Here is a 144,179-nt window from a genome sequence, read left to right as displayed (position 1 = left end):
TGTTGTCATTGTCTACCATGGTCTTGATGTTCCTATCCACAATCTTTAGTGCCTTTTTAGTTATCTTTGGTTTTCGACAGCACTGAGGCTGATCCACCACCTGCAGTAAGCTGGCCAGATATGATTGGGACAGGCAAATTTTGAGGCATCTTTTCTAACCCCTTCCCTTACAAAGGGAGAGCAGTGTAATCCTAAAAAGGACTGCTCAGCTGCCTGGGGAGATGCTGAGCTTCCCTGCTGCCCATGGGTCAGGGATGGGTGACCCATGTCCCAGGCTGCCTACCTACAGGCTTGTGGCTATGACTGCCAGTAATCAACTTCACCTGTTGCTTTGCAACTCCCCCATCGCCACAGGACTTTTGAAGAGAGATGTGCATGAATGACGTGTGCGTGAGGCTTATTAAAATGGGAGTCGTTGCACTGGAACAATCCCATTCTCTCAACTGCTGAAGCTTGGTCCAGTGGCACAAAGGCTGTTACAACTGGAAGCTTCTTTAGCTGAAGTTGATAGCCAGGACTTCTATAGTGCCCCATCATGCCTTTCACCTTCCACAATGCGTCGCTGCGCTGATTTCAAGCCTTGGAATAGCACATGGTCTCTTTCGCCTTGGCTACCAGAACAGCCTTCATATCCTTGGAAGGGCAATCCCTAAATCACCATCAGTTTCCACACTTCCAGTTACCCTCACCTGGTTTAGCCCATCCGCTGAGGCAGTTTACCGGGGTGTGGCAACCACAAGTGAGCCTGGGTGTTCAGTGTAGACCAGAGAGGAAAAGAACCACTCAGAGTGCAGCAGTTCAAATTGCTCAAAGGTATTACTTCTCCCATACACCCCATACATCCTCAATTGAAACAAGTGCTACCAACCAGATACCTCAAAAGCCTATTCAGCACCACCATGACTCACTACTCTCACTTGAAGAAACAGAAAAGGCAATCCATATGTTGAGCTCAGGAAAGTCCACAAGCAGGGATGGAATACTGGTAGAAATATATAAATCTGCTGGTCCAAAGATGGCAACAACACTCCAGAAGATCCTTACTGACAGCTGGGAGAATGAAGAAATGCCACAAGATTTCAAAGATGCCATAATTATTCCTTTATTTAAAAATAAAGGTAGCAAAATGATCTGTGAAAACTACCGCGGCATATCTCTCCTGTCTGTCGCTGAAAAATATCTTTGCTCGTGTCCTCCTGAACAGACAGATCTCATCTGTCTCAGAAGCCAATCTATCTGAGGCTAAGTGCAGATTCAGACCTGGTTGTAGCACCATAGACATGATTTTTAGTATCAGGCAAATATAAGAAAAATGTATCGAACAAAACATGGATCTGTTCAGTATCTTCATTAATCTGACAAAAGCATTTGATACAGTCAACAGAGGAGGATTATGGATGATCCTTGGCAAATTTGGTTGCCCACCAAAACTGGTAAAGATCATACATTTATTCCATGAGGGGATGCAAAGTCAGGTACTTTTTAATGGAGATCTGACTGTCTCCTTTCCCATTTCAAATGGAGTCAAACAAGGCTGTGTCCTTGCCCTTGTATTGTTCAATCCCTTCTTCACCCAAGTTCTCAACCATGCTACAAACAGGCTCAACAGATGCATATACATCAGATACAGACATGACGGTTCAATCTTCTAATAAGAGAAGCACTCTTTGGGGATGATTATGTCCTCCAAGCACACACAAAGGGAGATCTCTAGTGCATCATAGATCACTTCACTGAAGCATCAAAATTGTTTGGCCTTACAATCAGCCTGGGGAAAACTGTGGTGTTGCATCAGTCATCTTCATCACTCCATGCCATGGATGCTGTGGGCATCTCCAATAGTGGAACCCAACTAAAACAAGTTGACAATCTTACCTATATCAGCAGCAACATCTCCAATGATGGATCTCTTGATAAACAGATCATGAACAGGATACATAAAGTTTCTCAGTCACTAGGAAAGCTATGCAACAAAGACCTGAAATCCCACAACAGAACCCTCTCAACAAAAATAAAACTTTACAACATTTTTGTGCTCACATCTCTCCTCTACGGCTCTGAGACCTGGACACCATACAAATGTCATATCAAACAGCTAGATGCCTTCCATATGTAGTCTCTGCTCACCATTATAGGGATCTGCTGGCAAGACAAAATTACCAACCAGAGGTTCTCCAAAAATCAAATGCCACAAGCATTGAGGCCATGCTGATAAAAGCCCAACTATACTGGGTTGGACACATCATTAGGATGCCTGAACATCGAATCCCCAGAAAAAATGTCTATGGATAATTGGCACAAAGACTTCAGAATCAAGGCCACCTCAGAAAGTGCTACAAGGATAGCATCAAGAATAGCACACACATTGGTTCAATAAAATCAGATGATTTTGAGGAGGTTGATCAAATAGATCAGTCTGGTGACACACAACACTCAGAGCTTTCCAAGCTTTTGAAGAAGACAGAAATAATTGACTGTCAGCTGCAAGGAAAAGCTTCATACCACTTCTATAGTCAGGGCTGCCCAGAGGATTCCGGGGGCCTGGGGTTTTCGGCAGCAGAGGGCCCTTCCATTCTGGGACCCTGCGCTGAAGTGCCCCAAAGACCCGCGACGGGAGCCTCCCACCTCCGAATTACCGCCAAAGAGGGATCCACCACCGAAGTGCAGCCGGGTTTCGGTGGTAGTTCGGCAGTGGGGGGCTCCCGCCGCAGGTCTTCGGGGCACTTTCGGCAGTGGGTACCGGAGTGGAAGGACCCCCGCCGGCGAAGAGTGGGAGCAGAAGAAGCTCCAGGGGCCCGGGCCCCATGAGATTTTTTCAGGGCCCCCGGAGCGAGTGAAGGATCCCTCTTCAGGGGCCCCGAAAAACTCTCATGGGGGCCCCTGTGGGGCCTGGGGCAAATTGCCCCTCTTGTCCCCCCCTCTGGGCAGCCCTGTCTATAGCTACCAAGACACTCACCAATGACTTTGTCTGCCCGATCTGCTCACAAGCATGCGTGTCACACTTTGGACTTCAGAATCCACAAAAAGAAATAGCATGAAAACATCATTATCAAACCAACAGACTACACAAGACAGTGCATGTGAAGACACACTGTGTGGAGAATGCCATTTTGCTCTTCAAAATGGCATCTTCCTTGCTGTCTCTGGTCTCAGGGCGATAAATCACTAAAATGAGGTCACATTGGCAAAGAGTTTGAGAGCTCCTGCATTAATGCAAAGTACAGTGGGGAGCTTGTGCCATCAGAGCTCAGACGCACCAAATTCATCTCACACACGAACCACCAAACACCCAGTTTTTAGCCCACCTGGCATGAGGAAAAGCCTGAAAAGGTGAACTAAGTGAAAACTAAAGACTGAGACCAGTTAGTAAAGAAACAGACACAATATTTAGTACTTTTAAAAAAAACATGATTTTTAAGTCATTCTTATGATTCCTAGGGGCTTGACACAGTGCTTTGGGTTGACAATACAGAATCAAATCAACTGGCTGCAAAAGCTTTCCCAGTCGAATACTCCTCTGGCAGAATGGTGAGTAAAGTTGCATGGTTTTTTCTCTCACCCAAGCTGAACTCATTTACTTTTTCTTCTCAATACCCCAGTGATACTCCTTCTTCACTGTCCTTCCCTTCCTCACCTGCCCTTTTGCTGGCCTCTCTTCCATACTCCCAGCACACCTTTCCCCATCTCCACTTCCTTTCCCCATCACAGCCCCCTCCCCTGCCTAGTGCCTTTCTTTTCACACACTCCATTACACTCTCCCCTGTTTTCCTCCTCTCCCTACACTGCTCACATGATTACACAATCTATCTTTTATTCTGCCCGTCATCATCTGTTCTCTCTGGGGGCTTGTCTCAATGAACACTTATAGTTTGTCTAAGGATGGGAGTGGGCTTCAGAGCCCAGACTCCAGCCCAAACTGCAACTTTAAAGAGCTGTCAAAGACATCTGTTTTTAGAGCTGTCCACCTAGGCTGAGAAGCTCACTTCCACAGGCCGGGTAGACATACCCTTAGTTCACAGCAAGCTGGGATGCAAATCTGCCTGCACTAAGGTGTGGACTCTGCTGCCATCCACTAACATTTCTCTAGAACATTTTGATCAGCTCTGATCCACTTTGAAACATGGTCCTCTTATCTCTCTTCTATCCACCCACCCCCTATCTCACTATCCACTTCTACTGCTCCTTTGGCTCTCATTTGTTCTTTGAACCTTACATTTCCATATAGAGGCCTCCCAGTTGCCAGGCTCTGGTTGAACATGGTATGAACGGATGAATGTTGGACTCACGGTGCTGATACAAACATCAAATTCTTCCACTTCAGCTCTAAGACAATCAAAAAATCCTTGTGCAGCGTGCTTAGAAGCAGCATCTAAGAGAAAAGCAACAGGAGAAACAGCCTTACAACATGCAGAAACAGTGACTTACGCATACCTTGACTTTTTTGCTTCATAACTGTGCCTGCACATGGTAACAATTTTCCAGAGAGAGGAGAGGAAACCAAAGTCAATGATTGGATAGATTCATTCTGCAACTGAGGGCAGGTGAAATGGACACCCAGTAGTACATCATACAGACCCAGTTATGAAAGCGCTGATCATCACTCCATAGCTAAGCTGAGCATAGCTGAGTTGAATGTAAGGTTTAAACCAGGGATTTAACCACTTTGCTTAAATAGATTGTATCTCCCCAAACTTACAGCGCTTATTCTTTGCATGCAGGATAATTTTTATGAGAATTTACAAGGAAATCTGTTAATTGGTGTCTGAGTTAAAAATAATTGCCAGCTCTGGCCATATCATCGAATAACCCAATTTTGAGCCCTGCTGGAGCCAGGCTAGCATTATTGAGAAACACCAGCCAACACACATTTCCAGTCCAGCCTGTACCTCCGATTGGCTTCTCTGCTCAGGAAGTAGGGGCAGGAGGCAGGCAGAACTCTCCCCCCTGCCACAGGAGCCAGAGAATACTTTTGTATAGGAGACCAGGGAGAAGGAGCAGAAAGATCCCAGCAGTTCAGGGCAGCTCCCTATGTAATGGGTCACTCTGCTCCTTGCTCTTCTGTCCCCGTATCCTGCAAGACCAGGCCTGGGAAAAGGAAGAGGGGGAGTGAAGAGGGGCCAACTGCAGCTGACCCTCCAAGGCCTGCAAACAGGTTGTGGAGATCCCCCAAGAGCTGCAGCAGAAGCAGAGGTGAAGGCTAGAGGGGACACAGGGCTGATATTGGGCCTGGGTGACTGTCAGATATGGGAACAGAATTGATTTGAAGTCTGAGGAGCAAAATTAATTGCTAAGTGGGGTGGGGCCGAGGGTGCAGATATTGGACAAGCATTGGCATGCAGTGGGGGAATATAATTAGTGGCAGGGCTGGAGATTAGGTAGGTGTCGGGGGGGGGAGACAGAATTAATTCATGGGATTTGGGGGTCTGAAGAAAAGATGAATATTCTGCACCATCAGAGAGCACCTGCTGCTGGGAACAGAATCACCTCCCTCAATAAATCTGGGAGAGCTGGCGTCACTGAATACACCCCTGTATTTACATCCTACACACTATTCTAATAATCTTTATACAAAGCATGCCTTTTGTTGAGATTCCCGCTGAGACCTTTTCCACTTGGCTTAACAAGAACCCCTTTTCCAGTTCTAGGAGAACATTTCATCCAGTTCTCTGGGATCCAAAACACTCAGTTCTATTCTGGATTTCATCATTCAAGTTCCTTTATTTGACATAGAGCAAAGCTACTCTATGTTTATCAGACTTGAAGGTAGGGGTTGGTATAGGGCATACCACACAACCAAAGTTACACAGAAAACCTCTTCCTTTATATCTATTAACACATTGTATTTGCTTTATATTAAATCACACATTTTTTATTGGATTGGCTACTTTGCAGGAACCAATCCCTGCACAGCATGCTCTGTCCATGTGCTGTTCACAGGGCACCTGATCTTTACATTCCAGTTTTATCTCGTCCATTGTCTCTAGCACCAGGGTATTACTGCTTATCTTAGTTAGCACTAGCCTGTCTCTAGCATACAGTTTGTCAAGCCCCCATTTATAACTTAACCTTCCATTCACCTTCCCAGTCATGCCCACTAAGAATTTAGGCAAGTCACTTATGTTAAGCCAGGCCTACACCTTGTATGGTATCATTTGAAAAATCATAATTTGCTGGTCAGTATTGTCCTGGTAAAATATGTATGGCAACATTGCATGTGAAATTATAGGATTGCTCTGTCTGGTGTTAGTAACACATGTTCCAAACCTCACAGACCTGCCCAGGCAGAAGTCAGGTCTGTCCTAAAAAAAGGAAGGAATGTGCGCTTGCCTCAATTTGCATTAAGCAGGAAACAGAGGCATCAAGCAGAAAGGAAAACAAAGGAAGTTCAAACAGGTGGAAAAAAAACAGTAGAGACTGTCTTTCCACATAGACTCTTTGACTCCTGATTCTCAGCTGGAAATGTTTTTTGAAGAGGGGGACTGAAACTATAAAAAGGAAATGCAAACACCCCAAGGCACTCCTGTCTCTCCCACACTGCCCGTCACACTCACTGCACCTGAATAGACAAAGGAAGAGGTGGTTGGACTCTGGGGATGGAAAGGAGTCCTGACCGAATGATTTTGGTCAGTAAGACTGCTGAAAGCATGTAGTGAGAAAACTTTGTTTTGAATCTAACATAGTTTATTAAGTTGGGCACCTGGTATGTGTTTTATCTTTATTTTCCTTGTAGCCACTTCCGACTTGAATGCCTCATTATTTATACTTACTTATAATCTAGCTCTTTGTACTTAATGAGCTTGTTTTACTATTTTATCTAATCCAGTGTGTTCAAGTTGAAGCATCTGGGTACCTTCATTTGGGGTAACAAATTGTGTGTGTATTATTCTGTTAAATGAATAAGGGACTTAACATATTTGTACTGTTCAGTAGAGGGCTGAGCAGTATAGAACATACATTTCTGGAGGAAAACCCAAGACTGGGAGTGTCTTGGGATCACCCTGCAGCATAACGTAGGCTGGGAAGAGTCAAGGTGTGACTGGATGGCTGCAGCACACACAGATGTAGCTGGGAGTGACTTACATGCTGGAGGCTGTTTGTGAGCAGTCCAGGTTGGAGGCTACAGCAGCAAAGCAGAGTAAAGGGCACCCCAGATTACAGGGTGGGATGACACAGCTACTCATTGATCTGGATTGTACCCTGGTATGTCACAGCTGGCAACTCTAATTATCACACACACATACTGGGGGTGGGATGGGGGTAGAAATCAACAAGGAAAAGACAGATCCCAAAATCTGATATCATCATTTTTTTAAAGTTTCATGATTTTTTGGGATCTGACCTATAATTTTTTAACCTTTGGATCTCATGATACTTCAGCAATGTGTATTAGTAGGACAGTTGAAGAAAGACAGAAACGGAGCCAAACAGAGCTGTCCAGAGAGGAGGTATCTTCACTGCAGAGTTAGTTGATCAGCACTTGGGCCTGAGCACCCCAATCAGCCTTGTCAGGGTGGGAGCAGCCACATTGCAACCCATACCCAAATTACAGTGTCCTCACTGATGCTGCACTTCTCTGTGTGTTTCTGGAGAGAGAATGGTCTTTAATGCTTAAGTCAGCTGGATCACTTTAAGTGAATTATGGGGAAACTTGTGTGATGTTCTGGGCACACGGGGACTTATGAGAAGACATTGGAAGATTATCAACACTGGAGTATTAGCCTGCATCCTCACTGCAAGGTGAAAGCATTACCCAGGCTCTAGCCTATATCCTGCTCTGAACCAGGCTGGTCCAGATTGAAAACACTACCATACTCATGAGAGAGTGTTTGTGTATGAATGGGGGAAACATTCACATAAATTAACTCTGCATAAACTTAATGTGTAAATATGTTAATTTGAAAATAGGTACCTCTCCAGTCTGACCAACTGATTGCACATCCTGCTTCTTTGTATATTACTATAAATGAATGTATTGGTTCAGCTGGTACTAAGGAATGGAGACTGTCTCTTCCAAGCCTGGAAAGAGACCACAACTCTTTGTTGAAGAGAGCAAGGTTCTAGGAAGAACACTGCTCCTATATCCAACCCTGCCTGTACTAGAACCCCATCCACTTGTAACGTAATCCCAACCGGCATGTAGGAATTTACTGAGTTCAGAGTGAAGAAGTCAGTGAGGGCTTTCTGCCTCTCTGGTCCACAGGATCTCCTTCCTATGAGGTATCTGGTGCCAAAGGGTGGCTTCTTCCTTTGCCATTGCACGGATCCCTGCTTGTGGGGAATGTCCCTTGGTGAAGCATATTGGGGTATGATGCCTCCATTTTCTAAAGGTCCATTACACAGCTTCCTCCAAATGGCAAGGATCTGATTCCAGTGGTTTGTTACTCCAGAAGCAAATGCCCTCATGTTTTGGTTCCCCACATGATGTCATTCCTTTAGCCATCACAACTCCCTTTACAGTGCCTAAACGCCTTCCTGTCCCCGGCTCTGGGTGAACATAAAAGACCATGACACCTGTGACTTATGAGGATGCTTGTTAGGATGCTCATCACCATAGATTAATGAAATTTAAGGCCAGATGAGTCCGTTGTGATAAGCTAGTCTGATCTCCTGCATAGCATAGGCCATGGAATCCTGTGACTCCTACACTGAGCCCAATAACTTCTGGTTGGACTACAGTGTATCTTTTAGAAACAAATCCAGGCTTGATGTAAAGACTGTTAGTGAATGGGAATCTGCCACATCTCTTGGGAAGCTGTTTCAATGTTCCAGTTACTGTCACTGTTTAACAGGTTTCAGAGTAGCAGCCGTGTTCGTCTGTATCCGCAAAAAGAACAGGAGTACTTGTGGCACCTTAGAGACTAACAAATTTATTTCAGCATGAGCTTTCGTGAGCTACAGCTCACTTCTTCGGATGCATAGAATGGAACACACAGACAGGAGATATTTATACATACAGAGAACATGAAAAGGTGGAAGTATGCATACCAACAGGAAGAGTCTAATCAATTGAGATGAGCTATCATCAGCAGGAGAAAAAAAACTTTTGAAGTGATAAGTCAGATGACCCATAGAAGGTGTGAGGAGAACTTAACATAGGGAAATAGATTCAAATAGTGTAATGACCCAACAATTCCCAGTCTCTGTTTAGGCCTGAGATAATTGTATCTAATTTGCATATTAATTTGAGTTCAGCAGTCTCTCTTTGGAGTCTGTTTTTGAAATTTTTTTGTTGCAAAATTGCCACCTTCAAGTCCGTCGCTGAGTGGTTGGAGAGGTTGAAATGTTCTCCCACTGGTTTTTGAATGTTATGATTCCTGATGTCAGATTTGTGTCTATTTATTCTTTTGCGTAGAGACAGTCCGGTTTGGCCAAGAATAAATGGACACAAATCTGACATCAGGAATCATAACATTCAAAAACCAGTGGGAGAGCACTTCAGCCTCTCTAACCACTCAGTGATAGACTTGAAGGTGGCAATTTTGCAACAAAAAAATTTCAAAACCAGACTCCAAAGAGAGACTGCTGAACTCGAATTAATATGCAAATTAGATACAATTAATTCAGGCCTAAACAGAGACTGGGAATGGTTGGGTCATTACACTAACTGAATCTATTTCCCTATGTTAAGTTCTCCTCACAACTTCTATGGGTCATCTTACTTATCACTTCAAAAAAATTTTTTCTCCTGCTGATGATAGCTCATCTCTATTGATTAGACTCTTCCTGTTGGTATGCATACTTCCACCTTTTCATGTTCTCTGTATGTATAAATATCTCCTATCTGTGTGTTCCATTCTATGCATCCGAAGAAGTGAGCTGTAGCTCAGGAAAGCTCATGCTGAAATAAATTTGTTAGTCTCTAAGGTGTCACAAGTATTCCTGTTCTTCTCACTGCTAACTATTTGTACCTTATTTCCAGTGTGAATTTGTCTAGCTTCAATTCCCAGCTGTTGGCTCTGGTTCTGGCTTTGTTGGGTAGTTTAAAGAATCATAGACTTTAAGGCCAGAAAGGACCTCTAGGTAATCTAATATGGTCTCCTGTATATAACAGTACACCAACCCTTTGCACACTCCACCCAACAACTGAAATTAAACCAAAGTATTATAGCCAACAGGAAACGAAACCATTGTGATCCACGGGGAAAGAATTGGCGGAACCAAGGTACACCAGTGCCCGACCCCCCTGAAATGATAGGGAAATGATTTAGTGAGATATCCAGATGATCCTGGCAAGAGACTAGTGCCCCACACAAGATCACTGTCATCCTGACTTGGAGGAAAAATCCTTCATGATCCAGTTAAACCCTTAGAATGTGAGCGAGAATCAGCCAGCCAAGCATCTGAGAGAGAAAATTCTCAGTGCCACTTCAGGGCTCTGGCCTTCTCCATCCAATGTCCCATCTCCAGACATGGCCATCCTGAAGCTTCAGAGCAAGGAGAAAAATAAACAAACAAAAAAGCCCTCCAAAACCAGAATACACTGATGGAAAAAAATCCCTTTCTGGTCCCTGCAAGTGACCAGCTTAAGCCCTGAAGCATGAGATTTTAGGACATAAGATGTGAACCAAAAGGGACCCCAGAGCTGCTGAAAAAGTGTCCCCTCTCCCCTCAACATACAGCTGCACTCATAAATTTATCCCATGTAGTGCATTAAACCCCCCTGCCAGACATATTTCTGAGATTCGAGGGGGAAAGGGGGGCGGGTAATGCACTACATGGGACACCTGGAAATTCATAGGCACTAAAAATACCTTCTCACTTATGATTCTAATACTCAAGGCATGTCTATGCTACAGGCACAGCTGCAACTACTCTACTGTTGCACTGTAGAGTGGACACTTGCTACAGTGAACGCAGGGTTTTTTTCCATTGCTGTAGTAAATCCACCCCTCTAGAGGTGGTAGCCGGGTCAATGAAGGAATTGTTCTGTCGACCAACCAGTGTCTACACTGGGGTTAGATAAGCTTAACTACATCTCTCAGGGGTGTAAGAAATTCAGAGCTCTGAGTGCTGCTGCTAAAGCAATCTACCTTTTAGGTGTAGACCAGGCCTCAGAGTGGCGATGACTGTGTCTACTTTTTGGCAGCTGAAAGGAAGTGCTTATAGAGTGAGGAGGCAGGCTCAGATAAAGGTCATAGAGATCAGACTCCTCAAACAGTATAGCACCTGATACTCCTCCTTAACTACTCAGTTACTATGTAGTAACTTCTCAGCTCCTCTCCTACACAATATCACCATGACCTGGTCTTCCCACATCAAAGACATCCCTTCAATACCATCAACACCCACCTCTCTATCTGCTGCCCCCTCACCAGTTTAGCCTTCACTTCCAGATTCTTTGAATGCGTCTCTTGGAGTCTCTCTCCTCTAACTCCAGCCAGGATAACACCAGTCTGGCTTCAGCCCTCTCCTCTCCCCTGAAACTGCTCTTGCCAAAGTTTCTGAGAACAGCTTCCTGGGGACCTTTCAGGGCATCTCTTCATTCCTCATCCTCCCTGACCTTTCAGCTGCATTCCACACTGCTGATCACACTCTCCTTCTTCACACCTTGTTTGCTCTTGGCTTTTGTGACCCTTTCCTCTTCTGGTTCCTGTCCTTCTCTTTCCCAGGCACAAGTACTTAGGGCCCAACCCTGTGTATTCAGATTACTAAAGAGTTAACATTATTTTAACCTGATACTTGTCCAGGCTTCCTACCTGCCGCACCACGCTAGGGCAGACAAAAAAGCAGTCACCAAAGGTTTGAGTATCTTAATCTGCTAGTCATACCTGAGCTATAAACATTGCACCCTGCAGGATACTCTTGGATCCACTAGATTCTGAAGAAACATATGGCTAATATAATGTAAGTGATTTTTGTAAAATCTATTTGAGTAGCAAATATGGAGTATAATTATGTATTGGAAGGAAAGAAGAGAATTATGAAAAGCTGATTTAGAAGAAATATAATTAATTTTTGGCAGCTGCCCCAACCCCTACCCCCCCAACAGTGGGCCAGCTTTTCAGTAGGTGTAAATCAGTGTAGCTTTATTGGCTTCTGTGGAACTACACCAATTTATACCAGCTGGGGATCTGGCCCATTACTTCTGTCCCCTCACTGCCTTGTGAGAATGAATCCTGAAATGTATAGAATAAATATGCAACTAAAATGCGGTTTTGGTAAATGTTGTATTATTATCTCAGATCTATACATTGCTGTTCTTTCCAGAAGCATATAGATTCTGGGGTACTTTTATGTAACCTATCAATAACACTAGTGGGGCCATCAGCCCCTGTCCTGCAATCTGATGCAGGCATGTGCACCCATGGGAAGCCTCATTCATTTCCGTGCACACCCACTGCAGGATCTGGGCCTGATTTGATATTTCCCAGTTGGCCAAGGTCATGGTTGTTGTGAATTAAAAAACTATATTAACAACTGCATAGAACATAATGACAAACTAAAAAAAATAAAATAAAGCCCAATACCACACTAGCCACTTTTTTGCAATTTATTCATCCCAGAAGTCAGAGATGATTTGCTGAACCCTACTCCAAATTAGCATATTTAATGATCTAATATCATAATTTTCATGTCATAGGTATAGTTCACACTTTACAATGCAAATTTTGTCTTGTAATGACTTACAAGCAGCACGAAATGGGACTCCTAATTTTCCTTGGATATTATTTACTAGGACAACTTGGCCAGTTCTTCTTGAGATCATGCTGGGAAGAAGGGCTGAAAAAACAAACACAACAAGGAAAAAGTGAAAAAAAAATGAATGTGAACTAAGCAGAGATACAGAAAGTCTGTTGTAGCCATATTGGTCCCAGGATATTAGAGAGACAGGTAATATATTTTATTTGACCAACTTCAGCTGCTGAAGGAGACAAGCTTTCAAGCTTTACACAGAACTCTTCAGGCCTGAGAAATGTACTCAGAATGTCGCAGCTAAATACAACCTGGAACAGATTGTTTATTACAAATAGTTAGCACATATTTCAAAGTACCATTCAAGGGAAAGTGGCAAGTTAACATCCCTCCAATCATAGGGGAGTGATTAAAAAGGCTGGATGGGGGTTAGTTGGTTATAGATTATTGTAATAAAAATAAGGCATACATTTAGTATCTCTATTCAGTCCATGATTTTTAGTGTCTATCAAAGTTATGAATTTAGTCTCCCAGGCTCATCTTTTGAAGGTGTTGTGTAGGGTTTTTTTGAGTAGGAGGACTGAGAGGTCAGATATGGAGTTATCGTTTTGTGAAAAGCATTTGCCCATGGGTGGTAGGGTGTTTTAATCTTTTATTATTTTTTTCTGTGAGAGTTCATTTGAGAACATGGTGATTATCTGATTTCACACACATAGTTGTTATTGGGGCATCTAGTGCACTGCATGAGGTACACCACATGTTGTGATAGGCATGTGTAAGACCCAAAGATCTTGAAAGGTGTGTTGTGGAGGGTGTTGATCATTGTAGCAATGGAGATATATCTACACATCTTGCATCTGTTGTTCTGGCAAGGTCTGGTGCTACTTTGAGTTGGTATTTCCTGGTCTGTGGGGACTGGCTTCTGATGATGAGCTTGGAGAGGTTGGGCAGTTTTTTGAAGGCCAGAAAAGTGGGTTAAGAAAGGATTAATTCATGATGTGGTCTCTATCAAGTATGGGTTGTAATTAGGGCTGTCAATTAATCACCGTTAATGCCTGCAATTAACTGAAAACAAAATTAACATGTTAATTTTTAATGTGTTAATCACATACCTCTAGGCAGGGAGGGAGGTGTTGGAGTCATGGGGAGGGGGTTGAAACTGCAGCCCACAGCTCCTCAGGCAGTGGGGGAGGCTGAAGCTCCAGCCTTGAGCTCTGTGGGTAGCGGGGTGATAGAAGCCCCAGCCCAGCAGTCCAGAGGTGGTGGCAGGGGGGGCTGAAGCCCCGAGCTCTGCATCCAGCAGCAGGGTTGAAGCCCCCATCCTGAGCCCCCTAACCCCCTCTGGCTGAAAACAGGGGGATCACAATTTTTTCGGAGGGGGTGGGTAATCACAATTTTTTTTGAAGTGCAAACGGGGTCACCAGCACAAAAAAATTGAGAAACACTGCCATAGAGAACAGGGACCTGGCAAGCTCAGCCTCCTGCACCAGCCTCTCTGCCTCGCCGCCTGAGGTAAAATCCACGCTCCTTTGCAAACAAGGGCTCACTCAGCTGAAGAGAGTTATGTAATAAATAAATAATAATCATAATAATTCTACATTTCTAAGTTCAACTTTAATGATAAAGAGATTGCACTACAGTACTTGTATGATGTGAATGGAAATACTATTTCTTTTATCTTTTTACAATGCAAATATTTGTAATAAAAATAATAATATAAAGTGAGATCTGTACACTTTATATTCTATGTTGTAATTGAAACAATATATTTGAAAATATAGAAAACAGCCAAAATATTAAAATAACTGGTATTCTATTATTGTTTAACAAGGCATTAAAACTGCAATTAATTGTGATTAATTTTTTTAATCTCACAATTAATTGTGAATACTTTTAAAACATTTGACAGCCCTAGTTGTAACTGTTTAATGATACTCTGTATGGGTTTCAGTGTGGGGTAGCAGGTGACTAATAGGAATGTGTGATTGAAGGGGGTTTGGTTCCTGTGGGGTATTTGGGTGACCCATTCCATGATGAAATCTACTTCTCTGGTGGGGTGTCCTTTTTGGTGAAGGTGATTTTGAACGTGTTAAGGTGACTTTCTCCTCAGTGCATATTTTGTTGTAGCTGAATGCCTGGCTATAGATAACAGATTGTGACATCTGCTAGTGTGATAGTGTTTGGCTGGGATCTGGAGCTGTCTGGCTTGCTTTTCTCTTTCCTGTGACCTGAATGTGGGTGTTTTAGGTGCTAATCTTGAATCTGGAGCATTTTGTGTTGGGATGATTTCTGCCCTAAGTCTGGGAGTTAGAGTTGTTGAGTCCAAGGAGTGATAATATGCAGAGGTGCAGTGTGTTCATCTATTTGGATTCAGTTTCTGGAGGGATCGGCGGTATTTCTGGAGTCAGCAGAGGAGGAGAAAGACAGATGCAGAGGGAGATGATGGACACACAGCTATGGGATATGGTGACTTTATTATTCTGGCTGCAAAACTGAAACTAATACAAAAGTGAGGCTTTGCACTGGGGAAAGGTGGAGAGCACAGGTTTCCCTGAACATTTAAAGGGACAGGACATCACATTCCTTCACCCTACTTTAAAAAACTTTCCAAACACACATACATTATCGTTTACAAGGCTAATAGACAACATTATATAACTTAAGAGTTACAGGTGGACTACCACAGACTCGTAAATTGCAAGGGTTTATTCTGCCCTGGAATAATAGCAACTCACTAACTAAATAATTTATACATTCAGGTGCACAACTGGTTTTTACACTCTGTTGAGATAACATGGTGATGATGGTGAGACAGTGTCCTTGAAATGGGGTGGCACCCACCTCTCATGAGTGCCCTCTGGTCACGTGTGTCCATCTGTAGTTTCTCAATTTATCGACTCCCAGTGCCCCACATCAGCCGCTCCACATGTCAGGTGGGTCTTTGGTGACTCAGCCCTCTGGTTGAGTCACACTCTGTCCATGTGTGAAAACTAAACAAAATAACCCCCTTCTGGAGTACACTGTCCAACTGGGCCTATATCAAAGCCCTCAGTGATGTACTGTAGCCTTCCCTGGGCCAAGTCCCTTCACAGTCCAACAGGGTCCATCATGGTACCCCTCTGTTGCCCTCCACAGGTGCCAGTCCTCAGTCTGACAACAGCACCTGTCTCAGTGCCATAGTTTGTCAGCTTACATGCAAAGGTTCCTGCTCTGAGATGGAGCAGCACCCCTCCCCACCCATCCAGGGTTTTGTCTCTCAGTTCTCTTCACCTGCCCTTTGGTCCTCTGACCCTGGATCTCCAGCTGCGTCAGTCTCAGCTCCCCGCTCCCTGCCAAAAGCATGACACATGACTAGACTTTGGGTGCTGATCTCTTCACTGGAAGCAAGAAGCCCCAGGCAGATTCCCCTCACTCCTGGCTGAGAGCTTGGAGACAAGAAGCTGCAGGGTCAGCTAGGTTTCTAGTGGGGGAGCTGTATAGAGCTGAGAGCTCTGGCTCTCAATCCCCTACATTGCCCCTCTTCAGTCAGTGGAAGTGCTCCTGGTGAGGACACGTATCACCAACAGAAATAGGGTAGTGTGGACATCAGCCACCACAGTATTTAATGCAGTGGCTGTATGTCAACCTAACATAGGTTGACTTATCTGTGTAGTAGCAGCAAAGAATCCTGTGGCACCTTATAAACTAACAGATGTTTTGGAGCATGAGCTTTCGTGGGTGAATACCCACTTCTTCAGATGCATGTGGTGGAAATATCCAGGGGCAGGTATATATATGCTAGCAAGCAAGCTAGAGATAACGAGGTCAGTTCAATCAGGGAGGATGAGGCCCTGTTCTAGCAGTTGAGGTGTGAAAACCAAGAGAGGAGAAACTGGTTCTGTAGTTGGCAAGCCATTCACAGTCTTTGTTCAATCCTGAGCTGATGGTGTCAAATTTGCAGATGAACTGAAGCTCAGCAGTTTCTCTTTGAAGTCTGGTCCTGAAGTTTTTTTGCTGCAGGATGGCCACCTTAAGGTCTGCTATAGTGTGGCCAGGGAGGTTGAAGTGCTCTCCTACAGGTTTTTGTATATTGCCATTCCTAATGTCTGATTTCTGTCCATTCATCCTTTTCCGTAGAGACTGTCCAGTTTGGCCGATGTACATAGCAGAGGGGCATTGCTGGCATATGATGGCGTATTTTACATTGGTGGATGTGCAGGTGAATGAACCAGTGATGGTATGGCTGATCTGGTTAGGTCCTGTGATGGTGTCGCTGGTGTAGATATGTGGGCAGAGTTGGCATCGAGGTTTGTTGCATGGATTGGTTCCTGAGCTAGAGTTATTATGGTGCGGTGTGCAGTTACTGGTGAGAATATGTTTCAGGTTGGCAGGTTGTCTGTGGGCAAGGACTGGCCTGCCACCCAATGCCTGTGAAAGTGTGGGATCATTGTCCAGGATGGGTTGTAGATCCTTGATGATGCGTTGGAGGGGTTTTAGCTGGGGGCTGTATGTGATGGCCAGTGGAGTCCCCCACCAACATGATACAGTTCTGTGGCGATCTGGAAGCCTACTTTCGCCGTCTCCGACTCAAAGAATACTTCCAGGACAACACTGAACAGTGCACTGATACACAGGTGCCCTCCCACCAACAGCACAAGAAGAAGAACTCCACATGGACTCCTCCTGAGGGTCGAAATGACAGTCTGGACCTATACATTGAATGCTTCTGCCGGTGTGCACAGGCAGAAATCGTGGAACAACATCACTTGCCTCACACCCTAAGTCGTGCAGAACGCAATGCCATCCACAGCCTCAGAAACCACCCTGACATTATATTCAAAGAGGCTGATAAAGGAGGTGCCGTTGTCATCATGAACAGGTCTGACTACCAAAAGGAGGCCGCCAGACAACTCTCCAATACCAAATTCTACAGGCCACTTCCCTCAGATCCCACTGAGGAATACACTAAGAAACTACAGCATCTACTCAGGACACTCCCTACACTAACACCAGAAGAAATCAACATACCCCTAGAGCCCCAACCAGGGTTATTCTATCTACTACCCAAGATCCACAAACCCGGAAATCCTGGACGCCCCATCATCTCGGGCATTGGCACTCTCACTGAAGGACTGTCTGGATAGATGGACTCTCTACTCAGACCCTATGCCACCAGCACTCCCAGCTATCTCCGTGACACCACTGGTTTCCTGAGGAAACTACAATGCATTGGTCACCTCCCAGAAAACACCATCCTAGCCACCATGGATGTAGAGGCTCTCTACACAAACATCCCACACACAGATGGAATACAAGCTGTCAGGAACACTATCCCTGATGATGCCACAGCACAACTGGCTGCTGAGCTCTGTGCCTTTATACTTACACACAACTATTTCAAATTTGATGACAATATGTATCTCCAGATCAGTGGCACTGCTATGGGCACCCACATGGCCCCACAATATGCCAATATCTTTATGGCCGACCTGGAACAATGCTTCCTCAGCTCTCGTCCACTCACGCCCCTTCTCTACCTACGCTACATTGATGACATCTTCATCATCTGGACCCATGGGAAGGAGACTCTGGAAAAATTCCACCACGATTTCAACAGCTTCCACCCCACCATCAACCTCAGCCTGGATCAATCTACTCGGGAGGTCCACTTTCTTGACACCACGGTGCAAATAAGTGATGGTCACATTAACACCACCCTATATCGAAAACCTACCGACCACTATGCCTACCTTCATGCCTCCAGCTTCCATCCCGGACACATCACACGATCCATTGTCTACAGCCAAGCACTGAGGTACAACCGCATCTGCTCTAACCCCTCAGACAGAGACCAACACCTACAAAATCTCCACCAAGCATTCTCAAAACTACAATACCCGCACGAGGAAATAAGGAAACAGATCAACAGAGCCAGACGTGTACCCAGAAGCCTCCTACTGCAAGACAAACCCAAGAAAGAAACCAACAGGACTCCACTGGCCATCACATACAGCTCCCAGCTAAAACCCCTCCAACGCATCATCAAGGATCTACAACCCATCCTGGACAATGATCCCACACTTTCACAGGCCTTGGGTGGCAGGCCAGTCCTTGCCCACAGACAACCTGCCAACCTGAAACATACTCTCACCAGTAACTGCACACCGCACCATAATAACTCTAGCTCAGGAACCAATCCATGCAACAAACCTCGATGCCAACTCTGCCCACATATCTACACCAGCGACACCATCACAGGACCTAACCAGATCAGCCATACCATCACTGGTTCATTCACCTGCACATCCACCAATGTAAATACGCCATCATATGCCAGCAATGCCCCTCTGCTATGTACATCGGCCAAACTGGACAGTCCCTACGGAAAAGGATGAATGGACAGAAATCAGACATTAGGAATGGCAATATACAAAAACCTGTAGGAGAGCACTTCAACCTCCCTGGCCACACTATAGCAGACCTTAAGGTGGCCATCCTGCAGCAAAAAAACTTCAGGACCAGACTTCAAAGAGAAACTGCTGAGCTTCAGTTCATCTGCAAATTTGACACCATCAGCTCAGGATTGAACAAAGACTGTGAATGGCTTGCCAACTACAGAACCAGTTTCTCCTCTCTTGGTTTTCACACCTCAACTGCTAGAACAGGGCCTCATCCTCCCTGATTGAACTGACCTCGTTATCTCTAGCTTGCTTGCTAGCATATATATACCTGCCCCTGGATATTTCCACCACATGCATCTGAAGAAGTGGGTATTCACCCACGAAAGCTCATGCTCCAAAACATCTGTTAGTCTATAAGGTGCCACAGGATTCTTTGCTGCTTTTACAGATCCAGACTAACACGGTTACCCCTCTGATACTATCTGTGTAGTGTAGACTTTGCCTAAGAGTAGCAAACTAATCTTCAATATGAGATAATGGCTACTTGTCTGCTCATAAAACTGGATTTGCTGCCACTTCAAAATCTCCACAAATCTGGATTGAGCCATTCTTCTTGATCACTAGCATGATGGGTATAGCCCACTCACTGTGTGAAACCAGTGACAAGATTCCAGTGTTCACTGAACGGTCCAAATCAGCTTCCTCCAGAGGCTTCAGAGCATAAGGCACAACTCTAGGCTTGCAATATTTCATCTGAGTGTCAGACTTAACAGTGAGCTTCCGTGACCTTCTGCTCATCTGCCCAGGTTCTTTTTTACAATTTTTGGAATATCTGTCCAGTATTGCTTGAAGATTTTGAGGTGCTTTTGTGATCACCTTCATCTTGGTCCAATTCACCTTGAGCATCACAAACCAAGGTCTGCCAGATTATGGGGGACACTTCCCTTTGATCATATACAAGAGTAAATGACTGATTGTCCATCTAGATGAATTTTTGCCTCGAGTGTTCCTTCTAGGACTAAATTTTCTCCAGTATAAATCCTCAAAACTGAGGAGGTTTCTTCCAGGGGAACTTGTGAAAAAAATCTGGTGATAGGTAGATGCTGAAATCAGTGAAACAGCAGCTCCAGTATCAAACTCCATTCTTGTAGGAACTCCTTCAATCAAGGGTGTATCCTAGACACCATCTCAGAATCCAGCTTCTGATAACACATGCAGTGCTAGGTCTTGGTCAATGTCACTATAGCTCTTGTCTTTTTCCACATTATGAATTTCTGATTTCAATCCTTTCTTAAGTTCAGTCTTCATGAGTGTCTTCTTGGATGTACTTCTTAGATGTACTCTGTGTCGCTGGTCACTGAATTGTGTGACAGGTTGCGGTGAGGTGTCATTTCTTCTAGCACTTTCTGCCAATAACCTGAGGTCCCCAGCAATCCTTCTCAGAGTGTGTAGTTTGTGCATAATGGCCCTCACAGAAATTCTTTGTGTTCCTTTGGTTTTCTGTCACATCAATGCAGGAGGAAAACTTGGTTCACACACCTTCTCTGAGGTCTTCACTGCAACTTCTACTTCAACAGCCTTCTTGAATGTAAACATTGATACAATCAGTACCTTCCTCCAGACCAAGTAATTGCATAATCCAGAGTCTAACTGGTCACACGGGGCATCGCTTAATGTTAGTCCAAACTGACAATGCTCTGATAACTTCCTTGAAGCAGCAACAAACTATGCTACTCATTCTCCACTTCCCTCATGTTGCTGATGGAACTGATATCATCCTGCTATCATCAACGGCATAGGACAAAACTGTTCCTGCCATGCTGGAGTAATTGCAGTGCCTGTGGCAGTTCCAGGTACAGCTGGAGATAATAGGTCATGCAGCAATTCATTTGCCTTTGGACTTGTCACTGTCAGCAAGGCTGAAACTCTGTCCTTCCGGAACGGGGTTGCAGGTTACAGATTGCTCAAGTTATGCCACCCATCATTTGAGGTTTTCATCAAACTCGCTAACATTGCTGACAAAAGATGCCAGTTCTCTGGTCTCTTGTTGGACGTCACCCCTTTTCCATAGGGATTTTTTTCCCTGGACTGTGTGACCTGGATCACCCTCTACTTGGATGTGTGCTTGCATGCTCCTTTGGCTATACTTGGGCTCCCTCTGCTGGCTACAGACCCTCAGTGCAAGCTAAGCTGTTTGCCTGCTTGCATAAGGTCAATCAAGATGGCTGCTTGCTTCCACTTAACTATCTTGTTTGAACAGCCCCAGCACTAACTGCAGTACTTTTATGTTATGTTCGATCTTGATTTTCCTACTTCCTCCCTCTGACTGGCTGGTTCATGCTGTCCAGGAGCAAAAAAAGCAGTCTGTCACCCTATGCCTCTAGGGGAGCTTAACCTCATTTTTCATAGCATCAGGTCAGGCAGAGGCAGCACTGAACACAATTGGGATATAAATTCCTTGTTGCTTTGGTTGCCAGGTGTCCAGTTTTCAATCAGAACTCCCAGTCGAAAAGGGATCCTGGTGGCTCCGGTTAGCACTGCTGACTGGGCCATTAAAAGTCAAGTGGGCGGTGCAGCGGGGCTAAGGCAGGCTCCCTGACTGCCATGGCTCTGCACAACTCCCAGAAGCAGCGACATGTCCCCCATCTGGCTCCTATGTGTGCAGGAAGCCGGGGGCTCCGCACACTGCCCCTACCCCAAGCACCTGCTCTGCAGCTCCCATTGGCTGGGAACCATGGCCAATGGGAGCTGCAGGGCAGCACCTGCTAATGGGGCAGGATGCATAGCTGTCTGGCCACGCCTCTGCGTAGGAGCCCGGAGGTAAGCACTGCCCAGAGCCTGCACCTCTTACCCCCTCCTGTGCCCCAAGCCAGACATGCCAAACCAGTGGAAAAAATGCAGAAATTGGGCTTGTTTTTGGCTTAATTGGCTTGTGAGTTGCCTGTTGGCTAGTTTTTGGCTTCCAATTTGTTGCTTGTTTGGCCTGTAGCTTGTTGCTTCTTTTTTTTTTGATCAGCTCCCAGCAAGTAGGGGCAAGGGACAAGCAGGGGCTCGAGGAGAGAGTCAGGGGAACACAGCAGGCCCACCACAGTCCCAGACTGTGCACCAGGGGGATCTAGTCACATAGAATCTTGGGGTTCTTAGAGATTGGCTTGGTTTGGCCTTGTTTTGAAATGGGATTAGCTTGATTTTTGGCTTATTATGAAAGTCTGGGTGCTTATTTGCTGCATGAAAGTTGGCAGCTTTGCCCCAACCCCCTGACCCAGGAGCCCCCTTCCATCTTTCGAACCCCTCAATCCTAGCCTGGAGCACCCTTCTTCACCCCAAACCTCACATTACCAGCTCAACCGCCCAGCTGGAGTCCTCACCCCCCCCTCCATGCCCAACTCCCCCTGCGCCGGGCCTGATTCCCCTCCCACCCACCAAACTCCTTGGTCCCAGCTTGGATCACCCTCCTGCACCCCAAACCCCTCATCCCCAACCCCACCCCAGAGTCTGCACCCCTAGCCAGAGCTCTCACACGCACCCCAGCCCCAACTCCCTGCCCCAGCCCACAGCCCCCTCCTGCATCCCAAATCCCTCAACCCTGGCCTCACACCAGAGCCTGCACTCCCAGCTGGAGCCCTCACCACTCCACACCCCAACCCCCTACCCCAGACCAGAGCCCCTTCCTGCACTATGAAGTCCTCATTTCTGGCCCCACCCAGAACCCACACCCCAACCCCCTGAGCCCGCGCACTGAAAATGAGCGAGTGAGTGAGAGCAAGCGACATAGGGAGGTGGGATGGAGAGAGCGGGCCAGGGCCTCAGAGGATGGGCAGGGCTTCAGAGGAGGGGCAGAGGAGGGGCAGGGCAAGGGTGTTCTGATTTGTGCAAGTAGAAAGTTGGCAACCCTACTACTTGCCAATGTTATATTTCTAGATCCAGCAGAGAAGGAAATAGACAGTCAGATGCAGGGGGAGCTGATGGACACACAGCTGTGGGCTTTATGGTTCTGGCTGCAAAATTGAAACTAATGCTAAAGTGAGTCTTTGCCCTGTGGAGGAGGGGAGCACAGAGCCCCTGAACATTTAAAGGGACAGGCTATCACAGGATCCCTTGCTGCTTAGGATGAGATAGCACCAGAATTTGTATGTTCTTTTCTCTATGTTGATTAGCATCGATCATTGGTGGAATTCCTGTACACTTGACATATTTGTTTACAGAATTTCAGATGTAGGATTTTTATCTGTCTTAGGTTCTTATCTGGCCTCCACTATCATAGTTACTGAGCACCTCACTGTGACATTCTATACCTTGGGGGACCATCCTGGAACTCCTATATTCCTCATTTTTATATAATTGTGATATTATATATACAGCATGCCTTGTAACGGATAGGGGAAAGGTTATGATCTGCTGAAAGTCATTTTTCTATCCATATATGTATATCATTAATGAATATGAAGTTATGAGAATTGTGTTGTATGGTTGTCACTAAAACATGCTGTAAATCCGGGAATCAGCCAGATATTAGCTCCCCAGAGGGAACAGCTAGGAAAGTAACCCACGTCTGGGTGGAGTGTGAAACAACACATCAACAGCCATTGTCCAGCAAGGGAGCTACAATTCAATGACTCACCTGCATGAGGCCATATCAGGGGAATTGATCAACCTTGCCTGGAGACTCAGGCCTTGTTTACATTGGCAAGTTTCTGCACAGTAAAGCAGCTTTCTGTGCTGTAACTCCCAAGGTGAACACACTGCCAAGCCACTTAGTGCGCAGAAACTGCACAGTTGCAGTGCTGTAAAAAGCCACCCCAACAAGAGGGGTTCAGCTTTATGCACCAGGGCTACAGCACTGCAGTGCCAGTATAGACACCCTGGTCGATTACAGCACTGCAATTGGCCTCCGGGAGGTTTCCCACAATTCCTGTTCTTGCCTCTCTGGTCATCGGTTTAATTCTACTGCCCTGCCCTCAGGTGACCAACTGTGAGCCCCACCCCTTAAATTCTTTGGGAGTTTTGGAAGTCCCCTTCCTGTTTGCTTGGTGACGCATTAAGTGGTCTCAGCACATCTTTCCAAGTGACATGCCTGCTCCACGCACCAGGCAATCCCCCATTTGGAGCAATGCCGAGCTACTGGACCTCATCAGCATTTGGGGAGAGGAGGCTGACCAGTCTCAGCTGCACTCCAGCCATAGGAATTATGATATCTATGGACAGGTTTCACATTGCATGACAGAAAGGGGCCATGACCAGGACACGCTGCAGTGCAGGGTCAAAGTGAAGGGCTGCAGAATGCCTACCACAAGGCATGGGAGGCAAACTGCTGCTCCAGTGCTTTGCCCATGAGCTGCTGGTTCCACAAAGAACTGGATACAATAGTTGGTGGTGACCCCACCTCCACTGTGAACGCTCGGTGGCTTGCGTGCCAATCGAGAGTGGACCAAGCCAGGAGGAGAAAATCTTGGATGAGGATGTGGAGAGGGAGGCGGACCCAGAGGCAGAGGATCACGCAGAGGTCAGAGATGCATGCAGCCAGGAGCTCATCTCTATCCCAGAGGAGGCTAGCCAGTCACAGTGCTCGGAGCTTGGTGAAGCGCAAACAAGAGAAGGCGGCCCTGGTAAGTGGCTTTGATTTTGGGAATCACTGAAGTGAGTTGTTGGGAGCAGGAGGGTTGCAGAAAGCAACCTTGTGTCTGTATGATGCATGTACCTCCACATGCCTTGTCTGAGCGGTGGAACAGGGTATTGATTGACTCCCTCACTTCATGGTAATCTACCTCATGGAAACTGTCATGGAGATACTGGGCAATCTGCTGCCGCATTAAGGGTAACTTTTTGGTGCCACTCTGCTGTCAGTGGAGAGGGACGATTGCACACAGGCGAGCTGCATAAGGGCCAGGGCAGAAGCTGCAGTCTTGGAGAAGACTCTCCCTTGATTCCCTGCTCACCCTCAGCAGCGAGATATCTTCCGCAATGAACACAGCCTGTGGAAAATGTGGGGACACTAATGATTATGAGGCCCCTCTACAGTGCTGGCTCTCCCCTAGAGCCACGTGCCCAGTGTACAGCAGGATCTCGGAAGAGCGATTTCCCCTGCCCCTGAGGTTACTCACCATTTTGGGGGCCGTGTGGCTCATATGTGCTTGCCTGGGGTTAGCCAGTTTATGACAGGTATGTGAATAGTAGCTGTGTTTTAAATCACTGAATCAGTGGTCTGTGTGTTGCAAACAATAATGCTTCTGTAAACTGTTTCATTTTGACTTCACAGATATGACCTTGGGCGTCCAGCTCCCCTCTTTGTTATCATCAGCTGAATGGCTGCTCAGAATTAAAAAGCAGCTTAGAAAGGAGGACTTTCTAAGTGATGTCATGATGCACTCTGCCGCCGAAAACCAAGAACTGAAGGAGTGACTGGACAGCTAGAAGACGGACCGAAAGGAGAACACAGTGCGCCAGAATGAAGCCACAAAGTGGCTCTTAAATGTTATGGAGCACCAAGCAGACATACTCCAGGTGCTACTAGCTCTGCAAACCAAGCGCCCACCCTCCCCTGCAGCCACTGTCGCAAAACTCTTTACCATGCACCCCCCAGACACCACCAACACACTCTTGTCAACCTCCTGGCTTCAGTCTGTAACCACTGCATTCCACTCCTGCCCCGTCACAGTCCAGCCCTGTGGACTCCCAGTACCCACTGCACTCAGCACGTCCCTCTGCAGTTTAGCCCTGCTGAAGAACAGTACCCACTGCACTGTACTCCAAAGGCAAGGTTGCATATGATACCTGGACATACACAAATCTTTAACTGTCCCAGGCCCCCACCCTTTCCTGGGACCCTCTCTCTCCCTATCCCCCACAGTGCTGATGTGTTTTTTGTTTGTCTCTTTCCTCTGGTTGTTGTTTTTTAATAAAAGAATTGTTTTGGTTTGAAAGCAATCTTTATTCCATTAACTGAAAGCAAACAGAGCCCTGAAAAGCAACAGGCAATTTTATTAAACCATCACAGGGCATCATCCGCCTCAGTCCCAATCACCCCTAGCATTACAAACACAGCGCTTCTGAGCATAGCAAGAAATATTAGTGGCTTTCAGCTTCAAATTGCTGCCTCAAGGCATCCCTGATCCTTATGGCCCCGTGCTGCACCCCTCTAATAGCCCTGGTCTCTGGCTGTTCAAATTCAGCCTCCAGGCACTGAGCCTCAGCGGTCCAGCCCTGAGTGAAGCTTTCACCCTTCCCTTCACAAATATTATAGAGTGTACAGCACGCAGCTATAAGCATAGGAATATTGTCATCATCCAGGTCCAGCCTCGCAGATAGGCAGTGCCAGCGGGCCTTTAAAAAGCTAAATGAACACTCAACAGTCATTCTGCACTTGCTCAGCCTTTTGAAGTGCTCCTTGCTGCTGTCAAAGTTACCCGTGTATGGTTTCACAAGCCCCAGCATTAAGGGGTAAGCAGGGTCTCCCAGGATCACAGTGGGATTTCGACTTCCCCTACGGTGATCTTCAGGTCCAGGAAGAAAGTCCCTGCTTGCAATTTTCTGAACAGGCCAGTGTTCCGAAAAATGCATGTGTCATGCACCTTTCTGGACCCATCTGCATTAATTTCTGTGAAACACTGATGTTGATCCATGAGTGCCTGGAGAGCCATAGAGAAATACCCCTTCTGATTAATGTACTTGGTGGTTAGGTGGTTTGGTGCCAGAATTGGAATATGTGTACAACCTATCGCCCCTCGGCAGTTAGGGAAGCCCGTTTGTGCAAAGCCATCCACAATGTCACGCACATTGTGCAGAGTCAGTCTTATGGAGCAGGATCTGATTAATGACCCTGCACACCTCCATCAACACGAGTCCAACAGTCAACTTTACCGCTCCAAGCTGATTAGCAACTGATCAGTAGCTGTCTGGAGTAGCCAGCTTCCACTGTGCAATTGCTACACACTTCTCCAGTGACAGGGCAGCTCTCATTCTCATGTCCGCAGGGCTGGGGTGAGCTCATCACATAGTCCCATGAATGTGGCTTTCCTCATCCGAAAGTTCTGCAGCCACTGCTCATCATCTGAGATGTGCATTAAGATGTGATCCCACCACTCAGTGCTTGTTGTGTCAATGCCACAAGCAATCTCATGTCATAGTGTGGCGAGATCAATGTCGAACTCCTCTTGCCTTTGTAGTTTAAGGAATAACTCCACTGCCACTCGTGACATGTTGGTCAGACTGAGCAGCATATTGGTCAACAGTGCGGGATCCATTCCTGCAGCCCGAAGACGCAGAGTGTGCAGTACAAAAACTGTTGAAAGATGGCGCCAAATGCGGACGGAAGCACAGGGATTGCTGCAATGTGAAACAATGCATCATGGGGCATTGGGACAGGACCCAAGATGCCCTGAAACTCCCTCTGCTTTCCCCCAACTCTTAGCGGCAGAAGAGGAAGAGATGCTTTCTGGGATAGCTGCCCAGAGTGCATTGTTCCGAATATCGATGCGAGTTCCGCAAGTGTGAACACGCTATTGCACAGGCAATTGACAGTGTGAACACACAACGGTGGTTTCCTTTCAGCACTCTCTGAGTGCGATGTAAGCACATAGGACTGAGGGTATAAAACAGAACAGAGCAGGCCCATGCTTCGCTTTTCTCCTGCCCCCACCTATGTTGCAAGCAACAAAGACACTCAGAAGAAGACAAGACTCCAACAGAGGTTTAATGGACCAACTTGTATATTAAGGACTGCAATATCCAGTGGGGTGAGAAAAAACTGCTTAATTTAGATGGTGCCCAGTCTAATAGGGTTGAGAATTTAAGTGTGTGTGATTATATTTTATTTTATTTTGGTAACTAACTCTGACTTTTTGCCTATCACTTAATATCACTTAAAATCTATCTTTTGTAGTCAATAAATTGGTTTTCTCTGTGTGATTCATGAGTGGCTCTGGGAGCATTCATGCAATATAGCTGGGTGTGGGGCTCTACATGCTGTTGTGCTGAGTGATAGCAGCTCCTGGAGGGGTTTGCTGCTGGTCACTAGCAAGGCATTGTGAGAGAGAGCCCAGGCTGGAGAGAGTTAAGGGGGCACAGTGGTCCCACAGTCTCAGGGAGCACCTGGGGATCCTGTCACACTTCTAATTTTTAATATATTTATTCTCACAATGCCCCGCAAGGTAGGAAAGTGAGGAACCAAAGTACACAGAAACTAAGGACTAGATTCACAAAGAGGATTTAGGTGTTGCAAAGCCTAAATCCTAGGCACTCTAGTGCCCAGTGGAATTCACAGCCCTGAGTTAGTTGCCCAAGCTCCCTATGCCTTGTATGGAGAGAGTTAGTTGCCTAAGAAAGGGATCCTTAGAACCCAGCAAGCTGAGCAGGGTGCTAGTTAAGCTAGCCCTGAGTGAAATGTAGAAGAAAGAGATAGGGTTTAGGGCCCAGATCCATATCTCTCCTGTTTAAGCTGTTCCACTTTGTATAAAATAATTCAATATTCATTGGGTCAGACAGAGAGCAAGGAAGTGAGAGGTTGACTCTATAGCTCCCTTGGGAGGGTCATGTTCAAGTCCCCACTCCAATGGCTCTCTGCCCTGGCTGGATTGCCCAAGGGTCTGCCTCTGGCACTGATTCCTGTGGTGTAGCTTGGCCATCTGTCTATTTAGTGTAATTTTGAGACCCAGTACTTTCCTCCCATCTCTTTTTCATGAAGAGATCTGGCAACTGAGAGATCCTTCTGCAGCCTCTGCCAGAGCCTGACTTCAGCTCTCAGCCTTCCCAGGAGTGTATACAACAGCTTAGTGTTTTGGGGAACACACTTTCAAGTATACATTGTCTGATGGCTGGAGCTGAGACTGTTTTTTCCTTAAGAGTGAAAAATGTTAAAAAGTTACAAATGAACATGAGCAAGTGACTAGCAGTTCTAGAGGTGTCCTCCCTGCAACAGAGCTGACAGCAGTCTTGAGATGCTTTGTCTGGGATGATGAGAAAGAGGAACAGAGTAGAACTAAGAGCATCTGAATGATACTTTGGTTGCTCTTGGGATAGCAGACAAAAAACGAGGGAGGGAAGGGGGAGAAAGGTGGGAGAAACAGAAAGCACCTCACTTTGAGGTACCGTTACAAAATCCCTCTGCTCTAAGGGCTAGATCCTGTATGGTGCTCTCACCTCAGTCCACTAAAACACTTAAACATGTGCTTAACTTTAACCATATGGGTAGCCCCAATAAAGTCAATGGGACAACTCACATGCTAAAAGTTAAGGATGTGCATAAGTGCTTTGCTGCATCAGGACCAGAGTACTCAGCACCTTGCATGATCGAGCCCTAAGTGCACCCCAAATTTGTACACAATTATGTGCTGGATGCATCTTGTCATGGCTAAGTTTTAGCCTGGCTGCATGCACTCCTTACTGATTTGTGACAGTCGATGTCTTCACAGCAGAGCAGAAGCACATGCCTACAGGGGTCACTGCAAACATACAACTGGGTGTTTTGAAAACGGGGCCATGATATCACCTATTGTTGATAAACACTCTTCTCTTCACACTCAGGGGGCCTGATTCTGTTCTCACTTGCTCCAATTTCACACCACTGATTTTCAGTAGAGATTCTTCTGATTTACACTGATGGAGTTGAAAGCAAAATTTAACCCAAGCCATGCCACAACATGACACAATGACTTGGCATCCAATCTTTAAATAGCACTTTCAAAAGAAGAAAAAATCAGAATACCTTTTGTTAGTGTTATAGGTCCAAAATAGTTGGCATCCATAATCTTTTTATCGAGTTCCAATGAAATACTCTGCACTGGTCCTTTCACCTTCAGACTAGCATTGTTGATCAGTATATCCACACATCCATAGCAATCCAATATTTCTTTAGCTACATCTTGAATGCAGTTTATGTCTGAGAGATCCAGAAGTACGAGCTTTGGCGTAAATGTCTTTTAAAAAAAAGGAAATAACATTTTGTTATTTCATACATACAAGGTTATATGAAAGGAGACCGTGTCTGCTCTCTGTTTTAAAGTGTATTTACTGTCACATGTGAAGAAAGTGCTCTCACCATCAGTTTGAGAATATTGTTTTTCCTTTTTACCCACACTCAGAGGAATCTGACTCCTTGTTGCCATCTCACGTGATTTTATCATGACTCTAACAATATTTGATGTAGTTCTTAAAAGTCCAGTTCCTTGAGCCCAGAAATTATGGGAGAATCTCAACTTACATTTTTAAAACTAGTCAATTCCTAGCCCTTGTGCTTATGAAAAAAAGCTGGGAAACTGAGCCAAGTGCACTGTAAAGGCTCAGAAGCCAGAATACTGTGACACACTAAGGACCTTTCCAAGACCTGAGGAAAAGTTCGGTATAGCTTGAAAGCATGTCTCTCTCACCAATAGAAGTTGGTCCAATCAAGGATATTACCTCACCCACCTTCTCTCTAAAAAGAACTGAAGTTATTATTCTTTAAAATCTCATGGTAGCTGATGGCCCAACTCATGACTTTTGAAAATTTGGCTTTTGCTGAAAGAAACCCCTCTGTTAGGCAATTTGGGAGCTCCACAACTGGGGTAAATCCCACCTACCTTCTTTTCACTAGTGGCTAGTGTTGTGCCCAAAATACAGCATGCCGGTAATACATTTTAACATTTTTAGAAGATCTCTTACTATAAGTCTATAATATATAACTAAACTATTGTTGTATGTAAAGTAAATAAGGTTTTTAAAATGTTTAAGAAGCTTCATTTAAAAATAAATTAAAATGCAGAGCCCCCTGGACTGGTGGCCAGGACCCAGGCAGCGTAAGTGCCACTGAAAATCAGCTCACGTGCCGCCTTCGGCACCCGTGCCATAGGTTGCCTACCCCTGCCCTAACCTATGTCTGAGTTACTGAAGTCCTTAAATCATGCTTTGAAGACCTCAGGCTGCAGAGAATCCTCCAGCAAGTGACCCGTGCCTCATGCTTCAGAGGAAGGCAAAAAACCTCCAGGGCCTCTGCCAATCTGCCCTGGAGGAAAATTCCTTCCCGACCCCAAATATGGCGATCAGCTAAACCCTGAGCATGTGGACAAGACTCACCAGCCAGCACCCAGGAAAGAATTCTCTGTAGTAATTCAGATCCCACCCCATCTAATATCCCATCACAGACCACTGGGCATACTTACCTGCTGATAATGGCACACATTAAATGGACTAAAAACTGGCCAAGTGGCAGTTCTCAAAATGTAACTGTAAATGGGGAACCCTCACTGAATGAGTGTTTCTAGCATGGCCCCACAAGGATCAGTTCTTGGCCCCACACTAGTTGAGATTTTATCAGTGACTTGGAAGAAAACATAAAATCATCATTTTTAAAGTTTTCAGATGACATGAAGATTGGGGGAATAGTAAATAATGGAGAGGACAGGCTACTGATTTGGTAAGCTGAGCACAAGCAAACAATACGCATTTTAACATTGCCAGTTGTACTGTTAAATATCTAGGAACAAAAAATGAAGGTCACACTTATGCAATGGGGAACTGTCTCCTGGGAAGCAGTGACTCTGAAAAAGATTTGGGAGTCATGGGAGTAATCAACTGAACATGAGCTCCAGGTGACACTATGGCCAAAAACCTAATGTGATCCTTGGATGCATAAACAGGGAAATCTTGAGTGGGTGTAGGAAGGTTATATTTCTCTGTATTTGGAACTGGTGCAACCACTTCTGGAATACTGTGTCCAGTTCTAGTGCCCATAATCCAACAGTGGCCAATGCCAGGTGCCCCAGAAGGAATGAACAGAACAGGTAATCATCAAGTATCCATCCCCCGTTGCCCATTCCCAGCTTCTTTTACTTTGTTGTTTAGGCACGGTGGAACTTTTTGGGGGTATACATTTAATTTGAGCCTCTATTATGGTGTTTTTAAAAAGTTTTCATGCAGATTGCAGGTATTTCACTTTTGTGACTATACCTTTTAATTTGCATTTCACTAGCTTCCTCCTCTTTGTGTGGTTCCCCTTTCTGAAGTTAAAGGCTACTTTGGTGGGCTTCTTTGGTATTCCTCCCCATGAAAGATGTTAAATTTAATTACACTATGCTTGCTAATACTGAAAAGTTCGGCTATATTCATCTCTTGGACCAGAGCCCAGGGGTGCTGGGACAATTTTTATAGGGGGGATGCTGAGAGCTATTGAACCAAACTGCAAACTCTTTATATAGTGGAAACTACTTAAAATCAGGAGTTGCAGCAGCACCCCTAGTTCTAGCACCTGTGGAAGAGCCTGTGCTTCACTTATGATTAAATCAATAATTGTCTCATCCCCTACCCCACTGACCCTAATTATTTATCCATAGGGCAACAGCTTTCCCAAAGAGACTAAGTAACTCCAGATCAGAGTATCTCTCAGCCCAATGGCTAGAGCACTCCTTAAGAGGTAGGAGATCCCTTTTCAAATCTATTCCTCCCCTCAGGCAGAAGGGGGAATTGAACTCAGAGTCTTCTGCATCCCAGGTGAGTACCTGACCATTAGACTAAAAGTCATGAGGCAGATTCTTCTTCCCCTGTCCAGCTATTAGGTGTGAACTCACCCAAGGGACCTATGTGGCTATATGTCTTTCTTGTAAATCAATCCACCTGGATTGATTTACAAGACAGGCATTTGGCCACATAAGTCCCTTTTCAGGCGAGAAGTATCTGGATGCCCACAGGGAAGCAGCAGGGTGCATGCGCAGAGACAGCAGCACACGCCCCGAGGGAGGTTTTATTGCAAAACTTAGATGCCAAGCAAGTTTAGGCACTTGCAGGGTTCAGCAGGAGTTCTGCACATTGCAGTGGTCTCAAAACTGGAACTTTAGGCACTTAACTCCTTTTTGTGCATTCAGATCTAAATTCATTGCCAACCTGTTACCTGAGACTTGTTCGTCCAGCTCCATCAGTCACATTTGGAAGAGTTGCTGCAATGCAGATAATTGTCTAAAAAGTATGTTTTTTCCTTGATGAAACCAGCATAAACCAACATCACCGTGCTGTTGTATTGTTATCTATATAGTGCCAAAGGTGCACAAAGCAATAATTAAAAAAAGGGTAGATGCAGCAATTCCTTATTCACATCAATGCAGGATTTGCCCCTCAAAAGACACAGTCCAGTACCCAGAGGAGCTTACAGTGTAGGAGTGCTGTCCTGCAACCCTTACTCCTGCAAGTAGCTACCTCTTACTCAAGGGATTACTTGTGAGACAACTCAGGTGAGTAAGGGCTGAAGGACTGACACTAAATTTGATAAACTGTGACATGAAATAGCCATCAGCACAAGGCAGGATGGGAATGAAAGCAGGAATTGTCCACTGGACGGCCATGATCTTATAGGTTTGAGATCACAGTCCCTACCATAGGTTTCATCAGGGTCATCCTTAGACATACGCTACATATGCAGCTGCACAGGGCACCCAAAAATTTGGGGTTTCATGGTTCCTGCCAGAAAATTAGATCCTGAATCTGTAAGGATGTCTGAGGGCCAACCTACCCTGGCAAAAATGTCTGTTAGGGCCTGGCACACAGTGTTAGCCCTGGTGTTGCCTACAGCTACTGCTTCCGGCCATCGGGTAGCAAAGTCCACGAAAGTCAGTACGTACTGCTTTCCTCTGGGTGTCTTTTTTGGGAAAGGACCCAGAATATCCACAGCTACTCGCTGAAATGGGACCTCAATTATGGAGAGTGGCTGGAGAGGGGCCTTGACCTGGTCTTGGGGTTTTCCCACTCTTTGGCACACCCCACAAGACCGGACATACTTGGCAACATCCTTGCCCATCCCCTCCCAGTGGAAGGACTTCCTCAACCGGTCTTTGGTTCTGTTCACCCCAGCATGGCCACTAGGATGATCATGGGCTGAGCTTAAGAGCTTTTCCCGGTACTTAGCTGGAACCACTAACTGTTTTTGTGGATGCCATTCTTCCTGGTGTCCACCAGAAAGAGTCTCCTTGTATAAAAGTCCTTGTTCTACAACAAACCGGGATCGATTAGAAGAGCTGAGAGGCGGTGGGGTGCTCCGTGCAGCCCCCCAAGCTTTCTGAAGGCTGTCATCTGCTTCCTGCTCTGTCTGGAACTGTTCCCTTGAAGCTGGAGACACCAGTTCTTCCTCAGACTGTGGACTTGGGCTTGGTCCCTCTGGAAGCGATGTAGGTGATGGGGTTGTTTCCGTTGCTGGTGAACCGCTCTCCGCTGGTGCACCAGGGGGTATTTCAGGCTCTGGCTGAGCCTCTTGGGTGTGGTTGTCTGCTGCTTCTGCCAGTTCAGGCTCGCTGGCGCCCTCTGGCGTTGGGGTTGAAGATGGATTTGCAAGCACTGTCGTCAGTGCTGGCAATGGTTCTGGTGCTGGCTGCTTTTCCAGTTCCTGGTCTGGGACTGGAAGCACTGTGGCTGTTTCTGTTGTTAGCATGGGATCCGGGTCCACTACCTCTGTCTGGGTCTCTTGTAACACAGACGGGGCCTCTGTGGACGGCTCAGGAACAGGAATGGGTCTGGAAGCTTGCCTGGTTTGGCTGCGGGTAACCATTCCCACTCTCTTGGCCTGCTTCACCTGGTTGGCCAAGTCTTCCCCCAGTAGCATGGGGATGGAATAATTGTCATAGACTGCAAAAGTCCACATTCCTGACCGGCCTTTGTACTGGACAGGCAGTTCAGCTGTAGGCAAGTCTACAGTTTGTGACATGAAGGGGTGAATTGTCACTTGGGCCTTTGGGTTGATGAATTTGGGGTCAACGAAGGATTGGTGGATAGCTGACACTTGTGCCCCCATGTCTCTCCACGCGGTAACCTTCTTTCCGCCCACTCTCAAAATTTCCCTTCGCTCCAAGGGTATTTGAGAGGCATCTGGGCCTGGGGATCTTTGGTGTGATGGTGGTGTAATGAACTACACTCGGTTGGGGTTCTTTGGGCAGTTGGCCTTCATGTGTCCCAGTTCATTACACTTAAAGCATCTTCCAGGTGACTGGTCACTGGGTTGAGGTGGGTTACTGGAGACTGGTGAGGTGGAAGAATAGGGCGTCTGTGGCTTTCCTTGGGTTGTAGGTGGGGTCTTTGGCTGCCCTCGCTTGTAGGGTTTATTGTCGGTGTGCCCTCTGGGGTATTCGTTCCCCTAGACAGTAGCTTTTTTCTTTTCTGCCACTTCCATCCATTTGGCTCCAATCTCCCTCGTCTCGATTACCATTTTGGGTTTCCCATCTAGGATGTAACTCTTTATTTCCTCAGGAATACCATCTAAGAACTGCTCCATTTGTATCAGGAGATGCAGCTCGTCCATATTGTTAACCTTTGTTCCTGATATCCAGGCTTCATAATTCTTTGCAATGTGGTAGGCGTGTCGGGGGAATGACACATCTGGTTTCCATTTTTGGTTTCTGAACCGCCGACGGGCATGTTCAGGTGTTATCCCCATTCTGTGTCTGGCCTTGGTTTGAAAAAATGTATAATCGTTCATTTTCTCCTTAGGCATTTCAGCCGCAACCTCTGCTAAAGGTCCACTGAGCCGTGGCCTCAATTCTACCATGTACTGGTCTTCAGAAATGCTGTACCCAAGGCAGGCGCTTTCAAAATTTTCTAAGAAGGCCTCAGTGTCATCACCTGCCTTGTAGGTGGGAAATTTCTTGTGCTGTGGAACAATTATTGGCAAAGGGTTGTTAGGATTGGCTGTGTTCTGTTGCCTAGCCTGTTCTAATTCCAGGGCCTGTCGGTGGGCCTCCCTCCGGAGTTCTATCTGTCTTCTGTGGGCTGCATCTTCTTCTTCTTGTTTCCTTCTGTGGGCCACCTCTTCTTCCTGTTGTTTTCTTTCGTGGGTTGCCTCTTCCTTGGCTAGTTCTGCATTAATTAGTTCCATCCGTCTCCTATGATCATTTTCTTTGTCTATGGCTTGTTGCCATGCTCGTTCCTGTCTCAGGCTTTCCTTGGAACTCATGGTTCCTGCTTTCTTGTGCTGAGGCGCCCTCTGGTGTTTACTGCCTGAAATGCTGGTTCTCTGTTGGCTTCCTGGGGTTGCTTAGCAACAGAGTCCTTTTTAACTTACTAGCCACTCCCGAAAGAGTTAAAAAGCAAAAGAAAACTCTCTTTCATTTACAAATGTATCCTGGCTGGAGTGCGTTGCTGACCACTTAAGGCTGCTTTGTTTAACAAACGACCATCGTTAAACCTTAATAGCCCTCCCTATGCACAGCTAGAATGGAGCAAGGGAAAATAAATTCCTCTGGCTGCAGTTTAAAAAAAATAAACCCCTTCCCTCTGCTTATAACCAGCTAGCAGAGAAGCAAATTAATAATCTAACTGGCTTTTGGATTCTTATCTATCCCACCACTGCCACCATGTGTCATAGCATTCCCTCTCAGATCTGAACCTTAGAGTTCAGAAAATGAGATACTAGCACCTGAATCCTCTAAGCTTAATTACCAGCTTAGATCTGATAGCACTGCCACCACCCAAAAATATAGTGTTTTGGGGCACTCTGACCTCCCCAACTTTCCCTGGAGACCCCAAGAACCCAGATCCCTTGGGTTCTTAAAACAAGGAGAAATAAACCATTTCCCCATCTTTCCCCCTCCCAGAATTTCCCTCCCTGGGCTATCCTGAGAGATACTGATCCAACCTCTTAAATCACCATACAGAGAAGCATCTCCCTTCCCTTCCACAAAGAGGCAAACAGATTCAAGGAAAACAGAGAGAGATTCTCTCTCTCCCCCCCTCCCATCTCCCCCACCCGTCCTGGTGAGTTATCCCAATCCCCTGGAATAAAACAAGGGAAACAAGAAAAAAAATCAATCACGTTCTCTAAAAAGAAATCTTTTAATAAAAGAAAGGAAAAAGTAAAGAATTATCTCTGTAACTTCAAGATGTAAATATTACAGGGTCCTATAGCTTACAGACACCAGAAAGAGACTTTCCCCCCAGTACCAATACAAATCAAAATATTCCCAGCAACAACACATATAAACATTAACCAGCCAGATCCATAATTGCAAATAGAGTAAAACAATCAAAAAGCCTAAACCGCCTGTTTTTACTTACTATTTGAAAAGAAACTTAGAGAGCCTGTAGTAATGTCTGGTCTCTCTCAGACCCTCCGAGAGAAAAACACACAACAGACAAAGAACACACACAAAAGCTTCCCTCCACCCAAATTTAAAGGTATCTTGTCTTCTGATTGGTCTTCTGGTCAAGTGTCCAGTTCCCTGCTTGTAACCCTTTACAGGTAGAAGAGACATTAACCCTTAACAATCTGTTTATGACAGGGGCACCCCTGGGTCTTAGTGTACCCCTTCTGCCTCTTCCTATCCCTGTTCTGACCCTTCCTGCAGGCACCCACCGCAGCTGGCTGCAGCAGCCTGGTGAGTCTTCCTCTGGAGAGGAGCTAGTACTTAAAAGCTTCCTGCCTGCCAGCCCTATTAGCACAACACTGAAACTGTTAAAGAGCCATTCAAGTGGTAATGAAGCCATTTAACAGGCATTTGCCAACCCCCTGGTATATACTGTCAGTTTCTCACCAAAACAGTTGTGCATGACCCTAATATTTACTCAGAACATGTCAGTCTACAGGACCTTAGTTTAAAATTTGCTTTACAAATATTTCATTAGTGAGTTGATGAAGGTTATAAAATCACATCTCTAAAAAATCCTTGCATAGATTTTTAGATGCACAATCTGAGTATTCATCTTTAGCTTTAAATGCTTGGATCTTCAGACATATCGTTTTTTAAATAAATCCCTCAAAAGCCTTCAAAAGTGATCTAACATACGCATGTGAACCTGGGCTGCCATCGGGCATAGGGGCACCAGTTTAATAATACCGCATGGGGCCCCATCAATCCTAAGGACAGCCCTGGGTTTCATTCCTCATGACAGAACAGCGAGTAATGGTCTCAAGTTGCAGTGGGGGAGGTTTAGGTTGGATATTAGGAAAAACTTTTTCACTTGGAGGGTGGTGAAGCACTGGAATGGGTTACTTAGGAGGTGGTGGAATCTCCTTCCTTAGAGGTTTTTTAGATCAGGCTTGACAAAGCCCTGGCTGGGATGATTTAGTTGGGAATTGGTCCTGCTTTGAGCAGGGGGTTAGACTAGATGACCTCCTGAGATCCCTTTCAACCTTGATATTCTATGATTCTCCTTGCTGGCACAAAGCTAATGTATAGTGCTTAGGCACCCACAGCACAAAGGGTGTGCTTGAGTGCCAGCGTGACTCATCTTTCCCCTTTCCAGCCACTCGATACTGGGGGCAGGTGACCCTGAGACTAAAGGGATGTGGCCAGGCTGTCCTTACAACTTGGCTTATCCCAAACTCTATGACGCTGTGAGCAGCGGAGAAGTTAGACCTGCTGTGGCTAAGCTATGCCTTGGCCAGTGCCACGGTCAGGAAATCTCTGAGTTAGCATAATGCTCAGCATGAGCAGAAAACCTGGGCTAGTCTGTGTAATTGATATACATTTTGATTTTTGTTAAATTGGGGCAGAATTGGGAGTTGACACACTGGGGCCAAGCATTTCAAAACCAGATGCCTAAAATTAGGGCCCATGTGCTATTTTTAGGGACCTAAATAAAAGTAGCCTGAGTGCCTACAGCTCCCTTTGGTCTCAGCAGATCTTGTGGACTTTTGGCACTTCTGGAAATCAGCCTGTATATATTTAAGTATCTAAATATGACTTTATCAGCCTACATGTGGGCACTAGGATTGAAAATGGACTTTGTACAAGCCATAAATGCTCTAACAACCACTATCCTAGATTAATTTATATGTAAAAACTGCACCAAGCACCAGATCATTAATATTTTCCCTTCAGATCTGTACACTTTGACAAGGCACAAAGGAAGGAGAGGACATACTTACCACACTGGGGTCTGCCACACTGATTAAAGCATTATACAAGGCTTCTAACTTCTCCCATGTCTTTCCACACAACACTAACCTCGCTCCTCCAGAGTGAAAGACTCGAGAGCATTCTGGAAAATAAATATATTAATAAGGAACAGTAACAAGTCAAGTATCAGAGGGGTAGCTGTGTTAGTCTGGATCTGTAAAAGCAGCAAAGAGTTCTGTGGCACCTTGTAGACTAACAGATGTATTGGAGCATGAGCTTTCGTGGGTGAATACCCACTTCATCAGATGCATATGATCCGATGCATCCGATGAAGTGGGTATTCACCCATGAAAGCTCATGTTCCAATACGTCTGTTAGTCTGTAAGGTGGCACAGGACTTTCTGCTGCAGTAACAAGTCAGTTTTCTGCTATGATGAAATTGAATGTGTTTTTCAAACTTCATTATTTTTGAAAAAAGCAAACAATAAAAAATAACGAAGAAACATAAAACCCCTGCATGGTACAGGAAATGTATACATGAACAGTAAGTACAAAACAGATTAACATCTTTTTCAATATTAAAAGCATACAGAATGGTGCACTCTAGCCCCATGATCTAACCAAAGTCTAAATAGCCAAGGAGCTTGCAGGTCACGGCTCTGAGGCTACATTTACACTGCAATGAGGATATAATTTGCAGTTCATGGAGCTGTACCAGCACTATCTTTAAACTAGCTAGCTCAATGTGACACAGAGGCCCACTGGTGGTTCTCTACCCTGTGTCAGCAACTCTTGTCAGGCCTGACTGACGACTGTACCTGACACACTGTTGTCAGAATATGTATGTAAAAGGTGTCATGTAAGGCATCATATGCAAACTGGTAACACGCTAGTCTCAAACTCATTGTGTGGTGCATGCACAGGGTGTGTACAAAGAGGTATGGCTATGTATTGGAATTATGTCCTTAAGAAGTGTTTAGCAAGCAACGTCTAAGACGAGTCTGCTTTAGACAAAGGAATGTGGATTTCCTTGTCTGACCTGCCTGCCCATCAGGCAGAGACAATGAAAATACATTTACAAACAAAATAAAGAAAGGTATCAAGCTAACATGCAGGGGAGAACACAGCATGACATCTATATTCCAGCAGAAGAGAGAAACTTTGTTGGGGCTTACTTTTCAAAGAATAGATTTCAAAGAGTTATTGAACTACTAAAGAGAGGCAGAAAGAACCCCTAGGTTATCATTCACGTAAAGAGTCAAAACCCAAGCATTTTGAGTTATACCTTATATTTGGTATCATGTAACCCTATGTCCTTTTGTGAATAAACTAAGTTAATAAGCTCCTGTGAACTGTCTTGTTGAAGGCACAACAAATTTGATAAGGTTTGTGGATGCTAAAGTAAGAAGAGCTGAACACTGAAGACAGAGGCATCAATGAGGAACTTGGGAGTTGAGGTTCACTGACTATTACATGCTAGGCAAGGTTATGACTGGCAGAGCCCTGAAGAGTTTGCTGGCAAGGCAGACAGGCTAGAGAGCCAGGAACCTGACAATACACAGAGCTTAGCAGCAGCAAAGGTCTCACTTGCTGAAGCAGGGGGAGTAACACAGTTATGGGAACTGACAAATCATCACACTGACTAAAAATTGCAGTGAGATTCCAGTGCCACAGGCTTCAGCCTGGGCTACACAAGCCCACCAGCACCATTGACACCAGTATAGGCCCAACCATTAGGATTGACCATCCCTACCATGGTTTCTGACATTTCCAGAAGTTCAGGTTGCTTGCTAGTGCACTGGAAAAAGACTACAGTCGTGCCTGTCCTTTGCTCTACCTGCATCTGGAGCGTTAACACCTGCTGGGAATTATAACTAAAACGAAATCTGATGACTGAGCAGACATCTGGTGATAAATAACACACAAACTTTCTTTTGGGTGACAATCCAAATCAATCAGCTGGCCACTTCCTGAAACTGGGTACCTAATTAGTAAGGAAGTGTACATGCTTTAAAGATTGTCACAGATTAAACTCTGTGGCCTTCTTTTGTAACAGGTTCCAATTTTATTGTAAAGTAGCTTTGAAATTGAACAAGTTAATGTTAACTAAAACTGAAACACTGTACACGTGGCTACCATAGTTACTGGTTTCATATTGCCTTCCAAGTTCTAGTATACAGATATAAAATTAGACCAAGTGTGCAAACTTGTTGAACAGCACTCACTCTATATAGGCTGTCATAAATGCAGGAATTCATCTTAGATAACTAGGAGTCAGATGCTGGGAAATAGATTAAAAGGTTTCACTGCTATAAATCCATGGGAAGGAGATGGTGGTGAATTAACAAGTAAGTAATTGGCCAAATTGTCTTGTGGTCCAGATTTGGATTGTTTTTCCTCTGTTGTGTTAGCAACACCAGAGTTGATAAGCGACTGACACAACTAAATCCCTATTTGACTCTTAGTCAAGAATCTAAACAAAGTCACCTTCCCAACACAGTAACTGAATATATCTGTTATTGTCTAGTGTGATTTGAGTCTGAAAAACCTAAATGGATATATTGACCAATTTTCTACTTTATGTTAGAAAAATCATAGTCCAATACTATTTTTGTCTTCTTATATCCTTTATAAGCTGCCGTTAAGGATATTTAATATAACTCTATAAAGCTGAATTAAATTCTCACGTCCTTAGGTATTAAAATTAAAAGAACCTCAGGAAAAGTGGTACGGGTAATTAGCTAAGCAGTTGCTTAACTAAAGTTTGTTTTATGCCCTGTTTTTCTTGCAACTGGATGGCAGGGTAGCTGAAAGTTAGGTGCTGCAATGCTGAGCACTGAAACACCTAAATCCCTTATAGAGCTGGCCCTATCTTCCTGTACACTTACACACATGTGGCAGCATGATGGCTGGGGACAATATCCATTCATGATGAGCTGCATCTCTGGTGCGGGATTCTTGCAATAGCAGTAAATATGACATAGATTGTCCCATGTTCCTTTTCAACTGAGATTCCATGGAACAGCTATTAATAAACTATTTTGTTTTTCAGGGCAGATGTTGCTGCAAGGTAGTCCCATGCCAAGTGAAGGATTAGAACCAGTGTACTGTACTGCAAGCTCAGCATAGTGTCTCATTCAGCTTTCTGCCTCAGACTTGGCTCTGTAAAATGGACTTGTTCCTCCCCTCATATACAGTGACAATTTCAAATACTGTATAGGATAGCGCACTGCTGGAATGACCTGGTGTCATTGGCCTGTAAAGATGCAAGCCACATCAGTAATGCAGAAAGACAGATTTGATATTTGAAACAGGATTCTCCAAGGAAGAGCTCACCACACCTAGTCATAAATAATTGTATTCTTTCTCTCTGGCTTTGCAGGAAAGCCATATTGAATTACAGTTGTGCCTACTAGTTTCTGTTTCATAGAGCTGTGTATTTGCAGAGGATGCAGACCTGCTCTCTGTATTACTGCCTTGCGTTAAGAAACTAACTGTATAAATAGCATTAATGGTGGGTCTTCCAGTTTATGTACCATGCAGTGTGAGCAGTGGCTTTGGGATATGGAAACTGCTGAGGGAGCAGGGGTAGCAGTGGAGATGTTGATCTTCCAGCAGACTGGGCATACAGAAGAAAGATGTTTGCAGCTATTTGTCTGAAGAAGTCAGTTGTTCTGTGTATGTGCTTGCTTGGCTGGTTTTGCATGGGATGCTAGCCTAAGTCTATGAAAGGGGTTCTCTGAATGCTTTTCAATGCACGTTCTTATGTTTTGTGTGGCAGGACTGTAGGGTAGTGCAGACACCTGGCTAAGATGCTAGATACCAGAGAGTTCAGGAGGGAGGTAATGTTGCTCCCAACTCCATTCTCTTTCTCATGGCAACTGTATTCCCCGTTTATTTACACATAAAATAGCCTAGTTTCCTTTTCTACCACACAGATAATTCCCTGAAGAAAACTTCTCTGAAAACAAAAATCCATCCCAAACATCTCCCATTTAGTGTAGGAAAAAACTGGAAAGAAAAAACAAAGTGTAAAGGCTGTGGTTCTTTTAAACCAAACCAAACCAAATCACAAAGGCACAATTTTAAATATGAAAACATTCCTTTAGAATGCATGTTCTACATGTAATATGAGAATGTCTGTGCAAAGAGCAGCAGCTGTCCTATCCCCGGAGAGGATGGAAATGACTCAGCCCTTCTATGCTGAAAGGAGTGGTGAGGCCCCAGAAAACACAAACCGGTGAAGTTGTTTTTTAAAAATGAAATGAAATAAAGATCTAATATAGTACTAATAACCAACAAACCATTAAAAAGGAATATAAATGAATATTTATAGATTTTTCAATTAATAGAGATTAAAATATAAATAAAATAATGCGGAAGGGCAATGTGATACGTCTAGAGCAAGTAACCAAGACAGATATGCATCTCAATGAACCGCTATGCTAGCTTTATGTGACTATATAGCATGAACTGAGATAGCCGCGCCACTTGGTCACTGTGATACTTACTGTCTGCTGCAGCACACACACATGTGCCTGCAGGACCGGCGCGAGGGTTTTTGGTGCCCTAGGCGCAGGGCCAGCTCGCCAGTCCTGTGGCTCCAGTGGATCTCTCGCAGGCGTTCCTGCGGACAGTCTGCTGGTCCCGTGGCTCCAGTGGACCTGCCGCAGGCGTCACTGCGGACGGTACACTGGTCCCACGGCTCCAGTGGACCTGCCGCAGGCGTGCCTGCAGATGCTCCACCGGAGCCCCGGGACCAGCGGACCGTCCGCAGGCACGCCTGTGGGAGGTCCACTGGAGCAGTCTGGCGCTCTCCCAAATCCTGGTGCCCTAGGTGACTGGCTAGGTCGCCTAAACGGAAGCACCGGCACTGTGGGCATGTGCCATTGCAAAGCCACTCAGGCCCAGATCCCGCAAATCTTACTATTGTATTGAAGCCCATGGGACTCCTCATGCTTAAAGTTAAGCATGCATATAAATATTTGCATGATCAAGGCCTAATGGAGTTGGAGTGGTAAAGTCCTTATGGGTTATATTGGTTATATGAATCATCTATTTATAATGATATGCTGCCACCTGATAGTGACTGTACATGTAATTAGATCTGACAGTGACAGAATGCTAAAAATAATTCAATCTTAATTTTACTCTCAAACTTCTTATTCAACTGAGATAGATATATAAATTAAAAATGTAGTCCATTTAAATCAGCTGCAGTTCCTCTAAAGGGGAACAAAGAGTGCACATTCCAAAATTGTAGTACGTGTTTCTATTTATATTTGCTTTCTCTCCATTTTGCAGGTGAACATATCCTATATAAGGTAACAGGCATATAAGGTCATCTGACAATGCCCATGCTAGATAAAATGATTCTTTCACTTTATGAAACAGTAAAAAATCCCCAAACCTGACAGCTTACCCTTGCCCAGTCCAGAGATGGCATCGGTAATCACTACCACTTTGTTTTGCACAGCTGACTTTGACATTAGCCGACCAACTGCTCGGTAAATATATATAATTCCACTGATTCCAAAAAGGAGCAAAGGAAAAATAAGCACAGCAAGGACACCCATTTTTACCTGAAAGAAAATAGACCAGGTTAGAGTCACAATAGAAATGAGCCATTCTTCATATTTTTCAAGATATCTTTTCAAATGAATCCTTGTCTCCATTCATGGAAAAGATAAGCAGAATGCATGGATTATATTAGACAGCAGCAGCCACAGCATGTCACCAGTTTTTCAGTTTCAAGAGAAAACTTAGCTTGAAAATCAATGGTATAAATTGGCCCTATTTTTATCAGATAGGCTTCATTTTCCTTCTCACTATTACACATTATAGTCACAGCCTTTTGTCATTTTATTCATGACAGTTCTCTTCTAGAAACAGAATTGCACAGTTGCAAGAGTTAATTCAGTTTAACCAAAGGGATGCAAAACTATGTTACATTAATCTCTGATACATTTTCCTATTCGTATTGGAACTACATAGATAAAAGCTTATCATTGTTATCACCAGATAAAGAATAAGAGAACATACACATTTCACATATTACAGAAGTACTGAGAAGAGAATAACTTACTATGAATATGAAGCAGTCAAGGAGCAGATAAGTAACTAATTTATTCTAAGATTTTAATCAAATTTGTTCAGCATTTCTGGAAAGCAGGCTATGTACTGAGGCCACTTGTCTTGAAAGAGAACAGCTATGTATAGTTCTCAGCTGCATAAGAGTTTTTTTAAAAAGTAAATATAGTATCTACAGCACGATCCACATGCCTGACCTATTTAGTTTCACAGGGCTCGAAAGTCTTTTTAGAGCTCTTTGCACTGTCCTAAAACAACTGCACAAAGAAGCTTCAATGTTTTTGTGACTTGCCTTTATGATAAAGTGAGAATATGTTCCTTGGATAACCTTGTTGTTTGGTTTAGGCTTCAACTGATATTATGCATTTGTACAAGCCCAATAACACTAGAAAGCTTCTGGTTTCTTTTTCTTTTTCAAAAGATGCAGTGGAAATAGTTTGTGTTTCTTCAGTCTGAATATTCACTTCTCCATCTACGATCTAATCACCCAGGTAGCTGTTAGGAGAGAGTTTGTTCAGAGCCAGGCCCTTGGCTTCAAACAAAAGTTCTAATGCAACATCCATCTCACCACCAATTGAAGATCTACAGTCAGGGCCGGTGCAACCACTAGGCAAACTAGGCGGCCTCCTAAGGCGCCAAGATTGGAAGGCGCCAAAAAGCGATGCCCAAAATGTCCTGGATGCTCACCCGGCGCCGGATAAACCTGTAACCCTCTTCCCGCTGCTGTGAGAGGGGGCGCAGTGACTTTGATCAGCTCCAGCTGGCTGGGAAGTGATGTCATTCCTCCTCCAGCCACCGGGGGTGCTGTACTGCTCCCTGCTGCACCCCAAACCACTCATCCATGACCTGCCCCCAGAGCCGCTGCTCTGGCTCTGCCCCAGGGACCCCCCTCTGCTCAGCCCCTCCCCGCCCCCACGCTCTGCAGCAGGGCCGGGCCTGCACTCACCAGCAGGAGGAAGGGCAAAGACCCAGCCCCAGCTGCGCCACTGGGGAGTTGTTCCCCCCTGCCCCCCAAGCCAGCCCCCCCCACAAGCCTGGTGCTCCCATGTAGTCCTGGGGTCCCCTACTCCCCCCCCGAGGAAGCCTGGGGCACCCCCCCACGGGGGGGGGCTGTGTAGGGCCCCAGAATATCTAGGGACCGCCCTGGTACCTGCCACCCTGCCCGCAGCCAGTCCCTGCTGCACTCCCTGCCCTGCCTCCAGACAGCTCCACACCTCCTGCCCAAAGCCAGCCCCACACCCTGTCTCCAGCCAACACCTGCTGTACCCCCTGCTCGAAGCCAGCCATCCCGCCCCACATCCCCCACGCTGCCCACAGCCTGCCCCGCACCTCCTGCCCTGCCTGCAGCCAACCCCACACCCCTTGTCTCCAGCCAACCCCTGCCGCATCCCCCGGCTTGAAGCCAGCAGTCCACCCCACACCCCCTGCCCGCAGCCAGCCCCCACACCTCCTGCCCTGCCCGCAGCCAGCCCCAAACCCCCTTGTCTCCAGACAATCCCTGCCGCACCCCCCTGCCGGAAGTCAGCTAGTCCCACACTCCCTTTCTCCAGCCAGCTAGCCCTGCACTCCCATCTCCAGTCAGCCCCTGCCACATCTCCCTGCCTGAAGCCAGCTACCCCCACCCCCCTGTCTCCAGCCAACTCCTGCGGCACCCCCTTGCCCAAAGCCAGCCAGCCCCACACCCTGCCAGGTTATTCATTTATTTTCATTAAATATGTAGACTAAATAATGAAATTAATAAAATTTCAAGCCAAATGTGTATTAATTCTAATGAACAATGCCACATTATGCAGTATTCATTTTTGAAAGTTTATAAAGTGGGGGTGGGGGTGCAAGGTGGAAGTTTCTCCTAAGGCACAAAATATCCTTGCACTGGCCCTGTCTACAGTGCAGTGGTTCTAACATCTCTCCTGTATGGATCTGAGATGTGGACTCTTTAAAGATGTCACAAAACAATCCTGAGAAGGGAAAAGCTCAGGGGGCACCGATAGGAGAGGGGATAAATTCAGCAGAGAGAACTGAGCACCTGAGTTGGAATGAGCTGTGACCTGGATTAGAGAAGAGTTAGAGAAACTCAGAGAACTAAACCAATGGAAAACAAGTGATGGGAGCCATGGGAAGCCACCAGGACCCCACACTCCAAACCCCCTCCAGCACCTCAGCTTCCTGCCCCAGCCCAGAATCTGCTCCCACACCCAAACTCCCTCCTTGAGTCCACCTCCCAACACCCTGCCCCAGCCCAAACCCCCCTCCTGCACCCCAAACCACTCATCCATGACCTGCCCCCAGAGCCCATAACCCTAGCCAGAGCCCTCACCCTCCTCCCATATCATACCCCCTAGCCCCAGCATGGTGAAAATGAGTGAGGGTTGGGGAAAGCAAGTGACAGAGGGAGGGGGGATGGAGCGAGTGGAGGCTGGGTGAGTGGGGTGGAGCAAGGGTGGGATCTCAGTGAAGGGGCATGGCAGGGGGGTCCCCAAAATTTTTTAAATCAAAATAGAGGTCCTCAGATTGCTAAAATTTGAGAACTGCTGGCTTAGACTAAAAACATCTGTGAGAAAAATCTTGGGGGGTGGGGGGTGTCACTGGAGGTGTGTGGGGGGACCACTGTGTGGGGAGGGGCACCTAGAGTCAGTGGTACCAGCTGCCAGGGGCCATGGATCATGGCTGATCTGGCAGGCCAGCCGGGGACAGCTGCCCAGGGCCTCAGACCATGGCTGCTCTGGCTGGCTGACTGGGAATTGCTGTTAGAAGGCCTTTGGCCCTTAAGTTTTAATGAAGCATCTTGGTTTGTTTTTAAGGAGTTATATGTCTTTTTAAAATAAATAAAATAGTTTGTGAGAATTAGCTTTTGTGTTTTTGTGTGTGTGGTTGGTTAAAGCTGCTCATTTCAACAAACAGGATAGCTCAGTGGTTTGAGTAATGGCTTGGTAAACCCAGGGTTGGGAGCTCAATCCTTGAGGGAACCACTTAGGGATCAGGGGCAAAAGACAATAGTTGGTCCTGCTGCTAAAGGCAGCTCTATGAGATAAGTATGTCTCCATAATAACTGTGTTATACTCTAACATGTCTGAACTATCCCGTTTTTTTTTTTATAAGCACATTTTTTAAATTTTTTTTTTAGGATTTTTTCCCCTCCCACAACATGCATTTCAGCTTTTTGCTATAAATAGATCTCTTTTTACACACACACACACACACACACACACACACACACACACACACACACACACACACACACACACACACACACACACACACACACACACACACACACTAATTCTCACAAACTATTTTATTTATTTTAAAAGGACATACAACTCCTTAAAAACAAACCAAGATGCTTCATTAAAACTTAAGGGTCAAAGGCATTCTAACAAAACACAAATAGTCACAAAAGCCCCTTTTTTTTAAATTTACAGCTACCAAGTTTTATATCACATGTTTGCACCCCCACCATTCTCTAACTTAATCTTTTTAGATTTCTGACAAATAGTCTTTTTCTTAAGCAGGGCTCTGTAACTTCTTGTGCGAACTAGACAGTCAATATAACGTTGTAAGCAGGCATCTTCCGGCTTAGTCATTTTCTTTAAAACACGGTCAGGGTCTCCCCTGAATTACACAGCATTTATCAAAGTCACCCCTTGTGCTAAATGTTCTTGAGTTAGGCACAGACATTGCATAGCATAACCTATGGCAATAACAGTGTTTAGTAAGCTTTCCAAACACAGCTCAGCACACAGGGCCCAGAGCTTGCAGTTTATATCCACTGAAGTCCAAGTCACACAGTCATGGTGCCGTTGGCCTGGCGCATCTATGACACGGCCCTCACAATCTTCAAAAAGCTTTTCCCTAAGGCAGTTTTTAAGGACAGCATAAACAGCAACGCGTACAATAGTCCACATAACTTTTTTATGCTCACGACGTGGCACTGGCTCAGATAGTTCTATGCCAAGCCTCCTTCTAAACTCCTCAAACCCACCATCCTTGGAGCCCTCTTCAACAATTTGTATTGGTGTTGAGCAAAAACATGGTGGGCCCAGTTCATCTTCGCTGCTTGATGCAACGCTGTCCAGGGGCTCTGGGTCCTCCAGAAAGGCATTGTCGAGCTGCTGAAAGATTTTCAGAAAAAGAAACAGTGTAAGTACCGAAGCTGCTGGGGTTTTTTTTTATTTACACAACCCCCCAGTTCCTTGCCTCATTACCCACCCACCCCCACCTCTGTTTCTTAATAGTTCATTTACTTGAGCACCATCTTTTCCTTTTGCCTTGTCCACCGGTGACTCTCCCAAGTGGCTATCTGAGGGGGTGGACAAAGAGAGGCCATCAGGCTCTTTGGGGTGTCTCACGAGAGTTTCGGGGTCGGATTCCAGCGTATCCAACAAAGGTTGGGCCAAAGGGCTCCTTGCGGTCACACCCTCCTCCTCCTCAGAACTGTCGCTGATGTAGCATCTTCTCTGTGGACGGTCAAAGACCCTCAGGGCTAAAACAAAGTCCGAAGTTCTAACGGGTGGTAAAGGAGCCCATGTTTCCTCTCAGCAGCCTTTCAATGCTTTCTAAAACACGTGTCCTTGGTAAGAAATGGCCTCCTCTGTTCGGCGCTGGGACTTATGGGGTATTGGTGCTGCACTCTGGTTGGCAGAGGGTCTTCGGAGGAGGTCTTAGAGGTGTCACATGACCCACTTCTAGACGGGGTCACCTCGCCCCGGAAGTCACCCTGATTGGTCAAATCTCCTCTCGGGATGGTCCTTTTGGGAGGAAACCCTTCCTGATTGGTAGAGGGTGGTGGGAGGAGTTCTTAGAGGGTCACAGGACCCACTTCTAGATGGGTCACCCGCCCCAGAAGTCACACTCTGATTGGTCAAATCTCCTCTCGGGGTGGTCCTTTTGGGATGAAACTTCTCCAGATTGGTAGAGGGCAGTGGGAGGAGTTCTTAGATGGGTCACATGACCCACTTTGCTTCCAGTCATGTGGCCATCTTGACCCCAGAAGTAATACCCCCATAGGGTGGGACTTCTGGTGACTGGTGGGAGGGACTATACGGGTCAAGGGGCAGGGTTAGGGTGGGATTAGGGTTTGATTGATGATAGGGCCCTTATACTACTCACTGTGCCCTAAACTGGGATCCAAGACACAATGGCATCAAATGTCACCTGTACAGGTAGCTGTTTAAAACTCCATGCACGTCACAAACATGTCTACTTATTGACCAGCGAGCATTATGGTCATAACTCTAGCTGGAAGTCAAGTGGATACCTTCTTCCCTCTTTTTACCAATGCAAAACTTTTGATATGGTCTCCCACAGTATCCTTGCTGGCAAGTGAAAGAAGTATGGGTTGGATGAATGGCCTATAAGGTGGATAGAAAGCTGGCTAGGTCATCGGGCTCAATGGGTAGTGACCAATGGCTCTATGTCTAATTGGCAGCCGGTATCAAGCTGAGTGCCCCAAGAGTCAGTTCTGGAGCTGGTTTTGTTCAATATCTTCATAAATGATCTGGAGGATGGCATGGATTGCACCCTCAGTAAGTTTGCAGATGACGCTAAACTGCGAGGAGTGGTAGATATGCTGGAGGGTAGGGATAGGATACAGAGGCATCTAGACAAATTAGAGGATTGGGCCAAAAGAAATCTGATGAGGTTCAACAAGGACAAGTGCAGAGTCCTGCACTTAGGATGGAAGAATCCCATGCACTGCTACAGACAAGGGACCGAGTGGCTAGGCAGCAGTTCTGCAGAAAAGGACCTAGGAGTTACAGTGGACAAAAAGCTGGATATGAGTCAACATAGAAAGCTAACAGCATTTTGCGCTGTATAAGTAGGAGCATTGCCAGCAGATCGAGGAACATGATCTTTCCCCTCTGTACGGCATTGGTGAGGCTTCATCCGGAGTACAGTGTCCAGTTTTGGGCCTCACATTACAGGAAGGATGTGGAAAAATTGGAAAGAGTCTAGCAGAGGACAACAAAAATGATTAGGGGGCTGGAGCACATTATTTATGAGGAGAGACAGAGGGGAATGGGATTGTTTAGTCTGCAGAAGAATAGGTGGTGAAGCACTGGAATGGGTTACCTAGGGAAGTGGTGGAATCTCCTTCCTTAGAGGTTTTTAAGGTCAGGCTTGACGAAGCCCTGGCTGGGATGATTTAGATGGGGATTGGTCTTGCTTTGAGCAGAGAGTTGCCTGGAATTGGGGCACAGGCCTGGGATAAACTGGAGTGGGCAGTGGTTCATCCACATGTGAGATAGGCCAGGGAAAACTTAATTTGAGTAGCGTGCTGTGGCTTAGATATGAAATAGGGATCTGTGTGCCTAGCCTGAGGCAGCTGTGATCATGCCCAGTGTCAGATTTTTAGGCACCTGGGGGATTTTAACAGCAGAAATTTAGATGACTAGGATCCTTAGACACCTTTAGAGCTAGGCAGCAACTGGGTGGGGGTTTGAGATTCGGTGGCATTTAAATGTCAGATTCAGGAACCTAAAGTGAAAGTAGAAGCTAGGAATCTAAATATTTTTGTTTGGTCTAGCCGCTGGTGCCCAACCTCCTTTGACAACCCCACTAGCCTCCTATCTGCATCCTCAGGTGCCTAATACTTTTTAAAATCGAACTCTAAGTCATTTTTGAAAAAATGCTTTTGAAAAACTTACCCAAAAGCTAATGGGCTTTAAAAATCAGTTTAATATAATTTGGACCCACAAGCATTAAAATAACTTAACCAGAACAGCATGGGGCTTTGAATGGTATCACTCCACAGCAGGGTCTGACGATGCTAAATGTCTGAACAAACCCATTGTTAATGACTATTGCTAAAGCCAATAACAGACTGACTTTTCTCAGAAAATGTTTTCTGCACTCTTGGGGTAAGTGCTGTAATTCTGGGGAAGAACAATCTGTATTTTTCACACATAACAGATGTTTAATATCTGCTTTAGGTGCAGAGCCTTGTTCTCTCAGCTATAGGGAGGTGCTGCTCCCTCCCTGCATCATTCCTCTTGTGGCATCCCTTGTAGCCCTTTACATTTCAGGGTTGCTTCTCACATTTATAAACTCATTATGTTGGCTGTTCTGCATATTGAGATTGTAAACTCTTTCCCTGAGGAGCTGTCTCTCACAATGGGTATATACAGCACCTAGTACAATATGGACTTAGTTTTCCTTGGACCTTCTGGCTACTGCCGTATTACAAATAACCATGGTATTCACCCAAACACAATTATTTTGTAAGCAGAGAAGAATGAATTTGGGGAAAGTTGTGGTATGAGGAACAGGCCGAGTATCGAGAGAGAGATTCCCAAACCTAGCAATCTGTACTCCCAGTCCTGCAAAACCTTAGTCACATGTCTAACTGTCAATAGCCTCATTGATTTAAATGGGTCTGAGCTAGAATTAGGAAGGTAGTAAGGTTGAGAGAGTGGGGGTCTTGAGCTGAAACACAGCTCAGAGATCAGAAATGCTTTAGCTCAGCTGTGCACCTGTGTGTCTGTATCTGACCATGTTTGCATTGCTTTTATTATTAACCTGCACTCTGAATTTGGTGGGTATTCAATGAACAACAAAGGACACTGGGAGTGTGAGAAAATAAATGTGACTTTATTATTCCAAAGAACAAAGACAGACTCCTTTCCCCACCCCAGCCCAGCTCATCATGGTACTTTTCATCCTCAGCCCATCACATTTCTGTGCCCAAATCCCTCATGCACCAGCAACAAAGCAAAATTTACGAATTGGTAGAAAATTGCAGAGACTCCAGGAGAGATGCTGGGACCCAGTCACAAAGCAAACACTCTGAAAGCAGGGAATCCAAGGAGTTGAGATCAAAGGGATGCAGTGTGCGGTGAGTGAGGAAGACAACGTCTTTGTTGTCACAACACAGGACACTCTAGTAGATGGGGAGGGAGTGACCAACTGGGCTATCAGGCTCTTCTATGATGGGGGTCAGCCTGGCTTCCAGGCTGGCTGAGGTGTTTACTTCCCCAGCTTCCTTCTTGTCTCTGCCCAACGTTGTCCTCTCAGTAATTGGGAGATACTGCCCCCTCCCCTCTTTGGGGCATCATTTGTAACTCTTTAGATTTCACGGATGGCTTCACCCAGCACTCACAGGGCAATTCCTGTCTCTCTGTGGCATTGGCACAGCAAGTTCACAGTTCTCAGCATCAGCTATCTGGCTCTCAAGAGAAAAGTCTGCAGTTTCCCAGCTCTGTTCCCCTCACCTCCCACCCTCTCCCTCTCCTGACTGTTTCTCACCTCCCTGTAGGGATCAGGCAGTAACTCCATACCTTCTTCAGTCTTGGCCTCTCGGAGTGTGATTCTAGCTCTCACCCTCAGTGTTCGTGCTGAGAGATATTGATAGTTTTCATTGTTCAAACACACAAAAATCTCATGACAAAGGGTAAAGAAAAGTTAAATAAAATTAAAAAGGACTTGCAGACTCCTGGGAGCAGAGTTGGGGCGAGGAGGGGCCTTTTGTGGAGAGTAACTTTCCTGTCCTGCCTCAGCACTTTCCCCCAGGTCTATCTCCTCACTTGGAGTCTCTGGCTTAGGAGGTGATATGGCAGAGCTCAGGGCAGCCCAGAGTGTAGTTCCAACCACATGAGAAAGTCCTCTCTTGGCTGGGCAAAAGCGGGGGTGGCTTCAATGAAGGTCTGTTCCAGCACAGACCCCACGGGGCAGCAGCAGCTACTCAGCCTGGGCTCTAAGAATACAGTGGAGGCAGCAGCATCTGCCTCAGGAAGCCCAGCTAACTCTAGGGCTCTGGTATCCTGAGCACAGAAACTGACACCAGCCTCCTCTTCCTTAGCAATTACCAGAGCCCTCTGGTGGGGGCAGTTAATGATCGAGCCTCCCTGTGCTGGGAACTCATTCTAAAATTATCGCACACTTTTTCACAAGTGGCCAACCTTCTGGCTGACATCTCATTTCTGTGTGTGAGTAGGGAAATCAGGGCAAAACTACTGTATGCTTGCGGCTTTCACCCCGGTCCGTATGCAGCTCAGCTATGTGCTGCGTTGGTCCCAGCTTCAGTGATTGCTAAATGGCATGGTACAGTTTCCTACAATGGGGGAACTAACAAGGCTGCAATTCCTTGGAATCTGCCGCAGAGGATTAACAAGTACCTCTTGGAAACTTTCCAGAGCCTCTCTCTGGATGATTCCCTGCAGGTTTCAATGTCCATCGACACCCCACTTGCCTATGCAGATTAGCTACACAGGGCAATGTACAGCTCACATAAAACAGTACCTGCATCCCACTTTTCGATTCCCTACACAAGTCAGAGCAACTTACCCAGTGTCTCATCTGCTTCCTGCTCCCCGTAGAGCACTTCTGTAGTAGAGGAAAGTTCCTGGCTGCCTGCCCTACTGGGCAACCCCGCAGAGAGCTCCACATCCTCTTCTAGCTCCAGTTCTTCATCCAGAATTTCAGCCTCCTGGTTACCCCCTCTTCCTGCTGCCTCCAAAGTATCCACGATGCAATCGGTGATGGAAGTGGGGTCACCACTGAGGATAACATTCAGCTCCTTATAGAAGCGGCAGGTCTTAGGTGCACCACCAGAGTGATGGTTTGCCTCCTGCGCCTTAGGGTATGCCTGCCTCAGCTCCTTTATCTTCACTCTGCACTGCTGCATGTCCTGATCATAGCCCTTTTCACACAAGCCTTGAGAAATTTGCCCATATGTGTCCCGATTCCTATGGGTCAATCGCAGCTGCGACTGAACAGACTTCTCTCCCCATATACTGATCAGATCCAAAAGCTCAGCAGTGGTCCAAGTGGGAGTGTGTTTGGTGTGATAGCCAGGCATGCTCACCTGGGAAGCCTGTAAGCAGGAAATTAGATTTAAAATTCCTGGAGCTTCTAAGGGCAGCGGAGTTCAAACCGCTGACCAGAGCAGCAGCATGGGAATTGGGGACACTTTCTGGAGGCCAACAAAATAATAATAAATAATAATAATAATAAAAGGCATGGTGTCTACACTGGCTGTTTGTCGACAGAGGAAAAGTTAAAATTCTCTTGCGGGGTGGAAGTTTTTTGTCGCCAAAACTGGGCATTTTCTTTTGACTAAAGTCCCATTGCAGTGTGTATGCTATTGCTGTTTTATTGCCAAAAGGCAGTTTTTGGTGACAAAACTTGCCAATGTAGACAAGCTCATAGACAAGGCCTAAAAAAGAACAAATCAGAATTGTCTTTCATGCTTTATTTATAGTAAATACCCATCAGAGTGAAAAGAAGCTGAGAAGCAGCTTCAATACCCACAATAATGAAAAAGAGACCCTCATATTTTGGAAACATTTTTTTTAATAGTACTAAAATGGCAACAAAATCAAGGAAGTAACATATGAAATTAATGAGTTACAGACTCACCTAGCCGGGGGGGGAGGAGGAGGGACTGAACCAGAAAGAATAGAAGAAACAAAAGGAAAAGATAAAGTAAAACAAAATGAACAGTGTGTCCTGGAGAAAGGGTGAAAGGGGAAACAGCCAGAGGCCATGAGAGGGGAAGGGACAAATTCAGGGGAAAGAATGGAGAACAATATGGGGAATGATCTGTGACAGAGACCAGAGGAGAGTGGAAGAGACACACAGAAATCAACAGGTTTGGGAAATGAGTGCTAGACAATGGTGAGTAAAAAATGAACAATATGAAAGGAAAGGGAACACAAAAGGGACAAAGATTTATAAAACATCACTGATCTGTACAAAACCCTCCCTGCTGCTGCGGAGCATCCAGCTTCTCCCCAACTCCCCAAACCCTGATTAATTAATTCTGGGTCCCTACCACCCCCACATCTGCCTGTCCCCAGCCCAGCTATTAATTCTGCTCCGTGTCCAGCCCTCACATCTGTCCCTTGGGGCTCCTCTGCTCCTGCAGCCCCACAGGTTCTTCAGCCCCTCCACCTCCCATCCTTGGTGCTACATAGAGGGAGGGAGGAGGAGCTTCCATGGGTCATAGAGATGAAGAGCCAGGGACTGGGTAGATGGAAGTCCTCCAGGGTCACAGAGACTTGGATGACAGTAGCTAGAGAAGCCCATTTTTTTTTCATTCTTATCCCTCCACCTCCCCATCCCCATTTTCAATGGCACTATCTGAGCCCAGATCTACAGAGTCATCCTGGGTCACAGGAGAACAGTGACAAACAGGCTGCAAAATCCTTGGGGCAATGAAGTTGGCTTCTCTGCCTCCATCACTCCTTGCGCTCTATGGTTTGACAGATCAGAGACCCCTGCCTCAAGACAGTAGAGGCTGCACTGCATGAAGCTAGAGAGGCTGGTTTCAGGGTCCCCAGTAGGATGTTTCCCTTTGCCATGTGTCTCAGGGCCAAAGTCTGAGCTGAGATCCCGGCCACCCCACCCAGAACCAGGGGCGGATTCTCCCCCCAGTGACAGAGGCCGGTGGGAAAGCGAAGATCGGGGCCCCGTCACCAGCATCGAAAAATGTCACCTGCCTCCGTCCACAGTCTAGGTATACTCCAAGCCTGCTGGGGACCTGGCTGAGAGGCAGGGGGGTCTCAGGGGAGGTGAGAGCCTGGCAGTGACCCCAGCAGCACTCCACAGCCCAGATCCCTTTCTCAGGGTTACAGCTGATCCGCCCTTTCCTGCTCACAGACTCATTGACCACCCCCACAGCCCAGTAGAGCCCATCCCCCACTGAAACCTCCCAGTAATGTTTCCCTGAGGTGAAACCCTCACAGCCCAGCACACAGAGGTTAGTGTCAAATCTCTCAGGATTGTTGGGCAGATCCTGTGCTGTGTCTTCCCATCTCACACTTTTTCGATCCTCAGACAGGACGAGTTGGGGGTGAGCCGTGTCTGGATCCAGAGTCACATTCACTGGGGGGAGAGAGAAAATCAGAGTGTGAGGGGCAGAGCTCAGCCCTAGGGGAGGCTGGGACCATTTCTCACACTCCCCAGCAGCCCTGTTCTGGCTGGATCCCAGGGAACTCTCTCGGTTCTGGGCACCTGAGGCTGAGCAGAGAAGTCACTGCGGTAGTTCCTTCATGTGTGTAATTGGACCCACTTCATTAGTTTCTCATTTATTTGCAGAGGCTTCAGCTCCCAGCTGCCCCTACTGGAGCTGCTCCGTTCCAAGCAGCAGAGACAAAGCCAGGAAGGTATCAGAAGTTTTTGTGAGGAGGGAGCAGAAGAGGCAGGTAACAGCTTTAAACCCGAGAGGGAAGCTCCCTTGCCTAATGCAGCCTCCACTCCCAGGCCAGGGAACAGAGAGGATGGTACAGCATTGGGAGACGCTAGAGAGTAGGAGGCAGCATTGTGTGGGTTTGCCCCATTCCCAGCCCAGAGAGAAGGGAGGAGCTGCCAGCATCAGGAGAGCATATCTCCAATCCAGGAAGCAGTGGACAGCTCCAGTGGGAGAGCCCTGCCCACAGGAAAGATAGAATATAGGAGAAGAGTGATGAGACCCCTTGCACCGGGGTAAAGCAGAGGGATTCAGGGCCAGCTCCAGGCACCCGCGAAGGAAGCAGGTGCTTGGAGCAGCCAATGGAAAGGGGCGGCATGTCCAGGTCTTCAGCAGCGGGTCCCTCAGTCCCTCTCTTCCTCTTTGAGCTGCTGCCGAAGTGCCGCCGAAGAGGAAGAGAGGGAGCAAAGGACCCGCGCCAAATTGCCGCAGAAGCATGAAGCGGCACAATTGTGCTGCTGCTGGAGTGCCGCCAATCAACTTCACCTTTTTTTTTTTCCTGCTTTGCTGCTTGGGCCGTCAAAAAAGCTGGAGCTGGCCCTGGAGGGATGTGTCAGCCCTGAGGGCAGAGAACTTTGTTCGGGTGCTGGGCAGTGTTTCTGTTCAGCAGTGTGGGCATGAACTCAAAACTAAGGTTGGTGTTAGGAGTGTTTGTGTGACTTCAGCTTGGAATATTCTCACTGTTTAATGTGTTATTTTTAAGGCTGTGAGTATCATGGCTGGTGTTCATTTGGTTGATAACTTTAGTTACAATCTCATGCAGATGTTTTCATTGGAATTTTCTCATAATTTAAAGAAAATCTCCTCTGCAATCTCACCCAGTCTGAGTGATCCCAGGGATTCTCCTCTTTTTGTCTCCAGTATAGATGGCAGAGTAGCTGGAGGGGGAAAGGATTAAAGAGACAAGAATTCAAGCTTTTGTATTTATAATAGCATTCACACTCTGACCTCATAGAACTCTGTTTTAATTATGGTAAAGAAACAGACAGAGACATGCTCATGTCTTTAATATAAACCAATCTGAAACCTACCTCCATTATCCAGTTCTCCAGAGCACACACAAGATCATTACAAGGGCCAATCAGAGGAGGGGCCAGGAGAGCCATTTGGCCTGGGCCTCAGGCTGAAAGGGAGCCTCAAATTTAGACACTTATTATTTTTTTGCCATTTGATAAGTTTCAGTTTGTTTTTATGCACATCCCTATTGGACCAAAATGTGACACAATCTCTCAGTTTAGAGCTGCAAATTTAAGCAAATAAGAGATGTGATTTGGTAGAAGACATAATTTTTTTTCTTAACTGATATAGAGTTTTTATTTTTATTATGGTTATGGGCCTCAAAAAGCTGGAAGTGGCCCAGGCCTCTCTGGACCTCTGAGAGGACCTGGTCATTACAGCATTAAAATATAGCCCCCATAACAACTAAAAATAGTATTGCTATTGTTGCAACTTAAAATGTTCATTTCTGCATTTTTAAAAATGGATTCAGTTTACTAGAAGTAACTGTTCATATATGCTGTAAATAAAGAAGGCAGGAAATTTAATGCTTTTCCTGGAGGGTTTAACTTGTTTAAAAGAAACTCCGCATCTTAAAATAACAGATAGAAAGCTCTTTGCCCATTCTACTGACTATCTGAATTTTTTACTATTCAATCTGGCCCCAGTCCAATTAGATCAAATAAACAGAGTTCTACTGTATTTCCTTTTCAATCAGGCATTTCCTAGCAATAGAATCAACAACCATGAGAATCCAGTTGCTTTGTTTCATTCACTTACTAACTTTTGTCATCACCTAGACCCAGATCATACAATGACTTTGGTATAAAAGTAAATTTACCCACTTTGGTCCTTTTGATACTAACGGGATGTTCAGAATTTGCAAAATTCTGGCTTTAACTGTGAGCTGTTGTGTCTGTTTACCCAGCATCTCTACAGAGAGCAGAATGATGGGGCCCTCAGCTTGCACAGGCAAAAATAGGAATAATAATAGAATCATTTTATTAATGTGGAAATGGGAGAAGATTGACTCAATGGGCCAGATTCACTCCAGTGCTGGCAAAAGGGGAGAGGGGAAGCAGTTTGACTGTGCTATTCAGTAGCTGCAGGGGCCAATGCAGATCTTGGCACAGGCTCAGGAAGTTTTGAAGTCCAGCGAGAGTCCCTATTACAGCGGCCCTCATGTTTCTTGGCTAGCAGAAAGAGTAGGCACAGCTTTACATTGCCCATATTCCTCTATCTTTTGTCCATTCCCTCCCTCTTCCACCCGCCCTCAACAACCCCACTCCATTCCCAACCCTCTCAGGAATTCTCCTTGTAGCTGCAGCTGCTGTGGAGGAAACACAAGAGGCTCCTGTGCTGGAGGGATTCCTCATGGTGTGGGAAGGGGTTTTTCCTTCCCTACAGCCCATGTGGCACAGACTAGTTGCCATATGGGACCAGGGCATAGTGATGGACTAGGTCCAGATTTAACAAGTGGCCTATAATTTAGGGTCCAGATTTTGGTCCCAATTTTTAGGCATCTGGGGTCTGGTTCTCAGAGAGGTTGGGCATCTGCAGCTCCCATTGATTCCACCTGCAGCTGTGGATGCTACACAGCTCTGTAGAACATGCCCTGCAGTTCTCTACTTAGAAGAGAAACTCAGGTGGCCAAAATTAGGTCATTTTACTAAATTTGGGCATTAATATTCTGACCTTTGGAAAGTCATGAATTAATGTGAGACATCCTGTTGCCTCAGCCCCTGCTACATCTGCTCAGTTTGTCTGCTTTCCACTATATATTATGTTAAGTATTGAGAATAGGTACAAGGGTCATTTCTTATGCATAAATTTGGACAGACCAAGATTATTGTGCATTTATACTGACTATTTGGGCTTTGTCCTGGTTGGCAGTTTGCTTGAAATAAGGGAAATGTTGCCTTAAGTAACCTTGTGATTAAATGATGTGTTCATAAGTTGTTATGTGGAACAAAGAGATGATTTGACCCCACAATGTGCTTAAAGACAACAGACACCCAAAATATACTGCACGGGAGCAGTTAACAAAGTCCAAAAACCCAGATGCAGAGAAAAGGGACAAAGTGACCTATGCATAATCAGTGGTAATAAACCAATCAGAAAAGAGAATAATAATATGAAAATAACTTGGATAGAAAAAGCCTTACCCATTATAAAGTTCATGCATGTGTATTGTATGAGTTATATAAAATAATTAATATAACACTCAAAAGTGATTTCAAAAGAATAAATATATATTTTAGACATGTATAATATATCATACTTCATAAGAGCGTCATAGGAAAAATCCATTGTGACCCGCCTATGCCCCAGGAGACAAAAACTGGCCAGTACTTCTTTCTGTATGTCTGTCATTTCTTACTCCAATACTAATTATAATTGCTTTTTCTATAAATAAAGGCTTGCTTTTTGTATAAATAAAGGTTTGAATTCATAACCCTGAGTGTCTTGGACCCCAAGTGCATGGCACCAGCAATTAAATAGAAGCATAATCTAATTATGAACTAATTAGCCAGAGCTTTTCTCCTGCCACAGTCTCAGAGGCTTATCTGATTTCCCTACCCTACATTTCTTCTCAGTACCTTTGAATTCCCTCAGAGTCTTCATTAGAGCAATAGTTTTCTGGAAGAAGTCACTGAGTCTCTTTTCCAGTTCAGGAGAAATCTCCAATGGCTGCTGGAACTTCCCCTTCTCACACCTGGACAGAAACAGTTTAATGTGGTTATATTTCATTTAGTGACTCGTTATTAGTTCTTGCTAGTGAGTTGCTGCTCTAATAATGGGCCTGGAGTTAGAATTCCTCTACTTCTCCCAATCTCAGAGCAGATGCAACACAGGCCATGGCAGTGCAACCTCCCCCTCAAAGGTCCCATTAATGTTCTTCAACTCTGGCCTGGAGAGACCAGTTTTGGGGATAAAAGGGGAATTGAGTCTCCGTGGCCAATTCACCCCTTGGCCTCCACCCTCTGATGGACAGGAGGTTCCCATGTCAAGTGCTGTAGAAATCTTCCCACTAAAGATTGATTCACCAACTCTCTTCTGCCCAGCTCATTCCATCCAGGTCTCCAAACAGTCCTCAGGTGGGAAAAACTTGATCACTGCTGCCATGGGTTGAATGGTAACCAGTGCCCCAGTAGTGAAAGTCCCATATTCCATCTCCCTAATTCTGATGCATCCAGTCCCCCAGAGATATGACTTCTCTAGAATATCATTTCTTTTCCATTTAATAGGCAATTCCAGAGTCTTCTGTAAAAAGGTGAGAACCTCAGGATTAAGTTGATCAGAGAGATTTATATCCAAAATGCAACCTTCCCCCCACATTTTGCTGTAGAACCCTGGGGAGATATGTTGGTAATATCATCTCCAAATTCCTTTCCAGCATTATGAAGTGTGAGGGGGAGTGAAAGAAAGCCACCTACCTGCTCAAAGTATTTCTGACATCCTTTGGGGAGGGGGGGGAGAGAGAGAGAGAGAGAGAGAATTTCAGTCCCATCTGAGCCACGCTTAACATTCCAAGGAAGGGATTTTGCAAGTATGGGGAAAAGAGGCCCTGTCCTGACTCCAGGACCATGGATTCCCTGAACTAATGGGGCGTTTCAATCTCTAATATCTATGGGTCTGTTACTGCAAAGAACAATATTCATTCATAATTCAGCCAAGCACATACTGAGTGAGATACACTGTGGTCTCTAACTGCTGGACTCATGTGCCTATGTTTTAGGAGCAGTCCTATCCCTGTGTTGGGATCTAGAGTATTTCTAACTCATTCTCACCTGCAGGAATTCAGTTGCTGGTTTCTGACACTTCCTCTCCATCTTACTGATCAGCTCACTGAGACGGGAAATCTCCTCAGAGAGTTTGGTGATATTTTCATTCTGTATCTTCACAATCTCCTTGTCTAGCTTTTCCAGCTGGGCCAGCAGGAGTTGCTCTTGTTCCTCCAGGAACTGCAGCAGTTGCTGAAATTCAGAAATGATCTTCTGCCTCTCCTTTTGTATCTGTTTCTGTAAATCAATAGGGAAAGGGCTGGTGAGGGACATGGAGGCAGCATGGAGTCATGGGTGGTGGGTGAAGCTTCCCCTTGGAAAGGCTAGGTCCTTGCCCTGCCTCTTCCAACCAAGGCTCCACCTCTTCCAGCTGAGGCCATGTCCCTGGTCTCTGCTCTCAGCCCCACGCCTCCCATGGCCCTGGCCAGGGGTAGCAGCAGAGAGCTTGGTTCCTCCTCCTCATGGCCCTGGCTAGAGTAGTGGGAGGGGGAAGAGGAAAGGGTAGCTGAGAGTCATGGGTGGGGGCTCAGGGCTTGGCCCTGGACAGAGTTCTGAGCCTGTCCCCTGTTTTGCCCCTTCCGCCCGCAGCCCCATACATGGCTCCACCCCATTCCGCCTGTTGTCCTAAGGCCATGCCCCACTCCACCTCTTTCTCCTGAGATCCTGCCCCCCACTCACTCCTTTCTGCCCACTCCTCCCCCTACAAATCGGGGAATAAGAGCTCTTCCAGGCTTGGCACCATGGCAGGGGGAAACTTTTCTGTGGTTGGCCACAGTCCCTGGGCATTGGCCCTGTGGGCACATACAGTAATCCACCACTGCCCTCCCACCCTCCCCCGGGCGAGTGACGTTTGTGAAGGCTTAGCTTCCCCCAACTTTCATTATGTGCTACCCGTGCCTTGGGTCCTTTATTTGACCCTTGCCCTGCTGATTGTTCAGTAAACAGAACTTCTTTGTAAAGCCCTAAGATTTCTGACACTTGATTCTATCCTGTGGTTACTTAGAATCACAGAATCATAGAAAATTAGGGTTGGAAGAGACTTCAGGAGGTCATCTAGTCCAACCCCCTGCTCAAAGCAGGACCAACACCAACCAAATCATCTCAGCCAGGATTTTGTCAAGCTGGGCCTTAAAAACCTCTAAGGAAGGAGATTCCACCACCTCCCTAAGTAACCCATTCCAGTGCTTCACCACCCTCCTATAGAACTGTGTTTCCTAATATCTAACCTAGACTTCCCCCACTGCAACTTGAGACCTTTGCTCCTTGTTCTGTCATCTGCCATCACTGAGAACAGCCAAGCTCCATCCTCTTTGGAACCTCGCTTCATGTAGTTGAAGGTTGCTATCAAATCCCCCCCCACACACACACACTCTTCTTTTCTGCAGACTAAACAAGCCCAGTTACCTCAGCCTCTCCTTGTAACTCATGTGCCCCAGCACCCTGATCGTTTTCCTTGCCCTCCGCTGGACTGTCTCCAATTTGTCCACATCCTTTCTGTAGCGGGGGGGCAAAACTGGACACAATACTCCAGATGTGGCCTCACCAGTGCTGAATAGAGGGGAATAATCTGCTGGCAATGCTCCTACTACTGCAGCCCAATATGCCGTTAGCCTTCCTGGCAACAAGGGCACACTGTTGGCTCACATCCAGCTTTTCATCCTCTGTATTCCCCAGGTCCTTTTCTGCAGAATTGCTGCTTAGTCAGTCGGTCCCCAGCCTGTAGCGGTGCATGGGATTTTTCCGTCCTAAGTGCAGGACTCTGCACTTGTCCTTGTTGAACCTCAGATTTCTTTTGGCCCAATCCTCCAATTTGTCTAGGTAACTCTGAACCCTATCCCTACCCTCCAGCTTATCTACCTCTCCTCTACTTGGGAGAGGATTCTCTCACACATTTTTATTTTAGCTCCAGTACCTCTGAAAAGGGATGTTTCCATGATTGACATGATTAGGACATTGTGTTATCAATGACCTGTGAGAATGGAGATCCAGGGCAGCAGGAGGCAGGACTCGGCATTACACTGACAGAGATGTCCGGGTGAAAAAGAATCACATAATCCAACAATGCAAGAAATGACACAGATACACTGAAAGCCACAAGGGCTAGAAATTAACTCAACTGAAATAAAAGCTTAGATTCTGCACATGAACCTAACACAAAAAAATCTAGGATCATGGAGAAATATACCCATGCCCATATTTACCAAGGTCACAGAGGAATCTACGGACAAACAAATCTCTCACCACATGTCTCCTCAGGTTAATAACAACAGGCACCTACCAGTTTCTCCTGGCTTTTCTCCTCTCCAGTCACTTTAAATCCAAGCAACTTTTCTCTTTCTTTCCTCAGAGTCTTCAAATGCACCTGACATTTTTCCTGTAGGATAAGAAATTATAAAATATCAGGGTTAGATTGGACCTCAGGAAGTCATCTAATCAAACCTCCTGCTCAAAGCAGGACCAATCTCCAGATTCCTAAATGGCTCCCTTCAAGGATTGAGCTCACAACCCTGGATTTAGCAGGCTAATGCTCAAACCACTGAGCTATCATTTTGAACACTGAGAAAGGTGTGTAGGGGTTTGTTCTTCCACCCAAAACACAAGATGACTTGATCCTAATCTGTTCATGACATCAGGGCCACAGAGTAGATGAAACTGGAGACTTGAAGTGTGTCATATTCAGACTTGTTTCCAAATCAGTTTCAGTCCTTTCAGTAATCAGAGAGAGACCTCAATTATCCAAGCTTGACTGGTACTTATTAATAAATTAGTAGTACAGCACGCACCAACTAACTGGAGCCACATGGTGGTGAGTCAATAAATTTACTTTTGAGAAGATTAAACGAACGAAGTGACAGAACAAGGAGCAATGGTCTCAAGTTGCAGTGGGGGAGGTATAGGTTGGATATTAGGAAAAACTTTTTCACTAGGAGGGTGGTGAAGCACTAGAATGGATTACCTAGGGAAGTGATAGAATCTCCTTCCTTAAAGGTTTTTATGGTCAGGCTTGACAAAGCCCTGGCTGGGATGATTTAGTCGGGGATTGGCCCTGCTTTGAGCAAGGAGTTGGACTAGATGACCTCCTGAGGTCCCTTCTGACCCTGGCACAGGTCAGCACTGCCCAGAAGTAGCTTTGCTGCAGACAAGTCTAATTCTAGGTGGTAATTAGCATGGACCTGCACTGTCTAGAGCTCTTTTGTGTGTGGACTCAAGGTGCTAGGGGTCCACATGGTGTTTAACACAGTGACCACCTCTAGTGGTATTTGAATGTGAGCCCTCATGGAGCAAACATGAGTACAGCATCCCAGTGAGAAATCTCCTCTCTGTGTTGGGCTTGAGACATTTATCACAGCGTCTTTACCTTTTAATGGCCACATTTCATCATTGCTCAGTGCTGCTGGGGATGCAGCAAGGCCTAGTGGTTAGGGCCCTGATCTAGTCCTTGAAAGACCTGGGTTCTATTCCCAACTCTACCACTGACCTGCTGGGTGACACTGGGAATGTAACTGCTCCTCTCGGTGCTTCTGTTCCCCTCCCACCCTTTGTCTGTCTTGTTTAGAATCTAACCCTCACTGGGTTTTGTGCAGGGCCCAGCACAATCACAGTCAGATCTCATTTGGTCTGTTGGGGATACAGAGGCGAAACTACTACTAATAAAAAGCATGTTACAAATCAGTAACAACAACAGCTTGTAATTTCCTAGTCTCCACCCTGAAGAACATAAGAATGGCCATATTGGGTCAGACCAAAGGTACACCAAGCCCAGTATCCTGGCCAATGACAGGTGCCCCAAAGAAATGAACAGACAGGTTATCAGCAAGTGGTCTATGCCCTGTCACCCAATCCCAGCTTCTGGCAAACAGAGGCTAGGGACACCATTCCTGTCCATCCTGGCTAATAGCCATTGATGGGCCTATCTTCCATGAATCTATCTAGCTCCCTTTTGAACCCCGTTATAGTATTGGCCTTCACAACACCCTCTGGCAAGGAGTTCCAGAGGTTGACAGTGCATTGTGTGAAAAAATATTCTCTTGTGCTTGTTTTAAACCTGCTACCTATTAATTTCATTTGGTGGACCCTTGTTCTTGTATTATATGAAAGAGTAAATAACATTTCCTTATTTATTTTCTCCACATCAGTGATGATTTTATAGACCTCAATCATATCCCCCCATAGTCATCTTTTTTCCAAGCTGAAAAGTCCTAGTTTTATTAATCTCTCCGCATACGGAAGCTGTTCTATACCCCTAATCATTTTTGTTGCCCTTTTCTGAACCTTTTCCAATTCCAATATAACTTTTTTGGGATGGGGCGACCACAACTGCACGCAGTATTCAAGGTGTACACATAACATGGATTTATACAGAGGCAATATGATATTTTCTGTCTTATTATTTATCCCTTTCTTGATGATTCCTAACATTCTGTTTGCTTTTTTGACTGCCACTGCACATTGAGTGGATGATTTCAGAGAACTATCCACAATGACACCAAGATCTCTTTCTTGAGTGATAACAGCTAATTTAGCCTCCATCATTGTATATGTATAGTTAGGATTATGTTTTCCAATGTGCATTCTTTGCACTTGTCAACATTAAATTTCATCTGCCATTTTGTTGCCCAGTCACCCAGTTTTGTGAGATCCTTTTGTAGCTCTTCACAGTCTGCCTGGGACTTAACTATCTTGAGTAGTTTTATATCATCAGCAAATTTTGCCACCTCACTGTTTACCCCTTTTTCCAGATCATTTATGAGTATGTTAAATAGGACTGGGCCCAGTACAGATCCCTGGGGGACACCACTATTTACCTCTTCCATTCTGGAGAACTGACCATTTATTCCTACCCTTTGTTTCCTATCTTTTAACCAGTTATCAGTCCATGAGAGAACCTTCCCTCTTATCCCACAACTGCTTATTTTGCTTAAGAACCTTTGCTGAGGGACCTTGTCAAAGGCTTTCTGAAAATCTAAATACTCTATATCTACTGGATCTCCTTTGTCCACATATTTGTTGACCCCCTCAAAGAATTTTAGTAGATTGGTGAGGCATGATTTCCCTTTAAAAAAAACATGTTGACTATTTCCCAACAAAGTATGTTCATCTATATGTCTGACAATTTTTTCTTTACAATAGTTTGAACCAATTTGTCTGATACTGAAGCGAGGCTTACTGGCCTGTAATTGTCAGGGTGACCTCTGGAGCCCTTTTTAAAAATTGGCATCACATTAGCTATTCTCCTGTCATTTGGTACAGAAGCTGATTTAAACGATAGGTTACAGATGACAGTTAGTAGTCCTGCAATTTCACATTTGAGTTCCTTCAGAACTCTTGGGTGAATATTATCAGGTCCTGGAGACTTATTACTGTTTAGTTTATCAATTTGTTCCAAAACCTCCTCTAATGACACATCAATTTGGGACAGTTCCTCAGATCTGTCACCCAAAAAGAATGGCTCATGTTTGGGAATCTCCCTCGCATCCTCAACAGTGAAGACCAATGCCAATAATTCATTTAGTTTCTCTGCAGTGGCCTTATCGTCTTTGAGTGCTCCTTTTACCATCTTGATCGTCCAGTGGCCTCCCTGGTTGTTTAGCAGGCTTTCTGCTTCTGATGTATTTAAAAAAATGTTTTGCTGTTACTTTTGGAGTCTTTGGCTAGCTGTTGGGAAGGGAACTTTGGCTAGCTGAAGGGAACACTCTCACACAGACTGGCCTGTAACTCGTGATTTAAACCTCAGTGGTCATTTAACAACTTCTGTTCTGTAGAAAGTTCCCTTATGTCACCATTGGGAGCTAGGTTTGAAAAGGAACCAGCTTCCCAGAAAGAAATTCTCTCACATCAGACATCTTTAATTCTTCAGGGCTTTTTGCCTTTCTTGCCACACTGCCATATAATTTACTTGTTATAGCGAAGGCTTTACAAAGCAGAATAATGCAGTTACACTGGGTTTCCTCCACATCTTTTAGATCAAATGACCCATAGTGGGAAATGGTTTGGAAAATAATTCAACTTCTCAGAGGAAGGTTTCTTTCATTCTACATCGGTAAAGTCCTGATGCTGCATAATTTATTTTTTATAGCATGTTTCATACAATGGAGGCTTTACAGAACTCAGAGATGCAGTTACACCACTAGCTGTGATAGGCAACTTGCTATAAAATTAATCTGTAAATAAAATCCAAAGTTATTACTCTGATTAATAGCTTAAAAAGATATCCAAAATCTAAAGTTACTCAACTTAACAGCAATTCCTTACATTGTACTCCTAGGCAGTCTCCTCTAAGGGAACCACCATGTGAGCTCATGACAGATAGCAAATCAGTCAGATAAAAGTTTGATCCTCTTCACAGAACAGTTTCAAAGGCTCCTGGTGTTCCCTGCACTCCCTCTCCCCTCCCGAGCCTTTTGCTGCCTCTAAACTTAGCTGTTTCTATGTCTTTCATGAGCTGCCTGTTTGACCTGAGGTTTCTCTGTTGCAGTTTCTCTTTACTGAGGGCCAGTGGCAGATTAACACACTGGCCCATGGGACCTCAACCAACTTGGGGCCCCCAGGAGCACCAGAACCTGTGTAGGAGGGAGGAGGGCCACCAGCACCAGAATTGTGGCCCTGCCCTCTGCCCCTCCTGTTCCCCCACAGGCCATCCCTGCTGGCCAGGCCAGAAGCTGGAGCCAGGCCAAGGTAAGAGCCACCCAGGGAGCCCAGGCTACTGTGGGGAGCCTGAACCCTCCACCTGCTGGGGGGGAGGCAGCCCTTTGCCTGTGTCCCCACCCTAGGCACACACTCAGGGCAGGTGGAGGGTCTGGAGCTCCCCACAGCAGCCCGGGCTCCCTGGGTAGCTCTTAGGGATCCTTGGGGAGAGAGGAAGAGCAGGAGGCAGGGCCCCATCATGTGTGTGGGGGGGGTCCTAAGGCCCACCTCAGTCCCTCCCATGACCAGGAAGAGGCTGGCACAGTCCCTGCACCGCGCTCCATGCCTGCCCGAGGATAAGGAGGCAATGCATGGTGGAGGCATGAGGGGTCACATGCCCCACAGATTTCTGGGGATTCTTCTGGTGGGGACGGCCAGCAGCGAGGAGGCAGTACTCTGCCTGGCAGCAGTGCTCTCACTGGGTCCCCGCAGCTTGGGGAGGGAAGGAGGAAGCAGCAGGAGATGGCTGCCAGCTGAGCTCCTCCCCTGCCACATGGGGCTGTTTCACCTTCCCTGGTGCTGAAGTCCCAGTGCTGCTACCTGCTTGAAAGACAATCCACTGAGGTGAGTCAGGGCTGGAGGCAGAGGCATAGAGTGGGATGCCAGGAGCAGGGAAGGCAAAGCAGCTCCATGTGGTGTCGGGAGCAGCTCAGTCAGCCAGCGGCTATCACAATGGGGTCCTGGTCCTTGACGGAGGTGCCCAGGTGCTATGATAATGCAGCCAGCCACCCTGCTGCTTCCTCCCTCCCTCCCCAGGTTGCAGGGACACACTGAGAGAGCCACTGCCAGGGGGTGTGCTGCCTCCTCAATGCTGGATATCCGTGCCAGAGTGGTCCCGAGAAATCAGAAATCACGTGACTCCCAAGATCTTTCATTTGTGCCCCCCACTAGCCACAGATATGTGTCACCTCTGAAAGTGGGGTGCTATGGCTACCCCCCTGGTTCTGGTTCCGGTTCCCTTCAGCCACCAGAGTGAGGTGGGCCCAAATGTTCTTTGTGCCCAGGTCCCCAATAAATCTTAATCTATCTCTGCTGAGGGCAGGAGATGGCTGTATCGGATCCCTCCCAGCACAGGCTGAGCAGGCTTGGCTATAATTGTGCCCACACTCCAGAGTGACAGGTTCTGCGAAATACTCCAGACATATGGGATATGTAACTTCATCCTGGAGACTTTCCACCCAGTTGTCCACAGCCATGGCTCCCTCTGGGCAGTGTAACAGGATAAGGTTCATGTTCCTGAGCTCAGAAATATACCCCACCGGCAACACCACTGGGTGTTTCCCTTTGCTGTTTGCTAAAGGTAAAAACACCAAAGAACTACACTGAGCACGTGGAAAGAGAGAAGTTCAGGGGGTTGAAAGCTAGCTAACAATGACTCACAGACCTGAGAGGTTCAAAGGACAAATCTGCAGCCATTGAACCCGAGTAATACACAGACACAGCATTCAAACATGACACTAGGTAGAAATATGATTTTTTAGAAGGGTCATAGTGCTACAATCTGCCTCTGTCAAAGGGCAATTCTTCCTTTTGGGTAAATGCAATCTGAGTACAGTAGAAAATTCAGAAAGTGCTCAGATTATGTTTGAAAAGAAAATAAATGACACATACAAAAGCTTGTTTGGAGGGAAGGGAAATTTGTATACTCATTTATATACACTGCAAGCTCTTTGGGGCAGGGACCTCAGTTCATGTAAGCACCCAGCACAGATTTGTGTATCCTGTTTATTTTCTTGGGATAGTAAACTGGGCCTTCTTTCCCGCCTGCTTCACACACAGAACCCCTAGCTGGGGAGAGCGGGATAAGGATCATAGCAGTAGTTGCTGGAGTGAACATCATATTGAGATGTGTAGGGCAGTTTCCCCTTCTCAGAGCTATTAACTCAGGCTCTCTACAGACTCAGTCACACGTCACTATATCAGTTATGCTTGTGACATATTTTCAAACTTTTCTTGTCAATCATATGGGCTAGAAAGTTACTTTTTGGTGGCTGATTTTTTTATTCTGAAACCTGAGGATCTGTTTTAATCATGTGACTCCAGAAATGGGTCCCTAGGGAAGAGCCCAGAGTACCTGTGCTTAAACCCACTCACGTATAGACGTTCTACCAGGGGCAACAGATTCTTCCTAAAGGTGGAGGGGCAAGGCCCCACCCTGTCCCGCCTCTTCCCCTGAGCCAAGCTGTTGGGCCAGGGCCCCTCCACCTGCCTGGCCCATGTGTCCACCTCTCGGACTCCCCACTCTGCACAAGTGGAGGGTCTGCAGCGCCCCACAGCTGCCTGCGTGGCTCTTACCGGCTGCAGCTCTTTGGCCCCCAAGGCTGCACCCACTGGCCAGGCTGGAAGCCAGAGCCAGGTCAGGGGAATAGCCACGCAGGCAGCTACGAGGAGCTGCAGTCCCTCCACATGCCCTGGGTGGGGGACCTGGGGGCCAGGGACATGGGCCGGAGGCTGCTCTCGGGGCCCCTCCACCCAGGCATGTGGAGGGTCCATGGCTCCCCACAGCTCCCCGGGCTGTGTCCATGATTAATAATAACACCCTGATGGCAGTGCCTGGGCTGTCAGGGATGTGGTGGGAGCAGCTCATTCCCTCTATTCCTGGCCTGGCAACAGCATGGACACATCTTGCTTCAATCCTGTGTTGAGGAAAGTGCCTCATACAGAGCTCTAGTTCCCTTGTCTCCCTAATGAACAGTGCAGGGCTGACAAGCTGAAGCAGCATCAGTGGCCAGGGCTCCCCGCAGAGGAGAGATTTAGGTCGATCCAGAGATCAGGGGAGAAAATCTAGGAAACTGGGAGATTCTGGGGCTCTGAAAGACTTAGTCTGAAAAGGAAAGGATTGGATTAACCCAGATCCACAATGTTTCCTACCTTATATTTCGGGGCAGCCTCCTCCATGAGAAGCACCTTGTGAGATCTGTGCTCGGGGGATCTCTCACAAACCACACACACGGCTTCCAACTCCTCTTCACAGAACAGATCCAGGGATTTGTTGTGACTCTCACACAAATTCTCTTTTCCTGGTTTTAAATCTAGTTGTTTGATTTTTTCCACTATATTTGCTAGCTGATAGTTATTCCGGAGACTCACTTTCCGGATTCGGGCTCTGCAGTTGGGGCAGCACACAGGGTCATAGTCCCCCTTTGTCCATGTACCACAGTACTGAGTAATGCAGACTCGGCAGAAATTGTGCCCCCAGTGTATGGACACTGGGTCTGTCAGATATTCCAGGCAGATGGGACATTTGGTTTCCTCTTGGATTTCCTGTACAGGAGTCCCTGAGGCCATGGCTGCTGGGATATCTGGTCTTCTGTTCTCTCTGCATCAGAAATGGTTTTGCTGATAATGGGAGGTGCTTGTTCCACCTCATATCAGGTGCAAAATGAAGTGAAGATAAAGGAGAGGCCAGAAGGAGGAGAAGGAGAAAGATAAGGAAAGAAGGAAGCAGGAACTCCATAGGCAAGGAATGGGAGCAGTGGGGTGTAAAGAAGCAGAAAGGGAGTGAAATGAAAAGAGGGAAAGGACACAACCAGACAAGAACACAAAAGCTTAAACTCAGGGTCTGTCTACACAATACATGTCCAGGGGATCGGGCTGGATTGTATTCCAGTGGCTAGCACAAGCCACCATCTTGCTGCTCCAGCCACATTGCTATTGGTAGTGTGCTCGCTCCAGCAGAATCAAAACATGTACATCTACACAAACTGTGTATCCCACCTCCCAGGTGCTTGTCCTCTATCAAACTAGGAATTCTTAATTCACAACGAGGGCATCCAGAGCCAACCACAGACTTGCATTGAAACAATAGCAAGTGGGAACTAAACACCACTGAGTTATTTCAGTGACTGTCAGGGTTCCCCCCCACACTCTGAACTCTGGGGCACAGATGTGGGAACCCGAATGAAAAATCTCCTAACCTTATATTTTACCAGCTTAGGTTAAACCTTCTCTAAAGCACTAATTCCTTAGTCTGATATTGCTGCCACCACCAAGTGATTTACACAAAATATTCAGGGAAGGGTCACTGGGAATCCTTATCCCCCTAAAATATTCCCCCAAGCCCCTTCACCCCATTTCCTGGGGAGCTTGAGAATAAACTATCAACCAGTTGCCTTAGCAATGTAAGCACAGACCAGACCCTTTGTCTTCAGGACACTGAAATCAATCTGGTTCTTAAAAGAAGAACTTTATTTATAAAGAAAAAAGTAAAAGAATTACATCTGCAAAACCAGGATGGAAGGTAACTTTACAAGGTAATAAAAAGATTTAAAACACAGAGGATTCCCCTCTGGGCTCAGCTTCACGGTTACAAAAAAAGGAATGAAACTACCCCTGTAGCATAGGAAAATTCACAAGCCAAAACAAAAGACAACCTAATGGATTTCCTTGCTCTACTCATAGTTTCTGTGGCTTTAGATGGATTATTCCAGGTATATTTTCAGGAGATGTTGTACCTTCTTGGCTTCTCTCTCTGTCCGGAGAGGGAACAACCCACAGGACAACAACAAAATCCTTCCCCACTAGATTTGAAAGTATCTTATTTTCTCATTGGGCCTTCTGGTCAGGTGCCAACTAGGTTATTTGAACTGCTTAACAGGTAAGGCAACCCAGTACAGTTGCCAAGGATAGATAAAGGTTGCTACCCTTCCCCCTGTAGTCATGATAGTGACAATGTGTGGGCAGAGGAGCCTTTGCTTGGCTGTGTCTTGCTGAACATCTAGTCACCTGCCTGGGACCAGCTGGGATACAGGGGCTCCATTGGTTAAGGTCAGTTTGTGTGCACTAGTGATAAGGCATGAAAACAGCAACAACTCATTCATCAGCAGCAACCCTTGAGCTGAAGGGTGATTTTATGGTAAATCTTTTAAGATTTATGACATCGCAGTCTAAAGGTTACAGCCCAGCCCATTCAAAACACCAGCTAAGAGCTAGAAAAAAGATTTTAGTTATAAACTTTGTAAAACTCCATAGACAGAAGGAAAAGTAACAATCCTACCCACCCCCACCCCATTCCAGCTGTTCCAGTCTCCTCCCATAATTTTTTTCTCCTTGGGTCAATACTGAGCTCATAATCACTACGTGTACTGGTTCTCCTGGGGGGGAACACAAGCCAGGGATCCATGTTTTGGTTTGTCTGACTCTGGGGAAAGAAGTGTCAGCTCTGAGAGAAGGAACAATAAGGACTGCTCAGGACACAAAGCTAGGTATGTTGAAGTCCACAATGAGCAGCAATCTACTCCCCTGCACAGGCTGTTTGCCGCTGGAGCTCCCCACAAATGTTTCCCAGCAACGCATTTGCTGCCATAGGTCTAGATTCTGACCCAGGTCGTACCATTGCTCCTTTGACCTGAGGAGTTAGCCAGTGTTTGGGGCCTCGCTCCTTTCTTCCCTTCGGAGGAGAAATTGATTATAAAAATCACATATTTCTTTTGTGCAGTCATTATTATTTACAGACAATGTCCCACACATTCCTGTGCCCTGAAGACAGTACAAACAAACAGCAGCAGGCAGTTTCCTTACTCAGAAGTCTACACCTGCTTTTCCAGGGAACCCTGTGCCTGAAGCAAGCTCTGTCTCCATTTCCTGCCAGGATCAGACTCATGACTGCTTCTCTTGGCTGTCAGCACACGGAAAGCTGCCAGTCAATCCCTCAGACACTGTATTTTCAGCTAGGTCCAGGGAACCGCCCCTTAGGCTTGGCAAACATTTAAAACATAGGCGCTGATTCCGTGGATATTCTGGGGCTGGAACATCTATGGGGAAAAATGATGGGTGCTGAGCACCCACTAGCAGCCCCTCATCAGCTTCCCTCACCTCCCCAGCAGGCCCCGCAGATCAGTGCCTCCCCTCTATCGCCGCACATCTCACCTGCCACGATCAGCTGTTTTGCAGTGTACAGGAGGCTGGGAGGGAGGGGGAGGAGCAAGGACACAGCATGATTGGGGAAGGAGGCAGAACAGAGAGGGAAGAGGTGGGGCTGGGGTGGAGCGGGGGTGGGAAGAGATAGGGTGAGGGTGGGGCCTTGGGAGAAGGGGTGGAGTAAGGGCAGGCCCTGGGGCTGAGTCGGGGGTGGAGCACCCCCTGGCACAATGAAAAGTCAGTGCCTGTGATTTAAAATGTAGATTAACCTAGTTAGCTTATTCAGGCCCGTGAAAAATAGTGTGCCCTGAGTGCCACAGCTAGATTGACCTAACCCTCAGTGTAGACAATGGAATTCTTCCATTGACCTGGCTACCGCCTCTCAGAAAGGGTGATGGAAAAACCACTTCCGTCAATGTAGGAAGCATCTATATTACAGCACTTCAGTAACACAGCTGTAGCGATGTAGCTCTGCCGCTGTAGTGTAGACATTCCCTTATTCTTCCTGAGGCCTGGCCTACACCTAAAACTTAACTGTATTACTCACTGCTGTGAAAATGTCCACATCCTGTGTGACAGTTATTTTGATCTAACCCCTCATGTAGCCGCAGCTAGGTAAATGGAAGAATTCTTCTGTTGACCTACCTACCGCCTCTCACAGAGGTGGATTAACTGCTGTATTGATGGAATAACCCCTTCTATTGATGTAGGAAGTGTCTACCTTACAGAGCTACAGTGGCACAGGGCTGCTCTAGTCTAGACACACCCTAAGACTGTGATCCACAAAATCCAGCACTTTGGCTGGGAAGCCACTTAAGCTAGCCAATGAGAGATGCCAATGAAGGGGGCATGTGCTAAAACTTCCCCACAAAGAGTTAAGTGCCTGCTTAGCTGCACATACCATGGATGGAGGAGAAGGGAGAGTGCTTTCACCTCACCTCCCTTATTATAGAGGACCACTGAGATGAGTAGAGTTGAGGTTGAGACCAGCTTTCTGTTTAAAACTTGACTATTTTTAATCAACACAGTTCCTCAGATTGCCTTGATATTTGGAGTGCCTTGTGGAAGAGCAGGTTTGGACTAGTGGTCCAAATTTGAGGCCATTTGATGAAAGGTTCTCAAGATTACTTTTTAGTGAATTCTGTGCCAATGCGCGCACACTGAATTCATTGTCCCCAGAGATTTTTTTTTTCTCCTCAGAATGTAGATTCTTCTGGAGAGGTGCTGCTGTTACACCTTTTGCCCACCAGAAATTTCTGCAGTGCCAGATGAGAGGGCAGCCAGCTGGGCGGAAAGGCTGCATTCCTCACAGCAGAACCAAGTAAGAAGAGACAGAGTGGGGCACATGGGGCTGCTGAGGGGGAGGGGTCACAGACTGGGATTCAGAAGGGCTAGTGGGGGGACAGACTGGGGTGTGGGATCAGGAACTAGTGGAGTGATAGCATTGAGCCAGGGGCTGAATGGGAGGGGGCTGCAGGGATACGTGGGGATAGGGGTGGGGGCTGCAGGGATAAACAGGGATGTGGGACAGGGACAAGGGCAGAGGTGCCTGCCTTAATGGGAGAGGCTAGGGGTCAGCCAGGGTCTGCATGGAGGAGACTCCTCAATTCCCTAATAACCTCTCCCCCACCTGCAAAAGAAACCTGTTCCATACTTCTCCCACTCACACCCAACAACCCTCCAGGTTCGCTCCCAGGCTTCTTCGCTCTCCCTCAGCTCTTCTGTTACCCCTGACTCCACAAGTCTTTGTACTGCTTCTGAGGGGTGCAGGAAATATGTATCTGTATTGTAGTTTAAATGAATTATTACTCAAAGTTATGTATTAATATGCCTAGTAAGGAATCTATTTCTCTCTCTCTCCCTAATCTTTTTTCTTGTTGTCTGTATGGTTACAGATGTACTTAGACAGGTATTTTGAAATAAATTAACAAAATAATTGAAAGTGGCATGATTATATTGTATTATTTTGACAAAAAAAATATGCAAACTTTTTTCAGAATTTTTATATATTGTTTGTACAATTTTTTGGTGCAGAATTCACCCAGGAGAACAAGCTATAGCTCCCTGAATAAAACAGCTTTTCCAAAAGTGGATGGCTTCTACCAACATTTTTGTGTCCACTAATAGGGAAAAGCCCAGGGCTGAGCATTTTGCATCTGTGTCTCACTCACTGGAGGCTTACCCCCACGGGACCCACTAGCCTTTTCTGATCACCATTGGCTTCTCCCGATAAGACGAGCACTCAGATTCCTATGGCTGCCACACAAAAGTGATTATATTGAGCATGTGCAGAGAGAGCCCTTGTTATAACCTTATTCCCAGATCTGGACCTTAGCGTCCAAAATATGGGGGTTAGCATGAAAACCTCCAAGCTTAGTCACCAGCTTGGACCTGGTACCTGCTGCCACCACCCAAAAAATTAGAGTGTTTTGGGGCACTCTGGTCCCACTGAAAAAACCTTCCCTGGGGACCCCAAGACCCAAATCCCTTGAGTCTCACAACAAAGGGAAATAATCCTTTTTCCCTTCCCCCCTCCAGGTGCTCCTGGAGAGATACACAGACACAAGCTCTGTGAAACTACACAGAGACTCCCCCCTCTCTGTTCCCAATTCTGGAAACAAAAGTACTTTCCTATTCCCCCCAGAGGGAATGCAAAATCAGGCTAGCAATCCAACACACAGCTCTCCCCTTGATTTCTTCCTCCCACCAATTCCCTGGTGAGTACAGACTTAATTTCCCTGAAGTAAAGAAAAACTCCAACAGGTCTTAAAAGAAAGCTTTATATAAAAAAGAAAGAAAAAATACAAATGTTCTCTCTGTATTAAGATGATACAACACAGGGTCAATTGCTTAAAAGAATATTGAATAAACAGCCTTATTCAAAAAGAATACAAATCAAAGCACTCCAGCACTTATATTCATGCAAATACCAAAGAAAAGAAACCATATAACTTACTATCTGATCTCTTTGTCCTTACACTTAGAAACAGAAGATTAGAAAACAGAACTACTTCTCCAAAGCTCAGAGACAGCAGGCAGACTGAAACAAAGACCCTCAGACACACAATTCCCTCCACCCAAAGTTGAAAAAATCCGGTTTCCTGATTGGTTCTCTGGTCAGGTGTTTCAGGTGAAAGAGACATTAACCCTTAGCTATCTGTTTATGACACGCCCCCCAAATTGCAGACAGTGGGGAAGCTCACTGGCGGCAATTTCCTTCTAGAACTTGAAAATAAACAGATTAATACAACACATGCACCTTTACATATACTACTAAGTATATAACTAACAGACTTTTACATTTTAAGAACACTTTTTAACTACTGGATTCTGGGAAACTCTCACGGGAGAGTGCATCAGCAACTTTGTTAGAAGCTCCTGTGATGTGTTGAATTTCAAAATCAAAATCTTGGAGAGCTAAACTCCAACGAAGAAGTTTCTTGTTGTTCCCCTTGGCAGTATGAAGCCACTTTAGTGCAGCATGGTCAGTTTGTAGTTGGAACCGCCGTCCCCAAACATATGGGCGTAGCTTTTCCAGGGCGTACACAATGGCATAGCATTCCTTTTCACTGACTGACCAGTGACTTTCCCTCTCAGACAGTTTCTTGCTGAGAAACACGACAGGATGGAAGTTGTGATCTGTTGCTTCCTGCATGAGCACTGCTCCTATACCACGCTCAGATGCATCCGTGGTTATTAGGAATGGTTTGTCAAAATCCGGGGCCCTGAGTACAGGGTCAGACATGAGCGTTGCCTTAAGCTGGGTAAAGGCTTTTTGACACTCATCAGTCCACTTAACGGCATTTGGCTGGGTCTTTTTGGTTAGGTCGGTCAATGGGGCAGCGATTTGGCTGTAGTGTGGTACAAATCGCCTGTAGTATCCGGCCAAGCCTAAGAAGGATTGGACCTGCTTCTTGGACCGTGGGACAGGCCACTTTTGGATAGCATCCACCTTGGCCTGTAGGGGGTTTATGGTTCCTCGACCCACCTGGTGCCCCAGGTAAGTCACTCTGTTTTGGCCTATTTGACACTTTTTGGCCTTAACAGTTAGTCCTGCCTGCCTGATGCGCTCAAAGACCTTTTCCAGGTGGAGTAGGTGTTCGGGCCAGGAGTCTGAAAAAATGGCCACATCATCGAGGTAGGCAACTGCAAATTCTCCCAGTCCAGCTAGTAGACCATCTACCAGCCTCTGGAAGGTGGCGGGTGCATTTCGAAGGCCGAAAGGAAGGACATTGAATTCATACACCCCCGCATGGGTGACGTATGCTGACCTCTCCTTGGCAGGTTCATCTAGCGGTACTTGCCAGTACCCCTTGGTTAAGTCTATTGTAGAGATGAACTGGGCACGTCCCAACTTTTCCAATAGCTCATCAGTACGTGGCATTGGATAGTTGTCCGGACGAGTTACAGCATTTAGCTTACGGTAGTCCACGCAAAAGCGTATTTCCCCATCTGGTTTGGGTACCAGAACCACTGGAGATGCCCATGCACTGGTAGATGGGCGGATTATACCCATCTGTAGCATGTTCTGGATCTCCCGTTCTATAGCAGCTTGGGCATGAGGAGACACTCGGTAGGGTGGGGTTCTGATTGGGTGAGCATTACCTGTATCAATGGAGTGGTATGCCCGTTCAGTCCATCCTGGGGTGGCTGAGAACAATGGGGCGAAGCTAGTGCACAGCCCCTTGATTTGTTGCCGCTGCAGACGTTCCAGGGTGGTTGAGAGGTTCACCTCTTCCACGCCACCGTCTTTTTTCCCGTCGTAGTAGACACCGTCAGGCCACTCAGCATCATCTCCCCGGACTGTAAACTGACAAACCTGTAAGTCTCTGGAATAGAAAGGCTTGAGAGAATTAACATGGTACACTTTAGGCTTTAGTGAGGAATTGGGAAATGCTATGAGGTAGTTCACAGCTCCCAGGCGCTCTTGGACCGTGAATGGCCCTTCCCATGATGCTTCCATCTTATGGGCCTGTTGCGCCTTCAAGACCATAACCTGGTCTCCTACCTTGAAGGAACGTTCTCTGGCATGTCTGTCATACCAGGCCTTTTGCTCTTCTTGAGCATCCTTTAGGTTCTCTCTAGCAAGGGCTAAAGAGTGTCGGAGGGTGCTTTGTAGGTTGCTTACAAAGTCCAGAATGTTAGTTCCTGGAGAAGGCGTAAACCCCTCCCATTGCTGCTTCACCAACTGTAATGGCCCCTTAACCTCGTGACCATACACAAGTTCAAATGGTGAAAACCCTAAACTGGGATGTGGTACAGCCCTGTAGGCAAACAGCAACTGCTGCAACACTAGGTCCCAATTATTGGAGAATTCGTTGATGAATTTTCGTATCATGGCCCCCAAAGTTCCATTGAACCTTTCCACCAGGCCATTGGTTTGATGGTGGTACGGGGTGGCAACCAAGTGATTCACCCCATGAGTTTTCCACAGTTTTTCCATGGTCCCTGCCAGGAAATTAGACCCTGAATCTGTAAGGATGTCAGAGGGCCAACCTACCCTGGCAAAGATGTCTGTTAGGGCCAGGCACACAGTGTTAGCCCTGGTGTTGCCTAGAGCTACTGCTTCTGGCCATCGGGTAGCAAAGTCCACTAAAGTCAGTACATACTGCTTTCCTCTGGGCGTCTTTTTTGGGAAAGGGCCCAGAATATCCACAGCTACTCGCTGAAATGGGACCTCAATTATGGGGAGTGGCTGGAGAGGGGCCTTGACCTGGTCTTGAGGCTTACCCACTCTTTGGCATACCTCACAAGACCGGACATACTTGGCAACATCCTTGCCCATCCCCTCCCAGTGGAAGGACTTCCCCAACCGGTCCTTGGTTCTGTTCACCCCAGCATGGCCACTGGGATGATCATGGGCTAAGCTTAAGAGCTTCTCCCGGTACTTAGTTGGAACCACCAACTGTTTTTGCGGCTGCCATTCTTCCCGGTGTCCACCAGAAAGAATTTCCTTGTATAAAAGTCCTTGGTTTATAACAAACCGGGATCGATTAGAAGAGCTGAGAGGCGGTGGGGTGCTCCGTGCCGCCGCCCACGCTTTCTGAAGGCTGTCATCTGCTTCCTGCTCAGCCTGGAACTGTTCCCTTGAGGCTGGGGTCACCAGTTCTTCCTCAGGCTGTGGACTTGGGCTTGGTCCCTCTGGAAGCGATGTAGGTGATGGGGTTGTTTCCGTTGCTGGTGAACCGCTCTCCGCTGGTGCACCTGAGGGTATTTCAGGCTCTGGCTGAGCCTTTTGGGTATGGCTGTCTGTTGCTTCTGCCAGTTCTGGCTCGCTGGCGCCCTCTGGCATTGAGTTTGAAGATGTGGTTGCACTTGCTGGTGCTGGTTGCTGTTCCCGTTCCGAGCCTGGGACTGGAGATGCTGTGGCTGTTTCAGTGGTAGGCATGGAATCCGGGTCCACTACCTCTGTCTGGGTCTCTGGTAACACAGACGGGGCCTCTGTGGACGGCTCAGGAACAGGAATGGGTCTGGAAGCTTGCCTGGTTTGGCTACGTGTAACCATTCCCACTCTCTTGGCCCGCCTCACCTGGTTGGCCAAGTCTTCCCCCAGTAGCATGGGGATAGGATAATTGTCATAGACTGCAAAAGTCCACATTCCTGACCAGCCTTTGTACTGGACAGGCAGTTGAGCTGTAGGCAAGTCTACAGCTTGTGACATGAAGGGGTAAATTGTAACTTTGGCCTTTGGGTTGATGAATTTGGGGTCAACGAAGGATTGGTGGATAGCTGACACTTGTGCCCCCGTGTCTCTCCACGCAGTAACCTTCTTTCCGCCCACTCTCAAATTTTCCCTTCGCTCCAAGGGTATTTGAGAGGCATCTGGGCCTGGGGATCTTTGGTGTGATGGTGGTGTAATGAATTGCACTCGCATGGTGTTCTTGGGACAGTTGGCCTTGATATGTCCCGGTTCATTACACTTAAAGCATCTTCCATCTGATGGGTCACTGGGCCGAGGTGAGTTACTGGAGACTGGTGAGGTTGAAGAGTAGGGTATCTGTGGCTTTACTTGGGTGGTATGTAGGGTCTTTGGCTGTCCTCGGTTGTAGGGTTTATGGTCTGTGTGCCCCCTGGTGTAATCGTTCCCCTTGACAGTAGCTTTCTTGCTTTCTGCCAGTTCCATCCATTTGGCTCCAATCTCCCCCGCCTCAGCGATATTTTTGGGATTTCTATCTTGTATGTACCGTGTGATGTCTTCAGGAACACCATCCAAGAACTGCTCCATTTGTATGAGGAGGTTCAGTTCTTCCAAGGTTTGAATGTTGTTTCCTGTTAACCAGGCCTCATAGTTTTTTGCAATGTAGTAGGTGTGTTTGGGAAATGACACCTCTGGTTTCCACTTTTGGGTTCTGAAGCGCCGACGGGCATGATCTGGGGTTATCCCCATCCTGTATCTGGCCTTGGTTTGAAAAAGTTTATAGTCATTCATTTGCAGCTTAGGCATTTCAGCTGCCACCTCTGCTAAAGGTCCACTGAGGTGTGGCCTTAATTCTACCATGTACTGGTCTTCGGGGATGCTGTACCCAAGACAGGCTCTTTCAAAATTTTCCAAGAAGGCCTCGGTGTCATCACCTGCCTTGTAGGTGGGAAATTTCCTGTGCTGTGGAGCAATAATGGGCGATGGGTTGTTAGGGTTGGCTGGCACATGCAGCCCAGCTTTTGCCAACTCCAGTTCATGTTTTCTCTGTTTTTCCTTCTCTTCATTCTCTTTTTGTTGTTTTTCCATTTCTTTTTGTTGTTTTTCCATGTCTCGGCGGTGGGCCGCCTCTTCTTCTTCTTGCTTCCTTCTGTGGGCCAACTCATCTTCTGCTTGTTTCCTTCGGTAGGCCACCTCTTCTTCTTCTAGTTTTCTTTTGTGTGCTGCCTCTTGGGCTGCCTGTTTGATGCTTTCTTCCTTTTCTTTCAGCTCCATCTCTTTTTGTTTTATTTCTAGTTGTCGCCTGTGTTCAGCTTCTTTGATTTGGTCTTCGGCCTCCATTTTTGCCTTAGAAGTCATGATTCCTGTTTTCTTGTGTTGGGGTGCCCTCCGGTGTTTCTCTTTTGAACTGCAGGCTCTGTTGCCTCCTGAAGTCTGCCTAGCAACAGTGCTTTTTTCCCTTTCTCTCTCTAGCTAATGTTCAATGAAGGGAAACCAGAAAAACCACTTTATTTGCATGCATATAAGTGCTGGTACTTGCCTCCTAATGGGAGGGCTATTGCATGACAAAAGACCCTCAACAGTCTTCTCGCTTAACATGCAAACCACAAACTGCTAGAGAGAGCAGAAAAAAAAAATTCTCTCTGGTTCCCTTTTAAAACCAAACTGTTTCTCTCTGCTAAAAAGCCCTTAGCAGAGAAAAGAAAAATATAATATTCCTACTGGCTTCTGGATTCTGTCTATATCCCGCCACTGCCACTCCTGTTATAACCTTATTCCCAGATCTGGACCTTAGCGTCCAAAATATGGGGGTTAGCATGAAAACCTCCAAGCTTAGTCACCAGCTTGGACCTGGTACCTGCTGCCACCACCCAAAAAATTAGAGTGTTTTGGGGCACTCTGGTCCCACTGAAAAAACCTTCCCTGGGGACCCCAAGACCCAAATCCCTTGAGTCTCACAACAAAGGGAAATAATCCTTTTTCCCTTCCCCCCTCCAGGTGCTCCTGGAGAGATACACAGACACAAGCTCTGTGAAACTACACAGAGACTCCCCCCTCTCTGTTCCCAATTCTGGAAACAAAAGTACTTTCCTATTCCCCCCAGAGGGAATGCAAAATCAGGCTAGCAATCCAACACACAGCTCTCCCCTTGATTTCTTCCTCCCACCAATTCCCTGGTGAGTACAGACTTAATTTCCCTGAAGTAAAGAAAAACTCCAACAGGTCTTAAAAGAAAGCTTTATATAAAAAAGAAAGAAAAAATACAAATGTTCTCTCTGTATTAAGATGATACAACACAGGGTCAATTGCTTAAAAGAATATTGAATAAACAGCCTTATTCAAAAAGAATACAAATCAAAGCACTCCAGCACTTATATTCATGCAAATACCAAAGAAAAGAAACCATATAACTTACTATCTGATCTCTTTGTCCTTACACTTAGAAACAGAAGATTAGAAAACAGAACTACTTCTCCAAAGCTCAGAGACAGCAGGCAGACTGAAACAAAGACCCTCAGACACACAATTCCCTCCACCCAAAGTTGAAAAAATCCGGTTTCCTGATTGGTTCTCTGGTCAGGTGTTTCAGGTGAAAGAGACATTAACCCTTAGCTATCTGTTTATGACAGCCCTGCAAGGTTGAAAACTAGCTGCATCTCATAGGCTCTGGGAGCCTCTGAGGGACTGCAATGGCTACTGAATCTGAGCATCACCTAGACATTAAGATCAGAAGGAGAGCAGAGCCATGCCAGATCCAGAGGGGCCAGAGCTGCAGCCACAAAGCCAGAGACACAGCCCAGGGAGAGCATATCTTGTGCTGGGAACAGAGCTGCAGCCAGGTGTGGTGAGCAACTGGGGCCAGCCAAGGGGGGGACCTTGAGCAAAGGGCCCAGTGCAGAAAGACACCCCCAGCCAAGGGTCCTTGCAGGCCAGACTGGGAGGGAGATCTTAACCTGGTGGAATGCTGATGCTGGGAAGAAGGGTCTCACTACCCAAAGCCTGGAGGTGTGTGGCCACCACCATTGCAAGTTTCAGAGTAGCAGCCGTGTTATTCTGCATCCACAAAAAGAACTGGAGTACTTGTGGCACCTTAGAGACTAACAAATTTATTTCAGCATAAGCTTTCGTGGGCTACAGCTCGCTTCTTCGAATGCATAGAATGGAACACACAGACTGGAGATATTTATACATACAGAGAACGTGAAAAGGTGGAAGTATGCATACCAACTGGAAGAGTCCCATCAACTGAGATAAGCTATCATCAGCAGGAGAAAAAAAACCTTTGAAGTGATAATTGAGATGCATTGCAAGTGTCCAATCCGCAGCATCCCTGCAGCACTGCCAGGGCCTGAGAAGAAGACCTGGGACCTACAAGGAACAGACTACAAAGTGCCTTAATGTCCAGAGACACTGTTTGTAATATTCCCTGCCACAGAGCAGGATGATGTGTTTTCCTTTAACCTTTCCCATTTTTTCTTACTCTTTTCTTTAGATTAATTGTTAAGTAAACAACTTGTATTTGCTTTAAATTGTATGGAATAATCAGTGGGTCAGGGAGGTGCCCAGTGCAGAGAGGGTACCCCAGAGTGGGTACACCCTGGCCCCTGTCCTAGGTGACCACAGCAGGGTTGGGGGTTGAGTCCCCCAGGAATCCTGGGTCCAGCCTTGTTGGGGTTACAAGGACTCTGCCAGACAGGAGAGTGGAAGGGGAGTCCTCAGTGACAGGGAGGCCTCTGGGTAAAGGAAGTGGGAGCAAGGACTCAGATCCTTTCACCAGCCCACTTCACCGGGGTAGTGCAGAAGCCAGGAAAGTTCCCCACAATAGTGGGACCATTCCCCCACTTACATATGAATCCCTGATGCTTCTCAAACTAATCCCTAGATCTCCTCACATCACATACACACCTCTACCAACATGGTGGTAGGTGGGGGAACAATTCCTGATATTCCCAAGGCCCAGAATTATCACTCAGTAGGTCACAGGCAGAAAGGCAGGGGTGCTGACAGAATTTACACATGCCATCTGGATGCCCAAGAGATTCAGAAGGAAACCGACATCCTAACTGATAAGTGCCTGCTGTTGGAGGAGCAGTAGCCAAGGTGGCATGAACATTTCTACCTAAATGCAGATTTTTTTCAAAGTGCGTTCAAATCCATGTGCAGAGGCAGATTGCCTAGCAAATGGCTAAGGTATATCAGGGTCAGAGTTACAGTTAGCTGTGAAATTTTGGAGTTATTTCATCGTAGGGGTTAGGAGTTAGTTACCCTAAAATTACCTTTATTCTGCAGCTTGGTGCAGATCCACAAAGGGACTTTGGGATATTCTGCTTGGGTCTGTCTCAGTCTCTCCTGTTAAAGCTCTTCCACAGTTTATAAAGAGTTAAATATGCATTGGGACAGAGGGAATGAGAATGATTCTGCAGTCCTGTCTTTAGGGCACTCACCTGAGAAGGGATTTAAACTGGGATCTACCACCTCTCCAGGTCAGGTAGAGAAAAGAATTAGACTGGAGTCTCCCACGTTACTGGGGAATTCCCTAACCACTGGGCAGAAGGTTCTAAAGTAGGTTATGCTGAGTTAGGAGTGCTCTGAGCACACCTGCCAGACCAGCTCTCCACCCCCCACAAGCATCTGGGCTCTAGGTGCCTGAGTCCCTCTGTGGAGCTGGGCATTCCTGCTTTGCCAAGGTCTGTGTGTAGGGAATGAAATGTTCCTGCTCTGAGGGGCACAGGGAGTGCAGGCAGGGGCTAAGGGCCTTCAACTTTAACTTCATGTTAAATTCACAAGCAAAACCTTGCTCTTTTCATGTTATCAGTAGAAAGCATTGCCCAGCTCTACACTGGTACTTGAGTGTCTAAACCCCATATTTAGGCCCCTAAATTCCAGTATTAAGTTGTACTGATGCCTCATCTGGAAGCCTTTCTCCCATGTAAACGCCAGCATGATCCACAAACCCGGGGAAGACAGGCACACCTCCCCTGCCTATAATCCCTGGAAGCAGGGCCGGTGCATGCATTTAGATGGCTTAGGCAATTGCCTAGGGCTCCAGCATTATTAGGGAGTGGCATTTTGCCGGAGGGGGCTGCAGATGGTTCCGTGGAGCTGCCGCCGTTGTGCCTCCGGAGAGTCCACTGGTCCGCGGCTTCAGTGGACCTCCCGCAGTCATGACTGTGGCTGCTCGCGTGGCTGCAGTGGACCTCCCGCAGGCACGCCTGCAGCAGCTCCACCAGGGCCACGGGAGCAGCCGACCGTCCGCAGGCAGGACTGCGGAGCCGGGGAACCAGCGTGCGGGGGCGGTGAAATGGCCGTGCGCCTAGGGCGCTCAAACCCCTAGCTCCGGTCCTACCTGGAAGGGTTGATTTGGTAGGCTGGCATGCTCCGAGTACCCTTGCTGCACCAGGTGCCATTAACATCAGGGAGAAGATGGTAGTGAAGGTGCTGTCGTTATAGTTTTCAGGCCAGTAGTTAGAGCCTTCACCCAGTATGTGGGAGATCTGCATTCAGTACCCTCCTCTGCCCTATGGGGGAAAAGGAATTGGACAGGGGCTTCCTGCCTCTTGAGAGCATGCCCTAACCACAGGGCTATGGGATATTCTGACGTGGGGGTCCCTCAGTCTCTCCTGTTGAAGCTGTTCCACTTTGGTTAAATGATTGAAGAGTCATTGGGAAGAGAAAGAACGAACGACAATTGCTCTGTCACCTGGTGCTTAGACACACACCTGGAAAATGGGAAACCCCTATAGGAAACCCCTATTCAAATCCTTTCTCCCCTTCAGCGGTGAGAGAAATTGAACCATTGGTCTTCTACATTCTAGCTGAGGGCTCTGACCACTGGGCTAAATCTTACATGGTGGGAACTGCCACCTCCTCTTCTGACCGTTTTGTGTGTATTGAGGCAGGCACGTGTGGTGTTGTGAGGATTCTTGGAGTTCCAAGCTATTGCTTTAAGAGCAGAGGTGGGGAGTGGGTCCCTGGTCATTTAAAAAGGGGTTCTGTAGCAACCCTGTGAGCAGACACTAAGGCCATGTCTATCCTACAAAATTAAGTTGACATAAGACAGACAGCCACTGCAGTAATTAAGTCGGTTGTGCATGTCCACGCTATGTTTCTTGTGTCTGCAGTGTGCGTCCTCATTAGCAGTGGTTGCATCAATGCAGAGAGCAGTGCACCATGGGTACTTATCCCACTGTGCAACTTGCCACTATCTAGCACAAGGTCTTTTGGGAAGAGTTTGCAATTCCTCATGGGGGCAAAACGTTCATGCAAGGATGACTGGGAACATGGCGTGAATGTCCAGTGCAGTTTTCTTCCTCCCCTAATTTTATCTACAACCCATAATATTTCACTCCTCTTTTCAAAAGCTAGCAAACCCACACATCTGCCATCTCTAGAGAAGCCTGGATCTCGCACAGCTCTGCAGAATTGTGGTGAGTGTTGTGAACACAATGCACCTGATCTTGCAGTATTTCCAGAGCCACCAGAGGAGCCGCCACATGGAATATGGCAATTTCTTTCAAGTACCCTTGTTGGAAGCCATGGAAAGAAACAAATCAAAGTTGCTGCTGGCATTTGTGGAGCAGCTGACTATGGTGGAGCACCAATTCTGGTCCTGCCCCAGAAATAAGCACTGACTGGTGGGATCGCATTGTTATGCAGGTATGTGATGAGGAGCAGTGGTTGCAGAACTTTTGGATGTGCAAGGCCACTTTCCTGGACCCATATGTGGGATCATAGAATATGAAGGTTGGAAGGGACATCAGGAGATCATCTAGTCCAACCCCCTGCTCAAAGCAGGACCAATCCTCAACTAAATCATCCCAGCCAGGGCTTTGTCAAACCTGACCTTAAAAACCTCTAAGGAAGGAGATTCCACCACCTCCCTAGGTAACCCATTCCAGTGCTTCACCACCCTCCTAGTGAAAAACCTAAACCTCCCCCACTGCAACTTGAGACCATTACTCCTTGAGAACCCCCCGCCCCCAGCCCTGCAGAGCAGTGACGCTAAAATGAGAGCTGCATTGGCAGTGGAGAAGCGAGTGGCAATAGCTCTGTGGAAGCTTGGAACCCTGGACTGCTATCAGTCAGTTGGGAATCCATTTGAATTTGGGAACCCGTGCACCGTGGATAAATCCACCCAAGTGTGTAGGGCCATTTATCGCTTTCTGCTAAGAAGGACTGTGACTCTGGGCAACGTGCAGGACATACTGGTTGTTTTTGCCGCAGTATGGTTCCTGAAATGCAGTGGGCGATAGATGGCATGCGTATTCCTAGCTTGGCACCAGATCACCTTGCCTTAGAGTACATCAACAGAAAGGGCTACTTTTCTATGGTGTTGCAAGCACTGGAGGATCACCAGGGACGTTTTATCAACATCAATGTGGAAAGGTGCATGACACATGCATTTTTGAAAACACAGGCCTTTTCAGAAAGCTGCAAGCAGGGACTTTCCTTCCAAACAACAAAATCATCCTTGGAGAAGTTAAAATGGCACTAGTGATCCTGGGAGACCCAGTCTACCCTTACCCACATGGTTCATGAAGCTGTATACCAGACACCTGGACAGCAGTAAGGAGCACTTCAACAAGAGGCTCAGCACATATAGAGGGACAGCTGAATGTGCCTTTGGCCATCACAAAGGTTGCTGGCAGAGCAGTTTACTCACTAGGTTAGACCTCAGTTTTCTTTTTGTTTTTTGTTTTTTTTTGCTCCTCAGTGTTACTTGCTTCAACAAAACTCTGTAGCATAGACAAGGCCTAGGTTAGATCTCAGTGAAAAAATATACCCATGGTTATAGCTGCCTGCTGTGTGCTTCATATCTGTGAAGCAAAGGGGGAGAAGTTTCCACCAGTGTGGAGGGCGGAGGTGGATCAGCATCTGCTGATTCTGAGCAGCCAGATATCAGGGCTATAAGAAGAGTTCAATGGGGAGCTATATGGCTCAGGGAGGCTTTGAAAGCCTGCTTTAATAACATGCCACAGTAATGTATGTTGCTTTTCTGTGTGGTGCCTGCCAACGTGTTTTTAGCACCCTGAGCCACATGGTGAGAGCTGTCTCTGTAGTAATGTAACCTTATAGAATCACACAATATTAGGGTTGGAAGGGACCTCAGGAGGTCATTTAGTCCAACCCACTGCTCAAAGCAGGACTAATCCCCAAGCAGATTTTTACCCCAGTTCCCTAAATGGCTCCCTTAAGGACTGAAACTCACAACCCTGGGTTTAGCAGGCTAATGCTCAAACCACTGAGCTATCATTTTGAGCATTAAGAAAGGTGCATAGGGGTTTGTTTTTCCACCCAGGGTGTGAGTTCAGTCCTTGAGGTAACTTTTCTTGTCTGCATAGTAAACACTGGCATTTTTATCTGTTTGAATAATCAAAGCGGTACTTTCCGTGCCTTCTTGGCTGCAAAGAGTATAAATAGGGGACAGTGATGTCATCATTTCACCTGCCTCTCCTCCCCCATCTTTATACAAGAAAGCAAGATCATAAGGAAGACAAAGAACTATGACAAACAGATTATGGGAGGAACTGGTGAGAACAGCTGTTGAGTTTTGGGTGAGAGAAATCCTTTGCATTTAGAATTATTAGCATGGCAAAGGTTAGGAATTAGCTTGTGATTTTATATTTTATTTCCTTTTCTAACCAGCTTTCATCTTCCATACCAATATTATTTAATCACTTAAAAAACTATCTTTCTATAGTTAATAAATCTGCTGCATATATAATTTAAACTATGTTTTTGACTGAAGTGTTTGGAGAATCTACTCAGGTTTCAAAGGCAGATGCATGATCCATTTCATTGTTAAATTGATGGATTTATGAGCTTGTACCACTCTGTGAGTAACTGAATGGTAGAAGACAGCACATTTCTAGAGTGCAAGGCTGGGATTAGAGAAATGCAGGTGTCTCCCTATACGGAATTCAAGAGTGGCTGAGCATAGCACTCAGGTATATGTCTGGAGGTGGCTTGCATTCTAGAGGCTGGGGTGAGTAGCAGAGTGGCAGCTCACATAGCAAAGCACGGCACAGTGACACAATACTGGAGAACTAAATGGAACAGAATGATCTAGCAGTCCAGATTGTACCAAAGCAAGTCACACCCTCTCCTAGCCCTGCCTCAATCTGTTTCAACTTCCTCTGTCTGGATTGTTCTGGTCTCTGCACAAATATTGCGCAACCCTCCCCTCTAGCTCCAGTTACAGCAGGAAGCAGATTCTTATGGTCCGTGAAGGCTTCAGCAGATGTCACGGAGCATGTTCACATGGCTCCAGCCTGCTCAGCACTGACCTTCCCAATTCCCAGGGAGTACTCAACTCCTGCTTTACCCAAGGTCCCTGCCTCCACTCCACAAGACCCCACCCTGCCCCTTCCTGCCCAGCACTTCCCCACCTGAGCTTTTCCTGCCCCTGCTCCCAACTCGCCCCACCCCTCCCCTTGCCTCTTCCTGCCCCCACTGCTTCCTTTTCCCCCTCTAGGGCCTCTTGCACGCTGCTGAACAGCTGATCACTGGGAAGCGCTGGGGAGGAACTGATCTGTAGGGACTGCTGGCAGGCAGGAAGGCTGGTGGCGAAGCAGAGGAGCTGATATGCACGGCTGCTGGTGGGTGCTGAGTAGCCACTATTTTTTTATGTGGCTTCTCCAGCCCCAGAGCCCCCATGGCGTTGGCACCTATGACTCAGTAATGAATTCCAAGGGGAACATTTTTTAGAATTGCCCCAGTCAGGCTGTTTGCCCACCAGAGGTTTCAATACCTACCTGGGCTCCAGTGCATAAGCCCTGCCTCCCCACCCCAATAAAAACCTGCTGTTCCCCTTATGGAGGAATTCTCTGCCCCCTATATAAAATACGGTGCAATAATTGGTCTCTGAGTGTTGGGGGGGGCAGTTTCCTGCTTTGACTAAGGGTTGCTGGGAAGAGGGTGCCACAGCAGGGGCTGCTGTGGGGAAGGGCTAGGGAAAGGGGGCACTAAGCAGTAGAGCATAAAGGCTGATGGTTCTGGGAGGAGGTGGGTATTAGAGAGTGTTTCTGGTTGGGAATTTGTGTCTGGGATATTTGCTCCCGCTCCTGCTCTTTTTTCCTATTCTGGAAGGAGCTGGGGTTGGGGAGGAGAGGATCATGGGCTTGAGCAGAACCTGGCGTGAAAGTAGAATGAATTATATTGTAAAAATAAGAATGGATTAAAGAAATGTTGTATGTACCTTTGTGAAAGTTGAATTAATTATATTGTAAAAATAAGAATGGATTAAAGAAATGTTGTGTGTATCTTTAAGCAGAAATAAGAAATGTTGAAATACAGGTGCTCGGAAAAGAAACATTAGGCATAAACAAAGGTGCTAATGGCGAATCGTTAACAGAAGATCGGTAATAGTTAGTAAGGAAATAAGATATTCATGCCTAGCCCAGGTAAATTTATCAGATTCTGCTTCCTTTGTTATCTTGTTAAGTGCTCACCCTTTTATCTGTATAAATAAGATAGTTTGTGTCTTGGGTGGTGCTCACATTATCTGGGTGTCATTAGCAGAGTACTGTGCTGATAAAACAGAGTGGTCTGACAAACTGTGAGTCCTGAGTCTAACTTTGACAATTTGGAGGTCCCACTGAGATGGCAACCGTCTTCACTGGGGCTGTGTGATTCCTAACCATTTTCTAGGATGACCGTGGCAGCCGGCACCTGGGCATTTGGCTCGAGCGGTCCTCCACCGGAACGGAAAGGCGCACAACCATAGTGAAGTCTACACCATCGAAGCTGTTGGTTCCCACTCTGTTCTGATAGGGATCCCGGGATTTGACATCAGGAATCTGGTCAGGTAATTATTTCTGTGTTTTGTCCGGACTGAGGACTGTCCTGTCTCTGTGTCTATCCATCCTCCCTTGGAGTGCTTGAGTCTGGGTGCGGTCTCCGTCCAGGGATCGGCCAACCAAGGGGTTTCTGTCCCCACAGTCTGAGTGAGTGGAATCTGCACAATCGCAGCCGCACCGCACTTTGGGTAAAACCCTTGGTGTGAAAGCAAGGGCGATTGAGGTAGTAGGCTGTGGGCTCCTTTTGTGTGTTGCACCGGGCATCGCTCTGATGAACCCGAATTTCCTTCTTGCGCGATTGGTGTCTGAAGTCCTCCTGTATGGGTAACCAGATGTCTAAGTCGGGACAGTTCCCTAAACAAATGCCAGCTCATTTTATGTATTTTAGGATGGGTCTGGACTCCTGTAAAAAGGGTCTGGACTCCTGTAAAATGGTCTAGGCTAACTCAGGGGGATCCCAAAACTCAGTGGCCACTGTTAAAATCTTGGAACAAAGACCGAGTGGAAGTCTTAAAGGACAAACTTGGCCAACCGAAAACTAAATTGGCTAAAGGAGAGGTTTAATTGTTTCATGCAATAGTGGGAAGAGGCAAATCATAGGTGGACAAAGTCAAAACTCGCCTCTCTCAAATATTCAAATAACAAGTTAAAAGCTTTATTAAAAGCCTCCTCTCTCACCACCAGACCGAGCTCTCCCCTTTACCCCGTTCTCCAAACCCCGGATCGATCCCAACCCCCTTCATACTCCCATCTCATTGTAAAAACGACAAAAAGCCTCTTGTTCTGTTCCCCTTTGTTGTCTGCCTCAAAAACTGATTCTTTAGTGTTCTACTACCAATTCAGCAAGGAGGGTGGGTTCCTCAACTAGCCCCCACCCTTCCTGGTAGCTTTCCTTGAACATTTCTTTCAAAATTGTGAAATTATCACAATATCACTCACAAACGGTTCATTGGAAAAAGCAGGATTGGGCCCAGACAAGAAGGCAAGCAACAGATAAAGAAACAGGTTAAAAGCCCTAAGGGAATAGTGTCAGGAGTAAGAAAAGCAGTAAGTGCAGGCATGAACCCCTGGAAGAATACTTAAAATGGTGAAATCTGAGTTGATAAAGGTGTCATTTTGGGAGATAAACAAGTGATTTAAGAAAAGAGGGTGAAAAGTTAACTCTACAGAGGCTGGAGAGAATTAAGCAGTTAAACTTTGTGAAAATGTTAAAAAGGACCATGTTAAAGAGAGAGAAGTCTTGGTTTCATTGCAGCCATTCTGAAGGAAAAATGGGCCCTTTTCCAAAAGAATGCCTGTAAATAATCCAAATTCATGTACAGCTATGTAAAAACAAAGCAGTGTAAAGGAATGTAAAGGAAAAGAAAATGTGTATGTATCTATTTGTCTGTGAAAATATGTAAAGTTCTAAGACTCTAAACCAGTACACCTGGTTTGTAAAACTCCTGTTTTGTAGGTCTAAGAGAAATTGGTTTTGTTTTTGTTTTTAATGCCACTAAAAATTCATTAGGGTTAGGGTTAGGGTTAATTCAAAGATGCAAAACTGACAGACCTTTTTGCAAGACACAGGTAATCAGTATTGTTTGGCTTTGGGATTTAGCATTTAACCCTTAAGGGGTAACTTGATTCTTTACAAAATTTAAAATGTTTTTAAATAAAGACCAAGTCATGGCTGCAATAGGGCAGTCAAAATCTGGAGAATAGGGAGAGATTCTGGAGTCTTTTTGTTTGTTTGTTTGATTTTTTTTGTAACAATGGCAGATAAGAGCTGTAGTGAAAGAATAAGAAATTAACAATGACCCTCTGAAGCAACAGCAGAGGTGAAGAAAACAAAAAGAAGCAATGTTAAAAACACTGAGCCTTAAAATGAATCAGTGTAATCAGACTGTCACTTTGATAAGGGTACATGAAAACTCTGTAAGAACAAAAGAAACAGTTACACCTTATGTAAAAATTGATATGGCTAATGTTTAAAAAAAAGTTGTAGTATAGAAGGAATGTGCATTTTCCCTAGGACATGTGCAGTGTATATTGTAAAAAGGGGTAAAAGAAATGCAAATAAAACATGCTACTGAATTAAAATCCTATTAGGGCTCCAAAAAGAGCTGCAATCGACTGTGTTTTCTTTTTCAGATCTCTGTGTGTTTTGTAAGCAGGAGTTGAAAGTGGAAAGAAATCAAAACTCTGGTGGAAGTTGTTTGTGTCCCTTTTAAGACAGAGTCTCTGAGCTCTGCTGATGGCTTTGAATCCAAAAGTCAAGCCTGTGTTGATAAAATTACCTGACTGATAAAGGAAGACAAGAACTGCCAGCACAAAAGAAATTGCCTAAATAAAAGACATGATATAACAAGATCCCTTTAAGAGATTTGATGCTAAATGTTATTGTTAATATTAAACATTGAAATAAATTTAATGTTAGTAAGTTCCCCTGTAACAATGTATAGTGTGTATGATTTTTGGAAAAATCCTTTAGGGTAATACGGTAATGATGCTTCTCAGCTATTACCTGTGAATAAACTTAAAGCTTAACACAGCAGGAAAAACATTACAAACTTGGTCTGCTATATAAGAGGAAAAACTGAGGTACACCACCTCATGGATTTAATGACTAAACAGTGGAATAATTTCCCCATAACCCTTAAAAAGTAGAAGCCACTAAAACCTGGCCTGCCTGTAAAAAAAATAAACAACAACAGGAAAATATGGGGGTAATTCCTCTGTTTTGCCTGCAGTCAGCAGGGTATTTGTAAAAGAAAAGAATCTTTTAAGCGATAATGCCACCCTGAAAGAGGTAGAAAAATGTAATTTTGTCTTTCAGAAAATCAGAAAAAGCTAATACCAGCTACAGAACAACCTATTACAAAAACAAATGAAAGTAAAAAAAACATACTGCAACAGCTGTGGAATGTACTGAAATGCAGATATTTAGAACATAAGATATTTTGGGTAATATCAGAAAATATTAAGGTTTTGATGCATCTGTTAAAGCAAAGGAAAAATCATTGTTTGATATCTATCAATATAAATAAATGGAGTATGTCTACAGTACAGTGAGACCAAATTTGTTAAGTGAAGAAATGGTTGTTAAAAACCACCAACAGGCTCTGGAAGCAAAGATATGGAAGGTTAGCTCACTCCCCAGATTGCACCTGAGATCTTTCTGACTGCCCGGGACCTCAAGCCAGGGGGCTGGGCAGAAAGGGAAACTATTGGACACCAGAGGTTGTACCAAGTGGGTATGCTTATCCATGCCTGTTGCTCCAAAGCCCTGTATTAAAGACATTTCACTACAATCCTGTATGTGGGATAAAATGTACTGTATAATGGGCTATGTGTATATGTTAATTCTTGGGGAAAAGTGTTTTCAAATGATAGAAGTATTAGCTACCTATCAGAAGACAAATGTAAATGTAATGTAAGTACTGTGTTTACCAATAATCACATTTACTATTTGCAACAAAAAACAACAACAAAAAAAGAAAGTCTCAGCTTACTGTAAGCACTGATTTAGCTAAGTTCTCTATCAATCTTGCCATTGAATGGCAAAAAGTTACCAATAATCTGTTAAAAAGGTAAAAAGGTAACATGATTCGTAGAAAAAAAAACAATGTGTGAAACGGGACCATTCATATTATACATGCAAATGGGAACATGTTAAGAATTGCCACTGCATAAAGACATAACAGCTTACCATTGGTGTAACATATTTTCTGGATGGTCTTCCACAACTACTAGCATACTAATATTACTACTCCTAATTGTTTTTGGTTTTAAATTGTATGTGTTTAATTGAAATGTTTAAAATGTGCTGTTGGATAAAATAAACCTATGCAAAGCTAGAGCCACAGGCCCAAATCACCTCCCAGTATTTTCTGTTACGCGGACTAAATAAGAAGTGACACTGGTGATTACTACAATCCTGCACTGTTATTCCTAACAGCCCAATAGCACCTTATTTCATGTGACAAGTTTGGATGTGACCATACACTTCCCAGCTTATGGCTGTCTAACTACATCTTGGCTGAAGGCCTTAGCCTGTCACAGTAAGAGAAGGCCATTACACAGACAGTGATCTTTGATTCCTTCTTTTATACCTCTATAACTAGCTAAGTGATAAGAATACACCTAAATTCTTAAAGTATAGGCCTTTGCAGACAGGCCTGAATATCTATATCCTAACATGGACTAAATAAGAAGTGACACTGGCGATTAATAATCTTAGTGTCAAAAGGGGGATATGTAGGAGCTGGATTTTATAATGTACTATGAGAATTAATGTATGATTTGATTTCATCCTGCTAGCCACCCTTTTTGAATAGCAGAAAGAAATGACCCTCTGGGACTATAAGATTCTGTTTTCCCATATGCATTACAAATTGGGCCCTCTCTTAACTCTTTGTTTTAAGATTTAGTTAGTAAGAGACAGGATTCTCTATTGTGTCTATGTTAAGTAAATTAGAGAAACACTGAAGGTCTGGGTCTCAATGTAAATTGTCTTGGTTATTGATTGTAAAACTTAGCAAGGTTTAATTTGCAATGCCTTTTTGCTCGATATAAAATACTATTGTTTGTATTCTCAATCTGTTTGTGTGAATGTGGAATGTATGCATCAGGAAAAAGATAAGGTGTGAAGGCCATTGTTATAGCCAGAGTCAAGGAAAGAAGCAAAGAGACTTAAAGAGCATCAGAGAATCATCAGGTACTGCTTACTAGCCAGATGGCTGTTAAATTGTCTAGCATCGCAGAGTGGATACATGCTTCGCAGTGTAAGAATGCACCATCCCTAGCAAATCAATCATCACCTCAGGACCATGCAGAGTCAATTTTGGCTCCAGAAGAAGACGTAGAGGAACAGCCTGCAATACCTTACAATCTATGCTCTCGTAAGGGTTGCCAGAAGCAGACGACGACCTAAAGCAAGGCCCAAGAAGAACCAGTAGTGAGCCTAGCGCCTGCTGCCTGGTGGACGTAAAACTGTGACTGCGGTTCCCTCAGTTGAGGTTGTCAGAATCAGAAGGGCCCTGCCTCCAACATGCACCTCTGGTGGTGCCTGTTCCTCGGCTGCTGGTGTCTTAAGGTCTGGGGAATCCACAAAGACAATTCTTTTATCCAGCAGCAAGTGTGGATAGCTCAGACCTTTAATATTTCTAAATGGTGGGTCTGCAGCTACATCCCAGCCCACTCTCAAACTGGTGTTCCTGTCCTGGCTATTCCACTCAATTCCTCAGACCTCACTGGAGGACCTCATCCGTTTAACACAATATGGAACAGCAATGGCACCTGGGAAGAGACTATTGGCAGTTCCTTTATCCCACTTGGGGAAGTAATACACCATGCAAAAAAAAAAAAAGGCTCCTGAGGTGTCATAAACAGATAGTTAAGGGTTAATGTCTCTTTTACCTGTAAAGGGTTAACAAACAGGGAACCTGAGACACCTGACCAGAGGACCAATCAGGAAACAAGATACTTCAAATCTCGGTGGAGGGAAGCCTTTGTTTGTGTTTTTTGGGGTTTGCTTTGTTCTCTCTGGGTCCTGAAACGGACTAGACGTGCAACCAGGTTTCTTGCCAATCTCCCTGCTACAGTCTCTTATATATTCAGAATAGTGAGTATTAAGAAGAAAAGGCGGTTATAGTCTTTTGATTTTTTTCTGTATTTGCAAATGTGTATTTTGCTGGAAGTATTTTAAATTGTATTTTTGCTGGGGAGAGGCTTCTCTCTAGTGTCTATAAGCTGAAAGCCCCTGTAACTTTTACCATCTAAATTACAGAGACAACTTTTACTTTTTTTCTTTCTTTTTATTAAAAGTTTTTCTCTTTAAGACCTGTTTGATTTTTTCCCCTTGTTGAGGCTCAAGGGAATTGAGTCTGTACTCACCAGAGAATTGGTGGGAGACAGGGAGAGAGAAGGGACAGGGGAAAAGGTGCAATCCCTTTGTTTTAGATTCACGGAGCTTGAATCTGTCTATCTCTCCAGGATAGCCCAGGGAGGGAAAGCCTGGGAGGGAGAGGAAAGGGGGGGAAAAAACCTGATTTATCTGTGTTGTGGTTCAAGGACTTTGAATCACAGTGATCTCCTAGTGTACTCAGGGCAGGAAAGATCTGTGAGAAAGAAAGGAGGGGGAAGGGAAATGGTTTATTCCCCTTTGTTGTGAGACTCAAGGAATTTGGGTCTTGGGGTCCCCAGGGAAGGTTTTGGGGGGGACCAGAGTGCCCCAAAACACTATATTTTTGGGTGGTGGCAGCTTATCAGATCTAAGCTGGTAATTAAGCTTAGAGGAATCCATGCTGGTACCCCATCGTTTGGAGTCTAAGGTTCAGATTGGGGAATTATACTATGACATGAGGTTACAAGCAGTAGTTAAAATAATAGCAAATAAAATTAGAGAAAGTTTAAAAGCCCTGGCCAAAGAAACAGGGGCGATCTGACAGATGGCCATCCAAAACCGTCAGGCATTGAACATAGTGCTGGCGGCCAAAGGAGGGTACTGTGCTCTCATTGGAAAACAACACCAATGAGGTAATAGATCGCACTAGCCACTTAGAACAAATCACATATCTTCCCCATAAAGAGCTGAGTTCTTTGTGGAAGTGGCTAAGTAACCTGTTCAATTTCTCTGGCATAGGAAACTGGTTGTTTCAGGGAGTCCTGACTATCGTGTTTGGAATCCTAATAACTTTTGTAGATTTTCAGTTAGGGCTTGGCTACACTGAGGAGTTGCAGTGCTGGTGAGGGGGTTACAGCGCTGCAACTCAGGATGTGGCCACACTTGCAAAGCACAGCCAGCGCTGCAACTCCCTGGTTGCAGCGCTGGCTGTACACCTGGTCTGCCTCGGGTGTAGCGATTCCAGCGCTGGTGATGCAGCGCTGGTCATCAGGTGTGGACACCAACAGCGCTTTTATTGGCCTCCGGGGTATAAGGAGGTATCCCAGCATACCTTTTCAGCCACTCTGGTAATTGTTTCACATTCCACTGCCCTGGGCTCAGCTGACCCCCCCCCTTTAAATGCCCCGGGAATTTTAAAAATCCCCTTCCTGTTTGCTCAGCCAGGTGTGGAGTGCAATCAATCAATCAATCAATCAGTGACCATGCCTCCATGCCCCAAATGAGCCCCAGCATGGAACAGTTCCGAGCTGCAGGACCTCATCAGTGTTTGGGTTAAGGAAGCTGTGCAATCACAGCTGCGCTCCAGCCAGAGAAATTATGATACCTACGGGCAGATATCAAAGTCCTTGCTGCTAAGGGGCCATGAACGGGACATGTTGCAGTGCAGGGTAAAAATAAAGGAGCTGCGCAGTGCCTATTGCAAAGCCCGTGAGGGAAATCGCCGCTCAGGAGCTGCCCCCATGACCTGCCGTTTTTACAAGGAGCTGGATGCCATACTTGGGTGTGACCCCACTGCCAATCCGAGGAGCACGATGGAGAGTTCAGAGCAGGGAGAAGTGGGGGAGGCTGTAGAGGAAGCCGAGAGTGAGGCTACTGGGGTGGAGGGAGACTCCCCGGAGTCCCAGGAGGCATGCAGCCAGGAGCTCTTCTCAAGCCAGGAGGAAGGTAGCCAGTCGCAGCAGCTGGAACTTGTTGGTGAAGAAGAAGCAGAGGAGCAGGTTCCCGGTAAGCAGATTTTATTTTTAGGATGGAAATGTTTTGGGAGAGGAGGGTGGGGTTATGGCTGCCTGCATGCATGCCTAAATGTGGAATAGCTCATTGATTTGGTCTCTCACGTCTCTGTAATCTGCCTCTGTAATCTCTTCAAAAGTTGCAGCCAGAGCGTGGGAAATGTGCCTGCGCAAGTTTATAGGGAGAGCCACCGTGGTCCTTGTTCCGGTCAGGCTAACTCTTCCGTGCCACTGTGCTGCGAGGGGTGGGGGGACCATTGCTGCACACAGGCAAGCTGCATAGGGACCAGGGCGGAATCCACATTGCTGTAGAAGACCCTCCCTCTCTTCCCAGGTAACACACAGCAGTGATATATCTGGAGGTAGAAAATCCTGTTGAGAATGTAGGGATATAGTGTTCAGTGCAGGTCCCTGCACTCTGCTTTCACCCTGGGCAGGTCCCAAAGACTCCCTGCACTCTGCTTTCCCCAGTGCAGGTCCCAAAGACCCCCTGCACTCTGCTTTCTCCCCAGGCAGGTCCCAAAGACCCCCTGCACTCTGCTTTCTCCCCGGGCAGGTCCCAAAGACCCCCTGCACTCTGCTTTCCCCAGTGCAGGTCCCAAAGACTCCCTGCTCTCTGTTTTCCCCACTGCACAGAAACCCCTGTAAGCCCTCAGGCAGTTCCCCTTCCCAGGTGAAGTCGTGGCAGAAACACTCACCTCATTGCTCGCCATGCCTTCGCTGCCGTGGCCTGTCTGTGCTATGTTTGGTATGTGTAAAAATGATGCTACAAATTGTCTACAAAGTCCTTTGGTGTGATAAAGAACAATGTAGCCTCTGTATTAAATGCTTATATTTCTGTTACTTTAAGTGACCTTGAATACTGCAGCCATCTCACCGCCTGCGCAAAGACTACAGAACTTGAGGAAAAAACCTAGAAAATCAAAAGAAGATTTGATCAAAGCAGTTATGGACCAGTATGCCAGAGACAGTAAAAAGCTGCAAGAATGGTGACAGAAAGTGCATGACTGGAGGCAAACAGAAAGCAAGAGAAAAGAATTGGCTACCAAGAAAAGCACAAAGCAGCTGATAAGCCTCCTGTCTCGCCAAACAGACTGTATGCAGTCTCTGGTAGCCATGCAGGCAGATCTGTACCGTGGTAACCCCCACCCCTCCCAAAGCTCTCTTTCTTGTTCCCCAGTATTTGCACAAAACACCCTTCTCCAGCAGCCTGTTTCTTACTACCCCCAGCTGCCCCTAACACCTGTACAATCACCTACCAGCCCTGATAACTACAATCCTTACCCTGTGCACTCCACCCCCATGACGCTGCAGCATATTAATCCTGAAGTGTAGCAGACATTGAACAGCAATCCAAACAGGACATATTCAAACCTCTGAATGTACAGTCCACCACCCTACCCCCCTGCCCTTTTATGTACTGTATTTTGAATAAAGGATTTCATGGCTTTTACAATAGTTTTTATTATTGCAGAAAGTGGTAAATACTGTACCTCAAGGGAAAAACAAGCACAGCAAAGGCACCAAACATTACTGTTGGCTCTCAGCATCAAATTGCTCCCTTAAGGCATTCCTAATCCTTGAAGCCCTTTGCTGGGCCTCTCTAGTAGCCCTGCTTTCTGGCTATGCAAATTCAGCCTCTAGGTGTCGAACCTCGGAGGTCCATTCCTCGCTGAATCTTTCACCCTTCCCTTCACAAATATTATGGAGGGTACAGCACGCGGATATAACAGCGGAGATGCTGCTTTCCCCCAAATCTAGCTTCCCATAAAGACAATGCCAGCAGGCTTTCAAACGACCAAAAGCACACTCCACAGTCATTCTGCACCGGCTCAGCCTGTAGTTGTATAGGGTTTCATGAGCCATGGCATTCAGGGGTAAGCGGGGTCTCCAAGGATCACAGTGGGCATTTCGACGTCCCCTACTGTGATCTTGCAGTCTGGGAAAAAAGTCGCGGCCATCAGCTTCCTGAACAGGGCACTGTTCCGAAAGATGCGTGCATCATGCACCTTTCCAGGCCATCCTGAGTAAATGTCAGTGAAACGCCCACGGTGATCCACAAGCGCTTGGAGAACCATGGAGAAATACCCCTTGCGATTAATGTACTTGGATGCCAGGTGGGGTGGTGCCAGAATAGGAATATGTGTCCCATCTATTGCCCCTCCACAGTTAGGGAAACCCATTTGTGCAAAGCCAACCACAATGTCCTGCATGTTCCCCAGAGTCACAGTTCTTCTTAGCAGGGTGCGATTAATGGCTGTGCAAACTTGCACCAGCACTATTCCAACGGTGGACTTTCCCACTCCAAACTGGTTCGCCATCGATCGGTAGCTGTCTGGAGTTGCCAGCTTCCAGAATGCAATAGCAACCCGCTTTTCCACTGGCAGGGCAGCTCTCAATCTCATGTCCCTGCACCACAGGGAAGGGGCGAGCTCAGCACACAGTCCCATGAAAGTGGCTTTTCTCATCCGAAAGTTCTGCAGCCACTGCTCGTCATCCCAGGATTGCAGGACGATGTGATCCCACCACTCAGTGCTCGTTTCCCGAGCCCAAAGGCGCCGTTACACGGTGCTGAGCACGTCTGTTACTGCCACAAGCAATTTACTGTCTTGAGCGTGAGGCGAATCAATATCACCGTCTGACTTCTCACTGTCACTTTGCAGCTGAAAGAATAGCTCCACTGCCATGCGTGATGTGCTGGCAACATTCATCAGCAAGGTCCTCAGCAGCTCGGGCTCCATTTGTAACAGAAATCGCGCTGCAGACTCACAATGCCGCCAAACTGCTTGGAATGTGTAGCAAAGCACCATGGGGCATTGGAACAGGAAGCGGAAAAACCCGCACCCTTCCGTCCCCTTCCCACAAGCCACAGCGCCAAAATGGGATCAGGTGCTCTGTGGTATAGCTGCCCACAATGCACCACTCCCAACAGCTCTGCAAGTGCTGCAAATGTGGCCACACTGCAGCGCTGGCCCTACACAGCTGTATGAACACAGCCGTAACTACCAGCGCTGCAGAACTGTAAGTGTAGCCCTGGCCTTAGTCTCCTGTTGTATCCAAAATTGTGTAAGGCATGCCACCCAGGTGACTGCCCCAAACAGAGTGCTAATATGATGATTTTGAATATCGCTGATGATCAAAGAGATGAAGAATGGTTAATATGTGGAACCCAGTAAAATGTTGGTCATGGCGAAACCTTGACCAAAAGGAGGGATTGTGAAAGTAGAATGAATTATATTGTAAAAATAAGAATGGATTAAAGAAATGTTGTATGTACCTTTAAGCAGAAATAAGAAATGTTGAAATACAGGTGCTTGGAAAAGAAACATTAGGCATAAACAAAGGTGCTAATGGCGAATCGTTAACAGAAGATCGGTAATAGTTAGTAAGGAAATAAGATATGCATGCCTAGCCCAGGTAAACTTATCAGATTCTGCTTCCTTTGTTATCTTGTTAAGTGTTCACCCTTTTATCTGTATAAATAAGATAGTTTGTGTCTTGCGTGGTGCTCACATTATCTGGGTGTCATTAGCAGAGCACTGTGCTAATAAAACAGAGTGGTCTGACAAACTGTGAGTCCTGAATCTAACTTTGACAATTTGGAGGTCCTACTGAGATGGCAACCGTCTTCACTGGGGCTATGTGATTCCTGACCGTTTTCTAGGATGACCGTGGCAGCCGGCACCTGGGCATTTGGCCTGAGCAGTCCTCCACCAGAACGGAAAGGCACACAACCACAGTGAAGTCTACACCATCGAAGCTGTTGGTTCCCACTCTGTTCTGGTAGAGATCCCGGGATCTGACATCAGGAATCTGGTCAGGTTTTTCTGTGTTTTGTCCGGACTGAGGACTGTCCTGTCTCTGTGTCTATCCGTCCTCCTGTGGAGTGTTTGAGTCTGGGTGCCGTCTCCGTCCAGGGATCGGCCAACCAAGGGGTTTCTGTCCCCGCAGTCTGAGTGAGTGGAATCTGCACAATCGCAGCCACAACGCACTTTGGGTAAAACCCTTGGTGTGAAAGCAAGGGCAATTGAGGCAGTAGCCTGTGGGCTCCTTTTGTGTGTTGCACCGGGCATCGCTCTGATGAACCCGAATTTCCTTCTTGTGCAATTGGTGTGTGAAGTCCTCCTGTATGGGTAACCAGATGTCTAAGTCAGGACAGTTCCCTAAACAAATGCCAGCTCATTTTATGTATTTTAGGATGGGTCCGGACTCCTGTAAAAAGGGTCTGGACTCCTGTAAAAATGGTCTAGGCTAACTCAAGGGGATCCCAAAACTCAATGGCCACTGTTAAAATCTTGGAACAAAGACCGAGTGGACATCTTAAAGGATAAACTCGGCGACCCTAAAACTAAATTGGCTAAAGGAGAGGTTTAATTGTTTCATGCAGTGGTGGGAAGAGGCAAATTGTAAGTGGACAAAATCAAAACTCGCCTCTCTCAAATATTCAAATAATAAGTTAAAAGCTTTATTAAAAGCCTCCTCTCCCACCACCAGACCGAGTGCTCCCCTTTATCCCTTTCTCCAAACCCCGGATCGATCCCAACCCCCTTCATACTCCCATCTCATTGTAAAAAGGACAAAAAGCCTCTTGTTCTGTTCTCCTTTGTTATCTGCCTCAGAAACTGATTCTTTAGTATTCCACTACCAATTTAGCAAGGAGAGTGGGCTCCTCAACTAGCCCCCCCCCTTCCTGGTCCCTTTTCTTAAACATTTCTTTCAAAATTGTGAAATGACCACAATATCACTCACAAACGGTTCATTGAAAAAAGCAGGATCGGGGCCCAGACAAGCAGGTAAGCAAGCCCTAAGGACATAGTGTCAGGAGTAAGAAAAGCAGTAAGTGCAGGAATGAATCCCTGGAACAATACTTAAAATAGTTAAATTTGAGTTCATGAAATTGTCATTTTGGGAGATAAGCAAGTGATTTAAAGGAAGAGAGTGAAAAGTTAACTCTACAGAGGCTGAGGAGAATTAAGCAGTTAAACTTTGTGAAAATGTTAAAAAGGACCATGTTAAAGAGGGAATTCTTGGTTTCTTTGCAGGCATTCTGAAGGAAAATGGGCCCTTTTCCAAAAGTGTCTGTAAATAATCCAAATAAACCGACTATCTGACTGAAATTATTTGACTATTGACAATTTAGTTAAATATGCTAAGAACATAGGGGGGTTCTATTCAAACCTAACTGACCCAAATGTATAAAGGGAAAGTAATCAACCCAAATGTATAAACAGAATGTAATCTATATATAGCTATGTTAAAAACACTGAACCTTAAAATGGATCTGTGTAATCAGACTGTCACTTTGATAAGGTACATGAAAACTCTGTAAGAACAAAAGAAACAAACACTTACACCTTTTGTAAAAATTGATATGGCTAATGTTTTAAAAGTTATAGTATAGAAGGAATGTGCATTTTCCCTATGACATGTGCAGTGTATATTGTAGAACGGGATAAAAAAATGCAAATGAAACATGCTACTGAATTAAAATCCTATTAGGGCTCCAAAAAGATCTGCAATAGACTGCATTTTCTTTTTCAGATCTCTGTGTGTTTTGTAAGCAGGAGTTGAAAGTGGAAAGAAATCAAAACTCTGGTGGAAGTTGTTTGTGTCCCTTTTAAGACAGAGTCTCTGAGTTCTGCTAATGGCTTTGAATTCAAAAGTCAAGCCCCTGTTGATGCAAATTACCTGACTGATAAAGGAAGACAAGAACTGCCAGCACAAAAGAAATTGCCTAAATAAAAAGGTATAACAAGATACCTTTAGTAGATTTGACGCTAATGTTATTGTTAATATTTAACATTGAAATAAATTTAATGTTAGTAAGTACCCCTGTAACAACGTATAGTGTGTATGATTTTTGGAAAAATCCTTTAGGTGAATATGGTAATGATTCTTCTCAGCTATTACCTGTGAATAAACTTAAAGCTTAACACAGCAGGAAAAACATTACAAACTTGGTCTGCTATATAAGAGGAAAAACTGAGGTACACCACCTCATGGATTTAATGACTAAACAGTGGAATAATTTCCCCATAACCCTTAAAAAGTAGAAGCCACTAAAACCTGGCCTGCCTGTAAAAAAAACAAACAACAGGAAAATATGGGGGTAATTCCTCTGTTTTGCCTGCAGTCAGCAGGGTATTTGTAAAAGAAAGGAATCTTTTAAGCGATAATGCCACCCCGAAAGGGGTAGAAAAATGTTATTTTTGTCTTTCAGAAAATCAGAAAAAGCTAATACCAGCTACAGAACAACCTATTACAAAACAAATGAAAGTAAAAAAACATTCTGCAATAGCTATGGAATACACTGAAATGCAGATATTTAGAACATAAGATGTTTTGAATAATATCAGAAAATATTAAGGTTTTGATGCATCTGTTAAAGCAAAGGAAAAGATCATTGTTTAGTACCTAACAATATAAACGGATGCAGTATGTCTACAGTACAGTGAGACCAACTTTGTTAAGTGAAGAAATTGTTGTTAAAATCGCACACCAACAGGCTCTGGAAGGAAAGATATGGAAAGTTAGCCCACTCCCCAGATTGCACCTGGGATCTTTCTGGCTGCCCTGGATCTGAAGCCAGGGGGCTCGGGAGAAGGGAAACTATTAGACACCAGAGGTTGTACCAAGTGGACTTCTCCAAAGTGGGTATGCTTATCCATGCCTGTTGCTCCAAAGCCCTGTAGTAAAGACATCTCACTAGGATGCTGTATGTGGGATAAAATTAATAATTAGACCAAAGTTTTGCATAATGGACAATGTTTATGCATTAATTCTTGGAAAGAAGTGTTTTAAAAGAATGAAAGTGTTAGCAACCCACCAGTAGACAAATGTACATGTAATGTAAGTACTGTGTTTACCAATAATCACATTTACTATTTGCCACAACCAAAAAGTCTCAGCTTACTGTGCGCACTGATTTAGCTAAGTTCTCTATCAATCTTGGCACTGAATGGCAAAAAGTTACCAATCATCTGGTAAAAGGTAACATAGTTCCTAGAAAAAAAAAAACGTGAAAAACCAAACCATTCATATTATACACGCAAATGGGAACATGTTAAGAATTGCCACTACAGAAAAACATAACAGCTTACCATTGATATAACATATTTTCTGGATGGTCTCCTAGAACTATTGGCATACTAATGTTACTACTCCTAATTTTTTTTGGTTTTAAATTGTATGTGTTTAATTGAAATGTTTAAAATGTGCTCTTGGATAAAATAAATGTATGCAAAGCTAGAGCCACAGGCCCAAATCACCTCCCAGTATTTTCTATTATGTGGACTGTTAGGGGGCTTATTCTTTCACCCTCTCACTTCCCTGGTCCTTCTCGCATGAACAGAGAGTGACAATACACAAAGTCCAAAGGTGCAAACAATTCGATGTTTATTGGGGTGAACTTCCAGCAAGCATGATTCCAGTTTCCTTCCTTAGTGTCCCCCTTTCCAGCTCTGACACTACAGAGCCTTGCCTGTGTCCCTGTCCCCATCCCCGTTCCCATTACCACCTTTAGCAAAACATGATCCCAATTCCCCCCAGTCCCTGTTCCCATTCCCCCACCCCACTTCCTGATTGACTGCAGTCTATATCGTAAAACCTGAGTTTTGCTTAGCTATACCTTAACCAATCATTTTACTGAAATTTAACTAACCAATCCTAACATATTGTAACATGGTTATTTAACCAATTATATTCCACCACCTTCATTGGTGGAAATACACCCAACAAAATTAATTATACGACAGACAGAAACAATTACAGAACCAGACACAGATCATACAAATAAACATACAAAACAATACAGAAGTGAGGATTTCACAACTACATCTATACAGACATAAGGATTTTCCCGCTGTGTCTATTGATAAGTGAGTTCTTGCCAGACAGGATGCTATCAAACTAATTTTCCTTTTACATCTTCTAGTCTCTTCCCTTTCTCTGGAGGTGGTAGGAATACAATCCTTCCTTGATATTCCTAACAGCCCAATAGCACCTTATTTCATGTGACAAGTTTGGATGTGACCATACACTTCCCAGCTTATGGCTGTCTAACTACTTCTTGGCTGAAGGCCTTAGCCTGTCACAGTAAGAGAAGGCCATTACACAGACAGTGATCTTTGATTCCTTCTTTTATACCTCTATAACTAGCTAAGTGATAAGAATACACCTAAATTCTTAAAGTCTGGGCCTTTGCAGACAGGTCTGAATATCTGTATCCTAACATGGACTAAATAAGAAGTGACACTGGCAATTAATAATCTTAGTGCCAAAAGGGGGATATGTAGGAGCTGGATTTTATAATGTACTATGAGAATTAATGTATGATTTGATTTCATCCTGCTAGCCACCCTTTTTGAATAGCAGAAAGAAATGACCCTCTGGGACTATAAGATTCTGTTTTCCCATATGCATTACAAATTGGCCCTCTCTTAACTCTTTGTTTTAAGATTTAGTTAGTAAGAGACAGGATTCTCTATTGTGTCTGTGTTAAGTAAATTAGAGAAACACTGAAGGCCTGGGTCTCAATGTAAATTGTCTTGGTTATTAATTGTAAAAAACTTAGCAAGGTTTAATTTGCAATGCCTTTTTGCTCGATATAAAATACTATTATTTGTATTCTCAATCTGTTTGTGTGAATGAGAAATGTATGCATCAGGAAAAGATAAAGCGTGAAGGCCATTGTTATAATCAGAGTCAAAGAAAGAAGCAAAGAGCATCAGAGAATCCTCAGGTACTGCTTACTACCCAGATGACTGTTAAACTGTCTGGCATCGCTGAGTGGATACATGCGTCGCAGTATAAGAATGCACCACCCCCACGAACCAGTCACCACCTCAGGACCACACAGAGTCAATTTTGACTCCAGAAGAAGATGTAGAGGAACTGCCTGCAATACCTTACAATCTACGCTCTCATAAGGGTTGCCAGAAGTAGACGACGAATTAAAGCAAGGTCCAAGAAGAAGCAGTAGCGAGCCTAGTGCCTGCTGCCTGATGGACGTAAAACTATGACTGCGGTTCCCTCAGTTGAGGTTGTCAGAACCAGAAGGCCCTGCCTCCAACATGTGCCTCTGCTGGCGCCTGTTCCTCGGCTGCTGGTGTCTTAAGGTCTGAGGAGTCCACAATGACAATTCTTTTATCCAGCAGCAAGTGTGGATAGGTCAAACCCTTAATATTTCTAAATGGTGGGTCTGCAGCCACATCCCAGACCACTGTAAAACTGGTGTTCCTGTCCTGGCTATCCCACTTAATTCCCCAGACCTCACTGCAGGACCTTGTCCGTTTAACACAATATGGAACAGTAATGACACCTGGGAAGAGGCTATTGGCAGTTCCTTTATCCCACTTGGGGGAGTTATATACCATGCAAAAAGCTCCTGAGGTTACAAGCAGTAGTTAAAATAATGGCAAATGAAACCGGAGAAAGTTTAAGATCCCTGGCCAAAGAAACAGGGGCGATCCGACAGATGGCCCTCCAAAACCGTCAGGCATTGGACAGAGTGCTGTCGGCCAAAGTAAGGTACTGTGCTCTCATTGGAAAACACCATTGAGGTAATAAATCGCACTAGCCAGTTAGAAGAAATCACATATCTTCCCCATAAAGAGCTGAGTTCTTAATGGAAGTGGCTAAGTAACCTGTTCAATTTCTCTGGCATAGGAAATTGGTTGTTTCAGGGAGCCCTGACTATCCTGTTTGGAATCCTAATAATTTTTGTATGTTTTCAGTTAGTCTCCTGTTGTATCCAAAATTGTGTAAGGCATGCCACCCAGGTGACTGCCCCAAAACAGAGTGCTAATATGAAGATTTTGAATATCTCTGATGATCAAAGAGATGAAGAATGGTTAATATGTGAAATCCAGTAAAATGTTGGTCATGGCGTAGCTTGACCAAAAGAAGGGATTGTGAAAGTAGAATGAATTATATTGTAAAAACAAGAATGGATTAAAGAAAAGTGGTATGTACCTTTAAGCAGAAATAAGAAATGTTGAAATACAGGTGCCAGGAAAAGAAACATTAGGCACAAACAATGGTGCTAATGGCAAAACATTAACAGAAGATCGGTAATAGTAAGGAAATAAGATATGCATGTCTAGCCCAGGTAAACTTATCAGATTCTGCTTCCTTTGTTATCTTGTTAAGTTCTCGCCCTTTTATCTGTATAAATAAGATAGTTTGTGTCTTGCATGGTGCTCACATTATCTGGGTGTTATTAGCAGAGCGCTGTGCTAATAAAACAGAGGCCATGTCTACATCTAAAATTTTGCAGCTCTGGTTGTTACAGCTGTATTAGTACAGCTGTATAGGGCCAGCGCTGCAGAGTGGCCATACTTACAGCAACCAGCGCTGCAAGTGGTGTTAGATGTGGCCACACTGCAGCGCTGTTGGGCGGCTTCAAGGGGGGTTCGGGGAACGCGAGAGCAAACCGGGAAAGGAGACCAGCTTTGCCGCGGTTTGCTCTCGCGTTCCCCGAACCACCCTGTAAACCGCAGGGAAGGAGACCTGCTTGCTCGGGGGTTCGGGGAACGAGAGAGCAAACCGGGAAAGGAGACCAGCTTCGCCGCGGTTTGCTCTCGCGTTCCCCGAACCACCCTGCAAACCGTAGGGAAGGAGACCTGCTTGTTCGGGGAATGCGAGAGCAAACCGGGGAAGGAGACCAGCTTCGCCGCGGTTTGCTCTCGCGTTCCCGGAACCACCCAGCAAACCTCAGGGAAGGAGACCTGCTTGCTCGGGGTTCGGGGAACGCGAGAGCAAGCTGGGGAAGGAGACCAGTTTGATTACCAGAGGCTTCCTCAGGTATGCTGGGATACCTGCTTATTCCACGGAGGTCAAGAAAAGCGCTGGTAAGTGTCTATACTTGATTACCAGCGCTGGATCACCAGCGCTGGATCCTCTACACCCGAGACAAAACGGGAGTACGGCCAGCGCTGCAAACAGGGAGTTGCAGCGCTGGTGGTGCCCTGCAGATGTGTACACCTCCTAAGTTGCAGCGCTGTAACTCCCTCACCAGCGCTGCAACTTTCTGATGTAGACAAGCCCAGAGTGTTCTGACAAACTGTGAGTCCTGAGTCCAACTTTGACATCCCCCAGTCTCGGCTGCCCTCCACCCCACTATTTCCCCACTGCCCAGTCTTGCAATTTCTCCCTTCTCTTCTCCCTAGTTTTAAGCACCAGCAATCCCATCCCTCTGCCGTCCCCTCCAACACAACCCAGCCCCCACCCATTAGCCCAGCAATACCCCTGCCAATCCAATATCTCTCTCCTCCCACCAGCTGCTGTATGTCGTGTCTCACTCACCACAATCCTCCCCACCACAGCCGCCTTACAGCAGTGTGGCTCCAGCGTGTCCTGTCCTCTGTCCTGTGCAGCAAGACACGCAGGGTAGATGGCTGGCAGGAACATGAGCTGCTGCCCCTCATCCTGTGCCCACCAGGAGTGGAGTAAAGCGAGAGAGAACCTGCTAGCTAGGGACCTTCCTGCCCCACCCACACCAGCTCCAGGGCTCAGACCTCAATGGGGGATTGTGGGGACCTACCTATTGTCCAAATCTCCCACCGCTCCTACACAAGCAGGATCAGGAACTGGGTCAGTGCCTGTGAGGGGAGGAGACCTCGGCTGTTGTGGGACAAACACCCTCCATCTTGGGGGTCCCACATCATGGATGTAAAAGGGCCCCATTGGGGTGGTGGATCATCAGGGACAAGTCCCTCGGTAGGGGGTGGGGATGCTGGGAAGGGACAGGACAATCTTGGCTCCAGCCCAGGTGGGGAACATTTGTACCTTTTCTCTGCACTGGAACTGCTCTCTGATGACCTTGAGAGCAGCTTCATCTGTGGACATGTCCAGCCATTCCTCCTCCTCTTTATCCCTGGGGGTCCCTGCACCAGAGAGAGAAGGGAACAGGGTGATGCCTGCTGCCACTTGGGGGAAGGACAGGGGCATGGTGGGGAGAGCAGGATTAAAGACCCTCTTTCCCACCTCAGGCACCCATGGCAGATCGGGGCCCACACCTCCCTCTCAGAGATGCTTTCAGCCTCCAACAGCTTCTGAAGCCCATAGCAGAGAGCCCCCCACTTCCACTGTCCAGGACTCCATGGGAGGTGCCTACTCCCCCAGCCCTGGAGCACCAAGGAACAAAGTGGCAGCAGCTCTTGATGCCCTGTAGTGCAGCTTTGCCGCGGTTTGTCTCTCAGTGGGACTGTGGGGTATCCCACCACCTTCCTCTAGTCTGCCGGCCGTCGGCTCTGCGGTCGTGGGGAATAATGCACACTCAGTTAGGGGCTCAGGCCCTTGGAGCAGGGGCTGAGTCAATAGTCAAATGGCAGCCCAGGCCCTAGGTCAGGGCAGGGCAGCCAGCAAACAGTCAGACACTCAGGCCCTTGGGCAAGGGCTGAGTCAGCAGTTCAATAGCAGCCCAGGCCCTGGGTCAGGGCGGGGCAGCAAACACACAGTCAGAGACTCAGGCCTTTACGTGGGGACTGAGTCAATAGTTCAAACATAGTCCAGGCCCTAGGTCAGGGTGGAGCAGCAAACAGTCAGAGATTCAGGCCCTTGGGCAGGGGCTGAGTCAGCAGTTCAATAGCAGCCCTGGCCCTGGGTCAGGGCAGGGCAGCAAGCAAACAGTCAGGGACTCAGGCCTTTAAGCAGGGACTGAGTCAATAGGTTAAACAGCAGGAGGTCCTAGCCTCTCCAGGCCAGGGAAAAGGGAGAGTCTGCCACCTAAGGAGTGGGTGACGGGGGGACACAGGCCCTCCCTCTCCACTGCGTCCCAGCCCAGGGCCCTAGCAGCAGCAGAAACTCATAGCTGTCAGTGGGGAGCCTGGCCGCAACACACTGACATAGGCTCTGGGGAGAGACAGGCTCGGCTCCTCCTCGGGGTAGCTGGGGAGGGGTAGACTCGGCCAGTCCTCAGAGTAGCTGGGGAGGAGTAGGCTCGGCCAGTCCTCCTCTGGGTAATGAGCAAGGGGTAGACTCGGCCAGCCTGGTGCGACCTCAGGCCAGCAGCAGCCTTCTGCTGTCTCCCCAGAGGGAGCTCGGTCACGAACGTCTGGTCTCTCTGGCAGCTGGTTCCCAACTGAGCTCTGCTGATGAGCTTTTATACTTCCAGGTGACTTCTGAGGGGCGGGCGCAGGATCTAGTGACTCCGCCCACATGGGTTTTAGGGGAGGTTCGTCTATCAGCGGGGCTGTGGGGTATCCCACTGCCTCACTACATGCCCCCACCCCCAGTTCCCCTTGCTGTGGGGGGAGTAGGGGAAACTGTGTGACTGCTGCTGGTGTCAGTGGGGTTCACGTGGCTAAAGGCCAGACACCTGGTCTGGGGACCCCCCACTCCCGCCATATCACTGGGAGAGTTTCCAGGCCCAGGGGGTTCAGATCCCCGTCCTCACCCCTCCCTGAGCCCAGCCTGGCTCCTCACCTGGAACAAAGCAGCAGCATCCATCGGTGTCATTGCTGCTAGAGTCCCAGGCACTGCTGCTGTCCCATGCTGAGCTGCTGGTGCTGGGACTGGGATCTTCCACCTCCTGGCCTGAGGGGGCTGGAAGATCCTCAGAGACCAATGCCTCCTGCTGGGAATGAGGGCTGGGCTCCTGGGTCTACTGCTGCCCACACAACAAGCCCCAGAGCCTCCTTGCCCGGTGCCCCTCCTGGGCTGGGTCCTGTCTGTGAAACCGCATCCTGAGCCAGCTCCATCTGGGCCTAGTCGGGGCCTCTCCCAGCTTAGTGCCCGCTCTGGGAGCTAGTTTTGTTCGCCAGAAGGCTGGGCACTTCTGTCTTCTGGCCTGGATGGGAGCGGCTTCCCCACCAGTGGGAACGGAGAGGTTGCTCTTCCCTTTGGGAAGATGGCAGCTGCTTCCCTCAGGCTCTGGAGCCAACTGCAGTCTTCTTCCTGAACATCCTCAGGATCCTGGCCATCCTGGAATCGAGCGGTAAGCAGGTGTGAGACTGGGGTCAAGGCAGCCTTTCACTCATGGGCCTTTTCGGTCCCTCCTCAGCCCTGCTCCAACCAGAGCAGCCCCTTCTCCTGCCACAGGAGTGCAGGGAGTGCAAGCTACACACACTGGCAGGAGTTCATTGCATGATCTGCTCCCAATGTTCCCTTTCCTAATCCCTGCTGCTGCTGCTGCAATATCCAGGAAGTCTCATCCTTTTAGAGCAATGGGGTCAGTCCCAAAGACCATCGGTTACTCTGGACAAGCAGCCCCCTCCTGTCACCCCAGGCTACACTCCCCCACCCAGGCTAGAGAAGGAACAGAACCCAGATGTCCGGACTTCTCCTAGGAAACCATTCCCCACGTCAAAGTCATAAAGACCCTCAGCACAGGAAGACCAGGGCTCTCCTCATTCCCCATTGATTTCCATGCTCAGCAGCTCACAGGGTCTGTCCCTGCTCAGAGACTCTCAGCCTGGGGAACAGTTTCCCACAAGGGAAGGGCTGGGAGCCCCATTGCTGGGACCTTTCCAAACACACTGGAAACAGCTCTGGAGAAGCCCCTGCCCAGTCTGAGAGTGAGGGGCTCTTGGGGGCTGTTTGCCAATTAAATCCCCCTTTGGAGATGTTCTCTTCCTCTCTTTCTGCCTCTATCCAAACAGACAGGGGAAGCCATGGAGGAACCCTAATGCTAATTACTTGCTCGAGGTGATGGTATGATGGATGGCGGATGTTTAGGGTCTCCTCCTCACTCTCCAAGTCCAAGGTAGGCTGGAGAGGGTGGTCACCTGAGGATTTACCCTGCCCAGCCAGCAGGCAGGGTGATGACTCTAGGGCGATCGACTGGCTGTGAAAACAAGAGTCTGTCTTATTGCCAAGGGATGGAGAAAGTCAGCCTGCAACAGCAGGGTGCAGAACAGTGCCCTAGTGTGGAGGTGACAGCGGCTCCAGGATCTTGAAATCCCAGCACTTTACACACCTTCCTGGAGCCTCCCAACCCCCCTGGGCCGTAGTGATGGGACCCCAACCCTACTGATGGCAAATGGGCCTCGGCTACCGGCTCAGGGTCACACCGAGTGTCAGAGCCATGGATGGACCCCTTCACTAACCACTGCTGCACACTCCCTCCCACAGCTGGCAATTACAACCAGGCCCTAATGTCTGGTCCCCCTGGCTTTGAGAGGGAGTGTCACTCCTGGTTCCATTGCTGCCTATTGAGCTTTGGGACTGGGCAAGTTGCTCCCCCTCTCTATAGCTCTCTGGCATTCACATCCCCGAATGGGCTTTAAAAAAGACAATGGTTACAGTTTGGCCTCAACTATTTCTTGTTTCTCTACACCAGCCATTTTAGCAAAGTTTAGAATTCTTGACGTTCAACACTTGGAAACATCCCTTTCTCCTTCGCAGACAGCTTGATCCTCCCTTCTAACCCAGGCTCTCTGCTGCCTGGAATTAGAGAATTGACCCTACTCCCATTGGACCTACCCAAGGAGTCAAACAGCAAAGTGGTGACAGAGCCAGAAAGAGAAGCCAACAGGCCTGACTCCTGTTCTAACTAACAGACAACAACCCCCATGGAGGCAGGGATAGAGCCCAGGAAATAAGAGGTGAACATTTTCCTGGAAACCATTTTCTGTCAGAAAATCCATTCAGACTAAACCACCTTGTTTCTTGAAATCATAACAAGTAGGATGAAAATTCTTTGCAAACAAATATTTGTTTGCAAAAGAAGAGCATCTCCTGATTGTCACAGTGCATTAAACTGTCTCATCATACACAAAGAGGAGACACTGTGAGCTAGAAAGTTAGATGAGATGCTTCAATCTGGGCTAAGTAGTTGCTGCTCCTAACAATTTCAAAAGAATAAAATACCAGTCAAATAGAATATTATGTCATAATCTGATATGTCTCAATGTGATAGGACACCTCCTATTTTGCACTGCTACAAGTGACACTCTTGAATGGATCCCCATCATCCACCATCGCGAGGTAGGTGGGAGAGGATTGTTATTCATACTTGACAGAAGGAGAAACTAAGGCTGAGAAAGGAGCAGTGACTTGTCTTAGCTGATGCAGCCAGTCAGTAGCAGAATTGCTCTCAAATGAGCTACAGACCAACAATTGTTCATAGGAATTAGTCAGCAAGTATTTTAGAAGAATTGGAATGTTAGAGAGGATCATGAACTGCTCCCAGACAATTAATGGAGAGCAGCATCAACACTGGTCAAACATATAACTGGTTGTGACTTATTTGCTTGGTCATAAAAGAGAACAATAAAAACCAGAGTTTCCTCCCTATCAATAGCCCCCTCCTCAGCCAATCAAGGTTGAGACTGTGAGGGGTGGGAGGCTAAGGGTTCTCATCAAATAGCCCAAAGAATGGTGCAGGTCACCACTGAGGGGATCACTCTTGGAGCACTATTCCAGTCTCGCCTCTCTGTGAGGGCCTCCCACAACCGCCCCACCACCTGGCCCCTGGTGCATACACAGAGCTCCTGGGGATGGGAGGAGAGCAGAGGAAAAGGACAAAGGAAGCAAGAAAAGAAATTAGGAGGGACAAAGGAAAAGAGAAATCAAAAAGGAGAAACCCCAGTGTCTCCAGTGATTTTAAGGGACAAGTCCTACATTGGGAATACAATGCTGCCACCTCAATCTAGTGTTTTCCATTCCTAGAATTCAGCCGGCACCTGATGCATCAGACTGAACAGGTTCCAAACCTCTCAGAGGCTCTTACCTTCTATATAGGGACGTCTGTTTTCTAGCAAAATCAATAAAAGGAGAAAACTCCAAAGAGGGTCCTCCTTGTGCTCACATACATGAAAGTGAATTCTCTCTCAATCCTCCAGGAGAGACCTCAAGAAAGAGACATGCTGAAGCAAAGCCACAGGGATCTCCATGGTTGCCCCTGTCCTGCACCCCTGTCCTGCCTGGCTGATGTCAAGATCTCCCTGTGAGATTGTCGCCTCCTCACCACCTTTGTCCAATAGGCTGAGGTCCTGCCAAAGGCCCTTGTGATATCACTGCCACATCCACCTCTCCCCTGCAGTGCTGATGTCCTGCCCCTGTCCAGCCACACTGGATGTTTCAGCTGTTTCCCCTGGATCACCCCACTCAATGACTCTTCACAGTAGAACACGAGAGGCTCTTCTCCAGGCAGCAATCAGGTTTTCAAAAGTTAGTAGACTTTATGACCAGAAGGAACCATTGCAGCATTTAATCTGATCCCCTGCGTATCTTAATGCCTCCTGTATGTCAGAAGAGCTGGGTATTTCTTTTACTCAAACATTTTCCAGAAAGGCATCTAGTCTATATTATAAGATCTCAAGAGATGGAGAAGCCATCATTTCTCTTGGTAGTTTGTGCCAATGATGAATCACCCTCTTACAAATCTGGGTCTTATTGTCATTAGACTTTTTCTGATTTCTGCTTCCATCCATGGGGTCTTGTAGTGCCTGTCTCTGCTAGATAAAAGAGCCCTTTTATACTCAACATTTTCTCTCCGTGAAGTCAAGCAACTCACCTCTCATTCTTCTTTTGTACATACTAAACAGATTGAGCTTTTTCAATGTCTCATTATAAGGCATCATCCCCATCATTCAATTATGAATCTTTTCTGTACCCTCTCCAATTTTTTTAACATAATATTTAAAATGTGGACACAAGAACTGGATTCAACATTCCAATATCAGTCTCACCAATGCTGTATCACTTTCCTTTCCATAGTCACTACTCTATCCATCCAAGAATGGCTTTAACCTTTTTTACTACACTCACATTGACAGATTATGTTGAGCAGCTCGTCCACTCTGGCCCCGAAATCCTGTTTAGGGTCATTGCTTTCCAGCGGACTGTCCCCCATTCTGTAGAGTGCTGCCTCACTCTTTGTTACTGGAAGCATGGGTTTGCATATGGCTTTATTAAAGGCTAATTATTCAGTAAGTATTTTAGAAGAACTAGCCCATTAGTAAGAGAATCATGAATTACCCAGACAATGAATGGAGAAAAGCAGCAAGAGCAAACAAACACGCTTGGTTATGATTTATTTCCTTGGTCTTAAAAGAGAATAACAAGGACCTGAGTCTCCTCCCTCACAATAGCCCCATGCTCGCTCAATCAGCACTGAGACTCTGAGAATCAGAAAGCTGAGAGTTCTCACCAGCTGTCCCAGGTCACCACCGGAGGGAGTTACTCTTAGAGCACTATTCCAGCCACATGTCTTTGGGAGGGCCTCCTGCAATGAAAGTTGGAGTGCAACCCGCCTCCCCACCCCCAACTCCACATGTACAGACAGGTCCTGGTGGTGAAAGGAGAGCAGGGGAAAGGACGAAGATGCAAGAGAAGAAGAGAAAGGAGGGAGAGACAGGAAAAGGGAAAACAAAAAGGAGAAACCCCAATATCCCCAATGATTCTAAGGGACAAAGTCCTAGGTCGAAAATAAAATGCTGCTCCCACAATCTAGTGTTTTCCTTTCCTAAAAATCAGCCGGCCCCTGATGGATCAGACTGAACAGATTCCAAACCTCTCAGAGGCTCTTACCTTCTATACAGGGATGTCTGTTTTCTAGCAAAATCAGTAAAGGAAAAGCAGAAAACTCCAAAGAGGGTCCTCCTTGCGCTCACATACATGAAAGTGAATTTTCTCTGTCCTCAAGGAGAGACCTCGAGAAGGAGACATGCTGAAGCAAAGCCACAGGGATCTCCAAGGTTGCCTCTGTCCTGCACCCCTGTCCTGCCTGGCTGATGTCAAGATGTCTCTGAGATCATCACCTCCCCACCACCTTTGTCCAATAGGCTGTGATCCTGCCGAAGGCCCTTGTGATGTCACTGCCACACCCACCCCTCCCCTGCAGTGCTGATGTCCTGCCCCTGTCCAGCCACATTGCATGTTTGAGCTGCTTCCCCTGGATCATCCCACTCAATGACTCTTCATTGTGGGGATGACACCGACTACACAGTAGAACACGAGACGCTCTTCCCCATGCTACGCTCAGTTGTTCATAAGTTAGCAGACTTTATGGACAGAAGAGACAATTAGAACATGTAATCTGACACCCTGCATATCACATGCTTTCTGTATAGCATAGTAGCTAGTTTTTCACTAAACACGTTCCAGAAAGGCACCTAGTCTTCATTAGAAGACATCAAGAAATTGGCAATTCCTACCACTTCCCTTTCTAGTTTGTTCCTTTGGTGATTCATCCTCACTGTTGAATATTTGTGGCCTATTTCTAATATGAATTGGTCTCTTTTGAGTTTCCAGCCACTGGGTCTTCTTATGTTTTTCTCTGCTAGATTAATGAGCCCTTTCATACCTGATATTTTCTCTCCATGAAGTCACTTCAACACTTCAATGACATCACTTCCTGATCTTTTTTATCATCTAAACAGGCTGAGCTCTTTCAATAGCTCACTAGCAGGCATTTTTCTCCAGCCCTCAGAACATTTCATTGCTTTTTGCTGCCCCATCTCCAATCTTTCAAAATCTTTTTCAAAGGTGGATGCCAAAACTGGATCCAGTATTCCAGGATCAGTCTTACTGATGTTGTGTCACTTCCCTATGCTACTCACTGCTCTTTTCCAACATCTAATGATGGCGTTAGCCCTGTTCACCAAGCATCACATTGGTTGCTCATGTTGAATGGCTTCCCAGCATGACCTCTAAGTCCTCTTCAGTTAGTGCTTTCTTGGATACACGTCCCCATTCTGTAGGTTTGGCCTGCATGCTTTGTTGGTAGGTATAGGACCTTTCATTTGGTTCTTTTCAAACTTGTTTTCTTTGAATGGGGCCAGCTTATCTAGGGATCCGATTACTCTGTTTCACTGTCCTGTCCTCTGCATTAATTACCACTCTGCTAGTATTTTATCACCCACCGATGTTAGCGGCAGTGATTTTATATTGCATTGCAGTTCATTGATATTTATTTTCAATAATTAGTCCTTGAGAGCCTCTTCATATCCCTAGTGACCAGAACCTGCTCTGCACAGCCCAGCGAGAAAAGGCCATCCAGCCCAGCTGTTCCATAGGGGCTAAGCACAGAACAAACTTAGGAGCTTGTGTTATCCATAGGTTCTGAACAACAGGTGGGGGTCATCAGCTTACAAAGACACTCTAGATCGATAGCGTAGACAGGCCCCAAATGTGTCTAAGTTTCCCGCCTTGCAACATAGGAGAGAAAAAAAACATAACCTTGGTTCGCTTTATTTTATAGTTGTGGAAACTGAGGCACACAGAAGCAAAGAGATTTGCTCATGGTCAAAAAGCCAGTAATAGAAAACGGCAGATTTGCTGATAGTCAGTCCAGGGCCCTAGCTGTGTTTATCCTGGTCTCTCTGCTTCAGCTCCAGTAACAACCCGAGAAGAGGTTTTCTTCTTCTCCATGTTCTTTAACTTCACATCACTGCAGAAGAAAGATTTTTTCTTACCAGCTGCCTCGAATGCATGCAGATGTCTTTCCAGAAGATGTGCTCTGACTCAGTCACATGTCATAAGTTTTCTGGAGGAAGCACTTGGTAACGTTCTAGGGCCTGTGTTATACCGAAGATGGACATAATGGTCCTTTCGGACCTTAAACTTTTTCTTTTGCTAGGAGGATAATGCTGGACATTTTCTCACATTCACTTTCCTTTGGAATAATTTAAATCCAGTCCAAAGGATTTCCTCTTCCATTGTGTCTTCAGCACCTTTCATAGAAACAGTTACTATTAGCCCACAGGTTTCCAGTTTAGGCTGTCCCAGGGTGAGATGGCCATTAAAGGGGTTGCAGCTCAACTGAACCTATCCCCAGGTGAAGGGAATAAATGCAGGGCTCACATGAGAGGGAGCGGCATGTAACTAGGATCCAGGCCTGTTGGGTGATAGAAGGACAGCCTGTGCTCAGCCAGGGGAGAGACCCCCGATGGGAGCAGGCCTGGGCGGGCTTGGATAGTCCTTTAAAGGCAGTTTAGGTTCACAGTAGGGGATGGAAGAGCCAAGCTGCTAAGGATGGAACCTGGGCCTCCTGGCAGTGTCCAGGAACTAAAGCACAGCATCTGGCAGGAAAGGATTCCCCACAGAGGGACAACATAATCTCCCAGGGAGGGAAAAGGCTCTCACTGCCATTTCTTAACCACATGGGGTGTTTCCCTGCTCTGCCAGCCCCACCTCTCTTTCAGCATCTCCAGGTGCCTGAGGGAGCAGGAACCAGAGGCCATTCTGCATCTGGGACCGAGATGGAGGTTGATGACCTACTTGCACGTGGTGAACATGGTGCAGGACAGCACTCAGGACATGCAAATACAGCTCCAGATCTGGGAGCAGCTTCCCTTTGCTGGCAGGAGACAGTGTATGAGACCTTGCAGGTTGGTGGGGGGTGGGGGGGTGAGACAGGCACTAACATGGGCATGGAAGTTTGGGGAACAGGACAGAGGCCAGGGTTGGGCAAGGAGGGCAGGGACTTGGGAAGAAAGACAGAAGATCAACCACTTTCTGAATGTGGGTCAGGATTATCCCCACTTTAGAGAGTGGGAAATTGAGGTACCACGTGGGAGCGGGATTGCGATTTGGCTGAGCATCTGAATAATTGCTACAGCCAAAATATAAAAGCATTAAGTGTCAGAAGAAGATTAATCATGGAACTGGAGAGTTCAGGGCTGACCAGAAAAGATGTAGTATATGTCATAATCCAGTATGCGCTCTGCCACCTCACTGTTCTCGGAGACAGAGGCACATCTCTTGGACAGGGGTTAGAAGATCTTTCTCTCAGACACACAACTGTGAATAGCTTGGAAAACAAACCCTACTTGTAATTTTGTTCATTGGCCCTGCTAGAAACTCCACCCTCCAACCATCGTGAACCAGGACCAGGGACACCATTTCACTGTCTTATCTGCATGTATCTGTGCACCTGCAGACATTGCAGCTGGCACATGCATTGGTGCAGGCACTGCAACTGAGCTGGATGAATGACCCTGCTGGCCCACATACCCAGCATTCTTTCCCTGAGCAATCAGTCCTGCTGTCTGCTCCACCTCTCTTCATCCAGAAACCTCTAGAGGAGTCTCTCTTTGTGGATTGTGTCCTTCTCCTCCTTGGCTTTTTTGACAGCAAGGTGCTTTGGCCTTCTCTTTGCCCCTATTGGCAAACCTCCTGCATGATCCTCATCCTTCTAGCCCACTGCTGGCCACTTGTACCACCCGCAGTCCCAGGCAGCAGTCTTGGCCCAGCAGGTGTGCAAGTGTCTTCCAATGGAAGGAAACAGAGGCTATATTCATTGTATTGCCTGGGGTGGGGGGAAAACTCCCCCACTTTGCTTTCTGTCTGTCCACAAGGCCATGATCTGCAACACTGTGGAATGCTTCTAGATCACTCTTTCATAAATTCTCATGTACTCTCCATCTCACTTCCGTCTTTGAAAGATTCACAGAGGCACAAGCAACCTGTCTTCTGACAATGACCAATGCCAGGTTCTCCAGAGGGAATGAACAGAACAGGTATTCATCAAGCGATCCATCTTCCGTTGACCATTTCCAGCTTCTGGTTGACAGAGGCTAAGGATACCATTCTTGCCCATACTGGCTAATAGCCATTGATGGACCTTTCCTTTATCAATTTCTCTAGTTATTTTTTGAACCCTGCTATAGTCTTGGTGTTCGCAACATCCCCGGCAAAGAGTTTCATGGGTTGACTGAGCTTCAACCTGTTGTTTTACTTTAAATCAATTAAAAAAATTAGGACCCTAGATTTGGCTGATGCAGGGTAAGCTGAAGTTGTGTTTTGGGGACTGTGACAAAGTTCCTCCTCTACCTTGGTGGGTCCTGCGCTTATTGGTGGATTTTGTTCACCTCAGAGATTCACAGTAGCCCTCAATTTGGCCACTTTCATGGCTCAAATCTGCCATTCACTCAGATAACCTCATCACTGGCCAGCATGGGGGAAAAAGAGTAAGAACGCTCCCCTCAGTTTCTGCTGATCCACTGTGTGGGTCGGGGAACAGCCCAGAGACATTCCCCTCTGGTGGAACCTCCTTTATCTGATCAGGAGTTGGGAGGTTTGGGGGAACCCGGGCCCACCCTCTACTCTGGGGTCCAGCCCAGGGCCCTGTGGGCTGCAGCTGTCTAGAGTGCTTCCTGGTATAGTTGCGTGACAGCTACGAATCCCTGGGGTACTTCACCATAGCCTCCTCCCAACACTTTCTTTATCCTCACCTCAGGACCTTTCTCTGGTAATGCTTTTACTCCTCAGTCCTCCAGCAGGACACCTTCTCACTCTCAGCTCCTAATGCCTCTTGCTCCCAGCTCCTCGCATGCACTCCCTCTCCTCTGGCTCCCTGGTTCCCCTTGGCCTGACTGGAGTGAGCCCTATTATAGCATCAGAGGGGCCTTAATTAGAGCCAGGTGCTTAATATTACCTGAAATTGGGTAAGCTAGTAAGCTTAGGGAGGATTAAAGACCCACCAGAGTTTGGCAGAAAGCAGCATGTTTATTATATTGATAGCTAAGCTTTAAAGAAGAGGTGTGGGGTCACACTCACACTTGCATTCTCATGCTCCCAGGACATGCATGGCACTGGAGATGTCAGGATCCTTCAAGCTAAGTGTCCCACAGCACAGCGATGGATGGTGCGATGAAAGTAAGTCTTCCCGAGGCACGATGGAATGCAACACAGCGAATCCCTGGCCAGGTGGTCTGAGCGAATGGCTTTTATGGGAGGCACACGCTTGTGAGCAGGCAGGGGGCAGACCCCCAACGTAGTGCCCTGTGTGCCAGCGCCATGCAGCCCACCTCAGACCTTGTCTCAGTGGGGTGGGGGGCAGGTCACAGAGGGAAAATAGCAGCCCCTAGTGGGTTGGGATAGGAGAACAAAAGGCTGTTCCCTGGGATTCATCCTCCTGGAAGGGGAAGGAGATGGCCCCAGGGGCAGCAATAGCAGCACAGGACGTGGAGGGGAGGGGGTTGTGGTCGACATCAGAGCAGGGCGGGGGTCAGGAGCAGGTTTGGGGAGAGGGGCAGATTTGGAATTGTGGGCCCCAGCAGCCAAGCTACCGGGGGAGTGACACCTCTTGGTCAGGCGCAGGGGTCCGTGGAGTGAGAAGGGGGCCCTCGACGATAACAGGCTCAGGCTCCAAGGCAGGTGTTGTGGCCACTGCATCAATAGGTGGGGAATCAGCCGTGGGGCTCTGTGACAAACTGGGAATGTTCTTAATGTTTTCTCTGAATACTGTGTTGGTGCCTTAGTATCCTCTCTGTGTGATTGCTGCAGAGCAAGGGGCCAGTGTACCTAAATGCCTGGCACTCTGTCTCCTAGCCATTGATGGCCTTGGCCCCTTCTCTGCAAAGGTGCCAACTGAAGGTGTTGGAGACAAAGAGGTTAGGTGACCTCCTGGCCCAGGAAAGGAACTGAGCAGAAGAGGAGGGGCTGGAGGGGTTGTCAGTCTGGAGCTGGCTGGGGACGAGGAGTGAAGTGCAGAAGTGGGGTAAGTCCCTCCACGAGAGGGACGCAGAGTGTGCAGCTTTCCCTGAGGTAGCAGAGTGTTTTCTTGCAGATTATATTCCCGTCTCCTTTGCTATTTATTATTACTATTTTATTTGATTCTGTTATATTGATAGAGTGTGTTAATGCCCATTGCTGATTTGACCCCTTGAGCAGATTTTGTTTCTGACTCAGGGGCTCAAAACTGTCGCACAGGAAGCAGGTGTTGCCCAGTGGTTGTGCACAGAGGACTCACAGCCAGGGTTGTCAGGTATTTTCCAGGTTATATTAGATCCAATCACATCTTCATTGGGACAGTTCAGCATTCCAGGGTATCAAAGCCTTCAGCTCTCGCCAGGCATGTTCTAGAGGGAAAATCAGAAAGTCCCAGTTCTTGGGCTGAGATCAGGCGCTCCCTCCTCTGGTCCAGACTGCCATTTCCAATGCACAAGCAAAGTGACAGGAATCCCTGTGCATGAGACACATGTTGAGAAAGTTGGCCTGGGGCAGATCTCCGCATGGAATTACAGAGGAGGATTTCTGGATGATTTTTCAGGTGCCTGTGTTGGCTTGGTTTGTGTAATTCCCCCTGTAGCTGAGCAGGCAGGGATGTAAGGCCAGATGTTCAGAGGTCTTTAGGAGCCTAAAGATACAGATAGGTACCTCACAGGATTTTCAAAAGTACTTAGACAGCATAGGCATGTAACTCCCAATGGTTTCAATAGCCTTTGTGCACCTAACTCCCAATGGTTTTAGTGGCCCTTAGGTGCCTAAATTCTATTGATTTCAATAGCCCTTGGGTGCATTACTTGCTTAGGTGCTTTTGAGAACCCCGCTAGGCGTCTGTCTGCCTGTGTAGGCACTAACATACCATTGTAATTCTGGCCCGTAGTGAAATTCCATGGGCCAAACTGGTTAGGACATCAGCCTCTGTTAGACCTTAACCCTCTGTGCTTCCTGTGCCCAGCTCTGTGAGAACACAGGCCCTTCCTTTTGGGCAGCCAGGAGTCAGCCAGGCGTCAGTCAGGGATCTCGCCCACTGTGAGCGCTCTATCTCAGTGAGCACTTCCTGTTATCAGCTACCCCAGCACCTGCTGCACCCATTCTCTTCTGGCACCACAGGAGGAGCCCTAGGAAAAGCCGGACTGGGAGGAAAGCTGGGGCTGGAGTTTATGTTGCATTATTTTGAGTTACGTTGTGAATAAGTGAAGTCCCAGGGAAGGGGTGAGTCTGACCCCACCTAGCATGTGCAGGCTCTGTTTGGAGCAGCGAGTTTACAGCATCATGTCCGCAGGAGTTTATAGCTATTTCGACAGTTTCTAACCACCTGTCCAGTGACACAAGGAGATCATCCATCAGTGCCTCTAAAGCAGTTGCAGTTGCATGGCCTGGTCCCAATTCCAAGTGAGCCGTGTCTAGAGCGTGAGCTTCGGCTAGATGACCTTGTGGTGGGCCATTTGCCAGCTCCCCTCTCAGCTTCCTCAGGAATAGGAGGTCTGACAGTGGCTAATAGTTGGTTAGAACTGAAGCATCCAGAGTGTGTTTGCTCAGTGTTGGTTGGACTATCACATGTTTGAAAGAGGGTAGGAAGATTCCTTCTCAGACTGAAGCCTTGGCTGTTTAGGTGAGGGGTGGCTCCTCTCACTGCTGTTTGTAGCAGGGCAGGGACACAGCAGATAAAACATTGGGCAGCCGGCCCCAGCAACGCTGTGAATTCTGTGGCAGACACGCTGAATTCCACAGCATTGCAAGGCCACCAAACTGTGAGGAATGGAGATATTCCCATTTCTTAGTGGTATCATTTCAGGCTGTCTGCAGACTCAGGCAAGTGTCACTGCATCATTTACACTCAGTTCCTTTTCAAGGTTATCTCTGCAACCACAAGGGCTAGAAACAGGGTGCAAAACTGTGCTGGGCCTCTGCAACTTACAGCACAAACTCACAGCTGTGGGGAAGGACGGCAAAAGTTGCTTGACACCACTTTTGCATCCTTGGGATTCCAGGCTGATCTGGGAGCAGGAGGGAAGCAGAGCACCCCAGTGTAATTAAAGGTAGCCAGTGTCACAGGAGCCTATGGGAGACCACACTGTGAAAAATGCCCATAGTGCTAACACTACGGACCTACTCCCTCTACCTGGAGCACATTCCCTCCCAGCCCCACTAGCCCCCAGCTCCACTCCCAGCACACCTCTTATGGTGGGACTTCCAAAGGGCCCTTTGACACAGAGCCTACTGCTGTGTTGCTCAGAGCATGTAGGGGGAAATTCTTCCCCAGCAAGATAAAGGTTTTAACAGCCCCTGAACAGTGACACAGTGGGCTGGGTCAAGAACTCAGATTCTGGATGCCAATGATATGGCCACGGTGAATTTGCTGGCTGTGGAATCATGGGATTAATCAGGCCCTGCCCTTGCTGCCTTTCTGCAGCATGTCACTGCAAGTTTGGAATGTGAAACTATTTGACAGGTTACCAAAGAATTGTGCTGCCCAAGGCAGGACACACAGATCCAGCAGGTGATCTTTGGAATGGCTTCCCTGCGTATCTGGAAGAGGACACATCTGTGTGTAACTTTCTCTGTTTGTATTTGGTTCTGTTTACTCTCTCTCTCTCTCTCTCTGTGTGCACTTGGAGTCTATGCAAGGGGAAGTGGGGATGGGGATGGGTGTCCATGGATAGAAAAAGTTTCTAAAAACAAAATGTCTCTGTTGTTAGTTAACTGACTGCTTCAGATATGGTAATAATGCTAAATACTTATGAGTGAAGCATTTTGAAGCTCTGGAGTCTTAGGGGAAATATTTATTTGCATGAACTTCTCCTCACCTCTTTATAATTCATAGCCTACAGTGTAAATACCTCCAACTGACCTGAAATGCTCAGAGGAGTCACCTTTTTGCTTTGAGTTTTCTAGCCATCGTGAAAGAGCTTTTACTTCCTGTCCCTGTATTGGGACCCAGAGGCTGGAACCCTCCATCCATACCGAAGCAGGGTGCTGCATTCTGCCCTAACAAGGTCTATCTTCACACTAGAGTTAACTCGGGCTGCTCCCTAAGGTAGAGGGACTCAACTCACCCCACCTTCCTCTGTGCTGGCTAGCAGCTGACTGACTCTATTGCACACTTTGCTAGAGCGCCCACTAGCCTGTATGCAGAACCAGGGGACCCTCATCCCCTGATCTGAATGTGATAGCTGCAATTCCAGCACAGTCCTCAGTATGTCACCACTTCCTCAGCTTTGGAAAAGTCACCGAGTGGAAAAAGAAAAAAAGGAAAAAGTGATGGGGAAAACGGAGCCCTGGAAATTACTAATTGTATTGCACTGTGTTGTATTGTTATCCAGTGATTCTCTGGAGAGTTAAAATCCACAATGCACAGTGCCCTGAGTCTTAGAGACCCTGAGCGATGGCCCAGGTTCTGCTGCTCGCTTACTCGTCGGCGAAGCGGAATTCAGGGATGCAGATCAGAGGTGGAACAGGAGGCCTCAATTCTGGTGCATCTAACCAGCAAATACCACGAGAAAACTTCAGATGATGCAGCATGTGGCAGCCCATCTTCTACCTAACACTGGGGATGTGACCCCAACACCCTGCCATTCCCACACCCTGCCCATCTCCCACTGAACCTCACTGCAGGGGCTGTATCCACAAATGAACTGGGTCCCAGTTCTCAGAACCCCCTTTTCTCCCCATGCACCCGACTTGCCGCAGCAGCTGGGACCACTGAATTGGGGACAGGGCCTGCTCAATGACAGGTGCCCAGCTCTGGAACCCCCTTCCTCCTCCACCCCACACAACGACCGTGGAGAATGTGCACAGACCTAATCACTGTCAGAGCAAAGTGCCTGGCCCAGCCCTGCACAGCAGCTCCCCACAGCGACCCCTGAAGGAAAGGACAGGCTGTGTGCACTAGTGGATAGGACACAGAACTGACGATCAGTTGTCCTGGGCTCTATTCCCAGCCCTGGCTCTGAAGGGTGCTGTGATTTTGGGTAAGTTGCTGTCCTTCCATCTGCTCCCATATGGAAATTGGGGCTACAGCACCTAGCACAGTGGGGTGCTGGTCTGAACTGGGGCCTGTGGGTGCTACTGTAATACAGTAATAATGGAAGAGACGCAGAGGGAGGGGGAGATTAGTGCTCACAAGTCTCAGCATGTGATGGGATAAGGGGACAATCCTGATCCTCAGACTGAGCAATTGATTTGTAATGTCAGTCGAGATACTGCAGTGATGGTGTCACAGAGTCACCGGGCGATGCTCTGAAACAGCTCCCCACAAAGCCAGTCAGGACTTTGGGGAGTCTCCTCTCCCTTGGAGCAGACTTGTTCAGGGTAAAAAGCTCACAGGTCTTCACCTCCTGGGTCTTTCCTTGGAGCATTCAGCATCCTCTGCCCCTCCGTGCGCTTCCCACAGCGAGCCCGCCCCAGCGGGGTCCTGGTGAAGCCACAGGGTCCTGCACCCCCACTCTGCAGTCAGACGTGACTCTCAGCCAGCCAGTAAAACAGAGGTTTATTCGATGACAGGAACAGGGTCTAAAATAGAGCTTGTAGATACAGCGAACCGGACCCCTCGGCCAGGTCCATTCTGGGGGGCAGTGAGCCAGACCCCCCACATCTGCCCTCAGCCAGCTCCAGACTCACAACCCCCTCCAGCCCCTCCTCTCTGCTCAGTTCCTTTCCCGGGCCACGAAGTCACCTGATCTCTTTGTCTCCAACACTTTCAGCTGGCACCTTTGCAGGGGAGGGGCCCAGGCCATCAATTGTAAGGAGACAGAGTGTCAGGCATTTAGGTGCACTGGCCCTTTGCACACACCCTTATCCCACCACCTAGATACTTAAGAACTGCCTAGGGGACACTGAGGCACCAACACAGTATTCAGAGAAAACATTAGGAACATTCCTAGTTCATCACAGATGGGCACTGGGTTCCGTAGCTAGACAGACATAGGAGGTGTGTGCAGGGATAGCCAGCCGCGTGAGAGAGTGGGAGATGTGAAGCTCACATACACAATTGTTCCCCGTATAGCTTCCTCACCGAGAGTGGCTGGAGCTGAAGAGACGCCAAGCTGCAGGAATGGGCTGGCATGAGGATGGCCATGGCTCCTTGTCACAATGACTATTCCCAACTCACCAGCAGCAGAAGGCAGTTGGCAGCAGGGAAATGCCCGGTTGCTTTTACGGCAGCACTTTTATGGGAACAAGGAAGTGAAATTAAACCTGTCATTCCTGGTTCACATGGGGACAAGCAGAAGAATCAGGCCAAGTGAACATGAAGAAGCTGCCAATTGGCCTGTGTGATCCGACAAGTCTGCACAGCAGCTGCCCCGTGCAGAGCAGTGGTGGGGGGAGGACACACCCTGGTAGGGCCAGGCTGTTGTGGTAGAGGGCAGTTCTCTCCCCAGGCCCAGTGGTAGGTGGTGCCTGTGGGTGGAGAGGACCCAGGGCTGCTCACTCCAGAGTGGCACCAAACTTGAGGGAAGCACAGGGGGCCTGGCAGCTCCCAGGGATAGACAGAGTTGGGGAGACATTGAGTCCAGAGACAGACGGTAAGGACTGACTGGCCCCACCCCCATCATCTCTTCATTTGGGCCCTAGGGCATCTGCACCGGAGCTCAGCAGACACAGTCTCTCGCTGCGACTCTTCCACACAAACATCTGCCTTGCTCCAAAGTGGAGCCAGCCCTGGCTCTCTGGCACGCCAAGCTTTGCCAGCAGTAAGTCCACAGTTAACATCCGAGGACAATATGTTTACATTTGGGCACCTAAAAGCTCCAGCCTCCCTTCCTTGCAGGAAAGACTAGCAGCCTGCTAGTCTGAGCACCTCCAGGCCCTGTTGATTCCAGCGGGAAATCACACCTCTCCACACCAAGCCATTTTTACTTACTGTCGTGCTTAGATATGGATTTAGGTGACTAACGTTAGATTCCCCGGTTTGAAAATTTTGGCCTAAATCCCTTTTCCTTCTGTAGTCTCACTAGGTTCCCAGTCCCTGCAGTCCCCTTTTCAGAGCAGCAGAGCCCTCCAGCTGCTATCTCCCTTGAAGAGACATAGTGAAACCAGCAGTCAGACTGCCACAGACAAATCTCCTTGCAGAACCCCAGCTGGGATATCCTTGACCCAAGCCCTCTCCTTTCTCTCAGGCCCTCGACCTCTCTGCATCCTGCTCTCAGTACAGTATCTGTTCCTCTGCCCTCCCACCAGGGAAACCTTTTGAGTCAATGTCACCATCCCTGGGCCACAGAGAATTCAGTTCTCAGGACTGTGCACCACCTCGTTCCGGTGGGCCAGGGCACGCATTCACCTCATGCTCTGCAGCACAAAAGGATCTCAGTTTACCCAGCATCCACTGGAGCGGCAGCTAACTCCCCTCCAGGAGCAGTTACTTCACCAGCCCTTGAGAAGTCCCTTGGAAAAGGGCCCTCGCTGCTTGTCCCTTCTATGGAGAGTTTCAGATCATGCACATACCAGGGCAGGCACCGGGAGGCAGTGTGGTCTAGTGAATAGGATACTGCACTCAGAGTCAGGAGACCCAAGTTTTGCTCCTGGTTTTGTGACGGTCATGGGTGCACAGGCTTGGTACTCTGGAGCCACTCTGCATGACCTTCAGACAGGCCCCTCTTGCAGCGTGACATTCCTCAGGGCACACTCCCACTAGGGCAGGCCTCCCTGGCTTCAACAGCTCCTGGGCCTGACCTCGGGGTATTCAGTACCCCTTTTTCACCCTGTGAGCTCCCTGCAGTGAGTCCACCTGAATAGGAAACCGGGGGAAGCCTTACATGCCCCCTGAAGAGGCCCTGCACCCCAACTTTGCAGTCAGCAGTGACTCTCAGCCAGTGTTGTAAAACAGAAGGGTTTATTGGTTGACTGAGACGCAGCATAGAACTGTTCTTAGCTAGCACAGAAAGCAGGAAGACTCATCAGAATCCATCTTGGGGGCAGGGATGGGGGGGAATCCAGAGCCCTGGACTCTCCCCCTGAGCCACAAACCAGGAGACTGTCCAGTTTCCAGCAGCCCACCCTCAGGCATGCCCAGCTGACCTTTCTCCGTCCTTTGTGCTGTTTTCCGGGCAAATTGGTCACCTGGCCTCCACCTCTCTCTTTGTTCTCCAACTCCTCCTGCTGGCTTCTTGCAGAGGATGGGCCCAAGCCATCAATTACCAGGATACAGAGTGTCCGGCCATTGTGTGAGCCTAGGGAGCTGGCAGCAGTCACATCCGCCCCTCTAGGGGTCTCTGCAATGACCACACATTCTTGTCCCACTACCTAGATACTAGTGCAACACATAGGGGAAACTGAGGCACACACAGTATTCATACAAAACATTGAAAATTCCCATTCAGTCACAGGCACTAACCCTCTGTCTGTGCTTGAGCAAGTCTCTGTCCCACGCTGTCTTCCCTGTTTAGAATGACAGCTATCTGGGGTAGGGACTGTCTTTCACTAGGTGTTTGGACAGCGCCTGGCACAAGGTTAGAGCCTCAAGACACTTCAGTAGGTCAACTAATAATACTGCATTTCATTATCACCGGGCCCTTAAAATGCTATTCCTCCCTGAAAACCACCTATGGTCGCTCCCACGTCCTTACCCAATAGATCTGTTCTCTTCAGAGTCACAGCTGCTTATTTCACTGCCTAAATAAGGTGATCTCCCCTGTTAGTGCTGCAGTGCCACCATGGTTCTGGAAGAGGGAGCTGGCTATTCTGGGTCATGCACGGTCAGAATCAGGTCAGCCAAGCTCCAGCTGCCGAATCTTTATTGGTGCTGGTGTAGGAGCCTGGAAGGACCTCGAGTGACCTTCTCACCTAGAAGAAGTTTGCAGGGCTGGCGGTTAAGATACTTCTACATTCAAGTTGGGAGGTGTAAAGGAGAGTGAAGCAGTGTTTCCACAAGCGGTGGGATGGACTAGCCACCCCGAGGACACACCTAGGGCCTCGGCCAGGATCATTCTTAGGGCAGGTAAATCCTCCCGCCGCTTACACTGCCATGGCTACGCTGCTATTTTTAGCACGCTGGCTTGATCAGAGCTAGCGCCGGTATGTCTCCCTGAGATGGAAATTATACCTCCCAGCTCTGTGCAGACAGGAAAGAGCCACCTTTTCCCTTGTAAACTGAGCAGCTGTTAACTGGGAAACCCGAGAGACAATAAACAGAGTCCCATGGTGCCAAAGTCACTTTCAGCTACACTCTTTTAAAAGGACATTGCAGATGCTCAAGGGTTGTTTACAAGTCGCATGATCCTGACTCTGTCTAGTGGGCTCGAACCAAGACCACCACTAGTAGAGATAGCAAGCAGGAAGCGTGTCATGAGAGCTGAGTCTCAGCACCTCCCTGAGAGCTCCTTCACTCAGTTACCTCCCTTTGGTGCTGCACGGACTCACTGGGAAGAACCTTTCAGAGTCCTTCTCACGGGAGAGCCGATCACATCTCCAATCATTGGCCTCACCTTGATTTGATTGGTCTTTGATACAATGATGCCTGACCACAGTGAATTCCATCAAATGATATTCCATGACAGAAAACAAAAGGCCATTTACAATTGAAATAAACAACCCATTCTCTTCCTGCACAAGAGATGGGATTGTGAAGCCACTAAACAACTGAAACATCAAGCAGCCAAAGAACCAACCTACCTCAATGCAGTTTGCTGTCAACAGTTGTATATTTCAGTGGGTCCTGGTTCAGGACGAGAGCTCCCAGGTGCTAGGGTAATGCAAAAAAGAAAAAAAATAACAAATTCCCTTTTCTTCGTTTCAATCCTGTAAGTGAAACAATTAGACAGGTAGATTCTTGCATCCGGCAGCAGCACAGGCAAAAATGATATCAGTAAAGGTAACTTTGGTGTACCTGGAAAACAGTGTAGTAGTGTCATAGCTTGAAAATGTGAATGAATTCTTCCTGCAACTCCAAAGAACAGCTCTTCTCCTTTAGGGAAAGAGATCATTTTGTGAGGTGTCCTGATCCCACTGCCCCTCCCACACACAATGAGCCTGGGCCATCCGATTTAGTCTGTGCAGACACAATAAAAGACAGGCGAGCAGTTGCGTTAACATTGTTGCTGTGGTGGTACTGGCTATGTTTTTGGTTTCTCTGTCTGTTTTTAAAGGGAGGCAGTATTGTCTAGTGGTCAGAGTGAAAGTCTGGGAACTGTGAGACCTTGATCCTATTCCAAGCTCTGCCACTGATTTATTGTGGGATGACAAGCCAGTTACTTAAACCAACATTTTCAAAGTTGGGCACCTCAAATTAGGGTCCTGATTATTTTCCCCCCAGAGATGCTGAGATCCAGAACACCCGCTGGGGATAGCGGGGGTTGTGAGTGCTCATCACCCATGAAAATAAGGCTTAAACATGAATTACTGTGCCCACCTTGGAAAACATTGTCTTATCCTCTGTGTCAGTTTCTCCATCTTTAAGAAAAGGTCCGTGTTATTTCCCTATTACACAGTGGGTTATGGGGTCCATTCAATGTTTGTAAATCGCTTTGTAATCCTCAGGGAACAGAGGCTATAGACATGTAAAATGTTCGTACTATTAACAGGCTTGTTGGGTTTTATTACTAATATTATTAGTTTCCTTACTTCTAAGACAGCTCGACTCTCTGTCAGAGCCAGAATGTCCACACGGCTCTCTTTAGCACATTAGCTCACGCCCCACTTGGGCAAGTCTACTCAAGCTGGGAGGCTTGTTCCCAGCTGTAGCATAGACACCCTCTAAGTTACCGGTGCTGGTGACTTTCTCGGGCTGCGTTGAAGACACTATACTCCTGGCAGAAAAACTCTGGCAATAGAAATGCTGCAGAATCTGGATTCTCCTCACTCCGGTATAAATCAGCAGTAGTCAAGGGAAAATTAAACCGCTGTAAGTGAGGGGAGAATCAGGCTGCCTGTGTCTACTACCAGGTCAGTGCCAGACTTGCAGCATCAGCGACTGAGCCTGTTGCCCTACAAACAAGCTTTGTTTCTTGTAAATGCAGCAGCATTTCAATCCAGGACAGGCAGGGCAGGCATGCGTGTTTCACAGGCAGCATTCTTCAATGCAGCCCAGGATGATCGCATTTCACCTGTTGTGCAAGGCATCTTGGGTCCAGCTCTCTGCAGCCTGGAACCTGGTGTCGCCATTTGCACCTGGCCACCGTCAATGTAAAATGCTGCTACTGCTGCAAGGGGAGAATTCTGGTCTGGTAGTATTTTTCACTCCCTTTGCCCAGGTGGCTACACAAGTCATGCTCCTGCTGTCTGTCTATTGTGCCCACCTGTTGTCCCTGCTGTTGTACTTGGATCGGAAGCTCTTCGGTTCGGGGGCCGTCTTTTTGCTCGGTGGGTATTTGTACAGCAACTAGCACAAGGGGCTTCCACAGGACAAGTAATACAGAGCAGAGGAGAATCCGGCCCCTGGAATCTGCCACGAAGTGGGCCAATAGAATCACAAAGGAGAACCAAGTTTATTTGGTGGGGACAGAGGCGGTTTCAGTGGGAGAAGGAAACTCAGACCTTGCACTAGGGCTTTGCTCCAGTGTAGCTGCACTAGTGCAAATCCCTCGTGCAGACAGGGCACGTTGCTATAAGCCGTGCTGTCAAGTAAGGAGGCACTCTGCTCCCTGGGGCCGATAGTGCCTTTGCCTGTTTACCCCACGGGTTTGCACTGGCTGCTGGTCACTGGTGGCTGAAATCAAGGCAAATCTGTGCAGACAAGGCCTCACTTCTCTCCTTGGAATGCTGCTGCGTAGCTCCATCTAGGACAAACTGACCCTAAAGACCAAGTGCCTTCCTCTCTAAGTGCCTCTGCATTATTAATAGCTGACACGCTGGGGCTTGCTGTACCAAAGGCTCTCTCCTTTGTAAGAGCGGGTTCGAGTAACAAGCTCATCGATTTGGGCATTTTGCCCCTCCCTGCTCTGTAAACCTTTCATCTATCTTCCATGACCTTATTCACAGGCTCCTAACAGGGCTCTCAGAACCAGCACAGACTGGCTTGCATTCCCCTCTGGGCTGTCCTCCTCATTTTCTGAACATGTGGTGCTCAGCGCCTGCCTTAGGCGAATTTCTAGAGCACACAGTAAAGTGAAGCAGTCAAAACGTGTTATGTGAGAATCAGGAGCCCTGGGATTCATTCCCAGCTCCAGCACTAACTCACTGAGTGACCTTGGGTAAGTCACTTCACCTCTGTGGCCCACAGCTTCCTCATTTGTAAAATGCTCATAATAACTCAGAGGGGTGATGCAAGACTCAATGCCTAACTGTTTGCAAAGTGCTTGGAGATCCCCTCACAAGAAGATCTGTGGACGTTCTGGGCTTCACTACGATGTCGTAGGCAGTGGAGGAAAATAGATCACGCACATTCAGCCAAGAGAAAAAAAAGCTGTATCCAAGCACTACAGCAATCCAGCCCACGTCACTGTACCCAGCCGTCTGAATGCATGGTATCCAGTGTCCGACAAAATCTCCAGCATCTGCATCCACGTTTTTAAAAAGGAATTACTGGCTCTCCTGGGCCAGGGAGAGAAGTGGCAGGCAGGGGGATGGTGGAAGGGGTCATCCTTGCTGCTGCTGGTGCCCATATACAGCATGCATTCAAGTGAGGGAGCAGATGGGGCATGACTCAATGTCTCTTCTGCATACAGTCTAACCAGAGCTCCCCGAGCAGAATTTCTGCAGCTAGCCTCTCTCAGTGACCCAAGTGTCTGCACTGAAGTGTGGGCCAACACTGGAAAGGGACCAAGGCAAAATGGCACCTTCGGACTCAAAGAGACCTCCTCGTCCTCCGCCTGTATCTGCTCTAACTTCAGAAAATGGAGCTGCTTGTAACTTGTACACAACTATGGAAGCAGGACCCTGTTCTTTCAGTGGTGTCTGTCACACAGCACCTTGCAGCCCTGTTGTATTAGTGCTAGAAACACACACAGTGTGAGACTCAAAGTAGAGAAAAAGTTGGAGGGGAAGAGAAGAGGTGATTTGCCTAAAGTCACACAGCAGCTCAGGGACAGAGCTAGGACAAGTATCCAGGTCATCTCACTCCCAACCAGTGCCCTACACACAAGACCATGCCATAGCTCCTGGGTATTATTGCTGGAACTGATTATTAAGTTGCATTCGCATCAAAACCAGTGAAACCAGTGAGACTCCAGACAGGTCCCACAGGGCATAACTTAAAACCACTGATGTTATAAAGGTCTAAATGATGACAAAGTTATTCAGGGCAAATTATATTACAGCTGATGAGGCTCAAGAAGGAAAGAACCAAGCTTGAGTCTCAGGGTACGTCTACACTACGGTATAATTCCGATTTTACATAAACCAGTTTTATAAAACAGATTGTATAAAGTTGAGTGCATGCAGCCACTCTAAGCACATTAATTCGGCGGTGTGCATCCATGGTCCGAGGCTAGCGTCGATTTCCGGAGCGTTGCACTGTGGGTAGCTATTCCATAGCTATCCCATAGTTCCCACAGTCTCCTCCACCCCTTAAAATTCTGGGTTGAGAGCCCAGTGGCTGATGGGGCAAAAATCATTGTCGCGGGTGGTTCTGGGTAAATGTCATCAGTCATTCCTTCCTCCGGGAAAGCAACGGCAGACAATCATTTCGAGCCCTTTTTCCCTGGATTGCCCTGGCAGACACCATAGCACAGCAACCATGGAGCCCGTTCAGCGTTTTTTTTTTTACAGTGACCGTATGTGTACTGGATGCCGCGGACAGAGGCGATACTCCAGCGCTACACAGCAGCCTTCATTTGCTTTTGCATGATAGCAGAGATGGTTACCAGTCGTTCTGTACCATCTGCTGCTAGTGTAATTTGGCAATGAGATGATGGTTATCTGTCCTTTTGTGCTGTCTGCTGCTATCATGGGTGCCCCTGGCTAAGATCGGCCGGGGGCACAAAAGCAAAACTGGGAATGACTCCTCGAGTCAATCCCTCCTTTACGGTTTCTAAAAATAGAGTCAGTCCTGCCTAGAATTTGGAGCAAGTGTACTAGAGAACCAGTGTACCAGAGAGCACAGCTGCTCTGTGTCAGATCCTGCAGAAATGATGAGCTACATGCCATTCACAGGGGGTGCCCCTGCAACACTCCACCCGTTGCTTCCTTCCTCCCCCAACCTTCCTGGGCTACCGTGGCAGTGTCCCCCCCATTTGTGTCATGAAGTTATAAAGAATGCAGGAATAAGAAACAGTGACTTGTTAGTGAGATAAAATGAGGGGGAGGCAGCCTCCCGGTGCTATGATAGTCAAGCTGGAGTCCTCAGTACCCCCTCCCTCCCTCCATGAGCGTCCATTTGAGTCTCTGGCTTCCCGTTACGCTTGTCACACAGCACTGTGTAGCCTGGAGATTTTTTTTTCAAACGCTTTGGCATTTTGTCTTCTGTAACGGAGCTCTGATAGAACAGATTTGTCTCCCCATACAGCGATCAGATCCAGTATCTCCCATACGGTCCATGCTGGAGCTGTTTTTGGATTTGGGACTGCATTGCCACCCATGCTGATCAGAGCTCCACGCTGGGCAAACAGGAAATGAAAATCAAAATTTCGCAGGGCTTTTCCTGTTTACCTGGCCACTGCATCCAAGTTCAGATTGCTGTCCAGAGCAGTCACAGTGGTGCACTGTGGGATACCGCCTGGAGTCCAATACCGTCGATTTGCGGCCACACTAACCCTAATCTGATATGGTAATACCGATCTTAGCGCTACTCCTCTCATCGGGGAGGAGTACAGAAACCAATTTAAAGAGCCCTTTATATCGACATAAAGGGCCTTGTAGTGTGGACGGGTACGGCGTTAAATCGGTTTAATGCTGCTAAAATCGGTTTAAACGCGTAGTGTAGACCAGGCCTCAGATCCCAAAGGGAACTTGCAGACCTAGCAGTTAGAAAATAAAACTGTACCTTAGTCTTCGCAAATGGCAAACATTTGAGATGGAAATTATCAGTCCAATGAACAAGGAACCTCACAACATCATTTTCACAGAGTCACTCTTCAGAGAAGGATTAACGGCCACAAACTGGTATTTCAGTCCAGACCAGACATCACTCATGTGTGGGGCTGGAAGCTGGTTCTCAGTCACTTCCCAAGGGATGTAGAACACAGAGGTTCATGTTTGGACTGCTGCTCCTTTAACAGAGAAAACTGCACCCTAGGGGCTGGAGGGGAATGCTTGTGCCTCCCCTATTTAGGGGCTGCCAGGGGACAACTCAGCCCCCAGCATGGGTTAAGCAGCCCTAACTGCTCCAACGTGGACTCCTCTTGGAATAGCCCCATGGGCCATTGCAGATGTGCAGAATCAGCAGGCATAAGAACACCCCATGCATGCCCCTGACACTCCCACTCCTTCCTGCGGTCCACTCCCGCTCTGCCCTGAACAGTCCCTATTGCAGGGGCAGCACCCAGACTCTGTACCTGGCACAGAGGGCCCCTGCCCCTGGGCTATCCCCTGGGATGGCTGTATGCCCCAGTGACCCCTTTGCCCCAGGCCAGCTAGCAGACAGCCACGGCCGGGCAACAACAAACAGAGCCCTGGCATGTCTCCTTTCCCTGTTTTCACTGCCCAGTCCCTAACAGTCAGCCTGGTATGTCAAGAAGCAGCCAGATCCCAGCCTGGCAGTCTTCCCCGCTAGCACATCAGCGTCAGACGGGCACTGGATCACTGATTGATGAGACCCGGCGTGAGTGTCTGATCAGGTTTTCAACATTGCCTGCACACACCCATGCACCCCGCCCCCGTGGTAAGTATGGACTCTCCGCCTGCCTGCAGACACCAAGCCGGGGTGCTGTGCAGCACAGCACTCCACTCAGAGCTCTGTTCACCTCCTCCTCCCCAAACTGTTCTGTCAGCTCCTGCTGCCCTGGTCTTGCTACTCTGCTTTCAGAACTTGCTGTGGCGCTCTGCAAGAGCAAGAGGAGCTCAAGGGGCCAAGTTGGACCCGGATTGCAAAGCAACTCAGCCCAGCAATTTGCCAGGGAACAGTTTACTCAGGGACATGAATTCTCCATCTCTGGCACTTTTTAAATCGAGATCAGATGTTTTCCTAAAAGAACTGCTGTAGGAATCGTTTTGAGGAAGTTCTCTGGCCTGTGTTATACAGGGAGTCAGCTTAGATGATCATAACGGCCCATGGTCAGATGCATCTGACGAAGTGGGTATTCACCCACAAAAGCTCATGCTCCAAAATGTCTGTTAGTCTATAAGGTGCCACAGGACTCTTTGCTAATTATTCCTGAAGGTCTAGTGGCGGAGATGAGTGCAGGGAACCAGGGAGGTTATAGTACAAAACCTGTTGCTGTGGGAGTGGGGATTGTGTGGCACCATTTGGTATAAATTTTAGTTTTCATTTTTAAATAGTTTAATTCACATGATCATTAAAACCATTATGGACTGTTGAGAAAGTCCAAGTGTCCCATATGGCAAATATCTGTCATGTATTTTGCTTGTGTCACACACCAGTAGGTTTTGGGGTTGGGAGGTGAAGTGACCAGACCAGCTCTCTCCCGAGCACAGATGAACAATTCTTTACATACATGTGATATAAAGTGCATGACCTAGAGTGCAGGCTGGAGAGCAACATATTACAATAAGGCTCAGGCTATCATCAGATTGGCACACACACACACATACCCTCACTGGTGTTGTGGTAACACAACCGGGTAAAGGGGAATCCCAGGACTGCCTTCAAAATTGCAACTGGGAAATTAAATGGAAATAAACAAGGAAAAATATGCTTAATTTACATGAAGTAAGTAAATGTCAGGCTTGAAAGGAGCCGAGAGGGAATTTTCATAACCAACCTGACTTTCAGCAACATTTTATAAATCTTCATATCCCTCTTGTGTTCTCTTTTCTTCTCCCCTTTTTTCATTTTATCCACTTTTACACATCACTTTTTATAGCACGTTTTCCATCTATTTCTCTGTGTCTCCTTAGCTCTTCTCTATTCACATTCACAGATCATTTCACCTCAGGTTCCCAGTTCTCTCCCCTGAGTTTTTCCTTTCCCCTCTCTGTGTCCTCTGAGTGTTTTTCCTTCTCAGGATTGTTTTGCTTTCACTCTTCATTTCAGTTTTCCCCACTCTCCTCAGGTTTCTCTCTTGTTTCATTTTATTTATTTTTTTCACTTTCATTTCTTCTCTCCTTTCTGGTTAAATGTGCCCTATACTTGCCTCTCCGCTCCACACGGCCAGTTCACTTTCATCCACATGACATCTCCCCACCCCCAACTCCTTCCCACAGCAGCAACCCTTCCCTGGAGGTCACACTCTCCCCTGGGTCTCTCTTTCCCAGGTTCCCTGCTGATGCAGAGCCTCCAGCTACTCCCCAAACCCCAATTAACTAATTTTGTGTCCCTGCCACCCACATCTACCCATTAATAACTATCCCAGCTATCAATTAGGGCACCAGTCCCCACATCCCTTCTCACCCTGAACCTCCATCAGTTCTAACCATGCAGCTCCCACATCTACCCCTGCCCCTCCAGGCCTATCTCTTCCTTCTGCAGCACCAGCATTTCTTCACCCCCCCCTCCTCTTGTGTTCCTTGGAGTGAGAGGGAAGCAGCTCCCAAGTGTCATAGAGATGAGGTATTGGGGTTTGGGAATCCAGGAGTCTTCCACAGTCAGAGAGAGTGAATTATAGAATCATAGAAGATTAGAGTTGGAAGAGACTTCAGGAGGTCATAAGTTAGGAGTAGTTAGGGTCAATAGCTCTGTGGTTTGAGTATTGGCCTGTTAAACCCAGGGTTCTGATTTCAATCCTTGAGAGGGCCATTTAGGGATCTGGGACAAAAATCTGTCTGGGGATAGGCCCTGTTTTGAACAGGAGGTTAGATTAGATGACCTCCTGAGGTCCCTTGCAACCCTGGTATTCTATGACTGTGGCTAGAGAAGCCTGGTATTTTACATTCCCAATGGCTTAGTCCTCCCATGTCTCAGTGACACTCTCATGAGCCAGGACACCCAGAGTCCTCCTGGACCATAGAGAACAGAGAGAAACAGACTGGACAATTCCTGGGGTGATGAGATTGGCTTCTCCTCCTTGATCTCTGTGGTTTGACAGTACAGACATGAGAGCCCATGGAGCATCCAGGGTCCTTGACCCTGCACTGCAGAAAGTCTTCAGGAAGAGAGAAGTCCTCCAGGGTCATGGAGACTAGGATGTGTGAGGCTAAAGAGGCTGATTTCAGAGTGCCCAGTGAATATTCCCCCTGTATCTCTGAAATATTCTGATCTGGGATCCCTACACCCAGAGCCAGGGGTAGATTCTCTCCCCAGTGAAGGAGGCTGGTGGGAAAGTGAAGATCGAGGCCTCCTTATCAACATCAAAAAATGTCACCTGCCCCTGTCCATAGCCCAGAAAAACCTGGATCCTCCTGGGGACCCAGCTCAGGTGTAGGGGAGTCTCAGTAGAGGTGAGAGCTTTGAACTGGCCCCCTCCACCCCGGCCCCACTGCCGCACAGCCTAGATCCCCTGCTCAGGGTTATGGCTGATCCTTCCCTTCCTCCTCACTGATTATCTGGCAACCCCAAGAGCACAAAGTCCCTCATCCCCCAGCACTGCTTCCCAGTAATATGTCCCTGAATGAATCCCTCACAGCCCAGCACACAGAGCTCAGTATTAAATCTCTCAGGATTGTCTGGTAGATCTTGCCGTGTGTCTCCCCATCTCAGACCTTTCCAATCATCAGACAGAACTAGGACGGGATGAGCCATGTCTGGATCTAGAGTCACATTTACTGATGAGAGAGAGAGAATCAGACTGTTAGGAGCAGAGCTCAGTCCTAGTCCATTTTCTCACACTTCCCAGGCATCCCTGTTCTGGCTGGGATCCTGGATCCCAGAGAACTGCCTCTGTGCTGAGCGCATGAGCTTCAGCAGAGATGTCACTGTTGTTCTTCAGCTGAGGTAGTGGGAACCACTTCTGTACTTTCTAATTTGGCTATAGATGCTGCAGCTCCCTGTTCCATAGCTGGGGCTGCTTCATTCCCAGCATCAGAGACACAGCAAAGAAGGCACCAGAAGCTCTTTTATTAGGAAGATCAAGAGGAGGCAGGTATCAGATTTGAACCCAGAGGGAAGCTCCCTCCCCTATCGCCACTCCCATGCCAAGGAACAGAGATGAAGATGCACTGGGGAAGAGCCAATGTTTCAAGGGCAGTGAGCAGGAAGAAGGAAGTGGCATTGCGTGGGGAGGCTCCTTCTCCAGACCACAGGGAAGAGAGGACTGGTAGTGGGAGCACTGGAGAGACACCATCTCCCCAGTCTACAAAGCAGCTGCAATGACAGAGCCCAGCCCTGCTGAAGGAAAGATAGGATGTTGGAGAAGAGACAAGAGAAGAGTCTCTCCCCTAGGTGGACAGGGAAGGATGTGACAGCCATTAACCATTAAATACCATTCTGGATTTTCCAGTCAACCTGGTTAGCAGGACAAGGATTCATTGTTCATCTGAGTCCTTGTAAAGACTGGATAGGTGTTCAAATGTAGACCAAAATTCCTCCATGTCTTCAGTATCTTTGTAAATGGGACAAATCCTTTCCCAATTTTTGCTATTGTGGAGGGAAGATGGAGTTTCAGGCTGTGGCAGATTATTTTCCTTTTCCAAGGCTTGGAGCTGAAGGTTGGCAGCTTTCAGCTGTTTTGATGAGTCCTTTCCTCAGCAGTCATCTGTTCCATCCACCTTTGATGAGTTTCTTATCTTTTGCTTTTCCTGCAATTGAAGAGCTGCCAGTTTTTGTTCTTGTTTAAATTGTTGTTCATTTTCCACTGCTAATATTCCCACTGCTTCTGCTTCAGAAGCTGCATTTGAGGCAGGTGCGGGTGGAGCCTCTGCTTTCTGATCACTGGCCACTAACAGATTTTTCAGTTCTTGATCAGTAACTTTCTTCTTAAAGGATAACCCCTTTTGTGAGCATAAACTTCCAGAGTTTTTTCTGTCAAGACCCTCATATGGTCATTGCTCACTCATTGTAATTACTCTTTAACCATTAAAACTCCCGATATCAAATTGCAAATGTTTGAATAGCATCGGGTTCTGATCCAAAGCTTACTTGACCTGGTTCTGTGAACCCTGCAAAAAGTATGCCAAATGTCACTGTCCTTCAGTGGGTCACAGCTGAGAATACAAAATTTAGGACAAACTGCCGAGAAATGGGGCAGACCCACCTCAAACTGCTGATTATTTTTGTGACTGACTTGGCATATCCTATGGAAGAATAAACTTCTGTCTCATCACACTGGTTAATAAGAAGTCAGAAATGCAGTCTCCTTAGGTATCCAAATCCAAGGTTATTTCATCACCCAGACACTAGACTTAATGATGAGTGTCAAGTATCAGAGGGTAGCCGTGTTAGTCCGGATCTGTAAAAGCAGCAAAGAATCCTGTGGCACCTTATAGACTAACAGACGTTTTGGAGCATGAGCTTTCGTGGGTGAATACCCACTTCCTCAGATGCATATAATGGAAATATCCAGGGGCAGGTATATATATGTGTGCTAGCAAGCAAGCTAGAGATAACGAGGTCAGTTCAATCAGGGAGGATGAGGCCCTGTTCTAGCAGTTGAGGTGTGAAAACCAAGAGAGGAGAAACTGGTTCTGTAATTGGCAAGCCATTCACAGTCTTTGTTCAATCCTGAGCTGATGGTGTCAAATTTGCAGATGAACTGAAGCTCAGCAGTTTCTCTTTGAGGTCTGGTCCTGAAGTTTTTTTGCTGCAGGATGGCCACCTTAAGGTCTGCTATAATGTGGCCAGGGAGGTTGAAGTGCTCTCCTACAGGTTTTTGTATATTGCCATTCCTAATGTCTGATTTGTGTCCATTTATCCTTTTCCATAGAGACTGTCCAGTTTGGCCGATGTACATAGCAGAGGGGCATTGCTGGCATATGATGGCGTATATTACATTGGTGGATGTGCAGGTGAATGAACCAGTGATGGTGTGGCTGATCTGGTTAGGTCCTGTGATGGTGTCGCTGGTGTAGATATGTGGGCAGAGTTGGCATCGAGGTTTCTTGCGTGGATTGGTTACTGCACACCACACCATAATAACTCTTGCTCAGGAACCAATCCATGAAAGAAACCTCGATGCCAACTCTGCCCACATATCTACACCAGCGACACCATCACAGGACCTAACCAGATCAGCCACACCATCACTGGTTCATTCACCTGCACATCCACCAATGTAATATACGCCATCATATGCCAGCAATGCCCCTCTGCTATGTACATCGGCCAAACTGGACAGTCTCTATGGAAAAGGATAAATGGACACAAATCAGACATTAGGAATGGCAATATACAAAAACCTGTAGGAGAGCACTTCAACCTCCCTGGCCACATTATAGCAGACCTTAAGGTGGCCATCCTGCAGCAAAAAAACTT

At 46.8% G+C, this 144,179-nt stretch overlaps 2 protein-coding genes across 5 annotated transcripts in view; both read right to left on the bottom strand.

Annotated features, from left to right (window-relative positions):
* The window catches only part of DHRS7C (dehydrogenase/reductase 7C), a 54,863-nt gene extending 9,855 nt beyond the window's left edge, over positions 1–45,008 (bottom strand). Inside the window, exons 1-6 of the mRNA XM_030534855.1 lie at positions 44,880–45,008; positions 44,217–44,376; positions 38,824–38,936; positions 29,713–29,923; positions 12,628–12,720; positions 4,214–4,369 (exon numbers count right to left, since the gene is read on the bottom strand). Coding sequence (XP_030390715.1) covers positions 4,214–4,369; positions 12,628–12,720; positions 29,713–29,923; positions 38,824–38,936; positions 44,217–44,370 — 727 coding nt within the window. The 5' untranslated portion in view covers positions 44,371–44,376; positions 44,880–45,008. The remainder of the gene's footprint in view (positions 1–4,213; positions 4,370–12,627; positions 12,721–29,712; positions 29,924–38,823; positions 38,937–44,216; positions 44,377–44,879) is intronic.
* Positions 45,009–55,073: 10,065 nt separating this feature from the next.
* LOC115635668 (zinc finger protein RFP-like) lies at positions 55,074–116,535 on the bottom strand. Of its 4 annotated transcripts, none has more exons than XM_030534758.1 (9): positions 116,420–116,535; positions 111,236–111,333; positions 110,753–110,875; positions 64,131–64,226; positions 61,859–62,089; positions 61,505–61,527; positions 60,668–60,783; positions 57,890–57,949; positions 55,075–56,707 (listed from the first exon to the last, which is right to left on the bottom strand). In XM_030534758.1, exons 2-9 carry the CDS (start codon positions 111,293–111,295, stop codon positions 56,190–56,192), a joined length of 1,227 nt encoding a protein of 408 aa, XP_030390618.1. In that variant the 5' UTR covers positions 111,296–111,333; positions 116,420–116,535; the 3' UTR covers positions 55,075–56,189. The 4 variants fall into 4 exon arrangements, with proteins under 4 accessions (XP_030390617.1, XP_030390616.1, XP_030390618.1 ...); XM_030534759.1 differs by lacking the exon at positions 116,420–116,535 and adding an exon at positions 112,874–113,050; XM_030534757.1 differs by lacking the exons at positions 111,236–111,333; positions 116,420–116,535 and adding an exon at positions 71,408–71,855 and having other exon boundaries at positions 55,074–56,707; positions 110,753–110,833.
* Positions 116,536–144,179: the final 27,644 nt, after the last annotated feature.

The sequence above is a fragment of the Gopherus evgoodei genome, chromosome 15, assembly GCF_007399415.2.
Source record: "Gopherus evgoodei ecotype Sinaloan lineage chromosome 15, rGopEvg1_v1.p, whole genome shotgun sequence".
Taxonomy (NCBI): Eukaryota; Metazoa; Chordata; order Testudines; family Testudinidae; genus Gopherus; species Gopherus evgoodei.
This window is presented reverse-complemented; position numbering and strand designations above follow the sequence as displayed.

Coding starts and splice junctions, on each gene's coding strand:
- LOC115635668 (XM_030534756.1), bottom strand. CDS start 73,658: ATGGATCCCTGGCTTGTGTTCCCCCCCAGGAGAACCAGTACACGTAGT. Junction 60,784..61,504: donor GTCAGAAATACTTTGAGCAG/GTAGGTGGCTTT, acceptor GTTTCTGTCCAG/GTGTGAGAAGGGGAAGTTCC. Junction 56,708..57,889: donor CCTGGGATCACTCAGACTGG/GTGAGATTGCAG, acceptor CTCTCCCCCCAG/TGAATGTGACTCTGGATCCA.